At 37.7% G+C, this 142,043-nt stretch overlaps 12 protein-coding genes and 1 long non-coding RNA gene across 20 annotated transcripts in view; 8 read left to right on the plus strand and 5 right to left on the minus strand.

Moving 5' to 3' along the window:
* The first annotated feature begins 1,938 nt into the window (after positions 1-1,938).
* On the plus strand, positions 1,939-10,735 carry LOC116292166 (uncharacterized). The gene is made up of 6 exons (XM_089034146.1): positions 1,939-2,104; positions 2,272-2,368; positions 2,475-2,539; positions 4,849-4,983; positions 6,188-6,341; positions 7,401-10,735. Exons 1-6 carry the CDS (start codon positions 2,048-2,050, stop codon positions 10,733-10,735), a joined length of 3,843 nt encoding a protein of 1,280 aa, XP_088890272.1. The 5' UTR covers positions 1,939-2,047.
* Positions 10,736-12,276: 1,541 nt separating this feature from the next.
* Positions 12,277-28,651, plus strand: LOC116303069 (uncharacterized). The gene is made up of 7 exons (XM_089034147.1): positions 12,277-12,300; positions 13,302-13,491; positions 14,927-15,145; positions 15,432-20,144; positions 23,298-23,539; positions 24,319-24,359; positions 26,021-28,651. Exons 1-7 carry the CDS (start codon positions 12,277-12,279, stop codon positions 26,244-26,246), a joined length of 5,655 nt encoding a protein of 1,884 aa, XP_088890273.1. The 3' UTR covers positions 26,247-28,651.
* On the minus strand, positions 28,560-36,612 carry LOC148909470 (uncharacterized). 2 transcript variants are annotated; one of them, XM_089034627.1, is made up of 20 exons: positions 36,362-36,612; positions 36,127-36,266; positions 35,953-35,985; positions 35,293-35,328; positions 34,875-34,928; positions 34,522-34,581; positions 34,010-34,048; positions 33,771-33,806; positions 33,620-33,661; positions 32,916-32,963; positions 32,376-32,423; positions 32,187-32,254; positions 32,023-32,108; positions 31,656-31,741; positions 31,122-31,214; positions 30,940-31,012; positions 30,660-30,690; positions 30,294-30,326; positions 29,544-29,613; positions 28,560-29,400 (listed from the first exon to the last, which is right to left on the minus strand). In XM_089034627.1, the coding sequence occupies exons 1-20, from the start codon at positions 36,610-36,612 to the stop codon at positions 29,042-29,044; spliced, it is 1,686 nt and encodes a 561-aa protein (XP_088890753.1). In that variant the 3' UTR covers positions 28,560-29,041. The 2 variants fall into 2 exon arrangements, with proteins under 2 accessions (XP_088890753.1, XP_088890754.1); XM_089034628.1 differs by lacking the exon at positions 35,953-35,985.
* Positions 36,613-37,058: 446 nt separating this feature from the next.
* On the plus strand, positions 37,059-40,104 carry LOC148909471 (uncharacterized). The gene is made up of 6 exons (XM_089034633.1): positions 37,059-37,197; positions 37,568-37,748; positions 38,083-38,312; positions 38,485-38,629; positions 38,827-38,861; positions 38,955-40,104. The coding sequence occupies exons 1-6, from the start codon at positions 37,142-37,144 to the stop codon at positions 39,370-39,372; spliced, it is 1,065 nt and encodes a 354-aa protein (XP_088890759.1). The 5' UTR covers positions 37,059-37,141; the 3' UTR covers positions 39,373-40,104.
* A 511-nt stretch (positions 40,105-40,615) lies between these two features.
* Positions 40,616-42,784, minus strand: LOC148909472 (peroxynitrite isomerase THAP4-like). Of its 2 annotated transcripts, XM_089034640.1 has the most exons (3): positions 41,372-42,784; positions 40,978-41,171; positions 40,616-40,849 (listed from the first exon to the last, which is right to left on the minus strand). In XM_089034640.1, exons 1-3 carry the CDS (start codon positions 41,385-41,387, stop codon positions 40,694-40,696), a joined length of 366 nt encoding a protein of 121 aa, XP_088890766.1. In that variant the 5' UTR covers positions 41,388-42,784; the 3' UTR covers positions 40,616-40,693. The 2 variants fall into 2 exon arrangements, with proteins under 2 accessions (XP_088890766.1, XP_088890765.1); XM_089034639.1 differs by having other exon boundaries at positions 40,978-42,784.
* Positions 42,785-44,474: 1,690 nt separating this feature from the next.
* On the minus strand, positions 44,475-56,273 carry LOC116303070 (phosphoenolpyruvate carboxykinase, cytosolic [GTP]). Of its 2 annotated transcripts, none has more exons than XM_031712522.2 (7): positions 56,132-56,273; positions 54,419-54,679; positions 53,888-54,072; positions 48,836-49,230; positions 47,618-47,933; positions 46,711-47,175; positions 44,475-45,895 (listed from the first exon to the last, which is right to left on the minus strand). In XM_031712522.2, exons 2-7 carry the CDS (start codon positions 54,616-54,618, stop codon positions 45,609-45,611), a joined length of 1,848 nt encoding a protein of 615 aa, XP_031568382.1. In that variant the 5' UTR covers positions 54,619-54,679; positions 56,132-56,273; the 3' UTR covers positions 44,475-45,608. The 2 variants fall into 2 exon arrangements, with proteins under 2 accessions (XP_031568382.1, XP_031568381.2); XM_031712521.2 differs by lacking the exon at positions 56,132-56,273 and adding an exon at positions 54,852-54,982.
* LOC148909473 (uncharacterized) lies at positions 50,168-51,214 on the plus strand. The gene is made up of 3 exons (XR_016120553.1): positions 50,168-50,182; positions 50,289-50,543; positions 50,816-51,214. It is a non-coding gene; the product is annotated as an uncharacterized LOC148909473 (long non-coding RNA).
* Positions 50,729-53,881, minus strand: LOC148909474 (uncharacterized). 2 transcript variants are annotated; one of them, XM_089034570.1, is made up of 4 exons: positions 52,693-53,881; positions 52,250-52,398; positions 51,986-52,190; positions 50,729-51,592 (listed from the first exon to the last, which is right to left on the minus strand). In XM_089034570.1, exons 1-4 carry the CDS (start codon positions 52,782-52,784, stop codon positions 51,577-51,579), a joined length of 462 nt encoding a protein of 153 aa, XP_088890696.1. In that variant the 5' UTR covers positions 52,785-53,881; the 3' UTR covers positions 50,729-51,576. The 2 variants fall into 2 exon arrangements, with proteins under 2 accessions (XP_088890696.1, XP_088890697.1); XM_089034571.1 differs by lacking the exon at positions 51,986-52,190.
* Positions 55,543-68,714, plus strand: LOC116303059 (nibrin). Its single transcript, XM_089034569.1, has 18 exons — positions 55,543-55,808; positions 57,401-57,682; positions 57,791-57,832; positions 58,117-58,199; positions 58,979-59,121; positions 59,799-59,884; positions 60,133-60,209; positions 60,479-60,582; positions 60,766-60,883; positions 61,814-62,010; positions 63,242-63,333; positions 63,910-64,016; positions 65,036-65,127; positions 65,331-66,138; positions 66,478-66,624; positions 67,328-67,444; positions 67,877-67,926; positions 68,432-68,714. The coding sequence occupies exons 2-18, from the start codon at positions 57,634-57,636 to the stop codon at positions 68,475-68,477; spliced, it is 2,358 nt and encodes a 785-aa protein (XP_088890695.1). The 5' UTR covers positions 55,543-55,808; positions 57,401-57,633; the 3' UTR covers positions 68,478-68,714.
* Positions 68,715-69,439: 725 nt separating this feature from the next.
* On the plus strand, positions 69,440-79,879 carry LOC116303063 (large neutral amino acids transporter small subunit 2). Of its 3 annotated transcripts, none has more exons than XM_031712511.2 (12): positions 69,440-69,541; positions 70,762-71,123; positions 71,377-71,580; positions 72,075-72,200; positions 72,409-72,508; positions 73,640-73,684; positions 74,386-74,509; positions 74,960-75,066; positions 77,604-77,700; positions 78,012-78,167; positions 79,110-79,287; positions 79,625-79,879. In XM_031712511.2, exons 2-12 carry the CDS (start codon positions 70,820-70,822, stop codon positions 79,696-79,698), a joined length of 1,515 nt encoding a protein of 504 aa, XP_031568371.2. In that variant the 5' UTR covers positions 69,440-69,541; positions 70,762-70,819; the 3' UTR covers positions 79,699-79,879. The 3 variants fall into 3 exon arrangements, with proteins under 3 accessions (XP_031568371.2, XP_031568373.2, XP_031568374.2); XM_031712513.2 differs by having other exon boundaries at positions 70,795-71,123; XM_031712514.2 differs by having other exon boundaries at positions 70,833-71,123.
* Positions 79,880-100,512: 20,633 nt separating this feature from the next.
* LOC148909475 (glutathione synthetase-like) lies at positions 100,513-119,539 on the plus strand. Its single transcript, XM_089033812.1, has 14 exons — positions 100,513-101,132; positions 106,054-106,129; positions 107,440-107,606; positions 108,280-108,328; positions 109,256-109,329; positions 109,984-110,064; positions 110,577-110,657; positions 111,569-111,638; positions 111,931-112,052; positions 112,604-112,673; positions 114,230-114,311; positions 115,395-115,575; positions 116,745-116,879; positions 119,122-119,539. The coding sequence occupies exons 1-13, from the start codon at positions 100,861-100,863 to the stop codon at positions 116,866-116,868; spliced, it is 1,449 nt and encodes a 482-aa protein (XP_088889938.1). The 5' UTR covers positions 100,513-100,860; the 3' UTR covers positions 116,869-116,879; positions 119,122-119,539.
* Positions 119,540-120,920: 1,381 nt separating this feature from the next.
* LOC116303066 (glutathione synthetase-like) lies at positions 120,921-140,543 on the plus strand. 2 transcript variants are annotated; one of them, XM_089033814.1, is made up of 14 exons: positions 120,921-121,503; positions 123,439-123,514; positions 125,077-125,243; positions 126,256-126,304; positions 128,038-128,111; positions 128,800-128,880; positions 129,639-129,719; positions 130,218-130,287; positions 130,629-130,750; positions 131,398-131,467; positions 132,085-132,166; positions 134,392-134,572; positions 135,095-135,229; positions 140,482-140,543. In XM_089033814.1, the coding sequence occupies exons 1-13, from the start codon at positions 121,232-121,234 to the stop codon at positions 135,216-135,218; spliced, it is 1,449 nt and encodes a 482-aa protein (XP_088889940.1). In that variant the 5' UTR covers positions 120,921-121,231; the 3' UTR covers positions 135,219-135,229; positions 140,482-140,543. The 2 variants fall into 2 exon arrangements, with proteins under 2 accessions (XP_088889940.1, XP_088889939.1); XM_089033813.1 differs by lacking the exon at positions 140,482-140,543 and having other exon boundaries at positions 135,095-136,738.
* Positions 138,085-142,043, minus strand: part of LOC116290105 (b(0,+)-type amino acid transporter 1-like) — a 12,069-nt gene continuing 8,110 nt past the window's right edge. Inside the window, exons 8-12 of the mRNA XM_089033815.1 lie at positions 141,505-141,602; positions 140,871-140,976; positions 140,437-140,592; positions 138,908-139,085; positions 138,085-138,308 (exon numbers count right to left, since the gene is read on the minus strand). Coding sequence (XP_088889941.1) covers positions 138,235-138,308; positions 138,908-139,085; positions 140,437-140,592; positions 140,871-140,976; positions 141,505-141,602 — 612 coding nt within the window. The 3' untranslated portion in view covers positions 138,085-138,234. The remainder of the gene's footprint in view (positions 138,309-138,907; positions 139,086-140,436; positions 140,593-140,870; positions 140,977-141,504; positions 141,603-142,043) is intronic.

The raw sequence follows: 142,043 nt of genomic DNA on the forward strand, positions 1-142,043 counted from the left end.
ACTATCACTAAGAAGACCATACACTTAATCGTGTGGTGTGACCAGAAGTAGGTTCCAGTCCAGACAAGCACTAAGAAGACCAGACACTGTCAATCGTGTGGTGTGACCAGAAGTAGATTCCAGTCCAGACAAGCACTATCACTAAGAAGACCATGCACTGAATCGTGTGGTGTGACGAGAAGTAGTTAGGTTCCAGTCCAGACAAGCACTAAGAAGACCAGACACTGTCAATCGTGTGGCGTGACCAGAAGTAGATTCCAGTCCAGACGAGCACTATCACTAAGAAGACCATACACTGAATCGTGTGGTGTGACCAGAAGTAGTTAGGTTCCAGTCCAGACAAGCACTATCACTAAGAAGGCCAGACAATGTCAATCGTGTTGTGTGGCCAGAAGTAGATTCCAGTCTGAACCAGCACTATCACTAAGAAGACCAGACACTGCCAATCATATGGTGTGACCAGAAGTACATTCCAGTCCAGACAAGCACTATCACTAAGAAGACCAGACACTGTCAATCGTGTGGTGTGAACAACAGTAAATTCCATTCCAGACAAGCACTATCACTAAGAAGACCAGACATTGTCAATCGTGTGGTGTGACCAGAAGTAGATTCCAGTCCAGACCAGCACTATCACTAAGGCCCCGTCCACACGCATCCGGAAATTTTTGTATCCGCAAATTATTTTTTGCGGATACGAAAATGTTTGCGTCCACACGCAGCGTATTCGAATCGTTTTCATCATGCACACCTATCCGTTTTCGTAAAATTTGTGGATACGGATACAAAAATTTGCGGACACGTGTGGACGCAACCCGTATCCGCAAAAAAAAAATTTGCGGATACAAAAATTTCCGGATACGTGTGAAAATATCAATTAAACAACATAATACTTATCCTCAGTTTCAAGCCGATGCCAGGTGGTGGGCGGACTTTGTCCCGCGGGGGGAAGTGGGCGGGGGGGTTGCATTTCAGGGTGTTAAGAATGAAATTTAGATTTTCAGCATATTTAAGTATCTTTTAGGTTATCTCTTAGGGGTTTAAATATCGTCCAACCACGCCCTGTTTAAAAGACTCTGTATCTTTTATGGGTATTTTTTTTGAAAATTTCCGACGAGCATCAGTTTACCGCGGGGACTGTGTCTTGGAAGGTCATTTCCTGCGCTTTCGCAGCAATTGGCACACCACCTTTAAGGCTCCTTTTCACCATAAAACCTGAAATACAGGTTAACAGTCTAAGTAAGAATATCCTGAATTCTATATTTAACGTCGAGATCGATAATGATCGAATGGATTAAAAACGGATGTAATATTGGATTGAGAGGTTGACACAGGGTATTCGCCTGCAGCCGTTTAAAAGGTGGCTTTATTCAATCAAGATGAACTTGTCATTTGATATTTGCCTTTGCGCATTCTTCCTATTGAAAGCAAAATCAAAATGATTAATATATAACACCCAGCCGGTCGAAAAACTCGATTATAAGCTCTCGACAGTTGTAAGCTTTCTTAGCTCAGATAAGCCCACTAGTTAAACTTCGTCTGCTAACGCAAATGTCTTTCAAATGTAAAGTCTCCCGGTTATAAGCTAGCACCTCTGTATACTACTCCTCACATAAATTATTGCATGATTGGGAAATGAAACCAAGAAAGAAAGAAAAAGAAAGACAAGAAAAAAGTGACGATTTCTCTTTCATCTGATTAAAGGCATCCCCACCCCTCCCCGGCCCCGCCGCCGCAATTATAATTCAAAGCCCTTTAGGTTAAAATTTTTGCTGTCCTATAAGCATAATAAATTGGTTTTATTGATAATCAAAAACTATAGTTTTGGGATCTTTTACATGATCACAAGGATAAGGGTAAGTGACCATACGAATCACAATCATGACCTTAGGGGGAGATGGAGAGTCCTTTTTTTGTTGTCCCAGCAGGAGATACCGCGTGAAGCCTTGGTTCTAGTGCAGTTAGTTGTGCAAGAAGAGCAGCTTTTCCTGAAACAAATTGTGAAGAATGACTTGATTTTTCTCTTATTTTCTCCTCAAAAAACACAATGTTATCAGAACTATACGAGCTGGACGCTTCCAATGGATGGGTTCCTCATTTCCAAGTAAGCAAATAATGACTTTACCTCGAGTTTTTGTTTTGTTTTGTCGAGGTTTTTTAATTCACTTTCCGTACGTTAGTTTTGAATCTTACGAAACGTGTTCTTGTCGACCTCTAAATTTTATCTTTGTCGGTTTTTATCAATGGCTTTCGTCTTATCTACTATCACAGAAAATAAACTGGATGGCCAAGGAAAATGCGAGTCCTCAGAAGATAGCAAAAGCACCGGAAAACCGCCTCTTTAACAGATATCGAGACGTCTTGCCTTGTGAGTTGTCCTTTCTCTTCATCTTGTCTTCTTCAACTTCTTTTTTCTACGTGTAACCGTCTCTAAAACCACAAAATAAATACCTGTCTTCCCGCTTTCATTCCAGACGACCATAGCAGAGTAGTGCTGAAGGAAGGAGAGACAGACTACATTAATGCTAATCTCGTCGAAGTAGGTTTACGATATAAAATTGCTTTTCCTATATTCTACTTCAATATCTTCTTACTTTACTTTGTCCGCGGATAAATTTTAATTCTGCTATAAATTTACAACTAAATTTACTTCCTTAACTCCTGAGAGAACACAGAAAGCAGAAAAGAATAAATATTTGACCCAATGTCCTAGAACTAAATTAATTTTGCAAATTTACTCCAGTAAATTAAGTTCGTATTAATATGAGCTTAAGCTAAACTTAAATTAATGGAAGAAAATGAGTCTATTGCCATACTTTTTGTTCACGAATTGAATTTATTTTACTCTTATTGTTAGAGTTATTTTCTTAAAATCTTTAAATAAACGATAGTTGACACTATCCCAATAAGGAATATTGATCCTGGAATTATGAAATATAATCGAACTACCTTCAGGATATTTATTTAAAGGGTGTGTGTGCATTTCTTAGTTTTATCTATAAATTAATTCTTAAAATCTTGATAAAATATATTGAACATTGTGGATACCAACAAGTGAGGAAAAAATTTTTCCCCCCCAAAACTTTAATTTTTGAAAATTGAAATAGTATAATAAATTTAAACCATGCCAATAAATGCACCTCTGTTAAAAGAAAATGAAATAAATATAAAGATTTTATTAGATTAATTAAAGATTAAGTGAATATCGGGGAATATTTACTGAGGCGCGAGTCTTCAAGCGGTGAGGTAAATATTCCCCCATATTCACTGAGCCTGACGCAAATAATTGTTTTAGTATTTTTAACACAAGAGAATTTAATAAATAACGAAGAAAGGGTTTTTTTTTTCTTTTCAAATGTTATTTATCTCTTCAAGCTGCACAAATCAAGAACAAGCATGCTCGAGTTATATGCACCCTGAATATAACTTTCAAATATAGCAGCATAAGACATAATTTGTGACCAATACGCACATCAGATTTATGATATTCACTTGTGTGAAAATACTAATATTTGAATATTCGTACAAGTATCTTCTGATTAATAAGGAGAAATACCTCTGAATTGAAGAAATCTTTCAATCTTAACACACTTTTCATTTATACCCCAATAAATTTATTTTTCAAGAAGAGGGAGTAGACAGAGAAAAACACCTTTGCTAGAAGTGATTCCCAACTGAGTTAGATAAAAACAATTTATTTGTTAGCTTTTAATGAAAGACATCCTGCTCAGTGTGTTATTGAAGTGAAGCTTGGACGAAGGCTCCTGGTGGCTTGTGTATTTATTTCCAATTCATATTTGAATTTTAGGAATTTTAGCTCTTCATTGACTTGCACAATTTAAGACTATGTATCTTACAGATTTCAAAATTATTTTTGAAGTAAGGCTAATAGAAAGTTAAGAAATAATTAAAAGTGTCTTGCTGTCCTTACATTGCTTACAAATATTTTCACAGCTTACCCATAAATACTCTTTTCACAGCTTAGTCTTATACTGATGATACTTGCGGTGGTTTTTCTTTTACTTCGTTTAGATCAATAAAATAGAGCTGTGAATTCATTCAAAATTTTACAAAGTCTATATGCCCTAGTCATCATGGTACTGTCTCAGAGAATTGCAATAGTTTTGCCAATGCATTTGCCTACTGAAGATGATTTAAGATTTAATATTAATTTTTAGCTTTCAAGTCTCATCTTTCAAGAAATTTATTGAATTAGACCAATAATGTGTAGTTCCAGAAAATATCCATACCCCACACATGGAGGAAATTGGAACTTCTGGAGAGGAGTGGAGGAGGGCGAGAGAAAGATCAAAATTACAGAGTTTGTATGGAAGAAAATTGGAAGTTCATGGGGGTAGGGGGTCCTTTTTATAAATTACAGGGGGGGTATGGATATTTTCTGGAACTACACAATCTTTCATTCAAGTTGACCCTTTTGTTTTGAAAAGATAGAAAACGAGCGCACGTGCTATGTTGAGTTTTACGAGCACGCAGGAAATTGAGTGAGTCCGAGAGAAGTGCTAGGAAAAGCACAAGCTGTAGGCAGTGCTTCTCGGCACTTCTCGAGGGCTCACGCAATTTCCCAAGTGCTTGTATAACTCAAAATAGCACAAGCAAGGGGAGTTTTCTATCTCTTTTATAAAATTACTAAGATATAACTAACTATTAACTCAAAAGAGATAATAAAACATCGCTTGCGTTGCTGACGTCATTTCTTCACGATGTATGTTGAGTTATATGAAACAGTAATTAACCAATCAAGCGTTATAGTTTAGTTATTTTATAAAAGGCCACATAAGTCATAAATGAATATTCACTGATTGGATTATATATGTTTGTAATGTTTAGGTACCATCAGTGAACGAGAGATATATCCTGACCCAAGGACCTCTGAAGAATACATCATTACATTTTTGGCAGATGGTATGGGAGCAAAACTCACAGGCCATTATTATGCTCAATAGAGTCATAGAAAAAAACCAGGTAAATATAACTCACTTTCTATGTGGTTCTCCACATTTAACTTTTAAGCAAAATCAAAAATTGTTCTTGAGTGTCCAACAATATTTGGCAGACACGAAAAGGTTTAGATGGAGTAAAGAATGCTTAATTGATGTTGTAGATATATTTTCTTTTTTTTTTCTTTTCTTTTCTTTTCTTTTCTTTTTCGTTGTACTTTTTCTATGTATATATAATAATATGCTTTTTTTTTCTTTCTAATCATTACATGTAATCTCCCACGATGTAATCTCCTTTGTACTTTTCTATATATATATATGTGTGTGTTTTTTGTTAAAATGTTAAACTTTTTTCCCTTTTTCCTAAAACTCCAGAAACCTTGTAATTACTGTTAACTGTGTAATCTCCCACGATGAACCTAGCTCTTGGAGAGAACACAGAGAGTTAATATGTTTAAATTAAAAAATAAATAAAAACTCATGGGCATAACTCATGCTGCAGCCATGTTATTCTTGTGGTGATAAAAAAAATGGACTACTTTGACGATATGGCAGGCATCTTGCAAGGGGGTAAAGATTTAACAAAAAATATATTAAAGTTTTGTATGGTAGCCTTTTCTTAAGGGTAAAGGTGATGGGTGTGATGTCTTATTCATCTTTCGCTGTATTCTTTTGTGGTGAGCTGTAAATATCAATGGCTTTAACAAAGCTGTATTTGTCCCCTGGATGCCCCACAATGCCTAGCGATCCAAGATGGCTGTCGTATAGTCAAATTAGACCATTGTTTACACTGCATAAGTTTATTCTCAAGCACTTGATTGTGAGGATATGAGTAGAAAAATCTATTGTTCCAATCAACCTGACTGCAGTTAATTTCAATATTCATAACTCTTGTTGGAGTGGGATAGAGGCTGACGGCGCAATAGTGCACCTGCCTCTCACCTCTGGAGTCTCAGGTTAAATCCTTAGACTTGGCATCACACGCGAGAAGATTTTATTAGGTCTCTCCCTTGATTTGAAGGTTTTTATCCACAGGTTCTGCAGTTTTACACACTAATTAATTCCATTGCTATCTTTGAGTTAGCCATGCCGAGACTGATCAGCTTAGAGGCTCAGTGTTTCAGGTTATTGATAATAGTTGAACATGTTTTGGGGGTCACTATTAGTCTTTTTTGATAGATTTATGAAGTAGCTGTGCATGTAGTTGTATTTACTTCATTTACTTTCAGATCAAATGCCATCAATATTGGCCTTGTGGAGAGAAAGTTGGCCACACGAACGTACTGGAATTTGGATGCTTTCGAATCACTTATATTGAAGAAACCATGAGTGAATTCTTTACTGTTAGGACCTTAGAGATTTTCAATATGAAGGTAAGGCTAGGTAGAAAAATATGACCAGTGTTAAATCTTTATTCTTAACGTACGAAACATATAATAAAAAAAAGTTTGAATTTGGTATTCTCATGATGTGGTAAATCATTGTATCCTCACTTGTTTTATCTGCCGCAGTCTTGGGCTTCAGCAGATAACCTAGTCTTGATAATTTACGATATCATGCTCAACTTCATCCAATAATTGTTTATTAACATTGAAGCAACATTAAATGTCTCATGCATCTCAATCCTCCCTCTGCAAGATCACCTATTGCCCTACAGTATTTCATTGCTACATCACATAGAAAAAATTGACATTTTTTGTTACTATCAAGACATGGAGCAATATAAAAAAGGTGTCATGCATCTCAATCCTCCCTCTGCAAGATCACCTATTGCCCTACAGTATTTCATTGCTACATCACATAGAAAAAATTGACATTTTTTGTTACTATTAAGACATGGAGCAATATAAAAAGGGTCTCATGCATCTCAATCCTCCCTCTGCAATATACCCAAGATGTGAGACGAGGGTTGTGTGCTTCTACATGTAAGAATAATTGCTATATTTTACATGTATTATCAAAAGACATCACATGAAAACCATTTATTGTTTTAACACTAAGAATCATTGTCATGGGAGGGGGAACAAAACAGCAACAAACACAAAGAAAACTGTGAAAATTTGTATTTTTCAGAACTCAGAAAGGCGATAACAGCCACCAAATGCAGTGAATTGTAGAATCATTATCAAAGGGGCACTTGGATGAAAATGCCCCAATTTTCAAAAGTCCAAATAATTGAAGTATTTGAGGATAATGTGACTCAATTATAATTATGAAAATCAGATTAGTGAACATTAGTGTTCATTATGTCACGGCGCCGTATGGCAGCCACAAAATTAGGTCTCTATTTTTTAGTATATTTTATTTATTATTTGAGTTTTAACACTACAAAATGTGTTTTAGATCGATCCTTTTACTTACAATTACCTGCTGACCTGAAAATTTCATCAAATCTATTACTCTGGAGTGATATTTTTCTATGTTTGAATTTTCGACCGTTAGCCGTTAGAATCTCCTTGTCTCCGTGTGGTTATTTCAAGTCTTCGTTCTCTCGTGTAAAGCTGACTAAACATGGTTCTACTTCTCTACTTATCGCTGGTTATGATCCTCCTTTTGACATCACTATTTATATGGACATTGAACGAAATCCTGGACCTTCAAATATTTCACCGTTTGACCTCTCTACAGGATCTGGATCTGTCAACATTCTGCTTCAGCCTTCAAATTTGCCGTCTATACCGTACTCTAGAAATGAACTATATCGTTATCGTAACTGTGTTTCAACCAAAAGCCTGTCATCTATTAATTTTGCTGTCTTCAAAGAACTAAACATTTTTCGCTATCGTGGAAATCGTGGTGGTCGTTGTAAATCCTCTTCTGTTGATCGCTATGCTTCACTGAGCCTTAAGTCTGTTGAAAATACCCAACGTGTAATTCCTTCTGCTGATAATTTGCTCAATTTCTGCCTTTTCAACTCGAGATCGATTAACAACAAATCTCTTCATTTAAAAGACCTTGTCGTTGATGAAAATATTGATATTCTTGCTTTGACTGAAACCTGGCTTAGGAATAATGATAGTAACAGTGACTTTGCTTCTCGCGATATTTGTCCAGATGGTTTTTCTTTTGAACACTGTCCTCGAATTAATCGTTCTGGTGGTGGAATTGGTCTTCTTTTCAAGAAATCGATTAAAATCAAACGTATTAACACTACTGTTTCTTACTCTTCTTTTGAACACTTGGAATTTACTCTTCGTGGAAGTTCGAGTCAAGTCCGTCTTATTGTTGTGTACAGACCGCCGCCTACTTTGAAAAATAATTCATCAACTTCTAAGTTCTTCCAAGAATTTTCGTCGCTGCTTGAATCTCTTTCTATGTTCAATGGTAAACTGTTAATTGTTGGTGATTTTAATTTCCATGTTGATAACCCAAATGATGTCTATGCTGTTCGTTTTACTGATTTACTTGATTGTTTTAATTTATCTATCTTGAATAACTTGGCTGAACCTACTCACAAAAACAATCATGTTCTTGATCTCCTGATATCTAGGAATGATGACTTGCTTGTTAAGAATGTTTATATCCGTGATCCTGTGTTGTCTGATCATTTTGCTGTTCATTGTAAGTTAGCTGTCACCAGACCCTGTGCTTCTATACATACTCTGGCCTATCGTAAAATTCGTTCTATTGATATGGATCATTTTAGCCGTGATTTATCTCAATCGTCATTAATACAATCTCCTGCTGCTGACTTAGATGATCTCTGCCTTCAATATGACTCTGTTCTGAAATCATTGCTTGATAAACATGCCCCGTTATGTACTAAAATTGTCACGCAACGCCTGAAAGCACCCTGGTATAATGACGTCATAAAAACAAATAAAATCAAGAAAAGAAAGCTTGAAAGGCGCTGGCGAAAATCTAAACTAGCCATTGATCGTGAATTGTATATTGAACGAAGTAACCTCGTGAAAAAGTTAATATTCGAAGCTAAAATGAATTTCTACTCAAATTTAATCTCTGATGCTGGTTCTGATTGTCACGCAATCTTCAAATCTATTGATCATCTGCTACATTTAACTCCTGAAAAAAAGCTACCATCTTCTTCTTCGTCGCAAGTTCTCGCTGATACTTTTGTCGATTATTTTAAAGATAAAATTATCAATATTCGTAATGGTTTTCCTACTTCTGAAAATTCTATGTCAACTCTTGTTGTCTCTGAATTGGACTCCAGTACAACTAGGTGTAGATTGGACTCTTTCTCTCCCGTGACTATCGATGAGCTAACTAAACTCTCCAGTAAACTGATGTCAAAGTCCTGTGAGCTTGATCCTCTTTCTGCTAGTCTCCTTCAAGATAAATCTGCTTCTCTTCTGCCTGTTATCTGTAGGATTGTCAACTCATCTCTCATAAATGGTTCTGTCCCTCCTTCTTTAAAAACTGGTATTGTCAAACCTCTTCTTAAGAAATCATCGTTGGATCATGAAAAACTCGTTAATTACCGTCCTGTGTCAAATCTTAAGACTGTCTCTAAAATTATTGGAAAAGTTGTTGCTGATCAACTTTGTGCTTATTTGTCATCTAACAACATGCATGAACCTCTTCAGTCTGCTTATAAACAATTTCATAGCTGTGAAACTGCCCTGACTCGTGTCCATAATGACATCCTTAAAGAAATTGATAATCGTTCTGGTGTTGCTATGGTTCTTCTGGATCTATCTGCAGCTTTTGACACTGTTGATCACACTATTCTTCTTGATCGTATGTATTCAAAGTTTGGAATTTGTGGAACAGCTCTTAAATGGTTTAAGTCATATCTCTGTAATCGTTTGCAGTATGTTTCTGTTCATGGTTCGTTCTCTAAAATTGTTGATATAAATTGTGGTGTACCCCAAGGTTCGGTCCTTGGTCTGCTTCTCTACTTGTTGTACACGTCACCACTAGCTGATATTCTCCGTCGTCACAAAATGTCCTTCCATTTCTTCGCTGATGACACCCAATTATTTATGCCTTTCAGTTGCAATGATGATATTTCTACTGCCTTAACTATAAAAAGAATTGAAGCCTGTCTCTGTGAAATAAATGACTGGATGACTGAAAATAAACTTAAACTTAACAAAGAAAAAACTAAACTCCTTATCTTGTCCTCGAAGTATAATCCTCATCTGTCTACTCCTCTTCTACACTTTGGCGATCAGGTTATCAAACCATCCCGTAATGAAAGAAATATTGGCGTAATCTTTGATTCTGTGATGTCAATGGTTCCTCATGTTAATAATATCTGTAAGACGTCGTTCTATCATTTGCGTAACATTGCTCGTATTCGTAAATTTATCTCCGTCCATACTACTGAAAGACTTGTCCATGCTTTTGTGACATCCAGGCTTGATAATTGTAATTCTCTTCTATATGGTTTACCTAATGCTCAAATTGATAAATTACAATATGTTTTGAACTCTGCTGCTCGTCTTGTAACTCTCTCCAAGAAGTATAATCACATCACTCCTGTCCTTTGTTCTCTGCATTGGCTTCCTGTGAAACATCGCATCAATTTTAAGATTCTACTCCTCACTTTCAAAGCACTTCATGGTCTGGCTCCTGTCTACTTGTCTGATCTCATAACTGTGTATAAACCTAAAAGAACTCTCCGCTCATCCAAGGAACTGCTTCTTGTTACTTGTCCGTACAATCTTAAATCTTATGGTTATCGTTGTTTTTCTGTGTCTGCTCCTGTTCTATGGAATTCACTACCGTCTCCTCTTAGAAACACTTCATGTATAAAAACTTTTAAGAAAGACCTTAAGACTCATTTGTTTAAACTAGCTTTTGAATCATAATTTATATATATTTTACAGCGCTTAGAGCCGACTTGTATAGGCGCTATATAAATCATATTATATTATATTATTATTATTTTAGCCTGTGAGCCACTTGTTGTTGAGATATTTTGGGCTAAAAGCAAAAAGAACAATAGGGTTGAGTAAATGACGTCATTTACTTACAATTTAGATGCTAAATAAAATTAATAATTTTGTCCCGTCACTTTTGACTGTGAAGGAAACATGTTGCTTGGCTTCTATCTGGGCCATATAGATAAGTTTAAACAAGATTAAAGTCATTTCCAATTTTCATTGATTTTCATCCAAGTGCCCTTTTAAACACTATTTTTATAGAATTAAGAACACCAGACATTAATAACAGAGCTATAGATTCAGTTGTGCGCAGAGTAAAATTCATATTAATTCTTATACCTATTCGCCATTCTGCCCCCAAGCTGCATAGTCATAGTTTTTTGAGGCCTACAGCTATTCCTTGGAATAAAAACAGCCTTCTTAACTTGTGAATGTTTTTATTTGAAGGAAGAAGAAAAACGCAATATTTTCCATTTCCATTATCTTCACTGGCCAGACTTTGGAGTGCCTTCATCGCCAGCTTCATTTTTGTCCTTTTTATTTGAAGTCCGAAATGCAGGGGTTCTGTCTTCTGATGTTGGGCCTTCTATTATTCACTGTAGGTAGGTAACATTAAATTTTGAGATGAGGCTTAGCTACAATAATTATAAAGTATTTGAGATATTGATTGGGTTGGCTACTGCATTTATATCAGAGGACATGCACACGCCCGCGTAAAGTCGTTCAAATATTTTATGAAAGCAATATAAAACGGCTGCCTATGTATCTGTACTGTGATATGAACACTCTAAGAGCTGTAGAGCATTTGAGAAGCAAGAGAAACACTTGGCTGATGCCTCGTGTTCCTAAGCTTGCTTCTCTTTTGCTTTAAAGCTCCTAGTTTGTTTATATCACAGTACAGAGACATGCGCACGCATTTTATATTCCTTAATCAGTGAATAAAATAAAAAAATCTAAAAATCTAAAAAATTTACCAGTTTTGTCTGTAATCACAGAGTGGGACGATCACGAACGGAACCCACAGATCCATGCTAGGTGAAAGCCCAAGATCGAATTGGAATTTATAATGGGACCCTTGTGTATACTTTCTAACCTCATGGGAATATTTGCATAATTTGAACTTGACAGTTAATGCAGATACTACAAACCCCATCTCTTATTCAATGTTGTCTTGTCTAACAAATGGTAGCCTCTGATGGTTTGTTGATCCTTCAACATTGCTAGGGGAGGGCAGTTGGGCTTCCTGTGTTGTCACAGTCTTGAGGTATTTATTCACCAAGTGTATATTAGCTAGTTAGCTAACGGTTATAATGAATAAAGGTAATGATGTGACAACCCTTTGGATCCCCAACCAAATACCTGTTCCTTAATCTCTGTGTTTGATCTGTCCTTTTGATGTAGTGTGTAATTGCATACTATGCACCTTTTTTTTCAGTGCTGGAATTGGCAGGTCAGGGACGTTTATCATGGTAGACTCAATACTAAAGGAGGTAAATACACAAAAATACTATTTAACAATGAGACCTGAGCCCGAATGGTCTAATTGTTTGAGTATAAACCTACTAATCACTCAAATGAATAATAAAAAAATTGAAATATTTCTAGGTGCCCATGGCTTTTCTGTTCGCACTCTAAAGTCAGAGGTTAATTACACACAAATTCTCTCACTGATTCTAAAAAATGATATAATTCCAACTTTTCTATTCAAACTTCCTTGATCAAAAATGTTATCAGTATATCACTCTTACAGAGTATATCACTCTTGGAAGCTGGAAAAGTATAGTACTAGTTTTGAAATAATTGGAGAAGGTCATGAACTGGCCGAAGAGTCTAAGACAAATGAACATTTGACAAAGTACTAGCTGTAAATGCTAGTTTACTGCTGTTTTTGGTATTCTGCGAACTTGGTAGTTGAGAGCTGCACAAAAAAAAATTGGTTATTTTGCTGCAGTCAATCAAAAATAATCAGCCAGTACCTTTTATGTCTTGATTGATGGCTGCCTAGTGAAAACCAATTTCACAACAACCCCATGGAATGTCTTCAGCAGTTTGTAGAATATCGAAAAAAGCAGTAAGCTGGATAACTTTGCCCATTTTTAGGGAAACACGGGTGGTGTAGCGGTGTGAGCGCTCGCCTCTCATCAATGCGACCCAAGTTGGAATCCCGCCGGGTTCAATGTTGTATATGAGTAGAGTTGTTTGTTGGTTCTCTAGCTCCTGTGCTTCGAGGGTTTTCCGGGTTCTCCGGTTTTCCTCCCTCCGCAAAAATCAACTCCTAAATTCCTATTTGATCACGGAATGAGGGCCACAGGTTTGTTACTGGCCACTGGCTATTAAGTGCTACCCTTGTGAAAAGGACGATTTTTTTCTTCTAGAGAATTCTTCTATCTCCAACCTTAAACATGTCTGTACATTAGGTCTCTAACTATACTTTATTTGTCAAAATTGTATGCAGTCAAAGGATTTACTGAAATTATTACGATAATTCCAGGTTGAACAGACCCGAGATCTCAATGCTATTGATGTAAAGACGGCTGTGTTAAAGATTCGTCGTTATAGAGTAGGACTAATCCAAACCCCTGATCAGCTACGCTTTACATATGCCGCGATCCTTGAAGGCACACGCCTGCTTATGCCACAATTATATGAAGAGGCACTTGAAAAGTTTTCAAATGAAAGAGGTATGTTCAATCATTGTTCACTGCACAATCATGAAAAAGGATTACAGAGGATAATTTCTTTTTAACTTCGGTTTCCGAAGTTTGTTCATTGAATCAGAAGTTCCAAAATGCAGACAGACTTTGTATATTCGTTATGAAGTTTGAACCAATTTACTGAGGTTGATAATAAAGTTTGTAACGTTCATTGCAAGGTTTGGGACTTAACTCTGTAGCTGCATGCTGGGATTTGTATTTTTTTACTTCTGCCAGTCTAAAATATAACAAGTAGCAACTGATTGGTTTTGATTGATAGAAGGGAAAAACAAATTTTTAGCTTGCAGCTTGCAGCTCGCAGCTACATACTGGTTAAGTTCCCAACCTCAGAAAGAACATTACGAACTTCGTTTTGAACTTCGGTAATTTGGTTCGAACTTCGTAACAAATATACGAAGTTTGTTGGCGAACAGTGGAACTTCCTAAAAAACTTCAGCAACCTGATTCATGTCAAAAGTTACATGAAATCCACTGTAATTAGTGTGCTTCATTAAAGTTTTGAATACACACAGGAAGCTGCTAACAGGGTTCCTGCTACTCCTCAAACTCCTTGAAACTCCTTGAAACTCCTTGAATTTAATTCACATTTTCAAAGGCACTTGAAAAGCTCTTGAATTTTATGATTTTAGCAAAACTCCTTGAAAACTCCTTGAATGATTGCTTTGGTCGTTACTTGCATGGTTCTGAAATAGATCTAGTCAGAAAGATTGGAAAATCTGAAAGTCGGCCATGTGCAACCACTGTGTAAAACCTTGGCATATTTAGCTAAACATACTCCTTGAAAATTCATTTTTGGGTCCTTGTATACTCCTTGAATAGTCCTTGAATTTGAAGTGGTTACCTCAGCACGAACCCTGTGCTAAGCACGAAAGAAGCGTAAGAGTATGCCTACTAGAAACTCCACTTTCTTGAGTGCTCCAACAAAGTGTGCCCAAAATGCAATGGAATCACCATAATCAATGACCAAAATTCTTCTTTTAATAACATTGATTTGTAGCAAAAAACTGTCAAAAAAAAAGTCTTTGTTACAGCAGGTTTCATGTTTCTGCAACCTAACTGACTCCAGAGGTCTGGCATTTTGGCTCCTATCAATCAAATTTACGATGGGCTGAATGCATTCCTTGTCATTCTGGTTACCAGCAATAACTATTAACTTGAGTAAATTGCTCGTTGGAGAAATTTGATTGACAAAGACCAAAATGCCAGTCGCCTGGAGTCGATTTGGTCGGGGGGGAAAACATGAAACAGGCTGTAATAAAAAAGTTAACTATTGAGTTTTGAATGCACCTGCACACACTAATTTACCAAACAGAGAGCAATACTTTATCACCTATAAAACTCCTAACTAGATATTAGGATTAATTTTTGAAATTTAAACAATTTCATTGTCTTGTCATTAAAGCACATGAGGAGGAAGAGGAGGAGGTTTCAGAAGAGGATGAAGTCCCACCCCCCGTACCAGTACGTAAGCGACAGGAATTAGATCAAACTGTTGATAAAGAGGCAAATATTGCACCCAAAAGAAAAAGAAGTCTACCTGATATCCCAACAGAGAGCACATCAGCTGCTGCAGAAACACCTAAAGAAACCTCTGCAGCTGCAACCGCTGACATCAGCAAAGGTAAACATGGCCGAGCAAAAAGAAGAAAAGATAAAATCAAGATTCCCAAGACCTGTAAATCAAAACAAAGTAATATTTAGGTATTACAGTAAGATTTTTTTTTCATTTGACAAAATATAACTTATAAGAATTTGAAATTTTTCAACTTTCAAGAAATGTAAACCAATTTTTTTTAGATTCATGGAAATGCTGCTCAAATTGGTTACCTTTAGTGTATTCCCTTTAAGTGTATGCTGTGCTCTAACACAAGTGTTGAACCTATTTTAATATGTTTTCATTATTTTAGGTGTTCCTTCTTATCAAGGTTTTCAAGCAGATAATATTTCATCTGATGAAAGTGATGGCGAAGATGAAATCATTGATCTCTCTGAGTCATCGACATCATCATCATCACTGGCAGGTGAAGAATCAGAGGAAGACAGAGAGAGGCTATATAGTAAGGAGGACCTCACTCCTGAACAAGATGATCAGAGGTATTCCAAAGCAAGTGGAGAACAAGACCAAGAGGATGAGGAGGGCAGCATTGAAACAGAAGTTAGTCATAAAACTGAAGAAGAGGACATTAAAATGGAAGAAAATGAAGAACTGCAGGCCGAGGTTGAAGTTCAGGAAGACTTCACAAAAATAAAACCAGAAGTATCTCAAGAAGGGAAAACATTTCCCATAGAAAAAGAATATAAAATAACTCCTGAGACAACTATTCCAAGAAAAGAGATGGACAGTTGGATGGTTGAAAGAGAAGAAATGCAAGGCAAGATTGAAGATAAAAAAGAGTTTGCAACAAAAACGAAAGAAACAGCAAATACAGGTAATGCAAAAGATACAGAAGTTAGAAAGGAAAGGGAAAAGAAGATAGATGCAGGAGTATACAGAACTGCTAGGAAAGAGATTGAAAGTACAATGCATGAACCAGAAGACTTCTATGACAGACTAGAAGATAGAGAGGTTTTTGCGAAAGCAACAGAAGAAACTACATGGCAAGGTAAAGCAAAAGAAACAGAAGTTAGGAAGGAAAGAGAAACGAAGATAGATGCAGCAAAATCCAGAGCTCTTATCACAGAGATGGAAAGTAGAATGGATGAACCAGAAGACTTCTATGACAGACTAGAAGATAGAAAAGTGTTTGCAAAAACAACAGAAGAAACAACATGGCAAGGTAAAGCAAAAGATACAGAAGTTAGGAAGGAAAGAGAAAAGAAGATAGATGAAGGAAAATCCAGAGCTGTTATCACAGAGATGGAAAGTAGAATGGGTGAACCAGGAGACTTCTGCGATAGACTAGAAGATAGAGAAGTGTTTGCAAAAACAACAGCTGAAGAAACTAGCTGGAGCAGTAAAGCAAAAGATACAGAAGTTTTGAAGGAAAGAGAAACGAAGATAGATGTAGAAAAATCCAGAGCTGTTATCACAGAGATGGAAAGTAGAATGGATGAAAGAGAAGACTTCTGTGATAGACTAGAAGATAGAGAAGAGTTTACAAAAACAACAGAAGAAACTACATGGCAAGGTAAAGCAAAAGATACAGAAGTTAGGAAGGAGAGAGAAAAGAAAATGGATGCAGGAAAATCCGGAGCTGTTATCACAGAGATGGAAAGTAGAATGGATGAACCAGAAGACTTCTATGACAGACTAGAAGATAGAAAGGAGTTTGCAGAAACCACAGAAGAAACTACATCTCAAGGTAAAGCAAAAGATATAGAAGTTAGGAAGGAAAGAGAAAAGAAGATAGATGAAGGAAAGTCCAGAGCTGTTATCACAGAGATGGAAAGTAGAATGGATGAGCTAGAAGACTTCTATGACATACTACAAGATAGAGAAAAGTTTGCAAAAACCACAGAAGAAACTACATGGCAAGGTAAAGCAAAAGAAACAGAAGTTAGGAAGGAAAGAGAAAAGAAGATGGATGTAGGAAAATCCAGAGCTGTTATCACAGAGATGGAAAGTAGAATGGATGAACCAGAAGACTTCTATGACAGACTAGAAGATAGAAAGGAATTTGCAAAAACCACAGAAGAAACTACATGTCAAGGTAAAGCAAAAGTTATAGAAGTTAGGAAGGAAAGAGAAAAGAAGATAGATGAAGGAAAGTCAAGAGCTGTTATCACAGAGATGGAAAGTAGAATGGATGAGCTAGAAGACTTCTATGACATACTAGAAGATAGAGAAGAGTTTGCAAAAACCACAGAAGAAACTACATGGCAAGGTAAAGCAAAAGAAACAGAAGTTAGGAAGGAAAGAGAAAAGAAGATGGATGTAGGAAAATCCAGAGCTGTTAGGAAAGAGATTGAAAGTAGAATGGATGAACCAGAACACTTTTATGACAGATTAGAAGATAGAGAAGAGTTTCCAAAAACAACAGATGAAGAAACTACATGGCAAGGTAAAGCAAAAGATACAGAAGTTAGGAAGGAGAGAGAAAAGAAAATGGATGCAGGAAAATCCGGAGCTGTTATCACAGAGATGGAAAGTAGTATGGATGAACAGGAAGACTTCTATGACAGACTAGAAGATAGAGAAGAGTTTGCAAAAACAACAGAAGAAACTACATGGCAAGGTAAAGCAAAAGATACAGAAGTTAGGAAGGAGAGAGAAAAGAAAAATGATGCAGGAAAATCCGGAGCTGTTATCACAGAGATGGAAAGTAGAATGGATGAACCAGAAGACTTCTATGATAGACTAGAAGATAGAGAAGTGTTTGCAAAAACAACAGAAGAAATTCGCTGGAGCAGTAAACCAAAAGATACAGAAGTTAGGAAGGAAAGAGAAACGAAGATGGATGTAGAAAAATCCGGAGCTGTTATCACAGAGATGGAAAGTAGAATGGATGAACCAGAAGACTTCTATGACAGACTAGAAGATAGAGAAGAGTTTGCAAAAACCACAGAAGAAACTACATGGCAAGGTAAAGCAAAAGATACAGAAGTTAGGAAGGAAAGAGAAAAGAAGATAGATGAAGGAAAGTCCAGAGCTGTTATCACAGAGATGGAAAGTAGAATGGAGGAGCTAGAAGACTTCTATGACATACTAGAAGATAGAGAAAAGTTTGCAAAAAACACAGAAGAAACAACATGGCAAGGTAAAGCAAAAGAAACAGAAGTTAGGAAGGAAAGAGAAAAGAAGATGGATGTAGGAAAATCCAGAGCTGTTATCACAGAGATGGAAAGTAGAATGGATGAACCAGAAGACTTCTATGACAGACTAGAAGATAGAAAGGAGTTTGCAAAAACCACAGAAGAAACTACATGTCAAGGTAAAGCAAAAGATATAGAAGTTAGGAAGGAAAGAGAAAAGAAGATAGATGAAGGAAAGTCAAGAGCTGTTATCACAGAGATGGAAAGTAGAATGGATGAGCTAGAAGACTTCTATGACATACTAGAAGATAGAGAAGAGTTTGCAAAAACCACAGAAGAAACTACATGGCAAGGTAAAGCAAAAGAAACAGAAGTTAGGAAGGAAAGAGAAAAGAAGATGGATGTAGGAAAATCCAGAGCTGTTAGGAAAGAGATTGAAAGTAGAATGGATGAACCAGAACACTTTTATGACAGACTAGAAGATAGAGAAGAGTTTCCGAGGACAACAGATGAAGAAACTACATGGCAAGGTAAAGCAAAAGATACAGAAGTTAGGAAGGAGAGAGAAAAGAAAATGGATGCAGGAAAATCCGGAGCTGTTATCACAGAGATGGAAAGTAGAATGGATGAACAGGAAGACTTCTATGACAGACTAGAAGATAGAGAAGAGTTTGCAAAAACAACAGAAGAAACTACATGGCAAGGTAAAGCAAAAGATACAGAAGTTAGGAAGGAGAGAGAAAAGAAAATGGATGCAGGAAAATCCGGAGCTGTTATCACAGAGATGGAAAGTAGAATGGATGAACCAGAAGACTTCTATGATAGACTACAAGATAGAGAAGTGTTTGCAAAAACAACAGAAGAAATTCGCTGGAGCAGTAAACCAAAAGATACAGAAGTTAGGAAGGAAAGAGAAAAGAAAATGGATGTAGAAAAATCCAGAGCTGTTATCACAGAGATGGAAAGTAGAATGGATGAACCAGAAGACTTCTATGATAGACTAGAAGATAGAGAAGTGTTTACAAAAACAACAGCTGAAGAAACTAGCTGGAGCAGTAAAGCAAGAGATACAGAAGTTAGGAAGGAGAGAGAAATGAAGATGGATGCAGGAAGATCCGGAGCTGTCATCACAGAGATGGAAAGTAGAATGGATGAACCAGAAGACTTCTATGACAGACTAGAAGATAGAGAAGAGTTTGCAAAAACAACAGTAGAAACTACATGGCAAGGTAAAGCAAAAGATACAGAAGTTAAGAAGGAGAGAGAAAAGAAAATGGATGTAGAAAAATCCAGAGCTGTTATCACAGAGATGGAAAGTAGAATGGATGAACCAGAAGACTTCTATGACAGACTAGAAGAGAGAGAAGAGTTTGCAAAAACAACAGAAGAAACTACATGGCAAGGTAAAGCAAAAGATACAGAAGTTAGGAAGGAGAGAGAAAAGAAAATGGATGCAGGAAAATCCGGAGTTGTTATCACAGAGATGGAAAGTAGAATGGATGAAACAGAAGACTTCTATGACCAACTAGAAGATAGAAAAGTGTTTGCAAAAACAACAGAAGAAATTCGCTGCAGCAGTAAACCAAAAGATACAGAAGTTAGGAAGGAAAGAGTAACGAAGATGGATGTAGAAAAATCCGGAGCTGTTATTACAGAGATGGAAAGTAGAATGGATGAAAGAGAAGACTTCTATGATAGACTAGAAAATAGAGAAGAGTTTGCAAAAACAACAGCTGAAGAAACTACATGGCAAGGTAAAGCAAAAGATACAGAAGTTAGGAAGGAGAGAGAAAAGAAAATGGATGCAGGAAAATCCGGAGCTGTTATCACAGAGATGGAAAGTAGAATGGATGAACCAGAAGACTTCTATGACAGACTCGAAGATAGAGAAGAGTTTGCAAAAACAATAGAAGAAACTACATGGCAAGGTAAAGCAAAAGATACAGAAGTTAGGAAGGAGAGAGAAAAGAAGATGGATGTAGAAAAATCTAGAGCTGTTATCACAGAGATGGAAAGTAGAATGGATGAACCAGAAGACTTCTATGATAGACTAGAAGATAGAGAAGTGTTTGCAAAAACAACAGCTGAAGAAACTAGCTGGAGCAGTAAAGCAAGAGATACAGAAGTTAGGAAAGAAAGGGAAAAGAAGATAGATGTGGGAAAATCCAGAGCTTTTAGGAAAGAGATGGAAAGTAGAATGGATGAAACAGAAGACTTCTATGTCAGAGTACAAGATAGAGAAGAGTTTGCAAAAACAGCAGAAGAAACTACATGGCAAGGTAAAGCAAAAGATACAGAAGTTAGGAAGGAGAGAGAAAAGAAAATGGATGTAGAAAAATCCAGAGCTGTTATCACAGAGATGGAAAGTAGAATGGATGAACCAGAAGACTTCTATGATAGACTAGAAGATAGAGAAGTGTTTGCAAAAACAACAGCTGAAGAAACTAGTTGGAGCAGTAAAGCAAGAGATACAGAAGTTAGGAAGGAAAGGGAAATGAAGATAGATGCAGGAAAATCCAGAGTTGTTATCACAGAGATGGAAAGTAGAATGGATGAACCAGAAGACTTCTATGACAGACTAGAAGATAGAGAAGAGTTTGCAAAAACAACAGAAGAAACTACATGGCAAGGTAAAGCAAAAGATACAGAAGTTAGGAAGGAGAGAGAAAAGAAAATGGATGTAGAAAAATTCAGAGCTGTTATCACAGAGATGGAAAGTAGAATGGATGAACCAGAAGACTTCTATGATAGACTAGCAGATAGAGAAGTGTTTGCAAAAACAGCAGCTGAAGAAACTAGCTGGAGCAGTAAACCAAAAGGTTCAGAAGTTAGGAAGGAAAGAGAAAAGAAGATAGATGTGGGAAAATCCAGAGCTTTTAGGAAAGAGATGGAAAGTAGAATGGATGAAACACAAGACTTCTATGACAGACTACAAGATAGAGAAGTGTTTGCAAAAACAACAGAAGAAACAACATGGCAAGGCAAAGCAAACGATAAAGAAGTTAGGAAGGAAAGAGGAAAAACATTAGATGCAGGGGTATCCAGAACTGTTAGGAGAGATACGGAAAGTAGAATGGATTTACCAGAAGACTTCTATGACAGAGTACAAGATAGAGAAGAGTTTGCAAGAACAACAGAAGAAACTACATGGCAAAGTAAAGCAAAAGATACAGAAGTAAGGAAGGAGAGAGAAAAGAAAATGGATGCAGGAAAATCCGGAGCTGTTATCACAGAGATGGAAAGTAGAATGGATGAACCAGAAGACTTCTATGACAGACTAGAAGATAGAGAAGAGTTTGCAAAAACAACAGAAGAAACTACATGGCAAGGTAAAGCAAAAGATACAGAAGTTAGGAAGGAGAGAGAAAAGAAAATGGATGTAGAAAAATTGAGAGCTGTTATCACAGAGATGGAAAGTAGAATGGATGAACCAGAAGACTTCTATGATAGACTAGAAGATAGAGAAGTCTTTGCAAAAACAACAGCTGAAGAAACTAGCTGGAGCAGTAAAGCAAGAGATACAGAAGTTAGGAAGGAGAGAGAAATGAAGATGGATGTAGGAAAATCCGGAGCTGTTATCACAGAGATGGAAAGTAGAATGGATGAACCAGAAGACTTCTATGACAGACTCGAAGATAGAGAAGAGTTTGCAAAAACAACAGAAGAAACTACATGGCAAGGTAAAGCAAAAGATACAGAAGTTAGGAAGGAGAGAGAAAAGAAAATGGATGTAGAAAAATCCAGAGCTGTTATCACAGAGATGGAAAGTAGAATGGATGAACCAGAAGACTTCGATGATAGACTAGAAGATAGAGAAATGTTTGCAAAAACAACAGCTGAAGAAACTAGTTGGAGCAGTAAAGCAAGAGATACAGAAGTTAGGAAGGAAAGGGAAACGAAGATAGACGCAGGAAAATCCAGAGTTTTTATCACAGAGATGGAAAGTAGAATGGATGAACCAGAAGACTTCTATGACAGACTAGAAGATAGAGAAGAGTTTGCAAAAACAACAGCTGAAGAAACTACATGGCAAGGTAAAGCAAAAGATACAGAAGTTAGGAAGGAGAGAGAAAAGAAAATGGATGTAGAAAAATTCAGAGCTCTTATCACAGAGATGGAAAGTAGAATGGATGAACCAGAAGACTTCTATGATAGACTAGAAGATAGAGAAGTCTTTGCAAAAACAACAGCTGAAGAAACTAGCTGGAGCAGTAAACCAAAAGATTCAGAAGTTAGGAAGGAAAGAGAAAAGAAGATAGATGTGGGAAAATCCAGAGCTTTTAAGAAAGAGATGGAAAGTGGAATGGATGAAACAGAAGACTTCTATAACAGACTACAAGATAGAGAAGTGTTTGCAAAAACAACAGAAGAAACAACATGGCAAGGTAAAGCAAACGATAAAGAAGTTAGGAAGGAAGGAGGAAAAACATTAGATGTAGGGGTATCCAGAACTGTTAGGAGAGATACGGAAAGTAGAATGGATTTACCAGAAGACTTCTATGACAGACTACAAGATAGAGAAAATTTCACAGAAACGATAAAAAATGTTCCTGAATTGTTGGAAGCAGGCAAGAGAATGCCTAGAATTGAAAAGGAAAAAGTTACTGAAATAGCCATACAGACATCTACACCATTCATGATGGAGGATTTCAAAATAGATATTGACAAAGAAAAACTGAGCAGTGAAGATAGGGAAACAGAAGAAGAGGTATTGGTTAGTAAGGAAACTATTGGTATACAGGCAGGTACACTAGAGACTGAATACATTGAGGTGGTTATAGACAGGGAGGGTGATAGAAAAATGGAAGGCAAGGAGAAGCCCAGTAAACTGGACAATTTATTCCAGGAAGAAACAGTGATCAGCAAGGAAAATATCGAGAGAATAACGGAAAAAGAGAAAGCTAAAGAAGTTATAGCCTCAGCCATAGAAACACAAAGTTCAGTAGAGCAGGAAAGTGATTTCAAGAGACAAGCATTTGTACTAGATAAAAGTGAAAATGTAGTAAAGACTGAAGACAAACCCAGTAAGCCCGTGATTGAAGGGGGTAAAATATATTTGACAGGACCTGCTCTTGTTCTAGAGAAAATGAACGCCTTTAAAATCCAAAATCGTGCGGTGTCTAAACCATTGCCCGAAGCAATGGAAAGTGGAAGTGACATCATGGAGTCAGGGCATGGAGCATATGCACGTATCACGAAGGCAGAAAAGATTATACGCCCTAGGGATGAACCTTCAAATGAAAGTATTGGTGGTAGTATTGGTACCAATCCATGGAAATCTGACCCCAAAATCCAATCAAAGAAGCTAGAATCTGACACAAAGGTAAGGTGCAAAAAGTAATACAGTTTTAATGACATTTTATTGAAAAAATAGAAAATCTGTTTGTGCTGTTTGCAGCTACATATATGCATGTCATGCTTGAGTGGAAATGGCAGATGTTAGGTGAAGCTGAGGATGAATAGAGAAGTGATTCTTAACATTTTTAGTGTTCTGCCAATTCCCAAGTGCTTTATTACTTTATTACATTACTGTAGACCAGTGGTCACAGTAATGTGCTCATTTTTTTATTCCTTTTATTACAAAAAGAACACTCCCCAACTCTACTGCTTTCTACTGTTTCCAACCCTCTAAAATGAAACATTGAGTTGGAATACATGCGAGTTATATTTTATCAAATTCAAAATACATCTTATTCCCAATTGATTGACTCAAGAGATGATTTGCAGTTATGTATTTCAAAAATGTGACGGAAACAAAATCAGTGTTGACGGTTCAAGTGTCCTTACTGTCATTACCTAGTGAACTAAAATAGCCATTTTTAAATATGATTAATTAAATCAAATGACAAGCAGTTAGGCTCAGGTCAAATGTCGAAGTTTTACATATTGAGCCAAACCAAATTGAAACAAGGCGGATAACAAGGCGGTCTCCTTTGATGTTAAATTAAGTCCAGCTCATGTAAAATTCAACATTTGACCTGAGCCTTACTCTAAAAGAACGTGCACCCCTTCTAACTATCTCTTCACTCCCTACCAATAATTCCTATTATACATGTAATTAAAAGTATAATTCTAATAAAACTGATGTTTTAAATTTTAAAGTCCCCTGATGATAATCTTCAACCAAGTACAAGTAAGGAAAGGTAAAAAATAAAATAAAAGACTAACCAGCTTGATGATAAAAGCCCTGTCTACACTCTGCAGTTTTATTCGGCCTCATTCTTCAACGGAATGTACAGGGGTAGGTGAATTCCTGGGGGTCAGGGGTGCACGTGCCACCCCCCCCCCCCACCCAACAAATTTTTTGGGGGGCCTGGCCCCCCAAAAAAACATTCGTTCTTAGTTCTTGTTTTACAGCGCATGCGTCTGCAATCAAACAAAACATTGTCATTATCACATTTTTCATTAAATAAAATCTTCAGTGGCCCCCCAAAGATTTTTGCAATGCCCCCCCCCCCAAAGATATTTAGCTTCTGCCACCCCTGATGTATCGTGAAGTAAATCTTGCATGTGGTTTAGTGCCAACTTCAAGCCTGAGTCTGTGAAAAAATCAAGCTGACATTGACTGTAAAGTTGTAAGAAAATCAGTCTGACTGCATGATACGAGGTTCTAAACCTTCAAAATAAACTTTTACGCATTAAAGCACTGAAATTACTTTATTCTGACTGAGATATTGATTTGGGTGAATCTGACTGATTTAATGTCATTCAAATCGGATTTGAATTTGGCTCTGAAATACATGCACAGTTTAAATTGCTTCCCACTTGTATCAGGCCAATGAATTCACCACTTTGACGCTAGCCAACACGTAGAATAAATTTTATTGGATTGTGTTACTTGATTTATCAAGTTAGCTTCCTAAATACAAGCAAAATATCATTTTTCTAACTTGATTGAAGCTTTTCTTATTGCTAAATAATTTGTGCAAAAGTCAGTACATTTTGTATGGGAATCCAAGAACAATGTCTGACCTATTTGGTGACCGTAACAAAATCCAACATGATTCATACCATGTGACAACTAGCGCCAAAGTGGTCAATAGTTCTTTTGCAACAAACAGTCACGTGCTGATATATGACTTTGATAACGAATCAATTCAGCTCAAGGTCCCTTGGGGAAGGCTCTGCTGGATGGCAAACAAACTTTAAACTGCTTCGTATCTTGAAATCAAAAGTATCTTATAAGGGAAAAAAAGTATTTTTGAAAAGGTTTTGGATGCGACATTAGTAATCCAGCAAAAAAAAATTTAAATAAAGTAAGTCCAAATTTATTTGCATCCAGTAACAATCATGTGTCAATGTATTGCAAAAGGCCTATTGGGCTGATGGGTGGATCCAGGGATGGTAAAAAGGGTTACAAGTCACCCTGCTTTTGCTCAAGTTTCTCAGTATATTGTTAGAAGCAGTTACCCAACCTTTCCTGAAATACCTGGAAAAACCTTTGTAATAGTAAATCCCTCTTCTAAAATTCCTGGATCGGAGTCTGTAAGTATAATACAATGTACTTGTTTTGGCATGTCAAATACCATCAGTAGAATGAAGAAATAGGTGAAAAGTTAGAATATGATAATAAATTATATGTGTAGTACCAGTGAAATAATCATCCATACCCACCCCACAGAGAAATTTGGAATTTCTGAAGAGTAGGGGGGTCGGAAAAAGAACAAAAATTACAGAGTTTATATGGAAGAAAATTGGAATTTCCGGGGGGTAGGGGTACGTTGTCTTAAAAAAATTCCTCTGTGAGGAACTACACAATCTTAATCTAATTACTAAAAGAAGTTTTCTTGTCTATTCATATCAGTATGACTGAAGTACGAAGAAGGCAAAGGCAAGAAAAAAAGGAAAAAACAGAAAAACTAGTAAAAGACATTAAAGCCAGAGTGGAGTATGAAGAAAATACAAGGTGGATAAGAAAGATAATAAGGAACTCCTTAATTGTGATAGGAATTTGTGCAACAGCTTATATAGCCTATAGGTGTTACAGATATTTCTCCCACATACCTCGTAGAAAACCTCGTCGTTTTTAGCTTCTGTTATAGACCAGGGCCCGATTGTATAAAGAGTGGATAGCGTTACCTGACGGATAAATCTTATCCAGTGAATAAATTTATTGGATAACAGCATCGATTTATCTACTGGATAAGGATTTATCCATCAGATACTGCTATCCACCCTTCGTACAACTGGGCCCAGTTAATTAGGTTGACCTTTTGATATTTTACTACTATGTTAGGATACAATTATAAAAAATTAAATATGATAAAATCAGATCTAACACACCAGTTTTGCATTTGATACATACCACCATTTTTAAAGACTAGAGGTACTCATTTGCACAGGCTTAGCCTTGTTTATAAGTCAGCTACTCACAGATACGGCCCTGTACCATTGAAAGCCCACAAGATTTCAAAACACTGGTGTTGTTCAACTTGCACATTCTATACATTATACAGTTGACTTTTGCAAATGATTTGCTCTTAACCGAGGCTAAGCCAGTGGAGATGAGTCTCTAGTCATAAAACACAGTGGTATTTACCGAATGAGAAATTAAGGGACTATAATTGGCTTAAAGAAGGCAAGATCTTACAGGGCTGGAAATACTGATCAGTCATGGGTCCAATGTTCAGCCAAAATAGGCACTAGTATGGCCAAACTCATTTTAGGCCAGTCCTTGTGATAGGTCACATTAACTGGTCACACTGATGTGTTGTGTTAATTTTTTAGCCGCCTGATGTAATCATTCTTTTATCACTGTTTTCATTGCTATGTGCTAGTCAAGACAACAGCCAGCAATCAATGTTTGTAACTTGCACTAACAGGTCACGTAACCCTACCTCCCTTAAAACAAGCAGCTGTTTAAATGAAAATATTCGATTTTATATAATTAATGCTACTTATCCTATATTCAACACTTTAAGCAGAAACTTTGCCCTCTTACTAATGTTGAGATTGCTCTTTTGCCACTCTTTTCATTTCTGTTTTCACAAAGCTTCTCGTTTTAAGGTAGCTAGGGTCACAATAGGTAGGTCTATTGTTGTCTTGATCAGTACATGGGTAACAGATTTTCCAAGGGGGAAAAGAACCTATTACCAAACTAACATGTTGACAATATTGGCCACTGGCATGACCAACAGTGGACGAACTATAGACCCCTTGCATGTGACGTCAAAGCAGGTCAATTTGGAAGACAAAGCAAAAAAATGTCAATCTTATGAGAACTGGAAACCAAATATTGAGCTGCATTGTGACAGACTACAAGGGTCTATTAGCAGCCACTAGACAACTTGTAGACATGGTGGCAGAGTAACAGTTGTCATTCAAAGGTATGATGGCCATGATATTTATGATATTTGGTGTCATAACTACAGGTGCAGTTTTTTAAAGGTCCCTAAACAGTGCGCGTGTTGTTCACATTAGATAATATGATTGCAGAAAATTTGAGTTATTTGTGCAATTATAACAGTTATTATGAAAGAATGCAAATGAGATGCAAATTAGACAAGCATTGAATCGCCCCATAACCTCACTCGTATGGTTCTTAAAACAAAAGAATTTCTCATTGCTGTCTCCAGTGTAATAACAGCTATTGTCTGATCCAGAAAACCTTGATAAAAAGCTAGGTCTAGGGGATCTCTCAAGGATACTGGTCTTCGAGTCTCGATTTTCAAAACGAGTCTCGATTTTCAAAACGTGTCTCGATTTCCATGAACGAGTCTCGATCTCTAACGACATGTCTCGATTCCCAAGAACGAGTCTCGATTCAATCGAGGGGGCTTTAATCGAGGGACGATCGACGATCGAGGAGGCTTTTTGGAAATCGAGGAAGTATTGAGTTCAAACCGAAATACGTACGTTATTTAAAAAAGCAAAGCCTTATATAAAAGCTACCGCTATCCTATTATATTATATATTGAAGAGATATTGATAGAAAACGAGCGCGCGTTGAGTTATACAAGCACGCGAGGAATTGCGTGAGTCCGAGAAAAGTACTATTAATATCATATAGAAAGTAAAATTAAATGTGTCATTATTTTGGCCCGCTTTTCACGTAAATTATGGAGGACTTATTGGATATTTTTTCGTTGTGATTTAATTAAACAAAAATATCCCTGCATAATAATTAAATCCAAAATTTCTAAATATACTGTAGGGTCGTTTTATGGCAAGACTGGAGGGCTCCTATTTGCAATTGCCTTCAAAAAAACGGGAATAAAAAATGGGAATATGAAAATGTTTTTATGATGAAAAGGTGGAACTTTGGGAGTTGGACTCTTTTCGATTATTTCGAGCCGTTAATCATTCGAAGTAAAAAATTGCACACTTAACACAGACGCGTGATCTGACGCAATGTAAGGACCTCCGTTTTATTTTTTATTAACTTAGTATACAATTATTTATTTATTTTTGTGGCATTAAATTTTTAATAAGAATTCATAGTTGTACAGTATCTTTTTTTTACATAACATGTGCTAATTTAATACTAGTAATTATCTCGCAAATATCAGACTCCTATATTAACAAATCTCGTTTCATATTTCCTACAAACTGTAATTGCTCATATTCAGAATACATATAATATAAAAATGGCAGCAGTACTTTTTTAAAAATGCTGTAATGATATGTGTTACAGAATGTATCCCAATTCCCAATGAAAGTTTTAGTGGACATCAAAGTTTTTCCATGGCATATATATTTGGAAATTATTTTTTTTCATAAGCATGTGTCCTGTCCGTGGAATGTTGTGGTATGGCCTTGATGACGTCCACCAAAACCGAGTTTGTTTGACCGAAAATGAAAAAAAGCCAGTGACGAATTAAGTAGACTAGTTATTCTTCATACGTTTAGCTTTTTCCCTCCTCAATATTCTCCTTCTCTTTTTCGCTGCTTCTTTTGTTTCTTTGTTTTCCCTTTCCTTTTCCCTTCTTTCCCTTTCCTCCCTTTCCTTTTCTTCGTTTTCCCTTGGTTCCCTTTCCTCCATTTCCCTTTCCTTCCTTTCCCTTTCCTTCCTTTCTCTTCTTTCCCTTCTTTCCCTTTCCTCCCTTTCCTTTTCTTCGTTTTCCCTTGGTTCCCTTTCCTTTTCCCTAATTTCGAATTCCCTTTCCTTTCCCCTTTCTTCCTTTTTTCTCTTTTCACCATTTTTTCTTTCTTTTTCTTGTTGTTTAAGGTTCACAATCAAGTCATCTGTAAATTAAGAAAAAACATCCAACTACATTAATTGTGTACTTATAATTTATTGTTTATACTAATTTTTTTATTTCTTTTTTTGGAATGTTTTGAGGTAATAAGCTTTGTTAATAATTATGAATATAATAGACATATTTTACCATCACAAAGTAGTAAGGTCGAGTCATCTCCTTTATCATATTCATTGGGATCGTTTTCCCTGAAAACCACCTGAAATGGGAAAGAAAAAAATGGGCAGCAACAGAGGCAGTATTCTCTACTATATAAAAAAAGATATAAATAGATAATTATTTGAAAAATAAAATGAAAATATTCAAGAATTAAAACATTCACAGAACCCCGTTCAAACATCCCCATCAAATTGTACTATTCTACAATATCCACGCCAAGGCATAATACAGACATGCCAGTCCTTCTGCGTGCAAAACTAGCCGTTGTGTTTGACACCCACCAGTCCAGGCCAGTCCCTCCGGATGCAATCTCAGCGTTGTGATTGACACCCTCTGGTCCAGGCATGCTGCAGACATGCCAGTCCCTCCGGGTGCCAACCGTGCTTTGTGCTTGACACCCTCCGGTCCAGGCATGCTGCAGACATGCCTGTCCCTCCGGGTGCCAACCCTGCATTGTGCTTGACACCCTCCGGTCCATGCCTGTCCCTCCGGGTACAAACCTGGCTTTCCGCTTGACACCCTCTGGTCCAGGCATGCTGCAGACATGCCAGTCCCTCAGGGTGCCAAACTTAAGCGGCCATTTTCCAGTCCCAAAGCATGCCCTTAACTTATGCTCACACCTTGAGGTTCAAGCATTCAAAGATGATGCCCTCCTCACCAAGTGTTTAAAAAAGTAAAGAAAACTCAACCCTGAAACTGCATAAGTACAAAAGCACTTACCTCCTTCTCTTCACTGTCAGGAACATAATGCGGCTGTTGAAAAAGAATAATAACGTAATAAATTTAATATGCCTTTTAAAGTTTCTAACCAATCTATCAAGTTTGACCTTTAACAAAATTATTTACTGGATTAGTGCTGGCTGAGGTATGAAATTCAAATTCAAGGAGTATTCAGGTACATGTTCATCTATAAACTAAGCCATCTAGACAGTGTTTGGACCAACGTTCAATTAATTTCCAGTTTGCTAGAATAATTGTAGGCCGACCAATATGGAAACACATTGAAAAATATGGGATGGCTAGTTCTATTTAAGAACTATGCAAAAAAGTAAATTTTAAATTAAATTGTGTTTTTGTAATACTCACATCTACCAATAGTTTACTTTGTTTCTTTTTCCTATGAACATCGCAATAAAATTATTATAATAAAATTACAGCAACAACAAAAACATTAATAATAATGAAATGTATGCTTTATTGTTAGCTGAAAAAAACTAAATGTTCCTACAATCTAGTCTTCACTCAAGAAAACTTGCCCTTCAATATTCCATATTCAAGCCTTCCCAGGCTCTTAATTTTTTTGGGGGAGGGGGGGGGGGGGGGGGGGGGAGGGGAAGAATATAAATGTTTAAAAAAAAATACTTACTTCAGTTGGGGTTTGCGTCTAGAATATTGTAATTCCTCCATTGCATTTACAAATCTTTGTGTATATACAAACCCTTCAACAAAAAAGTGACCATTCCATTATTAATGAAGTCAAATATATTTTATAAATATTTATATTATACAAAAAGTGTAAATAATAATCACTGTACCATGCAAACTTACCAGTTTGTATCAACTTTATTTCCATTTCATGTTTATTCAAAGGGAAGCAAAGGATTAACTTCCCTTTTCCTTTCATGGAGAACTTTCTGTAAACTACATTAGGATCCAGATTGAAAAGAAATTCATTTTATGAATCGGTTATGAAACACTAGTTTAATTTCATATAAATGAATGGCCATGGTTTATATACCCAACTTTTTTCCCCCTGCACAATTCCACTGCTATACGTTATAGTAATAATAAGAAGTTGAGTTATACACTGTGAAAACATGAAAAAACGAAAAAAGTACGTTTTTTCATCTTTTCACGGTGTATAATTCAACTTTTTATCATTACTGTTTCATTAGAAACACCGAGGCATCTCACACTAGATTTTAGCTAGTTATCTCGCCTTATATTACAATAGTGAGTGCCAGTAACAGCATTTCAATGACTGTAAATCACTGTGCATATAGCTATTGAACATTGTTTTTTTATGGAACGTACCATTGCTTTCTCTATTATACTAATAATCAACAAATAATTTTTTCTTACGTTCTTCACTTGCATGGGAGCCTTCCTGTATGAAGACAATTAGCGGAAAGTCGCCTTCCATTTCTTCAGCAGAATTACTGAGTGATCTAGTAGTGATAGTCGTTTGTTACTAAATGTACTGTCCAATAAATTTTATATTCACAAGCATGATAAGAACAAAAACATATATCTGCAACAACATGCTGTGCAAGTTTTTTTGAAATGGCTTCCAAAAATTTGTCTTTGTTAAAATATATTTCATTGATGTCTAAATGGGAAGTTTTGACTGGATGGACATTTTTGTCAGCCCATACGTTCGACAATGTCACCAGTCATATATCATGCTCATATCAAAATAATTGTGCCCTCAGAGCACTATATATAGTACCTTAAGAATTTGTGGAGATCTTCATTCTCCTCCTCAGCAATCAGAAACAACATTGGCCTCTGTAGATGGAAGGCTTGGAGACATGCCTGAACATGAAAATAGCATTATTTATACACTTTGGTGACATACATTATATAACTATGGAGAAAAAAACCTATAACTACCTCATCCAGATCATCCACAGGAAGGATGACAAGCCCACTGACTTCATTCAGTCTATCCAATGCTGAAGCTGGTTGAAGGAAAAAATAAAAAGGGAAGGTGAAAAATATAACAAAGCATTAGTAATAGTAAAGGAAAACAATTAAAAACTATTACTTTCAAAATAGAATTGATATGGTGTACATATATACCTGACTCATTTATATGACTGAATATGCTGCTTTCTTTTATTTCACCAACTGAAGTAACGAAGCAGAATAAAAAAATTAATAAACTGGAATAACAAAATAAAAACTGGTGTTACAAGCTTTTAATTGTAATACCTAAAAAAATAACAGCTGTACTTAAACAGAGTTGGAACATTATGGAGATTATGGAGAATAAGGACTTTGGATGACTATATTTGTAATATTTAGAATTTTGGTTTCAAGATGGCTGCTTCTGTCATACAGCACGTATCAATTTCACTTTTTGCCAAATTTCCTGACTTTCAAGTGAGAGCTAGTCGTTCATCAAACATCTGAATTATCTGTCTTTTACATATTTGTCCACACAGTCACTACTATGCACATGCAAGCTTTTTGCTGCAAAACAAATATTTCAAAGTCCATGGTAAAGCAAAGGATTCTCAATTTCTGTCAACTAACATGGCATGCAGCATATGAACACTGACATAGCGAACCTTAACACATTGTGGCCTATTAAAGCATGAATCATGATCACCCACTTACCAACCAATCCTTCATCACGATCCTGAACAAATTGCACCTGGTTAGGATCTAATCAAAGCAATTCAAAAGATATAAATCAATGAATGGTGACTCTTTCTTTAAGAGAACTGGGTCTTCTATTTTAAAAAAACATATGAAAGGGCTGAATTGAATATGTTATTAAAAACACTGTAAATGTTCAGTTCAGTTCCAGGAAAATCATTCGGATTTCTCACACAAAACTTCCTATGAACAGTACATATTATAGGACCTTTAGGGCTGTTGTTGCAAAAAGTGCTTACAGATGCAGGGTTGTCAATAACATTTTTGGTGGGTGGGTATGAAATTGAAATAGGTGGCTGACACTCACACACAATGGGAACCGAATTGGTTGAACAGGTGGTACAATCTGCTGGTTGCTGGCTTATATTGACATCAATAAGATGAGCATTTTAAACATGTTTAGGTTTCTGCTTCTTGAAGGGTAAAGTTAACTATTGCACAGGTATGTAGCTGGTCTCTACTAAGCTGGTGACCTTCCGATCTAGATATCACTGTTGTTGCTATGTTTAGAATGATATTTTGCTAGTTTTATAGCTGATATTAAATTCCTTTCTTGTAACTGAAGTCTATCAATCCCACAATAACTTGAAATATGCATCTTAAAGTAACCATGGAACTTGTTATTGCACGTCTAATGTAACTAAGCCTATACCATTACTTACATGATGGAGATGGCAATTGCGTTGCAGGACTGTTTGCAGCTGCTAATTAAAGGGAAATAAAAATACGAAAAAAATATTATTATAAATATATTCTGCATAGTTGATTAGAAGTCTGTTAGCAAAAACAAAATTGTAACTTTATTTAACTTACATGAAGTTGATTCATCTAGCCACGGTGAAGATGAACCTGAAAATGGTAGACGAAATATAACATAACATCATTAAAATCAATGATGTACTGTACCAATGTAAATGTTACAAACTTTTTTATTTTTTTGCAAGTTTTTATTTCTTTATTGGCCCTGCAGTGTTGGTAATGTTTATCCTATGACCAGTGATTTGGTCCAAACTGGAAAGCACACAATGAAGAGATAAGAAGATAAAACATACCACCAAGTTCAGGGCTTTCTTCACTACTGTCTGATAAACCTATAAAAAGGATAAAATAAATTAATCCTTGATATGCACTTGTTATCTTAATAACAAATGATTTCAAAAATATATAGCTGGTACAACTAAAAAATTAAGTTCTTAGAGTATTGGAATCACATAACAATGTTATCATTATCTCCATCATCTAATTCTTCAAAATCACTGGCATCTACATTATTACAATACAATAGTTATTAAACTATGAAATCATTATCTTTCTAATGGATTCAAAACAATGTCATGGGGATTGCTAGCTGGTGTTTCCTATATATGTCCCCTCCTAAAAATTCCTAGGCTACCAATTTGAATCTAAAGGAATAACATAACATGAAAAAAAATTAAAAACAAAAAAACTTTTTTCATCAATATTCATTTATTTATATGGTTATGAATATATATATAGAACCATATCGAATAACGAAAAAAGAGCCCCAGAAAGTTTTTTTTGTTGGAAAACACCTAATACATACATGTTAAATTTTTTTTGGCTGCTAATCCTCTTAGGCCAGGAAAAGACTTTAATGGTGTACCTGCAAAAGAACACAAATGTAGTCTCGTAAACCAAAAATTAAGACAAAAAAGAGAGATACATATATAACTGGTTCATTATAATCTTAATGCTGTCAGTGTATCTCTTTGAAGATAATTGAAGAAACTCACTGATAACACTCTTTGCAGCTGTGGCATGCTTAGTATTCTTAGTACTTTTGCTAACTACAAAGTTGAAATATAGATACATGTAGTATAATAGGCAATTATTTATAAATAACTATTCTACAAGGAATTTTATTTAAAACATTTTAAATAAAATAAAAATACTTACTGATAGTACTCCTATTAGTTTCTTTTTTCGTGTCGTTTTTGGTACTTTTTCCAGCTGCAAAATTGAAAAATAGATAGCACAATTAGCTATAACAAGGGCTCATTTTTTTCTCATTTCTTTCAGAAAGAGGGAGGAAAAAAGCCTTTATATAAAAAATACATATATATATATATGTAAAATGAAATATAAAAATGTTGATAAAAAATTTATGTTATTTTGTTTATAGTGTCCTAGTAGAATGTACGAAGTAAATTATAAGTCAATTAGTAGTTAAATAGACAAAAAAGGACAGTGGACTTTAAGGTTTATTAAACATTACTTAGTCTGATATCTATTTAAAAGGTGTAATGACTTCACCCTATAAGCTTGAAAATAAACTTTATTTTTTTATCTGATCTGAGCAAACTTTAATACGTACACGAATTTTTTTGGCTTCCTGACAGCCATGGTGAACCTATGAAAAATGGAGACAAAATCATTAATGTATAAAAAACAAGAATAAAAATGTATATATAAATGAAAGTGGAGGGCAATAAAAATTGAAATATAATGCTTTGGCAAATAAATAAAGACAAGTATGAGTGATCATGGCTTCTTTGCATATAAGACGGTTTTCATCACTACTATACTGTAGAGGAAATTATCACTTGAAATTGAACCTCGTTTTCGTTTCCACAGGAGCCCCACTTCAGTTTCTAACAAAAACAGATAAAAGGTGGAATTCAAGGCACCATATATAACATTAAAGTTATCCCTGTTCATACTCTTTCAACAAATGTAAAATCTTTCGTTATTTTCCTGAAATGATGAACGCGCTAGGTTTTTTTAACCGGATTTCATTATTATGCAAATGTTTAAAAAATTCTAGTTATAACTACAGTAGTTATATATAGTTTCTAGATATATGAAATTGTAAAGTAATTTTAAAATGTAATCCTTCTATGATGGTAGCATACAGTGGAGCATGTAACATCCAAGTACTGAAAGCACAAATGAACTATAAAAGAGCTGTAACCGTGCCCAACGTAAAGAAACCGCTATAACAAACTGAGTGTGACGAATAATTCAGCCTGCTCACCTTTACAACCTACTTCCATTCCTTGTTTTGGAACTGGAATTGCAAATTAAAACCTTAACTGATTGCGGTGTTAGATATCAGTGTAACTGATATGTATATCAAAGATATATATGTGGATATCAAAGTCCAAGTTTTTCTTTACATCACACATATTCATAAATATATTGATCATACATTTGCTATTTTTCATGTAAAGGTAAATCCTTGGCGATTTTGTCCCTTTAAACAATTGTAGCAGCTCCTTGGCGTTAGGGAGATATTCTGATAGCCTTGTAAAGATATTCCCGCGCGAGGTTGTTCTGAAAACTCTGATTCTAATGGAAAGGAGAAAATAAGTATTAATATTCACGAAGTTTTTATCAACTAAAAGTAGTTTTGAAAAAGAAGAATTGGATTCACAGTGACTTACTGGTTACGTTCTTTGCTTTGAAGACAAGGGAAAACAGCTCGAAGCTGGTCCATTAACATCTCGGCTGTCCATAATGTGTTGATCCCTATGTACCTGGCTTCGCCGCTCGTCTTCATGTCTTCCCACATAGAACCCCTTGGAGCAGAGACAAATTTCTTTTTTGTTACAACTATCCATTTCATCACCGTTTTTCCAATGGATTTTTTAGGCGGCGAAAAATCCACTGCGTCATCTGAGCTAAAACCGTCCATGCTTGTTGGTGGCTATACGATAGTGAATTAGGCGGTACACTCTGCTTTAATACATTGACACATTCCAGAACTTCCTGTTTATTTTCGTTGGGAGTAGCTTTCATGAAGGAGTTGAGAAAAAAACTTATGACATCCGGGAAACATGATCATCAAATTTCAAATCAAATATTGCAATTGAAAAGCCATCCGTCAGTGACATAGGACACGCCCGAGAAAAAAATATGTATAATATTAGCCAGTGCTTTAATATGTGAAACGAGGAGATGTACTTATCGCTGGACCGATGTATCATTTACAAAAACAAAGCAAGATTAAAACCAAAATACCATACACACATACAGAACTAAACTAACAAAATAACCGAAATAAAGGTGATTTCACACCAAGAGAGGGAAGTGTCGAAATACTTCTAACAAATACCCTTTGTTCTAATTGTCTTGCGTCAGACCTCATTACCCCGTGGGAAAGCTGAAAACAGTCTTTTGTAGCTGCAAGTCCTTACAGTAGAGAAACCGCATAATTCTTCAATATGGAAAATATTTGTCCATACTTCAGAAAAACACAAGACAAACATAGAATAAAAATGTGAGTAGATATCCCTTTACTCTGAACCAGTATATCATGATCAGTTTAGTTATAACTGTTTTTAAATAGTCTTATCTTCGGCGATTGACATACATGTGAGCACGGCGTAAGTCCAATAAAAATTATAATTTATTTTAAAACATCTTGGTACAAAGTATCGAATATAATGGTCAATACTATATGTGTTTATTTATTAAAATTATTATTGTTGAACTTCCCCGGAACATTATATTTGAACCAACGAGGGAGACTCTACTAGCTAGAAATTTTGGCAGTGTACTCTGCAGGATAGAGAAATGTGTGATTAAGAGTGAAAGTTTATAGAATATAAAATCACTGAGTTTTTCTTTTAACTTAACTACTATTTTAGGAGTGCGGCTATGGAACATTTAATGTGTTGCGAGGAACGGATTCGTCCTTGTGACGTACCACTGTGCACCTTCCATGGTAACTCAGAGGAAATGGAGGTGCACGCTAAAAATTCTTTGGCCCACCACAACCTCTTGCTGGTCAAATCGCACGAAGAGTTATTGTACCAAATAAAGTTTAAGGTAATTAGTTTGTAACTTCGTTTGCTATTTTCTTCACACCACTGAGGTTACGGCTTCAACGCGAGTATATTTTCATAATTTAGCACAGGTCGCCCAAGCTCTGTATTTGTAAGATAGTATAAGAGAACGTAAATCGAAAACATAATAAAGAGTCAATGCAATCGTCTATATCATTTTCAATCATTCCTTTTCTATCCGATAGAAGCGAATTGGTCAAGGATTGAGCGAGTTGAATAGACTTTTCAAAATGAACGCTTTCCCCTGCCCTAAATAATTGGCCTCATAATAATTGATATTCAGAATCACCTATAAATACATTTTTCCGGTCTTTCAGTCAGCGGATGCTGGAAAGCGATATGTGCCTAGACCATGTGGTATGTGGTCCACCTGCTGGACCATTGACAACTTGGCTCTGCATATGAGACGCTCTCAATGCGTTTCACTGCGGAGTCCATTATTTGAGAAGATGGGCCAGGTCTGGAGGTTGATGCTCCTCCTAAATTCAAGTTTAGAGGTCCACCTCGAGCTTTTTTCATCCAAGCAACCCGTGGATGTATTATTGACGTAAGTTTTCTCAACAGATACAACCAAGCCAATAAAAAACAGATCAGTAAAGTGCGGTTGATACATGGGTGTAATAAATTATTCCTGGGGTCAATAAAATATGCCATTAACTAATACCATATGAAACAACCAATAAATAAACCTTGTTTCTGACTTTCATTACTCTCTTCAGTTTTTCTGTAGAAAATAATGTCTACGATACCATACGTGACGTCATCGAAGAGGGAGAGGCAATGGGAAGGACAATCGATATAAACAATTTGAAAAGTGTCGACATTCATGTGGCGGTTACGATTGTAAAATACCAGAAAATAAAGGTACTTGGTAAAATGGCATGTAAGCTCCTCCGCAGCCGTCACATAATTTTCGCGCCTATAGCAGCCTGGAAATACGCTTTATAAAAAAAATATTACGAATTATTATTACTATTATTATTATAACTATACATAATACATAAGTAATAAGGCGGTAATAAGTTCAAAAGTTAACTAGTATGTATTTATCATATTCTTAGACTGAGAGCAACAAGACGAGTGCTGTAAATAAAAAGTAGGTAAAGTTCAATCAAATCCAGATTCCACCCCCTTCGAACTGCTATCATTTGGAATTCCATGGATAATATGTCTTGTGCTTTATTCACAGGCGAGACAACGAAGCGGACCAGACTGGAACTGAACGTATAGAAGAATTCATCGATTCCTTAGTAAAGGAGGGGAAACTCGATAGAATTTTAAAAGAGGCAGACGCAGTGGCGAGGAAATTGCCAAAAACGTTTGGTAGGGGAGGGAATATTGGGATGGCCAGTCTGAAGGGCCTTAATGTGTCAATAAGGGAGGTGTTTGAAGCACGTATTCAAGCACCAGACACCCTCGCTGACGAAGTTGACGATATTGTCATCAAACGTTTCATGACACATGACAGAACACATCCAGATAATCTGTATAGCTTAGCTAATGATTCAAAAGACACTGGCTTGAACCTCAGATTATATGGAAATAAGAGCTCTTATATTAGTGGTTCTATCATTAAATTAATGAGTGAAAATAATATAACTTTATAGATCTATTTTAAAACAAGTGTAGTGTCAACGTGCGGCATCTAAATTGTTTATTAAGTGAACGCATGGTTTCTCAATTTGCTTATTTCCTATGTATTTTCTATAAAAAAAGCCTGACAAAGCAACATTCTAACACAAATACAACAAAACATCTTTGTACTGTTGAAAATACCGCTTCAAACAGGCATTTTATCATAGTACATCAATTTCTAACTGTTAAAAAGGGTTTTGAGTGTTAACCCAAAACGAGAATTGGGATCAAAACCCATACGAAAGTCTAGTTTTTGGCGCTTTTTGCCATTATTGCTCATTATGGAAAACAATTCCTCTTAACGTACTCCTCATGTCCACTCAGATTCGAGTAATTTTGTAGAGTGTATTTTAAGTTTTTTAAAAATTAAAATGTCCAGGCGCTGTAGGTTATGGAAGTAAGTCTATCCATGCTAAAACGTACCATTAATTCGCGACAGTATTTTTGAGTATTACTTTTTCTTTATTCATCAATTTAAATAAAGATACCATTGTGTTACAATTAATTATTTTTACAGAACATGGCTCGCTTTCTACAAAGTAAAAATATTCATTGAGGGAAAGCTATTCCGTTTTTAACTCTTACATTGTGCATAATTATTGAAGTGAATCACATATCTTAACGAGCTGTATGAAGCGGCCGGACAAAGTAGAAATACTGCCAGTTTAGAAATTGCAAAAACATTAAAGAAATTTAAGCGATAATTATTTCAAGCGTGAGTGGAACAGCTTAATTATCCTCGCAGTATCCTTCAAAACATTTATGTTGCTAGCTGGTATCTATACTTTTTATTCTTGGAAACAAGTACCACTAGAACAGCGACTACGCTTCGCTCATGTGAAACTGCGATATACACTCTATTGTAGAATGTTTACTTATTTATGTAGCCGCAATCAAAACTGCGTGACAGTATTTCTTATTTGTTTCTCGGCGTATTGGTAAAATAAAAAATGATAATTGTTATAAGTCAAACAGAAACAGTTGTAATGAACTTTAAAGATATCGATGAAAATAAATTAACTAGGCATTCATCATCTTTTCCGTTCCACTCTCTCCACATTCTTTCGTTCAAATAACGTTGCAATTCGTCCCGCGAAACTCCCATCCTTTGCTTTTGTTTCAACTTCAGTTGATTCCATTTGGACTCAATCGTTTGGGTGTGGACTCCAGTTGCAGGATCTACAAAATTAAGTGAGTGGTTAACCACAAGGTGGCTTGCCACTTGCAAAGGTAGATGTCTTTCCAATTGTTCGTAGGCCCCCCAGTCGTCGGTGTGTACCACGCTTCCAGGCTTTAAACACCTCTGTAATATGGGCAACAAGCATTCGCGGTTTCGTCGAAGATTGATGGTACAACTTCTCTTTTTAGCAACTGACGTCCAGAATCAGTGGGAGGATTGTAATCTTCCTCAGTGAAGTGTTTTGAGCACACTCTGGTACTTTTGTTAACCTATTATAAATCAAATGTCCTTTTAATAACAATGTAACTGTATTCAACTATTTTTATCTTCATTACAGTTTTTTAAAGATCCACAGGCAATTCGTATTGTGCATTGATATTGTTAGATTCCTATATACCTTGAAGTGTGGGCCCACATCTCTTCGTATCTTCACCAGCCATTCCTTTTTCAATTGCTCATCCCTTGCACGGCCTGGTAAGCGGTGAAACTTTAAATCAGGATGATATCGAGAATCTCCGTTACACAAGGGAACACAACAATGGTACGAAGAATTTTTCTTGGTATGTGATGGCTCGTCGGGAGTTCTAACATCTACAGCGAATATATGTAAACATGGGTTAGTCTTGACTTTAGACGTGGAATCACTCTCACAAAAAATAAACAAATCGTCCATTAAAATGCCGTCCAATTACAATCGATCACCATTCACAATCTAAACTGTTATTTTAGAGATTTTAGAAGTCCAATAATTGAAAAGAAACCAAAAAAAAGGAGAGTTTTGAAGTACATACCTTGCGAAGTCGCCATGTTTTTCAGCCGTCGAGCGGGCCGGCGGTGACAATTTTTTCGCGATAACGCGAAGAATATCGTTACTTCGAACCAAAAATCGAGTCCAAAGGAGAGAATTTAAGATTATCTTACTGTGTTTGTAGATAGGGCAAAAGGATTAAGCGTTTTGAACGATGAAACTATCGTATAAAACCACGCGTGCTTGACCTATTACAACTTTTGTTTACTGGAAGGCTTGCTCTCCAGTTTTGTGTTGCTAAGCGGTATCCAAGCACGTGACCACTAGCTGCAAAGGGCCTATTAAACTACCCACGCCATATAATAGGCTATTAAACAAAGCTGAAATGACGCCAATTAAGTTAGCGACGCGAATCATCTCTTAACTTCACCTATTGTTCTTTTGTTTATTGTGGCAGTATAAATAAGACCCATATCTGACTTTTTTCTCCACTTGACTCTGAAGATGACTTCCGCACAGGTTGTCGAAACGTCAGTCACATCAAACAGTCCTTCTAAGGATTACATCCACCCGGATGATCATAACATAAATATTATCTCTTCGAGAAATATTGTTACTTCGAAAAATATCCATTCACCTGGGTTCAGACCATTCATTGTAATACTTTAATTCTGCTAATCACTCTGAGCTTAATGCTATTGTTTTTGGTCTTTGCTTAACCCACGGCAGCAACCATCATCGCAAAACAAAAGAAATGCGTGTTATTCATTCACTTGGCACCGTTAATCCCCACGGGATGAACGAACGCTTCGCCTACATTTAAGTTTTTTTTGTTTTGTTTTTTCTTTTCTTTTTCCTTTTTTTCTCACCTATTGTTGCTTTCTATCCTTTTGTTTTCTTTCTTTTTGTTTTATGGCTTGTTTTTCTTCTTATTGGTTTGTTTTCTCTATCCTCTACTATGTAAACATCTCTCGCACTCTTACTTTCTATTGACTCCGACGAAGGACTAACGTCCGAAACGTCAGTTTCTATTTTCACTACGGTGTTCAACTTATAATTCTACGATAACTTGTACGAAAAATAAACTGCACTAGATATTGTCCACAACAAGTCTGTTTATCGTTGTTACACTTTGTTCCACTAGTCCAGCATACAAAATTCATTTTTTTCCCTTCTCTTTTTGCCGTCACTGCCACATTTATAGTTTTCATTTCACACATTCAGGATCATTACTATTTGTTTCTTAAATCAAACTAGAGGAATTTCCGGAATACTTCCTCGATTTCCAAAAAGCCTCCTCGATCGTCGATCGTCCCTCGATTAAAGCCCCCTCGATTGAATCGAGACTCGTTCTTGGGAATCGAGACATGTCGTTAGAGATCGAGACTCGTTCATGGAAATCGAGACACGTTTTGAAAATCGAGACTCGTTTTGAAAATCGAGACTCGAAGACCAGAATCCTTGAGAGATCCGGTCTAGGTATAATGTTGTATTTTTCATACCTCACTTATGTTATTATTTCTTTCTAGATAGAAATTATTTTTTTAAATGTAGTTGATTTTAAAAGTTCGCTAGACTGTAGTTTTCTTGGTAGTGATTTTGCTTTATGTTTTGTATAAATAAAAATAATCTAATGTAAATAATAAAAGTGATTTAAGTACTGCGTTAGTTGTACATCCAGAATCTGACACAATACCCTGGGGGGGGGGGGGGGGGGGGTACTCTGCCAGAATTTGGGTAGGGGTGTTCCGCTGGGATTCTGAAAGGGGTACCCTGTTTATGACAAAAAAATCAAATTTGTAAAACCCTGTTAATGACAAAAGATATAATTAATTGCACTGAGTTCCCGTTTCAATTATCATGTCATCTCGCATATCGGTTTTTTTTACGACCATAATAACCAGTTTCGGTCAATACGAAAGTAGAAACCCTGAATATGACAGGAAACTCAGGAAAAACTTGGAACTTGAGTGAAATTGCATACCCTGTTTATGACAAGAAGCTCGAAAAACCATACCCTGTTCAGCGGATCATCCCCGTATAGTCCATATGTGGGAGTATAACAGGAATTTAGGAAGAATAACAGGAATTTAGGTTCAATCGTTTTTAATTTGAAATATTTTATGTAATATTTAGTTGTTCTTACTTTTCACTTTCTCTTAAAACGAATTTTATGATTTTGTGTGCTGGGTCTATTTTGTCCCCTCTGACGACCACGATCATCAGCGTTAAAACAATAGATTGTTTTGATGTGATATCATAGTGTTATAGGGCAATTTCAAGGGTAGAAGGCTCTCCAACAATGGAAAGACATTCCTGTGACAAGAAACCCTCGTGATATGTAACTTAACCAGAATGAGTTTATTTTGTTTGGAACAGGGTGTTTAGTATGCTTTGTTGCATATCTACCATGGTTTTCTTAGTTTGTTATTGAAGAAACAGAAAACTCGCACACATGCTGTCTGCAGTTATAAAGCACGCGAGGGTTGGCAGAACATGAGAAGAAGCATGACGCATAGCAGAATGCTTCTTGACAACAGAGTTAGATAAAGCTAATGTCAAATCTTAAATTTCACGAGTTGAAGGTAATTACATCAAAGAATTAATAGACCTTCTCGGCTCTGACGCAATGTTGTCCCATTTCAGACCACGTCATTCCCTAGAGAATCATTTCTTTGTTTAAGGTTTGTGCTCGGTTGCACGAGACGACATAAATATGGATACAACTCAAACAAAGAACATAATTCTCAAGGGAATGACAGATGGTCTGAAATGCGACAACACCTGAACGCTCCAGAGCCGAAGAGGTATATTGTAGGTTCAGCTCGTGAAATTTGACATTTAATTCAAGCCTTAACAACTTCTTGCAGTCTGTGATTTACCAGTTTTTCACATGGAAAAAGAAAATATCATTTAGGCTGCGTTCATAATGTATGAGAAAAAATAACTATCCCCCTGGGTAATCTCTCGTAGCCTCTTCTAAAAATTTTACATCCCCCCCAATTGTGTGATGAAAATTTTCAAACCCCCCCCCCCCCCCCCCATTTTACTGGTAAAAATTTTTCTGATCCCCTAAATTTCGCCTGCCACCCCCCCTGTTATACATTATGAATGCAGCCTTATACGAACAGTTAAAAAAAACACTATTTTAGAGGATTTGAAATCCCCATCCATGTTTTATTTACTCCTGCATTTCAAAACAAGTAAATCCTAAGATTCAGTTAATTTAAATTACTTGATAATAATAATATTCTCATTCTCACGTGTTTTTTTTAAAATTGGAAATCTATGAAAATACATCGTACTCCCCTGTCAACGACTTTGGTACATCGACAAAATTTCAAGTTGGAGGAATTTTCTTAAATTGGTGCAGTTAAAATAATGTTTCTTCAAGTTAACAAGTCATTATATAAATTACTGTTGAATTAATTGACACCCTTGTTGTCTAATAAGATAAATTTGAAAATTAAATTTGAAGCAAAAGAACTATGAAGTGTTACCAGTATCAAATCATGCAGTATTAAAATAAACTTTATCAGAACAACTAATCTCAAGTTCCTTTTTTTGAATTTTTAGTCCGAAAATATTTAACCATACAAACTCTTTACTATATACCTAGACACATGTTCTAATTAGAGCCCAAGCCATTATACTTGAAATGGTACAACCTAATGGACAAAATGTTTCTTGCTATTTAGTTTTTGTGCTATTCCACAAATGTATGGTTTGCGCTCAACAGTTTTGAATTTTTGTTACTGTTTATGTTTAACATGATAAATTGTAGACATTTTAATATTTATTGTCATTAGTGAAAGGCAATCTGGGCACTAAGTGAGAAAAAATTATAAATTGGAGGAAAAAAAGGTGAAATAAATAATATGATATTCAAGGTGTAAAACCATAAACGAACTAAATGAAAAACTCTGTCAGAAAACAAACAAACAAAAAAAAAACAAAAAATGTTTGACCAAAATCTCAACTTAGTTGGATTCTTCAGAATAACAATAGATCAAAAGTACTAACCTAAACAAAACTAAAACCAAACGGTTAACATAACTGTACAAAATCCTTCCTATGATAGCATAACAAAAAAACAAATAACTTGAATGTTGTGGGTTTTTTTGATCACTAGAGTATTATATAAATACATCTCTTAAGACCACAAAGGTTCCACTGAAGATATACCTAATTTATCAATAGCTTATTCTGTCTTTAAAATTGTGAAATACAACATTTGTGAAATCCGTTCTAACTCTGCTGCCAATACTTAAAACAAGGTTTTACTTTGCAGCCTTGAGGCGTTCTTCCAGAGCCTTGAACTCGTCATTCACAGGACCTGGTAAATCCTCCCCAACTTGTTCGTCCCAGTATTTACGCAGGTTCTTCAGTACATCCATCCAGTAATCTTTAGGGATAGATAACAATTCATCCATGTCAATCTTTCCAAGGCCTTCAGTATTGATAGCATCTTTCTTGGGGATATAGCCAATTGGGGAGACATCTGCAAGGTCTTCACCATCACAACGCTTGAATATCCACTCCAGAACTCTGCAGTTTTCTCCAAAACCTTTATCAAATAGAAAGAGTTTAACAGGATTAGAGAGAATCAAAAGTAATGTTGATGATAGGAGCTGCCATGCCATAAAAGTCAGATAGGACGCAAATGGATATTGCTCATCAAATGTTGGCTGCCTCTGCAGGTATTTCTCTCTCTGCTTTGAGTCTCTCTCATGTTTTTTAAGGCTACCTGTTGTGTGACCCAAGAAAGGAAAATAAGAGAGATGCCATCTGAAAAGACTTATCAAATGTCTTGTCCTGAGTATCATTTCTCAGGGTTGGTGCTGGGGTATCCACTTAAAATTTAAGGACTCTTCAAGATGTATTCCAGGGCCAAAAAATGAATTTTCAAGGAGTATGTTTAGCTAATTAAGCCATGGTTTTACATGCTGTTCTCACATGGCCAATGTTCCAAGTTGTTTCCAGTACCCCTTCATAAAAGGGAAATGAGGTCTGGTTGATATCGTATTTCACGCAAAAAAAATTGAATGACTAGATCTATTTTAGTACCATGTAAGTACTGTAACGATCAAAGCAGAAATTCAAGGAGTTTCGCTAAAACCGTAAAATTCAAGAGTTTATCTGCTTGAAAAGGTGAAATAAATTGCAAGGAGTTTTTAAGGACTAACACAAAACCTGTTTTTCGTTGTTCTAAAATTTTTGAGATCAGAGCTCGAGTGTGAGCAAGAAAATCCATATAAAAGTTAACTGAAAATGAAGAAAATTCTGTATCCAATAATATTAACAAAGCTCTCATGGAGTGACTGACTTCTATTGTATTTCAATAAATGAATTAAATTACTTGAGGGTAGCGACAATGATTACCTGGCCATAAGAATTTCCCATTATCATCTAAACGGAACCAATTGACATGGAAAATAGGAGGCAATTTGTCAGATTTCTTCTGCATACCAAGCCAATGCTCAAGGTACTTTCCAAAGTTGTACCCAAAGAATGGTCTCATGGCAAAAGGGTCTCTCATGATGTTCTTGCCCTTGAATTCTGCAGCAGCAGTTGTTTCAGATGACAAGGAAGAAGCAACAAACACACCGTGTTGCCAATTAAAGGCCTGGTAGACAAGTGGGACGCCAACTGGACGACGCCCACCAAACAAGATAGCACTGATTGGGACGCCTTTAGGATTCTCCCAGTCCTTGTCCATGATTGGGCAGTGATCACTTGGGGCACAGAATCTGGAGTTAGGGTGAGCTGCAAAACCCTTATCAGGGGTCCAGTTCTCTTGATTCAACCATGATTTGATTGTTATTCCCTCTTTTGGTGGATCAAGACCTGGAACAAATGGTTGTTGCATGTTATTAAGAGGCTATAATTTTTGGTAAAGGTGATTTGTCATTGTCACACCCTCAAATATTAATGTTCATGTCTCAAAATATACGAATTGTCATCTACATTCCTTAGCGACAGTTTGATAAAGAACATACAAGAGCAAATTAGGAGCCTTTATATTAAGCCATGTTTCATAGAATCAAAAGGAAAAAAGAAGCAAATTTGAAATAAATATAAAGTACAAAAATAAAATGCATTAATAGGAAGAATTGAAGCATATTTAAGCATGAAGAAAGAAAAATAAGATTTTTGCAAGTTGCACGTGCCTTTAGTAATGCAGTGCAATAGGTTGATGTTTGTGAGTGAAACAATGGCATGTTTTATCCCAGCATTTCCACACTATGGTGGATTGTGTAGTAAGATATGGCAATATGGACAAACTCACCCTCCCACCAGAAGTCACCATCAGAAGTTTCAGCGACATTGGTGAAAATGGTGTCCTTCTCAAAAGTCTTCATTGCGATGGGATTGGTTTTTTTTGATGTGCCCGGAGCAACACCAAAGAATCCACTCTCTGGATTGATAGCACGCAGTTGGCCATCCTCATCAAACCACATCCAGGCAATATCGTCACCAACACATTCTACTTTCCAGCCAGGAATAGTAGGGGTTAACATGGCAAGGTTGGTTTTTCCACATGCGCTGGGGAAAGCACCTGCAATGTATTTCTTCTTTCCCTCTGGGTTTGTCAGGCCCATAATCTGTAGAAATAACAAAAAAATGATAAATAATAAATAAATAAATAAGTGCAATAGAATGAAAAATATTATTCATCATGGAATTGTAATAAATGGCACTTAATTAATGCCTCACAATTGAGGGTCATTGTAGAAGGGCCACAACATTTTGACTGCTAAGTGCAACTAGTCTTTATCCAATACCAACAACCATCACCTGATGAAGACTAACAGTTTGCAGTCAAAATGTTGTGGTCCTTCTAAAAATGATCCTTAAATGTGAGACAAATGAATAACTATAATTTTTAAAATGAACTGAAATTGTAATAAAATGGTAATGATAGCAAGGTAAATTATACACCGTGAAAAGATGAAAAAACTTACGTTTCGGACGCTAGTCCTTCTTCTAGTTCTCTTTTATTCCAACCAAGGACTAGCGTCCGAAACGTCAGTAAGTTTTTTCATCTTTTCACGGTGTATAATTTACCATGTTATCATTACTGTTTTATTAGAAACACCGACACAGCTCACACTAGTTTTTAGCTAGTTATACAGTTATTGTAGAATGATAAGTTATACACCGTAGTGAAAATAGTAACTGACGTTTCGGACGTTAGTCCTTCATCGGAGTCAATCAATAGACTAGTTATATCTTCTTGGTAATAAAATATATTGTTTTGAAATAAATTTAATTTGTGTTGAGTGTAATCCGTAACTACTAAAATCCTCCTGAATTTGAGTTTGTTTGTCCAAACCTATTTTATATCCATTGGGAAAACTACCCCTTTTTCATTGGTCACTCAAGCAAAGTTAGGATTGACGAATTGGATAATGGAATGAAGGCACAGATTTGGTAGCCATTGCATCTATCAAGTGCTACCTTCCTAAAACAAACATTTATTTAGTTACTGAATTTTATTACTTACCATCATATGTTCAGCCAACCATCCTTCATCTCTAGCAATATTACCAGCAATCCTTAATGCAAAACACTTCTTCCCAAGCAGAGAGTTCCCTCCATAACCACTACCAAATGACTTGATCTCTCTGGTCTTAGGGAAGTGCAGAATCAAGGTTCTCTCTGGATCACAAGGCCAGTATGGAACAGTTGGTTGCTTCTTGCCGTCATTAGGGAATCCAACCGTATGGACACATTTCACAAAGTCTCCATCACCAAGCACTTTCATGACTTTAGCTCCCATTCGTGTCATAATACGCATACAGCATACTACGTAGGGAGAGTCAGTGATCTGTACACCAATTTTGGATACAGGAGAGCCTACAGGTCCCATACTGTAAGCCATTACATACATAGTACGGCCTAGAAAAGGGAACATTTAATAAATTAAGTTTCTTTTTCCTGAAACTTCTGTATTATAGTTCCAAACTTTTTTGAAACAGTGTTAAAAATGAATAGAGGGGAAGTTATAAACTATTTCTACTTCTCAAACTGTTATCTGGCATTTAAGTATTTTGTAAACAATTTACAGTCAAAACTGCTCAAGCTTAGCCCTCTAGATTCATTAATGATTTCATTATTCAAATCTTGAAATTTATTATTCTTTTCAAAAATACTAAGACAAGATTCGGAATAATAAGTGATTCAAAACTCGAATTCTGATTGGTTTACTTCATACAAGGAGCACACAATAATCCAGTGAGAGTTCGAGTTTTAAAGTGTATATCAGGTCTAGAATTTTTTTACGGTTTTGGCATCTCTAGATGATATAAATAAATATTCCAAAAAAAATTTTTCGATTTCGAATTTTTTTCACCTCGAAATCAGCCTTCAAAGTTAGATTTCTGGCGACGCCCAGTCGTGTTGGCCGTGTTTTAGGAGACTGGTAACTAGTGACGTAAATTCGAGAACCGAGAAAAGCGATTGTCAAGGATACGAGTAGACAAAGTATTGTAAACATTGACCCGTTAGTGACTTTCATTCCTTCAAAAAACATAAATTTCAATATATAATTTCACAAGATGGCTACGAACCATTACGGGAGTGATTGCAGCTCTGAAAGCGAGATTTCAAGTATATATTCAGAGGAAGAGGATGGAGAAATAGAGGACGAATGCCATCAACATGCTGAAACACACGAGTCAGATGATAGCTACCCCAGGTCTGAATCTCACGAATTGGTAGGACCATATTCTTCAGAACCACTTGCTGATGTGGACTGGCTCAGTGAATATAACGAAGAAATTTCAAAGATTGAGAAGAGAAATGAAAAGCTTCAAGAAAGATTTGATGGCGTCACGCCGAATAGCGCTTGGTACGTAACTATCAAGATCTAGCTACAAGCTCACTCTTTTTGCAAAATATTTAGTTTCGTTTTGATTTTTTTACTAACTCGCAAATCTAAACGTTTCCTCTTTTAGGTGTAGATGCGGTCATTGCAAGAAAGACTTACTTCAAAAACCTCAAGAGTGTAATTGCTGTCACGAAATAGAGGGTTGTCTCGAGTCACTGAAGTCTTCCGAAGTGCTCGAAGAATTGGAAGTACCTCCCATTTGTGTGACCTTACATCCAGGGTTTGAGCCTGTTTGTTTAAATCGCTGGTCCCTACGTTCATCATGTGCCAAGTACCGCACTATCGACGGATATAAGTATAGACAAACTGGCAGTGAAGAAGAGTGAGTAAATCCTTTTTTTTCTTCTAAGCTTAGTTTTAATTACATGGGCCCAGAACAAGTAAGATAACTATGACTAATGTTTTCTTCCTTATTTTCTTATATCTTTTACTGTTCACGTGCTTTACAAGTCATACCATGCCGTTTTAAAGTATTACTTATTTCCATGATAATGATGTAAATAGCAATTGTAACTGACAGTTGTTTATTTCAAGAATATATTCTTGTTTGTTTGATAAGTTTATATACTAACAAATTATCATTTCATATTTTAGGCTTCTCCGTGCAACAGCTTACAGGGAATTCACCCAATTGGTTCATGGTTATCAAGGAGGAGGATCCAAGAGAATCCCACTGCCTGCTTGTGCATACCACTCGATAAGAAAACAGTTTCCTAGCACCGATTTTTGTGGATACGAAGATAACGAGTGATACATATTATATTATAAACAGAACATTGCATTAGAGTGATTTTACTCGAAGCATGAAAAAAATTGCACTACATAGTAGTAGATATTCACTGTTTTCTTTTGTTTTACTTCGACTCTCCTCACTAATTATACAACTTTGTATCATGGGTCTAATAGAAATGACTCAAATTGCCTTTATGAGGGTTGTTTTGTATTTGTCACTTTGTATTGCACTTACAACTATAATAAAAAATTATAAAATAATTAATTGTAAAAAGTATTACAAAATGATACATTTCTACATATTAATATAAGAGTGAAGTCACTAAACCAGTGAAATGGATAGTAGACTAATACACCTTAGCACTGAGACTCTAATGCCATTGTTTTCTTTTGTGTCTATTTGACTATTACACCTTAACAAGTAATTTCTATTTCACGGGTTTAGTAACTTCACTCTAAAAGCAAGAGAGTATTAACTGCTTTTCTGGTTTTTAGGGCAGTCTTTCACATTCTTGTGTCCTTTCATGGGATTCTTGCAATGAGTGCAATGAGGGATTGATTTCTCTATCCTGCCTTCTCCAATCTTCTTTGTTTTCTTCATTTCGGCAGCTTTGGCTTCTTGTTCAAGTACCTGTGATACTGATAAAAGTAATGCACAAATTAGCATGAAGTGAATAGTTGATGACAAAATTGTTAGTTTATATTATACTTCTATTATGTTATGACTGTTAGATTATTCAACATATTAGAAATAAACCTTCATGACTTAGACACAACAGTCTAATTATGAAGAAAGATCTATAGTGAAAGCACTGAATAAGGACTTGGTGATATTTGAACACTGAAACAGAGTGCAGTCAGTATAACCAGTGAAATAGTACAAAATCTAAATAGTAGTAATAATTAGCACAAATTCATTTGTTTTCTTTTGTTTGGTTAGCACTATTCAGTGCTATTCAGCTAAGCAAATTTCACAGGTATGATGATGGCACTCTTCAAACTTAGAAACATCAATGGGAAATAACATCCTACTCGCATGGTGTTGTGGGTGGTACATTGTCTACAACCATACTCTTTCTTTTTTCCTTTTTTTCCAAAGCCACAGTTTTACTTTCTTTTACCAGCATCGTGTTCATTGATGGTGGGGTCATTTCTTTTAATTCTTTCTGTGCCTCTCTTAACATGTCTTCTTTCTGCAATGCTTCGAGAAAAGTGATGTATATCTCTTCCACATACCCTATTGATAAAAGATAAACAATAACATGTATACAAGTATTTTTTGACCATAATTCTTACCATAATCTGGTTTTATTCTCACATCTCTTACAGTAGCCTCCCCATTTTTAAACTTCGGATAAATAAATCTCACTTGGTCTGATCCATCTGGCTTCTTTTTTGTCTCTCTAATGATATTGTAGTTGAAGTGGCTTACAGCAAGTATTTGTCTTGGAAGGAAAGAAAACAAAGAGAATGATTATAACAAATTATTATTCTTATTATTCGAATATCTTAGTTTGATTTCATTTGTTTCTTTATTTTGCATATTGCAATTCAAGTTTTTGCAAGAATGCAAATATTTAGTCATGCATTTATGTCTTATTTCTTGATAGCTTTTATATGAGAATAATACTATGATTATAACATTAGAAAAATCTATATAGTAAACAAACGATAGTGCTACAGTTGGGGCATATAGTCCAATATGTGTGACATTTTTTTATTATCAATCGACGACTTACCTTTCGGCGATTTCTTTGAGAATTGTTGGCTTCAGCTGAACTAGTCGATGGAACTGGGTAAAGTTTTGGGTATGACACAATTCCGGTCTCATCCCTTACTAAGTGTGCCAGCTTTCTGTCGTCTTCTCCGAAAGAGTAACGCTGACTGTAGTCCTCTGGAGAAAAGTGCTCCGAGCATATTGCCGAAGTCGCCGTAGGCGTCCATTTTGCTCGTCTTTTCAACACAAAATCGACCCATCTTTTCCTTCTAGCCTTTGCTATTGGTCGGTCATCATTAAAATAAGGGATCGTATGAAGTTTTATGCCTTTCTTCGTTATATTTGAACACCCTCCAACCACGCACCTACTAGGCATATTTACAATACTTCGAAAGGCCGATCTAAACTGTGTCACCGAATTTACGTCACAGAAAAACTAGTGCCAGTCCATTAGCGTCTCCCAAAACACGGCCAACACGACTGGGCGTCGCCAGAAATCTAACTTTGAAGGCTGATTTCGAGGTGAAAAAAATTCGAAATCGAAAAATTTTTTTTGGAATATTTATTCATATCATCTAGAGATGCCAAAACCGTAAAAAAATTCTAGACCTGATATACACTTTAAATTGGAAATTATTTCAAATCCTGAGTCTTGGTATTCTCAGAAAGAATAAATAATTTCGATATTTGAATAATAAAAGCATTAAATGGAACCTAGGGGGTAAGCTTGAGCTGTTTTGACTGTAAATACATCACAACCTCTACATTATCCCAAAATCCAAAATTGAAAAGATAAATTTTCATTCTTAGAATAAAAAGTAAAGCTAAAAAAGTAAAAAACCGAATTAAGCAAATACAGGCGCAAAATTGGTTAGATTACAAAAATATTTCATTTTTTGGGGAAAAGCTAATAGAATCAAAACTTAAAAGCATCAGAAATAAAGGTCAATATTTTAAATTTTCCTTAAAGCAATATAAATGACAACGAAAAGGTTTATCGAAAGGAATCCTCTACGTGTGTGGTGCCACGAATCATATGACACGCACCACGACCCCAACACGCCTACTTAATGCTCCAATCACAAGCAATGAAAATCCCGGCTTGGACAATACAAACAAACTCAAACATCTTACGGCTCTTTTTCTCGCACAGTTTTCGAAATGTTTTGCCAAGAATAAGCCTATATTGTATGCGGCTTTTTAATGTTCTTACGTACCGACCATGGCGCCTGGGAATCGCGTTTCAAGTTCTTTCTCAGCGTCGTCTATCGACATCCAGCGACCTAGAGCGCCTTGTATTCCTTCTTTGACATGAGGTACTGCATCGTAACGATTCTCCGTGCAGATAAATGTCTTGGATTCAACACGAGCTACATCTTTGGGATCAGTTCTTACGGCGTAGCTGGAGAAGAAAGACACAAAGCCGAACCCATGTTAATAAGAAAATTCTGTTTATGCTAGATCATGAGCTTATTTTAGGAGCGGAAATAAGCTTATAATTAATTTTAAGCCAAGAGTTTTGATTCTTAAAAAGCAATGTAATATGGAATCACAAAAATACTTAATTCAAAAACTGATTTCTGTCTAGAAAAATAAAAGTATTTGAAGAGAAAGATTATTTACAAAGGGTTTGATAAAGATAAAGAAAGCTAATGTTTTTTCCTGGGATCGAAAATAGGTCCCAATCAATAATGGCAATATATCCACAACAGCGATAAAGTGATAGCAGGGAAACACAAAATGCTTACCAGTTATCATGCTTGGTAAGTGGAACACAAGCCCCTTCTTTTATCAGCTTATCTATCAGTTCTTGATTTTCCTCGTTGGAGCCATCGCAAATATGGATGTTCTGTGGCTTGAAGATCTCGGCATAGCCAGAAACGAACTCCTGAACTTTGCTTGACAGAGAATTCAGATCACCTTTTTCGAATGGAGGCAGAGAAGACATGGTTCGAAGTATTAAACGATAACGAATTGGCAACGATCTGGACGACGAAGACCTCGGGAGCCTATAAAACATGAAGAAGATGTCAGAATACCTTTGTTATATGTTGCAAACGGCCTCCAAGATTGGGCAATGTGACATTATTATAATGCTTAACATAATGAATATGATGAACTACTTTTCAAAGGGATTGATCTGTTTGACTTCAACGATTCCACGATCACCATCTTACCTACCTAGTAATCAGATAGACTAATGACATTACTACTGAGAGGAGAAAATATAAATACTAAACTATAAAGGATTCGAGAATCGTGACGCCTCACGTCTCCGTTGGCTGCATTCGTAGGTAGTGACGAAATGACTTCCACTGGAACACAGTCCAAAGGTCGTTAACTGGGGCCTGATTGGTCCAGATACAACACGTGACCGTGTCTTAACACCATGGTCGTGTTTCGTGGCACGAATATATCAAACTTCAAATTATTTCTATGTAAACAGCTCAAAGAAAATAATTATGACAATTGCACGTACTTAATACTGACGTAAACAAGTTTTTGTGTCAAACAAAGGTTCCTAGGGGTATTTTTGGCTTGTTTTGAAGAATTTCCCTCTCCTCCCCCACCCCTCCCCCAAAAGAAACTACTCACTCACTAAAGTATAAACAAAATGAAATTAAAATAAGGAAGAATAAATAAGAAATAATAATAAAATAAATTTGTAGCTCAAGTTATATATAATCAAAATTATTCTTGGTAACCGAAAACCGTTTTTTTTTAGCAGTTTGCAGACTTGAATATTTTTTTACCAAACATGAAGTGCAAAATTAAGTCAACTGAAAAAACATTATTAAAATTTAAGGTCAGGGCACTTGGTACAAACAAACTTACTTTATTCTCTAGTAGAATAATAAGATAGCAAATATTCCAAGGGAAGGCTTTTATGCAGGTTATATTAGTATTCATTTTAGTAGAAGATGACTAGATTCATATCAGATTTGATATCTGGTTCGTGAAGACCTGTCATGGGCCATGTCTCGCTGGTATTTTCCCAACCGACAAACAACTACACAATGCATTTTCATGAATTAGGCGATCGTCGTTCCTCGCCACTCCTCGTTTTAAATCAAGTTCAAAGAAGTGTGGAGGAGTACGTTTTTCTGGCCTGTAGTGTAAAATTGGAGGCATAAAAAGGTACAAAAAGTGTCACGGGTTGAAGTTATGTCTGGGTTCGACGATAAATAAATTTTCCTTCGCGATGGTAAATGATGAAAATGTTGAAAAAAAAAACCGCATGAAAAAATTAATATTTTCTTAAGAGCTGAAGGCATTTCCCTTCATTTTCGTTTCATGCTTTTCTCTGAGAGTTTCCTTTAGCTTGAAATAATATGATTTATGGAAAAACTGACTTACGTGACCTAAAAGAAACTGAACCAGACAAATGTCAAATATCAATATAAACTCGACTAAAAGAAGTTCAGATCCATGAAGACATATCGAAAATTCATAACTTTTACCTGCAGTTCAAGTTCTAGGGAGACTAGAATGGAGATCTATGCAAAAACAGCAGCTTGTTTAGCGTCTTATTCTTTCGACAGCTTCCGTGCGTTATCACTGCAACATGCAAACCAGCACGCCTGCTTCACACCCTCTCCCTAGTCTACGCGCACGCACCAGTCAATACATCATTGTATATAAATAAACCAACCATCTGTCACTTTCATATCCGGTCATACGTTGCCTTGGGGTGCGACCAGACTGACCATAATCACGCCAAATATCAAACAAAATGTCTATCTTCGTAAACTTACCTATTCCAAACCTTTTATTCAAGATAGAACATCTTTGTTGCCGAAGAATGGGAAATTTGTCCAAGATTATTATAGTATTTCAGGTTAGGGATTAGTACGTGATTGGATGAATCCTTGACATCGACTCATCTTGAGTATCTAGTTTCACCTATGTTCTTTACTAATACTTATAGTACTTTTACTAGTACTTTTCTAAAACTTATATTTATTTACCGAAGAATCACTCATTAAGTTCTACAAAAAGCCGCGATACTTAAAATTTAATTATTTCGCATAATTTATCATCCCTGGGGAATTGGAGAAACAAAAAATATATTTTGACAAAGCTTAGAAAAAATTCATAAATCAATAAAAAGATTATAACCCGAATGTTATTTTGTTTAATAAAAAGTGCAGAAATATAAACTTTGGAGCATTTCACAGATAAAATATATCAACTGTTTCCTTACTTAAATATTGATCAAATTGCACTTTGCGACAAATTATTTCATCGAAAGAGGTTTAAGGCAATATTTTAAGGAGTGTTTTTATGGTTAGTATAAAAATGCAATCGGAAAATTTTCTTTTTATTCTATTTTTGTGTTACATGTCCAAAATTTCCCTGTTAGCAGAGTCTCCTTCGTTGGCAATTCTTTATACTCTGTAGAAGGGAAGTCCAAAATATGACATATTTTATAATGTTCAGAAAGGTCGCTATAAAGTGGAGAGAACATGGCTATGAAAAATGATATCGTCAAATTATCTTGTATCATATATGTATTGCTTGATTTTCCCGGTTCTCGAAGTAAACAAATAAAATAAAAGGACGGTTTTTCGGATTTCAGAATTTGATTGCTATCTTGGGCTCCCTGTGGCATAGCAAGCTTTTAAAAGCGGGTGACGTCAATCGTATGGAAAAACGACTTCTGGTTACAAAGTGAAATGCATTATTTGATTCATGACAGGATTTGTTTTCCGAAATTTTGATTGTTTCAGGTGGAGATTAAATCATTTAGAACATTTCCCCCCACATTTTTTAGCGCTTTTTGCGAGCAGTTGGAACCGGAAATACGTCACAACTTAAAAACTCTTAAAATCCATTTGGGTTGCCTTTGGATGGCATTTGGCGCGAGACTTCAAGAAGGAAAGTAAAGAGTATAAAAGCTGGAAAATGAAAACTTTTACGCATCAGAATTGAAATACTGGACCGTCTATCCTCCTACTTGAACATGTGGAGCTTGTTTCCCAAGATCTCAACCTCAAATAGCCAAGATTCTGGTAAGATTAGATGTTGATCAGAAATTAAAGATGTGAAAGATGCCCAAAATATCAAGGCACAGACCCAAAGATCGGTTAAAATGTTGCATTATTTTTTATCTTTGCTAGTTAAACTACTCACTGGAAAAGAATACATCGTAGGGAGAAAAGGTATGGACATTATATGCTGTTATTATTTTATCGTCGAAATATTCAGACAACATTTGACAAGATAGACAATAAAGGGTGTCCAATTTCGCAGCCTATAAATTGTATATTTTGGAAAATCCAATGGAAAAAAAGCTGTTGATAGTCATTCCCTTTTCCAGTAACTGTAAATCCTAAGTTCCTGGTCCATTGAATCTCTTTTTTTCATCTTAAAATCCAAGCAAAAAGTCCAAGTGCTTATTTTATTCCTTCAAGATGTTTTTTTCGTTCATGGAATGTTTGTTTAGATTGTGCAGTATTGATCAAGGATGATCCATCAATCAGTCGCAAGCATGCTGTAATCACTGTCCAACATGATATCTCTAACTTGGTATGTGCTATTTTGGGTATAACAACAACAACAACAACAAGTATCTTTATTACCAATAATAATAACATATATATGTATAGATATATATATATATCAAATTATGCTTTACAACATTAATGTTTATAGCCAAGATTCAGGTAATAGCTGCTAAATATAGCAAGCTAATCAAGCTGAGCAGCCGATTAGCTTGATTTACCCAGTTTTACCCATAAAATAAAAAGAATTTGTTTGCAATAAACATCTAGCTACTCAACGTACATACGACACCAGAGTGTCTAGCAATTAGAGCAGTTTTCGCCTGACTGTGTAAAGGGTGCTGCATGAATGTAATTGCTAGACCAATCACGTTGCATGAGAATTTACTCTCCATCAAATCAAATACCCAACACACAGCACGAACATGACACAGACACAGCCAAGGTCACAGCACTGCCAGTTCAGTTGCAACCAAAATTCTAAAAGACATCATGGTCGTGGTAAGGCATGCATACAGCATTGAGCCTATCACAGTCATGAAAACTGCTCTAATCCATGTCAGGCCATGTTGCAGTTGCTCTTTATAGCAAGCATGAAATCTTACAATTTGTCGTCACAACAAAATGTAATTTGGTTGACATCAGTCAAAGGGCACATTGTGATGGAAAATAATTGTCATGGAAATGCCTTTTACCGATGTCGGCCAGCATAACAACTATGATTATTCATCTCAGTCACTTACATTACAAGCATGAATAAACCATAAATATGATCTTGACAAAATTATATTTGATGTCTTTCAGGGAGATCCCTCTAAGATACCAGAAGTAATGCTTACAGACAAATCAAAGTATGGAATATCTGTTAATGGTGTCAAGATTACTCAGCCAACTAGACTCAATAATGGTGATGAAATACTCTTTGGCAATCATCATAGCTGTTATAGGTAAGTGGTATATATATAATGCATATGTGATGCATTATAGTGTGAAAAGAGATATTATAATATTAGAGGCTAACCTTATCAAGAATATATCCTAAGATCAAATTGGATTTTAGAAGTTGCTTTTTGTAAGGGAGGAAAGCTGGAGAATCTGTGAAAAAAACTCAAGGCACAGGAGAGAACCAACAAACAACTCTACTCACATACGACAATGAGCCTAACAGGACTCAAAACTGGGTCACATTTCATTTTGTTGGTAAGAGGCGCTCATTAATTACCTGTGCACATCACCCTGATTTAGTTATAGTACCTATTATCTCATAATTGTTTCTTGTTTTGGACCATGTTTTAGCACAACTATTAATTTGTAATGTAAAGGATGTGTAACCTAGGCTTGCAAGACAAATGCATTGAGATTATACAAATGTGTCATAGTGGATAATTTTATCACCGTAAATAGGAAAGATAATAGACTGACGTTTCGGACGTTAGTCCTTCGTCGGAGTCAATGAGGAAGGACTAATGTCCGAAACGTCAGTCTATTATCTTTCGTATTTACGGTTATAAAAATTATCCACTACGACACATTTGTTTAACTAAAAAACACCGACAAAGCCCAAACTAGTTCCAAAACTAGTTGTTATCTGAGATTATACAGACTGGTTATGTAACATTTTCAGATTAACTTACACTCCCTTGGTAGTGGTCACTTCATGTCTTGATAACACTAAGAAGAAGCCCCTCAAGAAACAGATTCATTTATTAGGTAGGTAGCAGTAATCTTTGTGAGATGCACGCTGCATGGGATATAATTGATGCATAGTTCCAATGGGATTATTGATTGGTAAGTCTATCATTGTCTCAATATGAGGTCTCCTATCATCTCATCTAATGTTGTCTCATATTATGTCTCATTATATTCCACTTGTCTGTTATCCCTTCTCTCCTCTCCTTTCCTCTGAAATGTTGGAAAATGTTGTTTTGAATGCACTAACCACTGTATTGTTTGTATAGGCGGACATGTTTTAAATGATTGGAAAAGTGGATGTGTGACTCATTTGGTGATGGATGGGCTGTTATTCACAATAAAGGTAAAGTGTAGTTCTGTAGCTTAGTATCACAGAGCTGTTTTTTTTTTTTTTTGGCTTGGCAGATCAAAGTCAGGGGATAGTTAATTTAAAGATTGAATTGCAATTCAGAGGGTTAGGTTTTACCAAGTCAGGCAACCAGGACAAAAAGCTCTCAAATCATTAAACTCTAGCAAACTTTAGAGTCCGAAAATCAGGCCTTAATTCAGATTGATTATATTTTATTTTCAATCGTCTGGGATAGAAAGTCAATATTTGTTGTGTCTCCCAAGGTTATCCATGCTCTTGCTGACTGTTGTTCCATAGTCACACCCAGCATCTTTAATGAAATCGTGCAGGCAATTGAAACATCAAGTGGGTTACCTATGCCAGAAGAGTAAGTATTTTGGAAATGAATTCCTTGCCTCAGGGGAGGGGGGAGGAGGGGAGGAGGGGACTCCAGGGTAAAAGTATCGGGTAGGATTGACAGAAATTTTCAAAAATGCCCCTAAAAGATACTAAAGGTAATTTGAGAAGGTATTGTTTGGATGACATTTACTATCCCTTTACATTTTTTTAGGTTTTTGCCTCCTCTTAAAGAAGAATCAATCAAGTCTGATGGACCTCTATTTCTTCCTAATAACAGAAGAAAAACCTTGTTTAGTGGAAAGACTTTTATATTTCTTAGCAACAAGCAAGTAAGTAAACCATTAAAAAAGGGTTACTATGCTAACTTTGTTTTGTGGGATTCGCCTTGAACTATAATCTCTTGCCCATTGACCTTGATCTTCTTGATATGCATCACAAAGAAGTTAATAAAAGGTATTAGAGGTGCCCAAATATCCCAAGCCAGGGCTTATGCATAAAGTGCTTGAAGGTGTGCCCTTGGTCCTAATATAATACAAGTATTTAAAGCTAAAGCTGCACACTTTGCTAGAACAAAAAGAAATCAAAACAGACATGGAGGTCTAAGGATTGAACCATTGAGCTCTAGCTCTAAAATAAAAAAAATAAAAAAATAAAAATATAGTTAGGATTTAGCAGGGCATTTCTACAGAGTAATTCTTCATCCACTGAGTTGCAATTGGAATTTAGAAGTTGATTTTTGTGGAGGAAGGAAAACCTGAGAACCCGTAAACCACTCAAAGCACAGGAGAGAATTTACTAGCAACTGTTATTTCATATACTACACCAAGACCAGAGGGACTCGAACCTGGGTGCACTACCCTTGAACTCCTCCACTGGATCCGCACCTGACACTAACCAACTGAGCTATGCCTGCTCCTAATTTTTAAATACACTTCACATTGTTATTGTTCAAAAGGGGCTGAAAATTACTGCATTCTTAATTTTCATAGTAATTCAATTTTAAATTTTGTGTTTGCTGATCATTTTAATTGCCAATCTCAAATCTATTGGATAGTCCAACAAATTTAGGTTACTAGCCACAGGCAGCCCAAACAATACTTTCGTGGTTTGTATGAAGGGATTTACAGTAAATGTATGCCTATAAATTCCTTCATACACACCACAAATGCGTTGCTTGGGCTGGCTGTGGTAACACCTCCACCACTTCTCAGCCTACCACCTTCAGGTTCATGAATTTTCAAGTTATTATTATTTTTAAGTACAAAAGAACACATGCAGCTATCGAGATGTGTGGTGGAAAGACTCTACTCAAGGATTCAGTAACAGATAATGAAGAAGATAAGAGAATGTTTGTAAATGATGGTTGTTGTGTGATGATGGTTGATCAAAAAGAAAGGGAAAGCTACCCAATGGATATGAAGCAGTGGATTACACAAATAATGGATTTCTTGAAAAAGTAAGATATAGCTGTATTAAGGAGGTTTAATTTTTTGTTTTGTTTTTTTTTTTGTTTTGATAGTTCTTATTATATTGTTAGGATAGTACGTGCGCGCTGATTGGTCGAAACTGTGCTTTATTAGTGAACAGAACACAGTGTTGAAGCCATCTGCGCGCGCGAAGTTCTGTTAGATCCTGCAACCGTCTTTCTTTTTGCGTACATAAATTCAATACCGAAATAAAATTAGTTACTATATGATAAAACTAATAAAACAGCTTTTTCCGTGCTCCGTTCAGTAATAAAGCACTTAGGAAGTGCAGTAAGCACTCAAAAAGTGTGAGAAGAACTCGCCCATGGTTCGTGCTTCTCCTTACACTTCTTTCGTGCTTACGCTACATCCTGCGTACTTTATTACTGAACGGAGCACAGAAAAATCTGTTTTATTTGTTAATTAAAAATGTGATTTATGTTTCTTCAAGCAAACTTTTCTCAGGAAAAATAATTTCCGATAAAAATTTGCTTGAAGAAACATCACATCTTTAATGAAAAATACAAAACGCGCGTGCGTGCTGTGTGTAGTTATAAAGCACATGGGGATTGCCAGAACACGAGAGAGGTGTTAGGAGAAGCATGACGCGTAGCGGATGTTTCAAATCTCGGGGATTTTCAAGGGGTTTAATTCCACGTATGAAGAATGTGGTATAGTTAAATTCTTCGAATTGTAAATTGCGTTACGTTTTACGCATGGAAGGACCCGGAATACCCAGAAAAAAAAGCCTCGGAAAAGAAAGAAACTCTACTGACTAACGCGTGCAAAGCACCTAGGGTATATCGTGTGCTGAAATGGCTAAGAAACTCAAAAGTCTTATCATTCTTCAACATGTATATTCCTATTTCAATAAATATTGTCATCGCCAAATACGATAGGCGATAGGTCATTCTGACATGGAAATGGTATCGTTGAATACAAAGAACATTGAATCAGTCTCAAAACCAAAGGACACTATTGAGCACAATAAAGATTGATTGATTGATTGATTGATTGATTGATTGATTGATTGATTGACACTCCAATAGCAGAAACAGCTATTCTTGGATCTTGGAATGACCTATCCTATCGCTTCTTGCCTATTGCCTATAGCCTTTGGCGATGTCTACGTTTATTGACATAAATGTATATTATAATAAAGGCACTTTGTACTTGGATGTCTTCAGATTCTAAGCAGTGCATCTTTTTATCATATTTTAGTCACGACAAAAGACCTATCCCTGAATCAGAGCTTGGTTTGGCAATTTTACAAATGACACTCACAAACTACTGTAATCCAGACATCGATGCAGGTAATGACAGATAGAACTGAATGCAGTAATACGACATGGAAGGGACACACCCTCCGCGTATCTCCACAGGGATCCCAAGCATGGAAGCACGGCAGAATCCGTTTTGGTCGGCTGGTATTCGTTTTATCGCGTGTCAGCCATTTTGAATTTCGTTTAACTGCTGGCGTTTATCCGTAATCAGACCTTATCTATTTTCTATTTCTATTTTCATCCTATAATCCACTGACAAGTAGAAATGCTTGCGCTAACTTGCCATTGTCCCGGTTAGGGTTATGTTACGGTTTTTTTATCAAAGTGGCTCACATTTTATCACATGCACATGGACTGTTTGGAAATGAAAAAGTGGACTTGGCTGTCATAAGAAACTCGGGTCTTTTCCATACTGATTTCGGTGATTTCCGTAGTAGTTCCATTAAAAACCGGGTATATATATCTCGATAAGCATTTAACGACATCTTTTGAACCAGTCATATGCAACGTGCGACGTCACTGCTTGTTCAACGTAAAGAAATGGTCATACACGGTCATGGTACGACTAACACGTCCTTATCGTAAGTTTCATTGATTGTATTGCAGTGCCAGCGTTGACTCAGAACATTGTCTGTCAGTCACTAAATGTCGGGCTGGACGAAACGTCGCAAGTCTTTTCACCGCAACACAAAGCACAAGCTAATCAGAAAAGTGTAAGTACGCTTTGACACTAAATAAAAAATATTTCCTTCCGTTTGGATTAGTTGGTTGGGCACTGGACTATGGTGTGGGAAACCATGGAATCGATCCCCGGCCGTACCAACACCATGGCTTATCTGAGGAGAAACTGCTGCCTTTGTAATTATAGCTACAATTGGTTAGACTTTAAAAGTGGCTCGGATGACCACTTTAGGTACTGCATTTGCTCGATAAAATTCCTGCAAATATTTAACAATAGACAGGTGATGGTGGATGATCATGCACATAGGCGGCCCTGTCTAAATTTAGTATACATAGCCAAATATGTAATAATAGAGTGCAAACAATATAACCGTGAAACTTTAGTAACACTAAATAGCACAATTTCATGCAAATTCCATTGTTTTCTATTGTTTAATTAGCACTATCTTGTACTATTTAGTAATTAGTGTTTCACGGATTAATTGTTTGCACTCTATAGTTGCATTATACTTTGCGTTGACGAATTTTCCGACTAATAGTGCCGCATGCATATTTTAGTCCCTTGCACACTTTCTTTCGTTCAGTTAATTAGCACCAATTGTCTTACTATTCTCATGAGGAGATACAAATTTGAACAAGAAAGAAAATTCTTGAAGCATTTTGGTAGTGGTAGTAAAATAGTGCTTTCATGCAAACGGCCTATTCCAAAATGATGCTGCAGGAAAAACCTAAAGCATTCGAGCTTTCTGCAACAATTTTTTTTCTTTCTTTTTTTTTTTTTTTTCTAGCCGCATGCAAGACTTCGTGTCCGATCATTACGAAACTTAATAAACGCTGTAATTCTTCTCTCGAGCTGTTAATGCAAAGCAAAACCAAACAAACAAACTAAACGAGTAAAATCGTGTTGTCGGATCAAGAAAAGTGCAGCGTGTATTGGCAACTGTTACAAAACTATGAATGTGTGTTATAATCTAATTTTATTCAGGAGATGTATTGGTTCCATTAGTTAAACCATTATCTATCAAAACACTCACATATATATCATATTTAGTTTAAGAAGCCCCAGTACCCATCTGAGGGAGAAGATGCTGACAAGACGCCTGATATAGTGTTTCTTAGGACTACTGAAGCAAATCAGTCAAGGTAGGTTTAAACAAGGAGCATGCTAACTCCTTATCATTATATTGTACGCGCGATTTGCTCCGGGTTCTCCATTTTTTCTTCTTCCATAAAAGATTTCAGATCTTCGACCGACAGCGTTTTTTGAAATAGCATTAAGATAAAGTCTTCAAGTAAAGTTGTCATGACTTTTGATATCAAAATAAAGTATTCTATGCTATTTACAGCACTACAAGCAAAGTTGCCGAACCTGATCACATTTCTCCAGAACGTGGTACAAAAAGAACGAAGAAACATGTTTATGAGGGTGTCGTTTTAGATACCGAGGACAATACACCCAAGGCACAAAAATCTAGACCAGACGTTAAGATAAGTCCTATACCAGATACCTTAAATATAAGCGGTAAAGACACGAATGTCTTGGTTGTAGAGACTCCTATCAAAGATACTAAGGAGAGGTGTTCATTATTTCCAAGCACTGCAGAGAAAAAGAGTGTCATCCCAGATAGCGAGGGCCTTGATTCTAGTAAAACAACTAGAGGACTACCTGAAACTCGGAATGAAAATTTGGATGGGAAAATAAAAGGAACGTCAATGGAAAGAGGGTCCTTAAACACTAGCAAATTAGATTTCATTCCAGATAGTATGGGAATGGATGTCAGTTCCTTGGCACCACAGAACGGTGTTAATAGTTCCCAACACGATAAGGAAGAATCTAAATGTAGACCACCCAAACGAACAAGAGTGTTAGATAGTACAGAGGAAACGGAAAGTCAAAAAGAAGATATCCCTACGAAACGAGCTAGGAATGAATCAGTTTTCAGGTCACCAGAGCAAGTACCCTCTACTGAAGGATATAGCAGTTATGATAACAAGAAAGGAGGTTTTGAAGACGATGATGATAATACTAAAGAACAGCTGTTCGGAAACATGGATGAGCTTGAAGAGAATGGAGCGCAATCGGATATTAAACCTGTGTTACCACGGCTTGAGGAGAGAGTTGATGGATTCCTGTGTACGAAAATACTCGGAAGGGTAAGAAGTTATAGGAACTCCACATTTAATCAAATTAAATATAGCTCGGGAAATATGCGGCAATGAACTGCTGTGAACTTGACTTGTCATGTCCATCATATAATGTGCTATAATAGCCAAGGTGTATATAGAATAGGCCATTTGCACAAACAGGTCACGTGACACTACCCCTTTATAACCAAGGAGTTATGTCAAAAAGAACAACGCGACGTTTATGCTCAAATATAGAATATAGAACAATGACAGTGAAATCGAATGTTTCATAAAAATTATCAGTAAGGCAAGAGATTGCTGGATTTACTTAAGTGTCGCCTGTATTAAACTTTATTCTAATTGCAGCAAATAAAAACAGAAGTTGAAGACGACGGTCTACCAAGAAACCTAGTTGTCGTAGATGTGGTGTCTCTTCTTGTCCGCAAACCCAAGGCACAACAAGCTGCACCTCCAACACGAGTTACTGGGAAAAACTTTAAGAAGTTTAGAAAGGTTGGTGTTGAAAAGCAATCTGATTTGAATCTTTGAGCGGTGCTTATAAATAAAGTCTCTGTTACACTGTGCAATTTTCTCATGAACTTGTCTAGGGGTTTTCTCGCAATTTTGTTGTCGCGTGTAGCGTTGCACGAAGTAAAACTCAGTTGTACTTTTGGCAACGGATTGCAGAAGCCTGGCAACGCCATTGCACCGTGTATCATTCCTCGAGTGTCAAAACTCACCTCAGCAAAAGCAACGCTACATTTTCAAGTATTGCGAGACAAGTTGCTGAGAAAATTACACAACGTAACAGGACCTCAGTATTTATATCGGTTGTACAAAAATCATCAATCAATCAATTGCAGTTCGTTGAGTACTTATCATAAGTGAAAGAGATCGCAAAGAGCATGGGATAACCTTTCGATGCACTTGAGAGAACCAAGACGCGACGAGTAAATGGATGAAAACACATGACAATAGCGGCGAGAGACAGCGCTTATCACTCTCAATATAGACTCTTTGCATTGATGTCCTAGTGGAATTGTTCTGGGGGAAAAAAAATTAGGCCTGCTTTTCTTATGCAAAGAAAACAACATTGTTTTGTCGCCCAGAATAATTCTTCTTGTGACCCAGTGCAAAAATGTGTTCCCGACAAATTGACAATCAGTCTATAGCCTAACATATAACTTTCAAGTGTTTTTTCTGTTTTCTTTTGTAGCAATGGTATGCTGGATGTGAAAGACGATTTCCTAAGATCATCGGTGGTAGTGACTTAGTGGTACATCAGACATCTACCGGCATTGATCAAGAGGACTGGTTCATTGAAGCAAGAGAGGTAGCAAAATCTAATTCATTTTGAATAATGTTTTTGTTTAGAGAGGGTCACACTTGACAGTTGCGAACTTAGTACAGATAAACTGTGGCCCCTTTGTTTAACGTCTCTAATTAAGACGGTACCGCTATTTTACGTTGAAAGTTTCCTATTAACTTCTTCTAGCCTCAGAACAAGAAGAGGACGCGCGTTTTGAGTTTCAAAAGTTTGAAAAAACTTGTTCATTCTATTTGAACCCATTTTCCTTTATCCAAGGCTCCAGCTATAATTCACTACGCAGTATTCCAGTATTCACGAGATGCCAATCTTTTGAACATTATTCAACTGTATACATTTTAAGGCCGATCCTTTGATATGCCGGAGAGTAAATTACCCGGCTGTGATATACGACTAGCAGTGTAATAACCTCTATTTATTATTCGTTGTTTCTTTTAGGCCAACAAAGAACAAAACAGAAGAGACAAGATGGAGGAACAGCTATTTATGTTAGTATTGTTATACAGTGCGTATAGGGGAGGGGGTGGGTGACGATGGTGCTGACGTGTTTGGTTGTATGAAGGCAACATGGTAGCAGTCGTGATGACGGTGAAGATGATGATGACGATGATGGTGATGATGATGTTAACGATGGTATTGGTAATAGTCACCATGATGGATGATGATGATGATGGTGATGATGATGTTAATGATGGTATTGGTAATAGTCACCATGATGGATGATGATGATGAAGATGATGATGATGATGTTAATGATGGTATCAATGGTAATAGTCACCATGATAGATGATGATAGTGGTGGTGTGGTTTGGTGATAATGATAGTGATGATGATGTTAATGATGGTATTGGTAATAGTCACCATGATGGATGATGATGGTGGTGGTTGTGTGGTTTGGTGATAATAATGTTGATGAGGATGATGATCAAAATGATCATGAAGATGATGATGATTATGATGATGTTGATATTAATGTTTACTTGCTGTCGGTAGGTCAGACGCAGGCTTGCCTCAAGGAAGAAAACGCCGAGGAAGATAAACGTCCTGTACCGTTGTCATGCCAGCAGTAGTTCCAGTCCCAAACAGTGTTATATAAACCAATCAGGACCAAGGGTCCGAGGTTTTTGTTAGATTGAGAAGAAAGCAATACTACAAAAAAGAAGAAAAAAGAAATAAAGAAATAAACTAAGAAAAATTAAGCGGACGCCTTCGGGACTTTGCCTGGTGTTCGCTTAATGTAGGCTCGTTTTTGACAGTAAATGTGGACTGAAAATGTGCCAATGTTCGCTTGATCAAAGGTTGCATGCACTCATGATACAGTAGCCTGCGTAGCCAGGCGTTCCTTGTGGGTTTTTGGGAGGCTTTTGACTCCCCCCCCCCCCCCCCCCCCCCAATTAAAAACCTTCCCAAAACCCACAAGCTTTGGATTATCGGCTTTTCCCCCGAATTGTTGTGAACTTTCGCTGATTGGATTCTCGTTGTCCATAATGCATTTTGTGACTTGAAATCCAACATGTTCTTGCAACAAAACCGTGTAGCTTGTACAGGGGATTGCAAAAGCACCGCCTTGGTTACGGGTCTTTTTTTTACACACTAGAGGTTATGTAGCAGGGACATGGCCCAGAAACATGCAACAGCGACAAAATCAAGTCCTTTACACACGAGGGGACATGTAGTTTGGACCTGCGGTCGCCAAATGTCAATTGAGTTTGTTTGATGTGTTGTTCTCTCCTGTTCTAAGAGGGTTTTTTCCGGTTTTCCTCCGTAAAAATCAACATGTAAGCCGTTCGTTGCATAAAATAGTAATAATGTAGTCGTAGTGAGTGTGAGTGAAAGCAGGCCCACATCAGCGAGAGCTGCCAAAATAATTAGCCTGCTTTAACAAAAATTGTTTTTCTCAAAAAAACATGCTGCGGAGACATGGAGCAGAGCTTCTGCATATTGCATTACTTTTTTGTCACGCCTATTTTGACTACTAAATTGAGCGTTGCGTGACGACGCTAATTAGTGGCTTCGTAGGAGACTAATATTACTAGCGCTTTACATGTACAAAGAAAAGACTCACCTCTTAGTAAGAGGAGTTTTAATTCCTGTCTAGCCCAGGTATGTATTATTTTAATATCAAACAACCTAAGTTACCCATAATTAAAATTTGATTACAGCTTTTTCGGTGAGCATTTTTGAAAAACCAAGCTACGCTAATCAATCCATGGAAAAGTAACCCGTCCAAACCGTACGTGCTAACTATCCTAAGTAACTATGCCGAAGTCCATTGTTTTCTATCCTGAAGAACTATTCAGCACTAGTTAACGGTACTTTACGGTACTTCGTATATTTATTTTGTGTGTAAAGTGCTATCAAAACCTCAGCTTTCCCAGACGCTGAGAACTTCAACTTAGGTATAAAGCAAAACTTTGGGCGACAGTAGAGTGAAGGCATTTAACCCGTGAAAAAATTAAATGTATAATTAAAATGTCAGTCAACGCGTAATAGTCAAATGGACACCAAAGAAAACAATGGAATTAGGGTCTAGTAAAGTGTATTAGTTTAATATCTATTTCACGGGTTTAGTGACTTCACTCTATCTATATAAAGTACGTAAAGTGATCTTTTTTTTAAAAAAGTCGAAGTGATGGACGTAATGTTCACCGAAAGCTTCGAAGACTGAATAAGTGACTGTAGAAGTGATCGATAAAATTCAGATAAACCTAAAGGCAAGCTTTATGAATAACGTATTTGCATATAATGATCTAAACTTCTATGACCTTAGCGGTTAGGTAATAAGTACAATTTAAAGTTTTATGGGGAGAGGGCTGGTGCTTTTTTTGTTCCCGGTCAGGTCATCTACTATACTCAATTAGGACTGACTAGTACTTACCAGAGGGGTAGTATCCCCGTGGGAGCCGGGGGGTACTCCCATATATGGACTATACGGGGATGATCCGCTGATCAGGGTATGGTTTTTCGAGCTTCTTATCATAAACAGGGTTTTTTATTTTCACTCAAATTCCAAGTTCTCCCCGAGTTTCCTGTCATACAGGGATTCTGCTTTCGTATTGGCCAAAACTGGTTATTATGGTCGTAAAAAACGATACGCGAGATGACATGATGATTGAAACAGGAACTCAGTACAATTAATTATATCTTTTATCATAAACAGGGTCCACAAATTTGAGTTTTTTTGTCATAAACAGGGTACCCCTTTCAGAACCCCAGCGGAACACCCCTACCCAAATTCTGGCGGAGTACCCCCCCCCCCCCCCCCCCGGGTATTATCTAACTAATATCAAAGAGTTATTTCTTTCTTATTACCCTTCTGGAAGCAAGCGCTATTCATTCCCTCAAACCTCCCTCAGACAATAACAAGCAATTATAATTACCATGGCAACCAAAGTTGTCTATCGCGGTGATGGCGATGCTCCTGGCTCAGATGAAGACACTAAAGCCATGCAACACGCAATAGAAGAAGAGATAGCCCTCAAGAGGTTACTGGGTATTCCTGGTGCTTCGTCTATGGTAGCAGGAATCATGATTGGTTCGGGGATCTTCGTGTCAGCGCGTTGGGTTCTAGTATACAGTGGGTCGGTTGGTTTGGCGTTCTTTGTATGGCTTTTATGTGCTGTGGTGTCCTTCATCGGAGGATTGTGTTGGGTAGAGCTGGGATTAACCTTTCCCAAGTGTGGTGGTAAGTTTTGAGTCGGAATAAATTTCGTACACTATTTACAATAATAAAATGGCTTTGCACACGGCACACTGAACGAAATCGGTGACATCTGTTGATAATATCACGCAATGGGAATCGATAAGACAAAGATTTTCTCTGACATCTAGGATCGAATCTAGAGGAATAGCTTCAAATAAAGCTTTCAAGTAAGCCTAAACGAAACCATGGGTAAGTTTACGCTATTGAAATACTTTGGTTGGCATTTACTTTCCAGGGGAATACATACTTATTAAGGAGACGATTGGTTCAGTACCCGCCTTCTCTATCGTTTGGCTCAAGATCATCATTGTCTATCCTTCCTCGTCTGCCATTGGTCTGCTCACGTTTGCTTCGTACTTACTAGAACCATTCTTTCCCGGCTGTGCAAAACGAGAGGACCTGGTACCAGTAGTAAAGCTGATAGCAGCCTGGTCTATGTGTGAGTTGAAATTTAATTCTACTTGTGGGAGACTGTTATTTGGATTTTTTGACGATTATAATTAAGAAATGCTTTTTTCATTGTTTGTTTTTTAAACTGTTCATGATTCATAGTTTACTTACAGCGCGAAATCTCACAACTTGCTGCCGCGACAAAGGTTTTAACAGAAGGCGTTTCCCCCACATCTCATTAGCATGTGCCCTTGAAAACTTTTTGTTTCTCGACAGTGTCATGGAAACACTTTGAGCGACAAGTTTTACGATTTTGCGCGGGTGATCGGGAAAGGCTCTAAGCAACGTAAATCCAAATGCCAACACGAGCACTGATAGCAATATTCACTAGTAATAATATGCTAGGAAAATGGACACGCATGCGCAGTAAAATTAGCGATTGAAATAGCCTTCCAATTGTCTTGCACTCACATTTTTACACGTTAGAAATGCAAACGCATTATCAAGGAAATATATTTTTTACCATTTGTTCACTTTTAACAGGTACCATCTGTCTGCTCAACTGTTTAAGCGTAAAGTGGGCAGCTCGTGTTCAGATAGTCTTCACAGCTGGTAAATTCTTTGCTCTTGCGTTTCTGATAGCGACGGGGTTTTATAGTCTTGGTCAAGGTCAGTAGATATATACACTGGTGAATACTATATACACTAGCGTAGGGGGGGCGTGCCCACCAAAAGCCGGTTTGCTCTCGGCACCAAACTTTAATTTATTCATACGGGATTCCTGTGGATTTGGCGGGAAAATGGTACATTGCCACCTTATGATCAAGAATCAAGACCTCGCTACGCGCCTGCACTGAATTCCACCTTTCGTTTCCAGGCCACACATCAAGCTTCAAGGACTCGTTCAAAGACACCACGACTCAGATAGGAATGGTTGGACTTGCTTTTCAGAGTGGACTCTGGGCTTTCGAAGGATGGTATTTTTAGATATTCTTTTTCAGCTTATTATTGGGCGAAAGATATCATCTTTATGTTTAAAACACGTACGCAGTCCATACGAGTGTTATTGCTTACCTAGTATAGTTGCCTTCCATCATTCACGAATATTATGGAAAATAATTTTATTTGACAATTTCTAAAGCAAATATCCCATTCATTATTGGCGTCAGGGTGTGCATGCTTTCACAATCCATTTCTCGTGCTAGGTATCCAGCCAGAAAATAAACAAACATATTAAGTTCAGTAGCTGTTGCTATGTTATAGAAGCGATGGTCATAGTAAGCTTTGCGTATGTCCGATTTTGCAGGATGCACTCCATTGGCGGATCCACGATTTTTCAAAGGGGGGTTCCGTTTCTTAAACTGTGTATAATTCTCTTTTGTTTAGTCGATGTCTGACAAAAAAATTGGCTCTAATCACCTAATTTACTATCTAGTAACGGAACTTAAAGGTAAATTAAACATTACTATAACAGCAAATATTTATCATTTCGTGTTCAACATAATCCTTGTGGATACTTTTAAGCAAAATTTATATAAGACATATTTCTATTACCTAAAAGATCAAACCTTCAAGGGGGGTTCCGTGGAACCCTTCGAACCCCCCCTGGATCCGCCACTGCACTTGGAGGCTGTTTAATCACGAAAGAAGCTAGTCTCTCTAGGCTAAGCCTCGTGCAATTCTTACGCTTCTTTTCGTCTTTATAAACAACCTCCTTCGTGCATCAAGAACTGGACGTACGCTCGATAATCTTTGACCTTTAATATCTCTATTTTTTTACAATAACTTACAAATTTCTCGCGCGCTGATTGGTTATTTTTTATCATCAATAAGAGAACAGACAGATAAGCTGACGTCAACGAGCGCGCGCTCTTTCCGTTGGTGGTTTTATTGATCACTAAAACTGAGAAGTTTTTATTGTTTTTGTTATTGCAAAAAAAAAAAAACAACAAAAAACAAGCAAACAAACAAACAAACAAACAAAAATATACATCAGTTTTTTATGTGTCTGTCTATTTGTTAGACTGACGTTGCGGACGTTAGTAGTCAGCGAATAAAAAAATAGAACAGATTTAGATTAATTGTAAGTTATCTTTGAAACTTTTCAGGGATTCTTTAAATGACGTTACTGAGGAAGTAAAGAATCCAAAGAGGTAAAAACGTTTATGCATCACTCGTCTACAGTAGTAAAAACAAAAAGGAAACACTCCTTTATAACTCATTTGATTTGGGGTGGAGGAAGAAGCTCCATATCAGTATCCCTACCTTTGAGAGGGAGGTTGAGCACTAACAAGAGAATATAAAGTATTTAATATTCTCTTGGCACTACTTATTTGTATAACACCGCTGGGGACGGATTAGGGTTGTTTAAATTGTTTTAAGCAGATCATATCATCACGTCTATTTCGACTTCTCTGTTTTGTGCAGCTTTAGCTCTAGGTACTCATAATAGGGAGCACTGATAGTCTGAGGGGATATAAAGGTTGCACCTTCGAGAGCTCCTGCCTTGGGAGAATATGGACTACTTGGACGATACGACGGCCATCTCTTGCCAGGCCGGACAAAACAAAACAATGATAACGGAAAGTATGTAGATTTTCGTGTGTTTGTCTTTCTTTTTTGGGTAAAGGTGATCGATCGATGTGTATTCTCTTATGATGAACTGTTAATATCAATCGTTGTCATTACTATAACAAAGCTTTACTTGCCCCCTGGCGAGACGCCCCATGCCGGATGCCTTGCGATCCAAGATGGCCGCCGTTTCGTCGAAGTAGTCCACTTACCAGCCCCTCACCTCGTCACGGAAGTAAAATAAATTACCTTGACCTTGACCTTCTTACCATCATTTGGACAGAAACATGCCATGGTCAGTTCTCGGTAGCGTTTTCCTGGTAACCTGTTGTTATTTTCTGGTTAATGTGGGATACTTGGCTGTTTTGACTCCACAAGAATTGAAGGAATCCCCAGCAACTGCAGTGGTGAGTTCGATACTTGTTACTACATTACAACAAGGTTATTGACTCTTGAAGCGCAATAAGATGACCCACACAGAATGAAGTTGACATCAGTGGGAGGGGGGTGACAGCAGAGGCAATCCCCCTTTTCAAGTCAGGGGATTCAAGCATTCTTTTCTTTTCATTTTACTTTTTTTTTTTTTTTTTTGGTCAAAAATATGCCCTGTACGCCGGAAATAGCATTTCTGGAAACCATCGTCTCGACGAGAGATAGATAATCTCTCAGGAGAGAAACAGTGTCAAAACGAAATTCTTAGAGACAATTAATGAAGACAATGAGATCAATTCATAACAAAAAGATTCCACTAAACACCTGCGCGAATTTTGAACAGTTGAAATCAATACCTGGAAAAAATATACAACAATGCCAGATCCTGAAGAAGACCAAAGAAGTATAACATACTTTCTTTACAGTCTGTAGCTCAACGAGTTTACGGTCCAATGATGGCTCGTATTTTACCTCTCTTCGTCGCCGCTTCTGTTTTTGGTTCTGAGAACGGATCTCTCTTCTCGTATGGAAGGTATGATTTAACAGATCAAAAACAGGGAATGTTGGGATGTGGGGATGTTGGGAGAACACTCGAGAATCTGGAAACCACTCCGCTACGCGTCGTGGTTTCCTACGCTCCTCTCGTGTTCTCTCAACATCCCGCGTGTTTTGATCAGAGTATCAAACACAGAAAACTGTTTTTGATTTGTTTCATAAAATAACCAAACTCGCGAAAAGATCGAAAAAAAAGCAAATTTAAGTAAATTCTCCCTACATGCCGTCTTATTCAAACCGACCAATGAGCGCGCGCGATAGATTAAAATCTGACAGTTGCAATACTCGCGCGCGCTAAGATGACGATAGCGTGTTTTGATACTCTCATCAAACATGGTTTTCGTCCTATCATACGCGCGTAGTATCCCAATTATATTATAAACAATAATAAATAGGAAGAAGGAAGACAAATTTTGTATTCTGAAAGTCAGGAAAAAAGTCTGTCAATTAATCACGCTATATCATCACGTGATGGCAGCCATGAAAGGAACAATGGAATCTGGTCTAATCTGATTTAAACTGATTTACATGAGAAAGAATTCAGTCTCCCAGTGGGAAAAGACTATTGTGCCTCCTGTCATAGCTGCCATCACGTGATGGTGCAAAGCCTTTATCGTAAGGCAATAGGTCTAAAAATTGACCTTGTAATGTCCTCTATGCAATCGATAGAAATTATTCTTGCGATGAAAAAAGGAATGACGTTATCGTGAAATTTTAATTGACATCATCATAAAATTTTATTGACGTCATCGTGAAATTTTATCGACGTCATCGTGAAATTTTATTGACGTCATTGTGAAATTTTCTGGACCTTTTATTGAAGCGAAGATGATTGAACAAAAGGCCTTGCACCCGAAAAAGAAGTCCAAAAATCTCAACCAAAGTTTATGTTATAAATAGCTTTCAGTACCGCGTTATAAACGATATATAAACGATCAAATTAGCCTGCGTAACGCCCATCCCTCCCCCCCCCCCCCCCCCCTCCAAATTTGAGCCGCTACACTGTCTACGATCAAATGTGCTCAATGTTTAGTGTGAAATGTGTGCGCCCGTCCGCCATCTTGGTGCACCTCCGTGGTACACCAAGATGGCGGCCAAGGATGAAAAATCACGCTCAATATTGTAAATGCCTTATTTTCTCAATAGAAATATGCACACATTTCACACTAATCATTGAGCACATTTGATCGTAGCCTGCGTGGCGGCACAAATTGGGGGGGAGTGGGAAGGGGTGGGCGCTACGCAGGCGCTAATGTGATCGTTTATACATAGGAGATTGAGGATTTCTTCAAATAGCACTTTCTCAGTTTTTTCCTTACTTTCGAAACTTTGATAAATTTTTCAGAATTTAAGTCACAAACGGCTAGATCTCGCTCGATATTCTTTTAATCTACATATTTACGTCCTGACCATATTCTTAATACATTAAATAATTGTATTTAATAATATACTTGATTTTTCTTGTTTTGACTACACATGCGCATGCGTGGCGCTCATTTGTATGTCATTTGCATATCAAATTTCTTCACTTTATCGCATTTTCCCCTTTTTATTTTCTCATTTAATAAAAAAACTCCTACTACGAACTCGATTTAAAAAATATGACAAAGTTAGATCCAATTTGGATTTTTATCCCAAATTTGTGCGTAAAGTCAAGTCTTGCATTGGTTTTCGAAGCATCCCACATGTGAAAGCAATGATCATAGACTCTTAACCTTCAGCGACAAAGGGCACAATTCGGTCTGCTGGTCATAGCAAGGGGTTAATCATATATGGTCTAGGGGCCGACTAACCTCTCCCTTAGGCTTCGGCCGAGCTTCCTGATCAGTCTGTAAATTCTCGGATAGCGGTGTCGGGGCCGAAATCCCCGGCGTAGCCGTAAATGCTTTGCGCTGCCATACGACGGTTCAGCATTCGATGTCTGGAAGTATGGTCCTTAATAATCAATAAGTAAGGATAAAATGACAAAAGAAAAACTTCCTAGCAGATGACTTAATTTCTTAACAAACTTCTGATTTCATGTTGGAATACGAAAAGCCATGACTGTCTTTAATAGCTATTGTTTCAGAACTAACCTGGACACTCACAAAAGCGCGCGCCTTACATCCATGCACCACCTAAATGGGGAAAAAACCATCAAAGACAATCTATCCAAGCAGTATTCAATGGCATGGAATTTCATAAATTAGACATTTAATTACCAAATTGGCTTGAATGACCACGACACAGTGGATCCAAGTCTAGGTTGAGCTTGATAAATACAGTAAATGTATAAACAAATCAAGTTCAACCTCGGCTTAGAACCATTGGGTCTATTGGTACTCGCTGCCGGCTCTCTATTACGGGAAGTATTATAATTCTTTGGGTGCATGTGACGTCATAGCCGCCATCTTGGTTGACGATAACAAAGCATTCCTCATTAGATTCACTGTTTAGTTCAACCAACATGGCGTCGGTTTCATCTCGAGGGATTTTGGGTCATGTGGTAACACAGTTTATATTCATCACTTGCAGGGTAATGTTTTCTGCAGCCCGAGAGGGTCATCTACCAAGCTTCATGGCCATGATTCACAGAACACAAAGAACGCCTATTTCAGCAATGCTGTTCAGGGTACGTTATAATTTTAATTTATATGAAGAAAATTAAAGATTGCATTCGCCAAGTCCTCCATAACTAAACACCGAGCAAGTTTTTTATTTGGTTCATAAAATACAAAGCAATTAAAATAGCAGTTGGATATGAAAGACGACATGGAAATCACTCGTGTTTGTTGTGTTAGATGGCAAGTAACATAGAGGTGCTTTCATTGTTATTTATATCGCAAGGTATGGTATTTACAACCGAGTTTGTGGAAGAAAGCTAAGCCAATTCAAGTATATTCATAATTTCGGCTTATATCTGATGCAGGTGTTTTATTTCAGACCATATTCGCCTGTATGTTGCTGATTCCTGACAAGAGTACAATACAGAGTTTGATTAGTTTGTACAGTACCGCCGAATGGCTGACTTACACGGTGACTGTAGTTGGTCTGCTCTGGACGAGGTACAAAAGACCTGAGCTTCCAAGACCTTTTAAAGTAAGAAGTTCGTGCATGGCTTCAATCTAGAAGATATAACTAGCTAAAAACTATTGTGAGCTGCGTCGGTGTTTCAAATGAAACAGTAATGATGAAAAGGTAAATTATACACCGTGAAAAGATGAAAAAACTTACTGACGTTTAGGACGCTAGTCCTTCGTTTTTTTTTCATCTTTTCACGGCGTATAATTTACCTTTTTATCATTACTGGCTTCAATCTAGTTCAAAGTTCAGACTCAGATAATAGCGAACTAGTCACCTTTGCAGCAGTTTTCTCAGTGGAATTAAAATCTTGTCCCACAAACAACTGCACAGCATTTGTTTAAAAGAGTACTAACAAGAATAACGAGGCATTTATTTTCTCAGGACATGAAACAGTTTGAAGCAACATTAGGATTGATTTTACGCGATCAGAATTTTAAAGTCTGAGACATTCTAGATAATTTGTTGAGCTTGTGGGACATAGCAACGGTAACTAAAGGGAGTTGGAACTATGAATGTCTAGCTCATTCCGGACCAATCTCGTACCCAGAGCCTGCGTTTTTTCTGGCCTGCGGTGAAGAACGAGGGCTCTGGCATAATCCATTTTTTGAGACCAGGATTTCTTGGACTTCCGGTATAACAGCGCACGCGTTCAAAGACTTGCCAAAAATCAAAAAATATTTTTTTGAAGAAACGCAGGCTCTGGGTACGAGATTGATTCCGGACCGAAAACTTTTTCTTATATTTTCGAGACGAAATTTTTTGTGGCATTGTCGTTTCAAAAATAAGGTTTCTGATTGGCTAAGTGAGTACAATGTATAACAATGCTAATTATTAATGAACCAAACTTTGCCGCAGTCTTGTCAACAATGCATCGCTGTTACTACCAAATTCATCATATTTTCTCCATTTCAGTTCTGTTTATTTTAACTTTGGTGATTTATATATTCCTCGTTACAGCTTCCAATCTTCATTCCTGTGTTGTTCTTACTCATTTCACTATACCTAACCATCTCACCGTTCATCAAGAAGCCACTGGAATCTTTCATTTCGCTGTTTCTTGTCCTGACTGGGATTCCTGTGTATTTATTCTTTATACACTTTAAATGTACACCTAAAGTTGTCGCCGCTTTCTTGGGTAAGTGTATAAAATTAAGATTCTAGTTGGGATGGAACTTAATCATGGGGCAGCCATCATTATTCCCATTTGAATGCAAAACGATTTCTCCTCACAACTGTCGTGCGCAACATGCTTATGACACGAACCAGCTGAGCGGTAAATTCTGTTGAATCACAGCGCGTTTAGCGCTTTTGCCGCCGGCCCTCATTCCTAGGCTACTGTAATCCAACTTTTGCTTAATTTTCTGTTTTCTTTTGACTAAAACATAATATACGTGCCTACAAGAAGCCGAAAATTGAAAGGAAAAAAGTCCACTTTAACGTCCTTTAGTTTTAATCATTTTTTAAATTTTCAGACTGGATTGCTGTCAAGACCCAACAAGTTCTTAATGTCAGATATCCCACAACTGTAGTCGAAATTGGATCTTAGGTTTTTTATGTAGTTTTTATGTACCTTAGATTGTAAACACATAATAAAGATAGAGATATAATACACTTTCATAAATATGTACAGACAATGGGTAGACGCGTCTGCAAATTTCTGCAAATGACGAAACTTATGTTATACCCATGGACTGTTGATGTCGTAAAACAACTACTTTCGTAACGTTTTTAGTTTTTGAGTTATGAATTATTTTATTCAAAGCTTGGCCGCCATTCTTCTTTAGAAAGCTTGCCAAGGTGGCAATATTCAATCTCTCGGAAACGATCCCAATGGAGTAGTATAGGGAATGGGGGTTCCAGCGCAATCTCGACACGGGCAAGACCCGCGTCAAAAATCCACCTACGGACGACCCCCACTCCAAGTGTGGTTGAGGGCAACAGCGCACTTAAATATGTTAGTCTATATATGGAGTGCGAAGAATGTAAGAGAACTTTTAAGAAAGAAGCGGATTTGAAAAAGCATTTGAAAATGAAGACGAAGTGTATGAGCAGTTATGATTGTGGATGTGGTAAGAAGTTTGAGACTAAGGTTAAATTGTTTTGGCATTGTCAGGACTGTGAGTACGACTACGACGACCTAAAAAGTGCTTGGTATTAGGTATAAAATATTTCCTATTATATAGATGGAATCCCAAAGCAACTTCAGCACGGTGTCAATACCCGGTAACGGTGAGATTGACGTTAGACAGTTTTGGCGTCAGTCAGAAAGGAAGGTTAAAAGGACTCTCCGAAAAGGTATAGAAGAATTAGGAGCCCTGAAAGCGAGCATAATGGTAGAAGTAAGTTTGTCAAAAGACGAGGTAATGACGACAGCAATGTTGCGATCAAAGTCGTTAGTGATATTAGAATCCACGAATCTGGATAGGTCACTCAGTGAAGCCTTAGAAGCAATAATGGAGTCGCTGTCTAACTACACGAAAGAAGGATCGGGTTGGACAGTAGAGGAGGTTGAAGGAATAGAGATAAGTATAGCCAGGTACGTACCCATACGAGGGGGGAGTTACGTACCGCTACCAACGTGGGTAGAAAGGAAGAAGGCTATTGTAAACGTGAAGAATGAAGACAATCGATGCTTTATGTGGGCAATCAGGTCTGCACTGTATCCAGCAGAGAAGGATCCCTGTAGGACAAGTAAGTATCCCACAGATGATTTAGAGTGGGATGGTGTGGAATTTCCCATGCAGTTGATAGACATCCCCATATTTGAGGAAATAAACGATCTAGCAATTAACGTTTACGGAGTCAGAGAGCAGACGATAGTACCGTTAGTTCTGTCAAAAAGTAAAGGAGAGCGCGTACATTTATTCTACCACGGCGGACACTACTCATGGGTTAAACACATTAGCAGACTATTCTACAGACATACTAAGCACAAAGGCAAGAAATACTTCTGCGACTGTTGTTTGTTATCCTTTACCAGCGTTAAAGCCCTAAAGAAACACGATGAGATCTGCCGCGGAGTCGAAGAAGTGGCGCAACGGATCCAGATACCCACCAACAAAGAGCTTTCATACGCAGACCATCAAAAGCAGATGCAAGTGCCTTACGTGATATATGCAGACTTCGAAGCGTTGATAACTAAGGAAGAGCAGAAACGTGGTGCCACGAATAAGGTAGGATTACACGAGATCTGCTCCTTTGGTTACATAGTAGTCAGATCAGACGGTAAAGCAAACCCTCCTGTGATTTACCGAGGTAAGAACGCAGCTAATGAGTTTCTAGAAGCATTGCGAGAAGAGGAGGGGGAGATTAGAGAACAATTAAGACGTCCAAAGAAGATGGAATTTACCAAAGAGAACCAGGAGGCTTTTAACAAGGCAAAAAAATGCCACATTTGTCAACATACGCTTCTTCAGTTTGGAAGACGAGCCAAGAAAGCGTGGGATGAAGATGGAAAGTATCTAGGAGAAGCTCATTTTAAATGCGGGAAGTATGCTAAGAAAGGTGAGAAGCCGGGAAAGCCCTCCACGCACTGCATTCACTGCCACAAAGCATTTGTTGAGGATTTCTATGTGGATAAGGTTAGGGATCACTGCCACATCACGGGTAAATACAGAGGAGCGGCTCATTGGAAATGCAATATAAACTTCAAAGTAAATCCAGACATGGAGATTCCGGTGTTCTTTCACAACCTCCGCGGTTACGACTCCCATTTGCTACTACAAGGAACAGACGGCTCCGACGTCAAATGCATACCCAACAACAAAGAGCGCTACATGTCCGTAACTGTGGGTAAGCTAAAGTTCTTAGATTCGCAGCAGTTTATGGCGGACTCCTTAGCAAACCTCGTAAAGTATAACACCAACTTTCCCATTTCCAGTCAATATGGCGCGGAAAGGAAAGGAGTCTACCCATATGAATACATGGATTCCTGGGATCGATTCAAAGAGTCCCTACCACCCAAAGATCGCTTCTACAGCACCCTAAACGAGTCCGGTATAAAGGATGAGGAGTACCAGCATGCGTTAGACGTGTGGGAAAAGTACTCCTGTGAGAACATGGGGGACTACCACGACATCTACCTAAGGTCTGACGTAGTGCTGCTTGCAGATGTTTTCCAAAGCTTCAGAAAGGTGGCTATAGAATATTACGGATTGGATCCCGCTAATTTCTACACGGCTCCTGGGCTCAGCTGGAGTGCTTTGTTAAAGAAGACAAATGCGCAGTTGGATCTCCTAACGGAGTACGACATGTATCGGTTTATGGAAGACGGTATTCGTGGCGGCGTATGCGGACCCAGCCGACGTTACGCCCGCGCAAACAACCCCTTAGTAGAGCACGACCCAGAGAAACCAACCACATACATTTACTACCTGGATGCGAATAACCTTTATGGTTGGGCAATGTCACAGTACCTACCTGTGAGAGACTTCGAATGGGATCCAGTGAAGCCGATAGACTTCTACATGCAGGTAGGAAAGGAGGAAGACAAGGGTTACGTCTTAGAAGTGGATCTGGAGTACCCAGAGCGCCTGCACGACGAACACAATGAGTTCCCCTTAGCACCAGAAGCGATAGAGATACCATTTAAGCAGCTAAGTCCGCTGCAAAAGCAAATGTGCCCTGGTTACAAACCGTACAGGAAACTAACTATGAACCTGATGGATAAGAAGAAGTATGTGGTACATTACCGCAACCTGCAGTTCTACGTGCGACACGGAATGCGCGTAGAGAAGATCCACAGAGTCCTAAAATTCACGCAGGAACCCTGGATGCGCCCCTACATTGACTTTAACACGCAAAAGCGTACCGCAGCGAAAAATGACTTCGAGAAAAACCTCTTCAAACTGATGAACAACAGCGTGTTCGGAAAGACAATGGAGAACATCCGCAAGCGCGTAAGCGTAAAAATAGTCAGCACCAAAGAGGAAGCAGAAGCATACGTGTCACAGCCAGGCTTCGTTAGATACGTAGAAATGCTGAACTTCTACGTGATTCACATGAAAAGGGCAAACCTCTTACTAAACAAGCCCGTTTACACAGGCTTTACGGTGCTGGATCTATCGAAGCTGCTTATGTATGAGTTCTACTACGATAAGCTTAAGCCAAAGTACGGAGACCGCTGTCGCCTCCTGTACACAGACACCGACTCCCTAATTCTAGAAGTGCAAACGGAAGACGTTTACAAAGACTGCCTCCCCGATATAGACGAGTACGACACCAGCGGTTACCCGAAGGAGCACTTCCTTTACTCTGCGAAGAATAAGAAGGTAATTGGGAAGATGAAAGACGAAATGTTAGGAAAACCCATAGTAGAGTACGTGGGTCTGAAACCAAAGATGTACAGCGTGCTAAAGTTAGACGGCGTAGAAAAGAAAGCTAAAGGCGTAAAAAAGTACGTGGTTAAGAAGGACATTACGCACGAGTCCTACCTCAACGTATTACGAACACGCAAGGAACAGCGGCATAAGATGAACAGCCTGCGCAGCTATGGTCATCAGATACATAACGTCACGCAGGAGAAGGTGTCGCTGTCTGCATTTGACGGTAAGCGATGGATGTGTGATGACGGAGTGCATACGATAGCATTCGGACATCACACGATAAGCAGTTCTTCCATGACGAACCCACGTGTGGGGCCATCGTGAAGATAATACAAGATGGGCTGACCCTTCTTAGCTATTACGCTTCGGATCTGGTAAGTTTCCAAAGACCAATTAGGATCCGTAGCTCTTTTGGATCCTCCTTCTAATTCACCCGGTCTGTAGAGATATCGGACTGTGATATTACCTAATTTTTTTTCATGGGGGAAGACCGCCCTCGAACTTCTGACGTAGGACTTGTGTTCCACGTGTTTCTTTTTTATGGCATCCTTGGGTTTCATTCCCGTAGCCCTGGCCGCCTCGTTGTTCAAAGCCGCGATGACCTGGGGGAGCCGCTGAGTCCATTCCCTGTTGCGTTTGGAGGGATCTTCCAGCTCTTTCCAATACTGGTACCCAAAGAGACGCTCGGCCAGGGTCTTATTGAATCTTTCGACAATGCTCTGACCCCTGTGGTACTCAGCTTCGGCTCTCCTAATCTTAGTGTCGTGGTCTTTCAGGGTCTTAGTAACCACGCCCATGAACTCTGTCCCCGCATCCACTTGCAGCAGCTTAGGCCATTTCAAGACGCGCTTATAAATCCTACCTAGGGCTTCTGCGACTTCCCCAGAATCCTTGCTGGTTATGGGTTCGGCGTCCTTGTATCTGCTTGCGATATCAACTACGGTCAAAGCGTACCTATAGGTCTTCTTTCTTACCTTATCGTGTGGTAAGAAAAGCAAATCCGCCTGATGAACTTCATTGGGGACATTTACGGTAAAGCTGGGCCTGGGAATGTACTTAGGCACGGGAAGATAAACCTGCCAGAGGGTTTGTTTTCTTAGCCAGTTCTTAGCCGTTTCGTCTGATACCCTGGCCGCGGTCGCGAGTTTCTTGATAGCTGACGCTCCTTTCCAATAACCTTCGGGCCCATAGTAAATCCTCTTGAGTTTGTCCTCTACGCGGCCCATTATATGAATTCCAGGACGAGATTGATCTTTCGCCCGTTGAAATCCACCGTCTTTCCGTCCACTTTAATGGTGATGTTTATGCTTTCTACCAAATTAGACAAATCATAGCTCAAAGAAATGGGAGTGTATTCTACTGGGTCAAATGGATTACCTTTGGGCAGAAACTTGGACATAAGAGAAGACTTTTCTCCATTGTTGTAACTATTGACCAAGTCACAATAGACTTCGTAAGAGGATGCGACTTTCCATTTCACAGGTATGGCTGTGTCGGTAATTGTTTTGCCCGAGGCACATAATAAAGATCCCAATGGGTCAGACTTTCCAAAAGTTACTGAATAGTTTGGCATATTATGTTTGAAGGTCATTTCGTGCGGCAATCCTGTGGTGAGCGTATAACCGTGTTTTGCTAATTCCTTAGCAAGGGCGATTGGCGTGTAATGTCCATCGGGCAGCAATACGCCTTGATAATTGCCGCCGCCTTTATGCTCAGTGATCAAGGCATTGACTAAATTATACCAAGAATTGTACAAAGAACAACTAACCAGCCTAACCTTATGGGCTTTGATGGGGGGATTCAGATAAGTGGTAAAGTTATTCTTGTCGCTTTCCAAAAAGACGATCATTATATTCTAGGCGCCAAAGGCGCCACTAGAGGCTAAGCGCAGCTTAGACTAAATACGCCAAAGCTACGCCCCCTGCCAGCCCTGCGACTCCTACGAAGACCAACTCATTGTCTTTTTGTTTCTTAGAAGGCTGATAGTAATTCTTAAACTGAGGCCTTTTTAACCCCGTTAATGCCGCGGGGTGTGCTTGCGCATAAAGTTTAAAGGCGTAGTCTGTATTTTCAAAGTTCTTATCCGCCTGCATTTTGTCTTGGTAGTTCTTGTCCAACCAATCCCTGTAAGCTTGTCTTTTTTCATTCCAAGCTGCCACGTCCCTTTGATATTTCTCCAGCGCTAAGTCGTGTCTCTTCCTTTCGGCGGCTAAATCTCCGCTGCGATCACCTCTGACTAATCTATCCAAATATTGACCACCATAATTAGCTCCAGTGAATGCTAAAGCTGCAATAACTCCACCTGCGACCACGCTAGCCATTATATATTAGAAAATCACAGGGATTTTCGCGAGTTATGTCGTTGGCAGGTACTTTTCCTTCCGTAGGTAATCCTTTACCATGATAGCCCCGCCTACGGCAGCGGTCATTTTAGCAAAATTAGCGAAGCTCTTGCTTGGGTCTTCAGTAAAGTCTTCTTTGAGCACTTTCTTACCTACCCAACCAATACCCGCAACGATGGAAGTAATGATAGCTGCTTCTTCAACAGTTTTCAATAACGCGGTTGACATTATATTACAAAGCGAGAAGGAAAATCTAGGTCGCCACGGCACGTGGTGATAAATCTACTCCATTTCAGGGATCTTACTTTTTCTAACAGCTGGTTCCACAGGTGCGTGCACGGGCGCGTGATATGTTGGTGGTTCTACTTTTGGCTTCGTAGCCCGCCATTGTAAGTAAAGGCTGCCTGCTGCTATAGCAACTCCCAACGCGCCAATGACGTACCCAGGATTAATGAAGGATTCCTCTTCTTTTTCCTCCACCTTTTCTTCTTTTTTGGCTTTGTTCTTCCTATTCATCTCCGCGAGCTTCTTACCGGCAGCGACTCTGCCCGGAGATTTAGCCTTGGTAATCTTTTGCTCCTCTTGGGGCTGCTCTACCTTCGACTCTGGTTCACTCATTTATATCTAAGGACTTGAAGGACTTGATAAGTACTTGACTAAGTACTTAAGGACGACTTGGAAATAACCTGGGCGCAACCTGACCAAGTACTTAAGGACGACTTGACTAAGTACTTGAGGCGACTTGATCAGGTACCTCAGCAAGTGCTGCCTGGAAGACCTTTTCGACTTCTCTGTCCTTCTTGAAGTCCTTCCAAGACATCGTAAGTTCCTTCAAGTCAACGTGCTGAGCTACGTGAAGTGCCGCAGAGGCGACTGCCATTAACTTACCGCACTTCAAAGACAACCAGCCGCAGGTTATCTTAAGTTCTTGAGCAATAACGTAGTCCTCGCTTATGTCCTTCCGCAGTTGCTCCACGTCGTCTATGGGCAGCGCAAGTCCAAGCAATTTAGTCGCAAGTCGGATAGCGGAGTCTGCTACGGCGTCCGTGGTCTTACTTGCAAGGGCGGCCTCGTATCTCTTATGGAACTTCTTAACTTCCTCTTCTGACAACTTATTAACTTGCTCATGGGTAAGTTCCTTACCTATCATTTCTTTACACTTCCCCGAAGACACAAGGATGTTAAGTTGTTCCTTAAGGTTACTTTCGTCTAACTGCGCGGGGACTTCATCTAAGAGCTGCTCAATGTCCATATATCTTTATGGAATACGGAAACCTCAAAGAGAAGATCATCTTGGAATGTTGGTGCGTCTTTAAATGCCGCATGTATTCATGCAACTGTTCCTTACTTATCTCACCGCCATAGTCGCTTAAGATGGTTTCCAGATCAGACTTACTTGGAGTATAAAATACTACGAGAGAGCCTATGTTTTCCCTGAAGGGCTTAGAGACACTGGTAAGCTGCTGGGAAAGCAACCAAACGCTGATATTGTCATGCCTACCGCTGAAGGCAAGCTTCACTAATTCGGAGGTGCGTCTTTTTACGTCGTCCCCACAGGCAATGTCATCCAATATGAGTAAAGTCTGTGTATCTTTAGGGAATTGCTTATGCCAGAACTTCAAATGGCTGGATAACTCGTTAGGGTCTAAGATATCTACGAAGAAGTCGTCATCTTTCACTCCTATGCCCGTCCAGGTGCGGTTATTCACGTAGGTGGGGCAGAGCAGCACGATGTAGTCAAAGCGGTATCTAAAGGGTCCTAATAGCTGCTCCACTACGAACTGGGTCTTTCCGCAGCCGGTGGGTCCTACGATCAGAGCGTTACAAGGCATGTGATTTGGGTTCATATATAGATGGAGCCAGTGGAAGCAGTAAGAAGGATTGCCACCGACGCAAAGGATAAAAGAGACACCATAGAAATGCAAAGGGAGGAGATCGATCGGTTAAAAGAGCGCGTGCAGGAGTTGTACGATGAAATGTGCGGCCTGAAGCGCGCGGAGAGGTTTGGTGCGCTGATAACGATGGCCGGCTGGGCCAAGGAGTCCGTAAAGGACTTCATGCGATATCCCCTGTAGAATGTTAACAATAAGGTTAAATCTTTGTTAAGGATGCCTGGAAACTATTCAAAAAGTGTCTTAGAATGTTGACAATAAGGTTAAATCTTTGTCAAGTCGCCCATAAGCTATTCCAAAAAATGCCTCAGAACGTTGACAATAAGGTTAAATCTTTGTTAAGGATGCCTGGAAACTATTTCAAAGAGTGTCTCAGAATGTTTACGATAAGGTTAAATCTTTGTTAAGGATGTTAAATGGAGGCTAAGATATTGTTAAGTATATATGGACTGCTCGTTGTGTAAGAAGGTGTTCAGCACCAAACAAAGACTTCAATACCACGTTCGTCGCGGCGTTTGTACAAAGAAACCCCTTAGCCGCGCTTGTAAGGATTGCGGTAAGGAATTCAGCACCGTTCAAAAGATGCAACAACATCAGGATCAACGCATTTGTGGGCTTTGTAAGGACTGTAATAAGGAATTCCACAACCCCTTCGAAATGCAGCAGCATCTGAAAAGGGGCGTCTGTAATCGAACCAGACAGTGTAGTTTCTGTAATAAGATACTTAGTAGTCGTCAACGTTTACAGACGCACCGGAGAACGCATGAAGTGAATTATAGGTTTCTCTTTGGGGCGTATGACTTGGAAGGCGTGGATTGCTACCAATGTGCGGATTTGATGTGTCGCTGCCCGCATAAAGAGGATTACTTAAGGAATCGCATAGATTACCATAAGAAGATAGTCCGTACTTTCCCCTCTTTTGAACGCGCCGAAGGCGTTCCGTGGACTAAAAGGGAGTATTGGAGGCAGGAGTGCGATCGTTGTGGTTGTGTTAGAGAAGAGGAACATATCTTCAACTGCCTTAACAAAGATTTAACCTAAACGTCAACATTCTGAGACACTCTTTGAAATAGTTTCCAGGCATCCTTAACAAAGATTTAACCTAAACGTCAACATTCTGAGGCACTCTTTGAAATAGTTTCCAGGCATCCTTAACAAAGATTTAACCTAAACGTCAACATTCTAAGACACTTTTGAAATAGTTTCCGGGGTGTCTTAACAAAGATTTAACCTAAACGTCAACATTCTAAGACACTTTTGAAATAGCATTTCTTGGGGCCTTTAATAGTAAGGTAGGGTTTGCGCAAAGAGTCTCAAATCCCATCCTTATTTTTATTTATTATTATTAAGGATAATGAATAATAATAAATAAAAATAAAGACCCCTTTAAAGGGGCCTTGCAGAGTCCCCTAAGTATATGGTAGCCTACTTCACGGCATTCTTTGGGGGCGCCCTAATCACCCTTTCAATATATGGACTGTATTACCTGCGAACTACCTGCCGACTGCATTACCCCTCGTAAGCCACCGATACCCAAACCGCGTAAAAAATACACCTGCCTTCATTGCGACAGGGTATTCTCCGAAGGATCCTTTGTGGGGCATTGGTGCTCCGCGGATCCTAAAGCGCAGCGGACTTTAGCAGACGCGCTTAACTACAAAGAGGAGATGGAGTGACTCTTCTTTCAATGTCAAACTTCCATCGGCCATTTACCTTACCATAGCTGCGTAAGTGGGTGAATTCCTCGCCCTGAATTACGTACCGCACGCAATCCGGCGCCCAAAGGGAATATTCCTTGCCTTCTAAGTCTTTGAGGACTAACCGTAAACGGTCGATGTCTTCGAAGACGACGTAATTTTTTATTTCGTATGCTGCGCCTTCTATCAGGTCACGCCAATGTATCAGATTCAGCCTCATTATATCTATGAAATATTCTTAAATGTGTTGCCCTCGTTTCCGTGGTCTTGAAGCGCTTGCGACACCACGGACAAGGAATGCGGATGCCGCGCGCATAGTCGCTAACGGCGCGGCATAACTCGTCATAGTCGTTACTGATTAACGTCTTATAACCATTTTCTTCGTACCTTTCTAAAAGTTCACGTTGACTGTCGGAAAGTATACCATTACCTTTAGGGGTTTTCAACTCAATGCAGAAGCCGCGGTACTTTTTGTGGGCATTCAGGATCATTAGGTCAGGTTGACCGCGTTGGTAGCCTTTCTGCCAGCATTTTATGCGTTTGCTGTCAGAATCCTGTAGTTCGCCTAAGCCTGGCGCTATGAGCATTTGAGGGTAAAAGCGGCGTATGTAATCGACAACCTTCTTATGCAGGTCGAACTCATTTTCTATCTTAAAGATTAATTTGTTGGGTGTGTCAAACCGTCGCTCTATTTCGTACTTACCGGTTTTTCTAAGCGTAGGAAGTACGTCCTCCAAGACCCAATCCTGGAATTTCAGCGCTTTGGGTAACTTTGAACTGAATATCAATTGATACAACCCAGATTCGGAGATAAACACGGCATTTGGTTGCGTAGTAAAGGGGAGGCGATTCACCTCCACCTTGAGTTCGCTAAGCCTTACCTTGTATTTATCACGAACATGCACCTTAATCGCATCTTTTGGGTCTGCGTAACCCAATGCCAGCGCCACTTCCTTTGCTTTGAAATAAAGTTTATCGCCTTGCACGACTTGCAGTTTGGTTTCGTTGTTTTCGAATACGCGAAGCATATTATACGTAAGGAATATTTTATTTTTAGAATGGCTGAGGCAACGAAGTCATTAATAGGCAACGCTCTTTAGCTGATTCATTTCTACGCTCAGTTGCGCGTCCGACACCACGAAAACGTAGCAGTTTATCCTATCGCCGTCGGCCGCACTGGCGTTTTTGGTGCGTTTGATCTCCAATGTTATGCCATCCTGCGTATTTACTAGACGGAGGCCTTGACCATGTAGGTCTTCGTCGTTAATGGTGCGCATGTCAATCCATAACGCATACTTATCCTTAAAGAATTCCTCAGGGCTAATTTGGTCGCCAAACTTGCGCATTGCCTCCCTGTACACGTCTGCAGGCTTTATTCCCTGGGAGTAAACCTTGTTTGGGACTCCGTTGATATTCACGCCGACGTTAGTAATGTTGGGGTTGTGAAAGTCTTCGGAGTTGCGCTTACCAGCCTCATAGGGTTTGGCAAACACCAGCATTAACCCCGTGAGACTTCTTCGGGGGAGGTTAATGCTTTGGTTGATAACCTCATCCGTCTTATCCAAGAAGCTAAACGTCTTATACATTACTACGTGGTCGTAAAGGAATGCCTTGCCAGAGCTGTACTCCATGCCAGCGCTACGGGCCAGCTCTTCGCTGTACACCGTTTCGTACTGTAATTCTAAGTTGGTAATAGAGTATGGGGTTGTTGTGGTAAGTGCAGTGCTTAGCCCACCAATGATGTTATTAGCATCTGCTAAAGTTACTTCAAACTGCAGTTCGGCAAGCTGTCTTGGGTAATAGACACCGTGATTCGTGATTACTTCAAAGTCTAATGGTATGACATACTTGCTACCATAGGCGGTCTTTATTCGCTTTGCGTCTGCCACTGCGGTTTCTCCGCTGCCGTCAGTAGGTTGCGTTTTCGTAGGTGTGCGGACCTTACGCAGGATAACACTACCAATTCCTTGTTCTATCCTTTGCGCGCGGTCAAAGGCTGTCAACCATAGATCCTTATAGGTGGTATACAGATCGTACCTATTTAAGTCCAGCAAGGATTCCCCGGCGAACTTTACGCGCATCTTAGAAACGATGTTGCGACCCACGTTGTTAACGATAATCCTTTCATCTGTGGGGCTTGACTGCACCGCTAGGTCGAACCTTAAAGCCAAGGTACCAGGAACTAAGACTAGGTTATCCGTTAGGCGGGGTACGCCTACGTACAGGGTTTCCCCTGGCTTTGCGCTAGAAGGTGTGAATGTAACCCGGTGAAAGGTGCGTTCTGCTTTCAGTCCGCCAACCTGCTTAGGTAATACGTTGGGATTTAACTTTGAGCTTATCATATATAATGGAAGTAGAAGGAACAGACCCCGACTTCGATCCCACCACTGAGGAAGGTCAGGCTGACATTAACGACGGTGATGAAGAACCGCTGCTTCCCACCCAACAAGTCGACGATTCCCTAAGGGATAGGATTGCAAAGGCCCTAAGACATCCCAAAGCACGCGAGTACGCGTTTCCGCGTGAGCACATAGAGCTTCAAAACATGGGCGAGCCGGAAGCAGCCGCGCGGGAAACCGTAGAGTGGGCAGCGCGGGAGCTAGAGCAGCGCTACGACAACTTTGATGCTGACGACGTAAAGCTCACGGAAAAGGGAAACAAAGTCCTCATAAGCGTCCAAGACTTAAGATTTCCCGACAAAGACCGCTGGACAAAACCGCAAAACCTCTTTGATGAGGAGGGCAACGTTAGGGGTGACGTCTTGAGATTAAGAGGCTTTCAGCGTGCTACTAGAAGCCTGTTAGAAAGGCTGCACAACTTAACCGAAAGGACCAACGCGGAAAAACGTGCCGCGGATCTGCAAAGGGAGTTAAGAGAAAAAGATGTAGAATATGCAAAGCAAGGTCAGCTACTTGCCGATGCTGAAAAGAAGTCCGCCCATCAAGATGAAAGAATAAAAGAAATAGGAAATCAGGTGGATCAGGCCCTGCGCGAATTAGACAAAGCACGGGAGGACTTAGGAGAAGCCCAAAGCTCTGGCGCCTCAGTGGAAGCACTGCGGGAAACGTTGGAAGAAAGGGAGGAGGAATACATGAAGCAAAACCAGCGGCTTGCCGACGCGCATAGGAGGGAGGTCGAATTTAAAAATCAAGAAATAAGGGAGCTGGTAGACCAAAGAACCCAAATTCGACGTGAAAGAAATCAAACTCAAAGGGCTCTTAACCTCGCCCTGCAAGAGTTAGACTTAATTAAAGACGATACCGATAACCTACAAACCACCATAGCCGGCTCTTTAGTGGAACGGCGACGGTTAATGGCTGAAATCAATACTAAGGAGGAACAAATCCGGCAAAGAGATCAGGCTATTGAAGACCTGGAGGGACAAATAGAGCGGCAGCAAGAAGTAGTTGCGGACCAAACTCGTACCGAAGAGGAAAGGGAGGCTGCCCAAAGGGAAACAGAAGATCTAGAGGTGCGCCTTGCGGAATTACGGGCGCAAAAGGAAAACCTGGAAAAAGAGCTGGGGCTTACCACCAAGGAAAAAATAAAAAGAGCTCTGGTGAAGTATGGCGTTCCACTGGCATTTGCGGTTGCTATTAGTACCGTAGTAGGAGTCATCCTATCCACGCTTAAGGCTACGGGCGCGGGCGTAAAGAAATTAGGCAATGGACTAACGGACTTGGGAAAAAAGATGGCAGCCGGTCTTCCTGGGCTGCTGGGTTCGGTTGTTTCCTTGGCACTTAGGGCCGGCGGAGAACTGCTAAAGTTTGTGGGGAATAACATTTGGATCCTCGTAGTAGCTATTGGAGTGGTACTCCTGAAGAAGATGAAGGCTTAATCTTGTCTTTATATATTACTGGTGGCTTATCGTCGTCGGGCGCCCGAGGCGTCCTCGACTGGGGATAAGTAAAGATAGTATTCGCACCGCCTTGATAATGCGGAACTAGCGGCAGCACGCTCATGGTGCTAATGGGCTTGTGATTCCAAGTGGCATCCGTTGGGGAATCTCTTGACGGGGCGGCATTTATCCGAAGGTAGGCAACGTCGTTGGGGAGAACTTGTAACTTCGCATATTGGCAATTGGCTATCATGTGAAAAGTTACCGGCGTTAAGTCTTCTCCGCTTCTTGGAGGGGGCTCCGACGAGAAATGGGCTGGGTTCCTATTATTATCTTTTTTTCTGTAGGGTAGTAATGGGCGGTCATTCTCATCAACGATCCTAAACCCGACATTACACGAATACCCCGTCGAAATGCTAATGGTACACATGATCAATCCCAGGCCCCCAACCTTCACCCACAACCCGGTGTCATGCCAATGCTGTTCTAAGTAGTCCTTCTCCTCCAAAAAATGTAGAAACCAATCTTCCTTCGCGTGTGGGTTCATATATTACAGGGAATAAATTCCCTTCTAGAGACTAAGCACCGTAAGAGTGCTAATGGTCTTGTGATTATAAACCGTATCTCTCTGATTTTCTATGCTATTTATGCAAACGCTCCCGGTGTCATCTACGCGCATTTGCAGCTTTACCTTCCCATGGCAATCGGCGACCATGTGGAAAGTCCAAACCGATAGATTTTCGGCGCTGCCGGGGTTGGGCTCTACGGAGAAATGCGCAGGCTCCCTGTTGTTTGTCTTCGCGCGCATAGGCTGCAGTACGCCATTGTCATCGCAGAAACGAAATCCTACGTTGGCATGGCTGCTCGTGCCAATGCAAATACTACAAAGGATTAATTTCTTCCCTGAATAATTCAAATTCACGGACATGCCCGTGACATCAACCCAAGATGCCTGGGTGTATTTTTTCTCGCCTGTGTAAGTCGTATAGACACAATCTACTCCAGCTACGTAGGGGTTGTTCATCGCCATATATAATAGCTCAGACCAATGCTTGCAGCGGTTAAGCCGACCTTTAGTAAGTTATGGTCATATTCCTCAGGTATCGCAGGCAGGGCCTTCTTTGATGGTTTCTTAACTACGGGTAGCTTCGTTTCATGCGACTTTTTTGACTTCTCCACGAAATGGGGGATGTTCCTAAGAGTGTCAGAGTTCACGTCGTTCACCCCAAACTTCATATCCATAGTAGCTCGTTGAAGTTTGTTGTTGTATCCTACTACAGAACCAGTATTTATAGATAAATTACTGGGCATTAACCAACAACCCGGGGCTACTGCGTAGTCCAGTCGGACCTTAGAATTTTGTATAGCTAGTTGGTAACGCTGTACGCCCTTGCTAATGTCGCCCTCCAAAATCGAACTTTCGAATAGAATCAAAGCTTCGGCTCGCGTTTCTTCTGCGGCGCCGGTATTCCCCACTATACTCGATCGGGTGTTTACCTGAGCTCCAAGGATGGAATACACGTAAGCTTCTATGCTGCGGTTCAAACGGGCAAGGCCGGCTTTGGTTAGTCCTTTACCTTCTGGGGGTATGAAATTAAAGTATTGCTTCGTTTGCTCGTCGTTGGTAATCTTGATAATCAGCGGGTTAGCCCCTGCATACTTACCGCCCTCGTCTTTGAACAGAGGTCCGTCTCTGACTTCCTTAGTGGTTTTGGCATTTGGTTCAAAGAAGGTGCTACTGTCGTGAGTTTCTTTGTGATATCCCGTGTCCCATCGCAACTGCAGCGCATGAACTTCCTTATCACTTAGCACATGCCCACCAATCCCCCAATAAGCCCAAATGTGCCCCAAACCATTGTTAGCACCGGTAGTGCATCTAAAGTCTTTTCCCACAACTCCAAACTCCTTACAAAGCCTGTCATAAGCCGGCACGTTGTATTTGTTATCTCTAGGATAAAACGCAGCATCTCCCGGCAGCGCAATAACACCCATTTCATGTAGTATTCTTCTAACCGTGAAGTGGAAGTGAAACATGAATATTGAATTCTTCATCAAGTTTGCACTTACACCGCAGCCGCTAGTGGCACACCAAACCGCAAAGTTCAGCTGCTGCGGCCAATAACGCATGTTAGGACCACTTAACCATTCGTGGGCTTCTTTTGCGGTGGTATGATTAATGGGCACGTTTTTGAAGATATCTCGCACCTTTAACGGAAAGGAATGGTTGTTAGAGATCCGCATGTTCAATGTCAAATCCAAACTTGGATGTTCATTAAACGTAACTGCGGGTATCGGATAAGTACCGGTACCAAGCAATAATTCCTTTGACCAACCTTGCACGGGCTTATGTTCGATATAACCAGAATTCTTCAGTTGATTGTCTATCTGATCGACCAGCGTAGGTTTCAAATCCTCGTTGCTGTACATCCTAGAGCCGTTAAAGTAAATCCCATCGGGTCTCCTTTCGAACTTACTAGGGTCTGCATGCGGAAACATCTTCCTAAATGCTCTCCAATTCCAGTAATCCCGGTTGTCGTGATGTGGCTGCTCCTCTATGTTATTCCCAAAAGCGTCGTACATTAGTATATATAATGGATGTTATACCATCAGCACCTAAGTTGTACCCAGATGTTCCCTATACTACACCTAACGAACTAAACGCCGAAAACTTTCGTCTGAATAAAGCGAACTTAATCTTGGCTTACTTGGAAGGGCAGGCAAAACACTATGAAAAAGTTAGAAAAAAATACGTCAGAGCCCGGAGTACGCTACATAAGATTGCGATAACTTCAGGGTCCATATCTGTTGTGTTAACGGGCTCTGGCGTTGCTACTTCGCTTACTGGGCCGGGAATAATCGTTGGAGTTCCTTTGGCCGGCGTTGGGGCAGCTTGTGGTATTATTTCGGCTGTTGCTACGGGTATTATGAAAAAGCTATCCACGAAAATATCCAAGCATGACACGACAATAGCTCTATCTAGGGCTAAAGTAAATACTATTACCGATCTTGTCTCAAAGGCTTTGCGTGACAGAAAGATAGACGACGTAGAATTCTCGCTTATTCTGGCCGAAGAAGACAAATACGAGAAATTAAAGACGGACATAAGGAATAAAAAAACAGTCGTAAAAGATCTTTCCGAGGAATCTCGCAAAAAGATTTACCAAGAAGCGAAAGAAGAGCTTCAAAGAAAGCTTGCTCAGTAAATATCGTGACAGGATTCTATTTACATATCGAACGTCAGTCTAGAAATTACGCGTAATATAAATTCAGTGAATTATTACGCGTAATATAAATTCAGTGAATTATTACGCGTAATATGAATTATTTGGCAAATTATTACGCGTAATATAAATTCATCGTATGAATTACGCGTAATATGTTATTGTCGCCTCGGAATCCATCCTAACAGGGGGTGGCTGGGGTCTATTTCGTAAAATATTTCGTAGATTACGTCAGGGTAATAAGGAATATCCTTATCCAGCCGACAAAACATCCACTCGGCTTTTGTCATATCAGAAACCTCGGGAATAGACTTACCGGTAATTTCAGACAAAAGATAGGGAATAGCTTTGTAATATTTCCCTAGTTTTAATTTTTTCAGCGTTTTCCGTAGACTTTGTGGGGTTGGCTCTTCTAAATGGTCTATGATTTTCTTCTTTACTTCGTCGCTTAAATGTATAGGATGTAAACCTTGGATATGACTCATCCAGTCCCTGAAGTATTTTATTCTCTTATATGGCGTTTTCTTACGACCTCCATTGGCGTAATACTGCTCTCTGGTAGCATTTGGTACGGCATTACGAATATTCTTACCACACTCGTAACACTGTGCTGACGTGTCGTCTTCTATTTGCATTTTTTTACCACAACACCAAAAGGGTTCTGGCTTAGGTATGATAACTTTAGGTCTTAGACAAATTATGCAAAAGTCGTTAACGAACTTCTTACATTCTTCGCACTCCATATATAGACTAACATATTTAAGTGCGCTGTTGCCCTCAACCACACTTGGAGTGGGGGTCGTCCGTAGGTGGATTTTTGACGCGGGTCTTACCCCGTGTTGAGATTGCGCTGGAACCCCCATTCCCTATACTACTCAATGGACACCCCATTTTTCTTTTCATTTTTACAATACAATACAATACATCTTTATTCACTTTTCCTTTTATGTTAGATTACATTAAATTATATATTTAGATCATTGAAAAGAAAATACTTATTTTTGGAATCAACTTTAAATTCTGTATAAAATATCTTTCTAAAAAAGGTTTGTAATTATTATCACGTGCTTAGTACAGCCACCTTACCGCCATTTGGATTGCTACGCGGCCACCCCAGACAAAAATCGCGACGTGCACTATGCAATAGACTGCCGTCAATCAAACAAGTTGACGTCATTTACACGCGTTTGGATCCGCCCGGATAGGCCCGGTGAGTGTGGCTCATAATACTTGTAAACAATCGACAAGTTTTGGCACCTTTTGAGTCACACACGCTTGTAAATGACGTCAATTTCAAAGTTCCATATGGAACCCAGTAACTAAATAATAGTAATATTATAGAACATATAATAAATATTTTTAAAAAACTCATTAATAATTCATGAAGGAAACACAATAGAAATCATGACCATGAAGGAGGTTTTATATCTGATATAGATTCGTCTTAATTTGCATAAACTTTAACTTGGATTTTCTCTATCAAACTTGGTTCATTTCGTAAAAAAATCGGTACACAATGAGAACAAACATCATAAGTTTTCTAAGCCGTTCAATAATCTCGCAGATCGTGTTTTATCGGGTCTAAAACCACTCGGCTACGCCTCGTGTTTTATACCCGATAAAACACTCCTGCTCGTTTATTAAACATTACTTACATTAACTTATATATTTAGATCATTGCAAAGAAAATACTTATTTGGTCAAATAAATAAAGCTAAATATAGGTTGTAATGAGAGGAAATGCCTAGAGCCTAAATAAACCATATAGTTTCCTAGTTAGACCCTAGTCATGTTTTGTTTCAGTTTGATGTAGGCAATAAACACGAGGGGGAAAAATTTAAATAGTATACAAACAGTAGACAAACAACGAAAAACAACTGTCAACCCGGTCATGTATTAGATGGTACATAAACTTGCTTCAGTAATAGGTGCTGCTTAAGTTTTTTTGAAAGCGAAGAAGGTCTTTGATGTCTTTTGAAATTTGCTGCCAATAATCGATTCCTAAAGCTGATGTTGTTTTTTTTTTACCAATGTTGGTTCTAAAACGTGCCTTGTAGAAGTTACCCTTAGAGGCAAATCTAGTGTTATAGGAGTGGACGTCGTTTTGCTAAAAGTTTGGCGTGAATTTGTCACGCAAACTCGCGCCTCGGTAAATATTCCCCGATATTCACTTCGCCTTCGGCGAGTAATTGCTATAGTATATACACGTGCCTACAAGAAGCCGAAATATGAAAGGAAAGATTCCACTTTAACGTCCTTTAGATTTAATCATTTTTTTAATTTTCAGACTGGATTGCTGTCAAGACCCAACAAGTTCTTAATGTAAGATATCCCACAACTGTAGTCGAAATTGGATCTTAGGTTTTTTATGTAGTTTTTATGTACCTTAGATTGTAAACACACAATAAAAATAGAGATATAATAAATATGTACAGACAATGGGCAGACGCGTCTGCAAAATTTCTGCAAGTGACGAAACCTATGTTATACCCATGGACTGTAGATGTCGTAAAACAACTTCTTTCGTCACGTTTTTACGAAATATATATCAGTGTGTTTGTTTCACTTATTGGTAGATACCAAACAGGGTTAACTGGCCGTTAGTTGGAAACGTGATAAGTGAGCCCTATTTTCAATGATCTAAATATATAATTTAATGTAATCTAACATAAAAGGAAATGTGAATAAAGATGTATTGTATTGTATTTAGTATCGATTTGGAAACAAAAATATATCAGTGAACTCTAGTATTATTTAGGAATAAGTCCCTCTGACCTAGCGCCGTTGCCCCCAGCATATTTATTCGATCGATTTGTGTATGTAATGTGACACACTGCAATGAGAATTATTAGAGTTTTCCGTTTTAGAAACATTCGGTTTCAAGAAAGCTATTAGTAAAATGACTTATTCATGCCGAGCCAACTTAAGTACCCACAAAATTCAATGCGAATTCTTCGATTGCACGTTACGTCATCGCGGCCATGTTGGTGCCATTTAACAAAAGATTTCTCATTAGCACCCATTGTAAACGGCACCACAATGGCCGCCATGCTTTTGTCTTTTGACTCTCTTGGGAATGCTTGCAACCCATCAATATTGATCGCGAGTTCAAGGACAGCACATGGCATGGAAATTTCACTAAAGATTTATGATATGTATCAACAGTCAGTCTCATGGTCTTCAAGAATTATATCAAGTGTTTATTAGTAGAAGATTTAAAAAAAAGGTCAAATTAATCGATAGTTTTCATCGTGATCTTGGTCGCCCTTTTCATGTGGACGGGTACAATGTATGATGGCTTCCAGCCATCTGCGACGGCACCAGAACTAAGAGACTGAAGGGGCAATCTGTTAAAGATGGACGTTAAAGAGAGCTAGCATAAGCTTGCAATAGAGAAACGTTGTTGAAATATATGAAAATATAGAAAATTGTAGCAGAAACAGATGCAAATGAATTCTGGACGTCGTATGCTTGAGTACGTGATAACGTCTGGGGGAATGAAGAGCTATTGTTTTGAAACTCGTCGGGATGTCATCGTTATTCTACCTTCGTATCCTTTGGGATACTCATGAATTTTTCGAAGAGTAAAAACAAAAGAAAATGAATCCCCTCGAGGCTCGTCACGCTGAATTGGGAAAACATTGTCACACCACGAATAAGGTCTATTGTCTGCATTTTATTTAAATCTAGCATTTCTGACACATGTATGGCCTTTATTATTTGACACAGGCTTCAACTTGCTCGTGTAGTCACTACATATGGAAAGGGGTGATTGTCTTAAGTAGTGTCCGCAAATCATCGACCTTATTCCTAATCTTCCGACTAAAAAGCTACAATGCATTTAAGATTACACCGTGTAATACTAAGGGTTTTCTCCGGGTTCTCTGGTTTTTCCTCCCTCCACAAAAATCTACTTCTAAATTCTAATTTGACCTATCGGTAGTCTTACCAATAGGCCCTTTACAGCTAAGCAATCACGTGCTGATTAATTCACCGAGAGCAAACAATGCAATGATAGAGACATGTGAATAATTGTCCAAAGTGTTAAAAAGGTCTCTATCATTGCAAGCTCACCGTCCGTCTCGCTTCGATGCACAGGCACGGCTAGCTTTCAAGATGGCGCAGAGAACTGTAAAAGGGACTATTATATTACCTCTGAAGCCCAGAATTACGTCCTCAGCTGCTAAGCCAATCTATGAGCCCAGAATCAATGAACACGTCATTCAAATCCATATATGGGTACTCTTGCACAACAATGCAATTTTCGCGAGATGGGAAACACACACAAAAAACCAAAAGCATTTTACGACTGGGCTGCCACAAGCTGTAAGTTCGATTCATAGCTGTTTTAAAATTACCTACAAAAAAACAAAAAAAACTACCAGATAGCTGCCATGGATTTCAAACTTCATTTTGGAAGTGAAAATCTTACCAAAGAAAGGGTGAATTACCTAGTTCGAAATTCCAAAGACTATGCCTTGATGAATGGCGCTTTACTGCAGTCAAAAAAGACAACGGGTAAATCCGAATTCGCACCTTTCATGCTGTTCCCTACTCCTTTTCCGAAGAAGCTCTTCGATGAAGTGAAGCAAGTACAGAAAGACTTAAATCTTTTGGTATATAATGTCAGCAAAGACCACGAATTCTTGAAAGAATCTCTACAAGGGTCAGTAGCTGATGTTTTCAAATTTTCAAAACCTTCATTTTAAATGCACATGTCTGAAGGGTTAGCTTCTAGTTCAGGTAATATTTTTAGTACTAATTAGTAACTTTTATTTCGGTAAGTTTTCTTTCTTTTTTGGGGTAAAATTCATAAGGGACAGAAAAGATGACAGAAAACGAAACTTAGGGTTGGCATCATCAGGGTTCGTGCTATATTTTCGTTGCAAAATTCAAGGACTTTTCAAGCACTTTTCAAGCACAAAAGTTCAATTTTCAAGGACAAAGTTTTTGGTATTAGAAAATGGTTTAAACATTGATTCAATGTTACAGTGCAGCTAATTCAGCCGGGGCCACAAGCTCAGATAAATAGATCTTTAATATACGCATTCTTACCAGAAGTACCCAGATATTCAGCTAGGCTATTCATACGAAATCATACGAAAACTCTTCAATCAATTTTAATCGTTATTTATTTCAAAAGGAAAGTTAGAAATAGCATTAAGTTTGCATTAAATTCAAGGAGTATTCCAGGAGTATGGCGTTTTCCTTATTTTCAAGAGCTTTTCAAGCGCCCTTAAGGAGGCTCAGGGTAGTTTTAGTCTGGCACACCTAGCCGCATTGAAACGGCTACAACTTCGTCTTGAATAACTCGATCTGCAAGCGCTTTTCACACAATGTCAGGAAAGGATTAAAGGTTTCAAAAAGGTTTTAAAGATTTTCATTTTTAGTAGCTAGAATATAGGTACGGATATAGACACTGTCCTTATTGAGTATGAATCAAATTGTGACTTTCTTTCTAACGTTATGGATTTTTTGATATGAAGCTAAATGACCTTATTTGTTGTCAAAAGCGATAGAAAATATCGTTGAAAGCGGCATTCAAAAAATCGTCGGACGATTTTTTTCTACATGAAGTCACTAAAAGATGTATCTTTTACAAATATTCTCCTTTAATTTCATATGCATTGAAGGGTATTAAGGCAGTCAAATAAAAATAAGTACGCTCATAACTACTTTCGCTCACGGCTGCTTGTTGATTATTCACGCTTGACTTCCGTGTTATTCCTTGTCGTGTGCTGTTAGTATCGAGCGTACTTATAAAAGATACATCTTTTAGTGACTTCATTTAGAAAAAAATCGTTCGACGATTTTTTGAATGCCGCTTTCAACGATATTTTCTATCGCTTTTGACAACAAATAAGGTCATTTAGCTTCATATCAAAAAATCCATAACGTTAGAAAGAAAGTCACAATTTGATTCATACTCAATAAGGACAGTGTCTATATCCGTACCTATATTCTAGCTACTAAAAATATTGAATCCACTAAATTAAAGTCCCGATTTTGAGGGTATAAAGTTGACACGCTGGAAATAATAGTAAAAGTTCATGAAAATATTCACCGCGTAATATTTGGAAAACGCTCTCATACATTTTTTTCATATTGCAATATGTTGGGTGCCTTGATGAATACTATCGACTGGTGCAAGTCGCTTTGAAAGTTTAGGTCTAGTTTTCGAGAAAATAAGCGGTAAACGATTTCTATGATGTCATCATTACGTCATAATGAAAAGGGCGCTTTAAACTAATTTACCATTTTTGAAACCTTTAATCCTTTCCTGACATTGTGTGAAAAGCGCTTGCAGATCGAGTTATTCAAGACGAAGTTGTAGCCGTTTCAATGCGGCTTGCTGCTTATGGTTTATCCTTTAATAGTTGTTCACTTATAGGGAATTATCTTACGGATCGTTTTCAGAGAGTTAAATTGGGTGACCAGTTTTCTGATTGGAGCCCACTTATCAGAGGAATTCCTCAAGGGTCTGTATTAGGCCCTCTCCTCTTCAATATTTTCCTCAATGATTTGTTATTATCTGAGCTTCAGTCTAAGGTTAGTTCATATGCTGATGATACCCAGATCTTTGATGTTAGTAATGATGTTTCTCTACTACATAGGCATCTGCAGTCTGATCTTCTCACTGCTCATTCGTGGTTCTGCTCCAACGGCCTCATGATGAATCCTGATAAATGTACTACCATGTGGCTAGGCAAGAGCAAGGGCATAAACACACCTTGTTTTTCCATTGGTAGTGAGGTGGTCAGTCTTGCAGATGATGTCAAGTTACTAGGTGTAACTATCGATAGAGATTTAAAATTCAGCAAACACATTACAGAGATAGCACGGAAGGTTGGCAAGCAAATTCAAGTCTTACAAAGACATAAGAAACTAATTAATACTGATGCCAAAGTCAAATTATATAATGCCTATTTTTTACCTCATTTAGATTATTGTTCTATTGTATGGCATCATTGCGGGAGAGGTAATTCAACCAAATTAGAAAAACTTAATGAACGCGCTTTGCGTTTTATTTATAATGATCATAAAAGCACATATGAGGAATTATTGTTGCGTATTAATCATCCTACTTTGTATAATAGGAGAATGCACAATATTTTAATATTAGTATTTAAGGCTCTGCACGGACTGGTTCCTGAATATATTTCTAAGTTATTTACACTACGTAATTGTAGCATTAATTTACGGGGTGATAACATTCTTATAGTACCTAGAGTAAACACCACTAGTTATGGTCTTCATTCCTTGGCTTATCAGGGTAGTAAGTTATGGAATTCTCTTCCAAACAACATGAGATTGTTGCACGAATTAAGTAAATTTAAATCGGAAATTTCCAAAGTCAAATTTGATATTGACTGTTGTACCTTTTGTAGAGGATAATTCTATTTTAATTTTATTTTACATATATACATATATTTATTTCATTGTTTACATCCATATTTTTATATTAGCATCATGTAATTTTAATTTTTAGTTTAGGTTATTTATAACTTGGAGATATTAGCATGTACTTGCTATCTTGTAATTCAAGTATAAATAAAGTTATTGTATTGTATTGGCTAGGTGTGCCAGACTAAAACTACCCTGAGCCTCCTTAAAAAAGTGTTTTCAATTCAAGGACTTTTCAAGGATTTCAAGGAGTAGGGCACGAACCCTGCATCATGCCTGTTGAAAGTTTTATCATAATTATCACTATAGTCGAATTTATGCTAGTACCTAGACCATCATCAATCAGAATGACAAAACAAAACAACAGGTTTTAATCCAGTCCCGGTACATTTCATTTAAATATGAAACAGAAAGAGAAAAAGATGGACTATTTTTTCGACTGCATGACACCCGTCACCCAGTGCCGCCAAAATAATGACTTCATTTGCTGGAGCCTCAGCTACGTTTGGTCGATTAAAAATAACCTAATTGTTTCGAAATATGTAAATATTTGCCGTCCCAGGATATATATTCGATCGTTTTGTGCATGTAATGTGACATCACAATGAGAATTATCGACGTTTTCTTTTAGAAAATTCGGTTTCAAGAAAACTGTTAGTAAAAAAACACTTATTCATTGTCCTCATTGTGCCCACAAAATTCAATGTAATTATTGATCGAGAACAAGAAAAATACCGACATGGATTATAAAAAGTAGTGTCTGAAGGTAATCGTACATGCAAAAATAGATTTGTACGAATGGAAATCGGAGAAAATGCGTTTTTAACAAGACTGAAGACTTGAGATTGAAATTCGAAGGATGAATAATGGCTAGTCAGTCATAATGCGTGACTGGTTCGTAGTACTATCGACTGATAAGCAAATTATGAGACATTTTGAACTGAAATATCTTGGATATTTAAAAGAAATTCCGTAACGTATGTATCAATTAGTCAATTAAATTTATTTGTTTATTTTATCTCTTCTCTCTCTTTTCCTATACTGGGCTTTCTGTTATTTTAGACAGAAAATTTGGTAAAACACATTATTGTAGATATATAATTGTAAAGGGCTAGACTTGACTAGTCATGACTTAAGGTTGCACCCATGCATATCGCATTTTCATTCAGACACTACTACCTATTCGGCCTGACCCCTGCATCTTATCATTCTAAATTTTTGAAGGTCTGAGTTAGCTTTTTCTTTTTGATTCATTAGCCAGTCATAACTTCGGTGCACATGGGAGGGAACTTTCAGTGTTGACCGCTTCTTTGATCTGCCGTAATTATCGTGAAAAGAATAGAACATTGTTTTCAACCATTGTGAAGTCAAGATGAATTCGTCCTTTAATTAAGTTAAATCAATGGTATCTTTATTTGACCGCGTTTTAATATCTTGTACATTTGGGCTTTTATAGGCGCAAAAATTTTAGGCTGCTTTTAACGGCACCGGACGATGTTTTAACCGGTTAAAACTGAAGCTAACGCTTAGGGATTCTGGCTCTTTCTTGGTGTTGCAGGGCACATGAGCCATGAAGACAATAAAACAATAGCCGAGAACAATGAGTTTGGAGCTAAACAATATCCTGCAATATACAAATAACCTTAACCCAGAATACAACGCATCCTGAAACGACAAGTAAGACCCGGGGTTCCGTTTATACATGAGTGAGCCATCCGTGTAAAACTTCGTACGCCTAGCGGTGCAAATTTGAATCCGCTACCTTGTGAACAGAACGTATTTGATGTAATATTTCAAACACGCGAGAGAGTTCTTCATTTGATTTCCAAACACCGAAAAGTGAGTTGAAAAAACGAGGCGCAGTCCAGTTTTTTAAACTGACTTTGAGGTGTTTGGAAATCAAAGGAAGAACTCTCTCAAGTGTTTCAAATTACTTCTCAAACTCATGAATATTTCTTGGAGAAAATCAAAGAAAACGTTTACGAAATGTAATGCAAATTAAGAACACATTTCCAAACCACCGTCACAGTTGTGATTTGCTTTGTTTTCTCCTCATTAAATATCCATGACTTTTAGAAAAAATTTTAAAGAGACGGTTCCGCGCAAACCGTATATACAGGTCAAATATTCGTCCTGTATATCGTATAAACACACTCTCAGTATCTTCTTTTGAACTTACTTAGGACTATCAAAGCTGATGAATTCATTGGTCGAATCTACGATATCTATGAACGAACAAGAAAGGAGGGAATATCACAGGTTAGTGTCGAGAAATAGGGGCATACAGAAACATGTGTTTGGTAAGATATAGCAGAGAAATTTCCCAGGCTACTTGATGTTAGGGACGGACCATTAGATAATTGATGGGGGGGTTGCAGGAATTTTGGTTGCATGATGTTTATTTTTTTGGCTCAACCCCTGCACGTTATTTTTTTGCGTACAGTTAGATAGTTTTTCTTCTAGCAGAAAAGGTTGTACGATTTTTTTTTTTTTTTTTTTTTAGGGTTTAAGTGCTTGCTCGATATTTTTTGGGGGATTTACGCACCCTCCACCCCCCTCCCCTATCAACTATCTAATGGTCCGTCCCTTATATCATAATCAATATATCAAGATCAATTTGTCACTCGATATAATAGCTAGTAATTGATTCATTAGAGATCAAATTAGAATTTGAGAGTTCGTCAATTACAAATTAATCGAAAAAAAACTAGTCAAAGAAAAGAACGCGATTGTTAGAATGAAAAATATAATTCATCGTGAACAATTGTAATAAGTCATAAATAAGTGAAGATAAGAACGCCCAATAAACACAACAACTCTAGAAAAAAATCAGAGTACCAGGATGGGAATCGAAGCGTGCTTATCATATATATACAGTTTGTATAATAAGTCGTACTTATTCAATTGTCTCACGATTGAGGGTCCTTTTAAGAAGGAATCGCGTCGTTTTGACTGCAAACTGCCAGTCTTGGGAATCAGGTGATGGTGTAGACTGGATGGTGTTCGTCGGAAAATCTTTGCTGTAATACTCCAGTTGCAAGGGCGAATGCAGGGTTTTTTTGAGGGAGGGGTCTCAGGGGAAAATTTTGACGTTTTTGAGCCGATCGAGTCATTCTTGTCGAGGCAAGATTTTTTACTGTCAAATTGAACTAGTATGATGGAGTCAGTCGCAAAACTCGCAAACCCCAAAGCCTCCGTCTCTCTATGAACCAGTGTTATGCTGGCTCCATCGGCTCAAAAACAGCACACAAAACATTGAACAGAGGATTCTCCGTCTACAGAAAAAGTTTGGTCTCGAAAATTTACCTCAGAATGGAAATATAACGAAAAACGTATCTCTTTCCCCGTCGCTTCTTAGTAAACTTGCCCCCCAAGCAATATGGCGTAAGAAACCATGAAAGGGTCTATTGTAAGCTACTTTGGTTACTGCAATTTTCATAAACATGCAAACTCTGTGTCGATCTTCGAGCTGCACGCTGAAATGTGTTTTTTCCGCTGCCGTCAATGAAACAATAATCAGTCAGTACCTTTCATATTATTGACTTAAATTCTTTTTGCTTTACTTGCAGCCGATAGAGGTTGGCATAGTCCGAGCAGACTACATGTTGGAAAGTGACAAACCAACTGTAAAAAGTGTCAAAGAATGCAATGAAAACATGAGCGTCAAGCAGGTTGAGATAAACACAATGGCGGCAGGAGCTGGCAGTATGGGCTGCCAACTAACAAAACTTCATCGGTGAGCAATTATAATAAGATTACGATATTTCAAGGTAGACGCTTAACCTTTTACACTAGCTCCTCTCAATATATATTGACGAGATACGATTCAAATTTTACTTATTAATTAATTATCTATGGGGGATTATTAGATCTAATTTTAGAGGTCTAAACCATGGTTCCACTAAGGCATCCGCAAACCCTCCCTCTAACCCTAACTAGGGATTAGAGTGCAAAAAGTGGGGTCACGTGACTTCTTTGAATTTTTTGTTTAAACTCACATCAAAGTCTTTTAGCTGAAAACGGAGTCAGTGGAACAGAAAGCAGCCATAAAGCAGTTATACAGTAAAACAATATGATAGGAGTGGACAGCGGTATACTGGCACGTAAACAGTTCCGCAACGCGTCATGTGGCTAGGCGTCGTAGATGAGAGTGACACAAAAGGGAGTGTTCACGCTAATATATACAGGGCAAGGCATGATGGGATATCCATTGTTATGTAAATACTCGCTATTATTTCAAGTACTTAGAAAAGTAATAACAATACTATCCCGTCTTCGCATTCGACAATACATTGTCAATTTATAATAGAAAACTTGCATTTATTGAATAATATTATTGAGTTTGCTTTATTTTTTTCTTTTTCTTAATTTATTTTTTATCGACTTATTTTTCTAGTCTTTGATTTCAGTTATCTTGTTGGGATGCTAAATCAAGATTTTTCAGTTATATCTCAAAAGGTATTTGGCGAGAAGATTTTCTATTTTCATTCTATTTTGCCTGTATTCTTCTGGGAATACTGAGAACTTACTATTCAAAAATGTGGTGGGTTTTGAGAAGCAGATCGCTGAATTTCATTTTTATTTTCGATGCAAACCAACAACATCTACAAAAAGAAATAAGAAAACGAAAAAAATTATAATAAAACGACAACAATAAAACGAAAAAAAAAACAACAACAAACAAAAACACAAAACAAAACGAAACGAAACGAAACAAAACGAAACGAAACAAAACACAACAATAAAGAAGGACTAAAATATAACCATCATCTTAAGATGGAATTTGAACTCTGCACTTAAAAATTCAAGAAAAAAATCAATTTCATTAATTGTGCCATATATCCTAGATATCCGAAGAGCTGAGGCGTCGTATCTATGGGCTACGGGCCTGACAACAATAATTGTGGGATATAAACCTTCGTATCTTAAAGACCCGACATTCAAATGAAGAAATATTTTCACAATCAACTATACACTATCTAAAGAATCAATTCTGAAAATATTGTGCAAAGGCTTATAAGTACTCTTTAAAATCAGGTCAAGTTCACCCATCTCTACTTTTAAGAAAGATTTGAAGACCTGGCTTTTCAAGAAGGCAGAGTTTTGATAAATGATTTTTATTGAATTTGATGAAATGTAAATGTTTTTATTGATACTAAAGTGTTAATTTTTGCTATATTTCAAAGTGCTTTTCTATGTATTTAATTGAATCATTGTCGTATATGTTATCAATATTATAACAATTTTGAAATTAAAAAAACGTTGAGTGTCCTTATCTTTTTAAAACTGCAAAGCGTTATTGAACTCACGGATATTAACGCCATAGAAATGATCAATTATTATTATTATTATTTAAGTTTTGTAATACTGTGTTTTTCTAAACAGATTCCTAATAATACAGCAGTGAGTGGAATAGGTGAAATCTTGGCTGAAGCATGGGAGATATACGGATCCAAAAGGTAATAAATAACCTTACTAATTATAAATATTCTAATTTTGAATTGCCTATTGCGTTATCCTCAGCGTTAAATTTGTGTAGAATATTCACGTGTTTCAGTAAAGGTCTGTGGAAATTCCATGGGGGGGGGGGGGGGGGGGGAGTAATTTTAGGTTAAAACGGGGAGGGGTAAGAAGTTATTTTACATTTAGTAAAGTGGGACTTAATTTTACTTTAAGGCTTTTTGCTCATTTCAGAACCAATCCCCCCTCAGATAATTATTGCGCAGCCCCTAACTTCGTACACGTAATTAGAGCAAGATAAAAATAAAAAAAATAAAAAAAGCCTTCCGGTCGATGCTTCACTAGTGCTGTACTGTTGATATTTGAATTTATTTAATATTTTCATTTGATGCTGAATGACGGCCTTTGTTAAGTAAATAACTCTTAGTTTGACTTATTATTCACCACGTTCATACCGTTTCGTATTCTTCAATCGCACGTTACGTCATCGCGGCCTCTAGGGGGAGATTGGTGCCATTTAACAAAAGACTTCTCATTAGCTGTTCCATTGTTAAGAGCACCATAATGGCCGCCATGCTTTTGTCTTTTAACTCTCTTAGGAATGCTTGTAACCCACCAATTGCTAAAGTGTATTATCATTATTTTCCCCCCAGCGCAATAATATTGATGCCAACGTTTCACGAGGACATGGCAAAGTACGACCAAACATTTACGGAGTACTACCTGCACGAAAGGTTATTAGTTTTAGTAAAATCTATAATTAATATATTTTATCACTAGTTTTCTCCGACAATATCGAGATTTTTGTCACTCTCATCACGTACTATAACACCATTACTACCACCTACACCACCATCACCATCACCATTACCACCACCATCACCATCACCACCACCATTACCACCACCACCACCACCACCACCACCACCATCACAACCACCATCACCATCACCATCACCATCACTACTACACAAGGTAGATAAATCTTATAAAAGGATACCTAAAACAGAAAGCATGGCCGTTGAATACAAAGAATTGCCACACTCACAATTGTCGCTAATAAGCTACACTGATGTTCACATAAACCATATATATGAACTCTATTTTTCATGCTAATCGAGACACTTTAGTCAAAATAAGTGGAAGATGAAACATGAGCGAAACAAAAATCGTCCATAAACAACCGGTGATAATTATGGGACGCCTTTATAATTATTATTTGATAACCTAACTATATTTTCCATAGAATTCCAAGGATAAAGCTAATTAGAAGAACGTATGAAGAGGTGCACAAAACCGCTAAACTAGTTGACAAGAAGCTTTTCATGTAAGTATGTATGACAAAAAAGACGAGCAGTCAAAAAAGTTGTTTGTGTTCAAAGTCAGGACTTATGGACTTTATTGAAATGCAAAACTTCCTATATTGAAAGCATGTTTGAAATTCTTAAGACAAATTTGACTAAAACGCCTAGCAGTGACTATATAGTTTAACAAGATTTGTTAAAAATTCTAAAGACTCGCATTGCATGTTAAGCGCATTTTTTTAGGTAACAATGGAATTGCAACATTGCATCGCATGAACACGATGTTGAACTAATCTGGCATCCTTTGCAATATAGCAATAGTTTCAAGCAAATTTGCCTTTTTCTTAATCAATAGTTTGTTTTTCAAACAAACGCCGCTACGAAAGTATGATATTTTTACGATTATTTTTTGGAGTCTGTGACGTCATACACTCAACATCGAACATCGCTCCATACATTTCTTTGTATATAAATCCTTAATTTATTCTATTCCTATAAAGCCCAAAGGGTGGCTAATGTACTTATTTCACATTAGTTGTGACTATAATTTATATTTTGGGTTGTTTGGGCATTTCTTTCTCCCTTTACTACTGATATTTCGATCATAAACTACAAAGAAATGTATGGAGCGATGTTCGATGTTGAGTGTATGACGTCACAGACTCCAAAAAAAGAATCGTAAAAATATCATACTTTCGTCCTGAATATCGAGAAAACACTTCATACAGTAATTATTGGACCTTTAGAGAGTATTCTTAGGAAGTTTCAGCTGAATCCAAGTTTGAACGATTTTCGTCAGAGTAGCACTTTAACATTCAACAAATGCATTGCTGCTTCTAGCCTTAAAGGTATCATCATGTACTCGATGTCCTTAGGACCGAATTGAATGATACGACTGTCTATTTAAGATCGCGTTATCTTATCTTTTTTACAGGGAAGGCCAGGAAGTTGCTGTAGTATATCATAGATATGGTATAGTTCCAGGAGAATACAAATCAGAAGATGTAAGTCTAAGTGCATTCAATTATTAATCTACAACGAAACTAGCACAGTTATATAGCGATTTAAATTTACAGACTTACCATCTAGCTCGTGAAAAGGAATAAAAAAATTAAAAAAATGAATAAATAGAATTAAGAAAAAAAGATAAAAAAGTTTGTCAAAAGACGCGGGGGCTGGCACAACACGAGAGAGGTGTTAGGAGAAGCACGACGCGTAGCAGGTTCTGTGTGGTCTCATAAAGCATGCGCGCGCTCCCAACAACATTTTAATGTTTATTATTTACTTTCTTGTAAGGCTTGGACTGCAAGGCTTCTTATAGAGAGATCTCTAGCTATCAAATGCCCAACTATTGCAAGTCAGTTAGTAGGGACGAAGAAAATCCAGCAAGTCTTGGCAAAACCTGGAGTGGTTGAAAAGTACGAAATTACACCTTGTAATTTATAGAAAAAAATACTATTAGATTCGTTATATTACACTCAACAAAATTACTCGATTCTGATTGGACAAGAGGAGTACAATCAAATCGTTAATAGTGTACTCTGTCAGAGTCCGATTTTTAAGTTGCTCAGTTTTAAGTGTATTATAGATACTCACCTAATGCTCGTCCACCCGCGGTTAGCTCAGTTGTTAAGAGCGGTGGTCTGTTGTGCCGGACCAAAAACTCATGGTTAGACCTTCAAGTCTGCTCGGACAAGGCCTTTAAACCATAGCGGCCCTGTCTCCCAACCCTTCCTAACCTATAGTAAATGGGGGACAAAAAAGAAACACTATTGTACTAACAAATCACTCATGACTGTAAGCTGCATGGCTGCTAATAGCGCCTTAATATGCAGCCCGTAAAGTCCTCCAATGGTCATAAAATGTAAAATAAAATAGATAAAGGGAGGAACCGAGGCTCGCCAAGCCCACCCTTACCTCTGCTCATGAATAACGCTTGCTTTTAAATTGCCTTTACCTTAATTACCAGATACATATCAGATAAGGCTGCCGTACAGAGACTTAGGAGGACATTCGCTGGCCTTTATTCTCTAGATGAGGTAAGACATCTTCTATAGTCATGCATTCATCAGTGGGAGACCGAGTCTTTAAGAGTGTTATAAGATAAATAAAAGTTGTCTTTCACTTTAAATCTCTAAACTTTATTGGACGTTTCGGCTTCGCAACCTGGAACCTTCATCAGCAAGATATCGTTATGCTTAATGGCGTCCAAAATATATTTATTAACAGTCAAACTCTGTAAAAAATAGGAAAATTATTACTTTGACTGACGATAAAATAGCTTAAATATGTTAAGTCAAAGATAGACAAGTTTTAGCGGATCTCCCGCGCGGGCCGAAAGACCATCGAGTTGATTTTTCATGGCTTGCCTAACGTCACTTCCGTCCGTACGTCCGTCCGTCCGTCCGTCCGTGTACACAACACAGGAATCCCGCTTGATGTCAAAGCAAAACTACTCACAAATAGCACAAAATGCGGCTCTCAAGTGCACAGAAAAAAATCGCTTTAGGACAAGTTATAGACCAAAAACAATTTTTAAAAAACTTTCATGTAGTCAAAGGTGGATCAAGAAGTGTTCTTCAAGAATTCCATTCAGTTGTGTCTTTTTTAGCAAACAATCGTATATTATAATATTTTTGACAAGCATTTCTCTCGACAAATCGGACAAATCAAAGACTTTCTCTCAAAACTTTTTATATTTCTATAGATAAGCTTGATTTTATTTTAATGCTGGAGGAAATATAACACGAAGAGCATATTACAACAGATATTCGTCCTTTATTTAGCTTTGTAAATCTTTAACAATTCGGTTGTTTTTAACCAACTATCATATGTTTTTCGTTCAAGAAAAATGCAGCTTTGTTTGTCTCCTATTGCGGGGTCTCATCGGCAAAACAAAGAAGACTTTCATTCAATAATTTTATATCTTTCTACAGGTAATTTATTTAATTCTTGAATGAAATATATATATTCACAGCAAACATTCAACTGTTTATTAAGCTGTTCGAGCAAGTATGATTATAAAAATGAGCTTAAATTTGTGTTGTTGAAAGATGTTATTGTATAGACCTAGACTTTCACTTTAAAAAGCTAAAAAGTATTCAAAAACATTTACAAACGCCAATTTACTGACAAGAAATTTATCATTTAGTATTTTGCCTTGCCTTTTGCATTATTTTCTATTTTGTCTCAGTTTTTCTTGTTAAGTTTAACTGTATGAACTTCGTCTCGTTTTGTAAAAGACGTAATTAAAGTAAGCTTATTTCCTGCTCACCTTAACCAGTTTTCAAGTTTGTTTTTTGGTCTTGATCTTAAATCTCCAGATTTTCGATTTCAGTGAAAGACATCCGAGGTAAATTTCACTAAACTTGATATTGGATTGCATTATCTGTAGTTATCTTTCGATTTTTTTTAAGTAAAAGAGATTCAAAGCCTAAAAATATATATTATCTATTTTATTTCAGAATGCCTGACTGCTCCTACAGCATTTTTAAATTCAAGAGAGTTAGCCATTTAATTGTTATATATAATTAGTGCACCGATATATACTTTACAGTATCACTGGCTTGTAATTATAATATTTATTTCCATGTAGGGTCCAGAAGGTGATCAGACTGTCAAAATGGCATTCGACGATCCAGATAAGTTCGTTCTCAAGCCTCAGAGAGAAGGAGGAGGTAAGATACTCTTCTCGGAACTCGAATATTCAACGATAATGAATTAGCCTCTATATAAGAGCTTATTGATGAAAATATTGGGTAATTTGTAACAATAATGCGAAACAAATACACAACTCTTTCTTGGTTGTCATAGAGGCAACAATTGAATCTGGTCTAATCTGATTTACATGAGAAAGAATTCAGTTTCCCAGGGAAAAAAGACTGCATTGCTGTGCCTGCTGTCATGGCTGCCATCACGTGATGGTGCAAAGCCTCTTCAGACCTTTTTCGAGTTCCAGTTCGCTGTGTTCCTTGATTAAAGACTCATTTACTCAGGGTTAACTTCTTACTAGTGTCTAAATATTCACAAATACAATGCTTTGATGAAATTCCACGGATAATCAATGGAACATATTGTGTAATATTCAATACAAAATCGAGGCTATCCCTAAAAAAGGCCCGACAACTTGAAAATGGAGTCAAAATTCAAATAGAGTGCACAGTCACCATATGTCTGTGAACCAGTCACTATGATATATGTTACTCAGTGCAACTAGACAATATAACTTTGGCTTTGTATCATGGATATATGTTGTGCACTCTAAAAGTTGTTACAAAAAGGTACTTTACTGACGGGGTTAATCGTGGAATTAGGTGGCAATATTTTGATGTGTTGGTTAGGGATTTGTCTTTGCTTGTGCTGCAGATTGACTCAATCTACTTCCTTACTTGCCAATGGTTAAACAGTTCTAGAAATAAAAAAAATCAAAATAAAGTACTTCTCGAAGGAAAGTTTGCGCGATTCTGTTGCTTCAATTTTTATTGTAAACTCTAATAACATGGGCAATTTATTCTACCGCGTGTACAAATATGCATAGTCCTATTCAGCTTGTGAATAATGTTTTCCCATTTCAGACCACGTGTCATTTCCTAGAGAATAAGATTCTTTGTTTGCGTTGTATCCATATTTATGTCGTGTCTTTTAGAACGAAACCGTGAAACGTAACAAACAAACGATCACTTTTTAAAATGACACGTGGTCAGAAATGGGAAAACATTACGCCCAAGATGAAAACATTTTCTATTGTCGTCGTTCAACAGGGCACAACATATTTGGCGAAGGCATCAAGACTACGCTAAGCCAGGAAGATAGATCGCAGTTTATTCTAATGGACAAAATACGAAGTCCTACAGTGAAGAACTACATTGTGCGGCCAGAAAATAGCGAACCTGTTTTAACTGATGTTGTCCCTGAATTCAGCGTTGTCGGGGTATACATTGCGTAAGTTCAAGATAGCTAGCCTTTAGCTATAATAGAGTGCGTTTTACTTAAAGTGCCTATAACCCCTAATTCAATATTTTCAGCATGGATTCTACGAGAATTGAAAAGTCGAATGGTGAAATATTTTCATATGATTTGAGTGATGCATCTTGGAGATATCAAGGTTTATACTTCCAGTATGCTAATGAGTGTGATGTCATAGTAGGCATTTGGGTTTATTTGTCATAATTTTTAAATCAAATTACTGATTACTATGAGAAAACAAATTGGCAATAAACTTTCTATAAACCCTGAGTAAGACAATGATATTTATACAGGATAATTTTACTACCCCAGTAAATTTTCGTATGTTTAATAATGCCTAATATGAGATCACACTCATTAGCATACTTGAAGTATAAGCCTTGATATCTCCAAGATGCATCACTCAAATCATATGAAAATATTTTACCATTCGACTATTTACTTCATGTAGAATCAATGCTGAAAATATTGAGTTAGGGGTCATAGGCACTTTAACACATTAAATGGTCCAAAGCCTGTATTTTTTTCATGCTTCAGCAGTATCAAGGACGTTTCCAGTTATTTATTCTTTGTAATTTTGTATGCAATAAAAAAGTTTGGTTCACACGAACGAAGTACCGCAAATGCATGCGCGAATGAATAGCAAAATTACACTTGAACTGCAGTGACGCAATTACTTGTGTGCGCATGCGTACTTTAACAACTTGCTTCCATTTGCGTTGCTCGTGGGATTCAGGGCTAACTCTAACGGCTGGATAAAATGAATCTACCAAAGCATATTTAACTTAACCTACCAAATCGTCTTAGGCTACGAGAATGGACAAGAATATGCTATACACCGTTCTCAAAATGGCTGACAAGTTCACAAAAAAAGGTCACCCAGTCATTAGTTCACAATAAAACATATAAAAGCACGTGTAATGCTTTTATAGATGAAAAGCATAGAAATTGACCTTTTGTTTTGACCTGAATACGCGCTATCCACCTTTATTTTGAACGAGAAGCCTTGCTCTGCCTTGCAAGATGACTGGGTAACCTCGTTTTCGTGCGCTCGTCAGTCATTATGAGAACGGTGTATACTTTATCATTCTAAAGACAAATGACTTGTGTCGATCCATAATTAATATAGCTTTTTTTTTTGACAGCGATGGGGAGGAACTAACTGCTAACAGAGAAGTAGGGCACACAATGCGTACGAAAAGCAGCAAGTATGACGATGGGAGTGTTTGTTCTGGAATAGCAAACTATGACAGTCCATATGTATTTTGAAACATGTCTAGGTAAATATGTAGTTTTTTTAAAGAGGTAATCTGCTTAACGATGCGAATGTGACCGTGCGAAGAAACGAAATTGTATAAATGTACGTTTTTAATAGAGGACTTGCACTAACAGGTCACGTGACCTACCTCCCTTAAAAAGAGCAGCTTTGTCAAAATGAACATCACAAACGAAAAGAGCTTCTCGATATTAGGAGGGTAGCGGAGGTTTAGCCCATAATAAGCCAAAAAGGAGAAATGGCATTGAGTTTGAGATCAAATATTTTATCAAGAGAAATTGAACTAAGAGAAGGATATCCCCCCTATATAGCCTTGTAACCATCATGTGCACAGTTCGATGCTATTTTTAAACCCTTTGTTTTTCTGCACGCGCATTTACTGCGCGCGCTCTACACTGTTTGCTTACGTTTTTGTGGTTTTTCCGTTATTTCGACTCTGCCCTGAATATGAATGTGCACGTCGAAAGCTTGGCAAAAACGACAGGAAATTGAAGAGACTTAAACATCGAGGAGTGTATTTCTTCAGGAATAAGAACGACTAGACAGTTTTTACAAACCTTGGCATCATTATCAGGGTGTGCGAATGCAAATTTCCAAATTAAACCTAGTTAGATTTCAAACATTATTGCAGACGAATCTCTTAGAATATTAACATTCCCTTACGTTCTTTATAGTTTTAGAACACAGAAAGAAAGCTAGCGATACTTTTTGATTTGAACTAGTTTGTTTGGTATTCTTAAGTCAATCATGATTTGCCAGTGCTTTACACGCAGTATTCGTAAAGATTCTAAAGATCTCACAATAAAGGAAAAGAAACAGATCGTTAACCATTAAAGTTTTGTTCATTTATGTAAATGAGGCTCGTGCGATGCGAGTTTTGTTGGTCCACGCAGCGTCATTATTCACATCAAAGAATAGAAGAATGCAAGAATTCGATGATTGGCATGCATATACGTACTGACCATGATTGCGACACAATCAATATAACAAGCAGCTTTAATATTCTCAAAAAGCCGTAAAGCAAAGCGGGGGAAGCGGATGGCTTAACGGGAGAGAGCTACCGCCACTCGCCCATGCGACCCGAGTTCGATACCCGCCGTTCTCGGCGCATATCGCATGTGAGTAGAGTTGCTTGCTCCTCCTCCAGTGCTGCTACCCCTTCCCTGCTTTCCGGATCCTCCGTACCAGGGCGACAATTAGGCAAAAAAATCGCGACATACAAAGCTCAATGTTCAAATCCTCCTAGTAAATCACCCTTAGTGGTACAATATATCAATATATGCAATACATCTTTATTCACATTTCCTTTTATGTTACATTAGAAAACTCATTAATAATTCATGAAGAAAACACAATAGAAATCATGACCATGAAGGTGATTTTATATCTGATAAAGATTCGTCTTCATTTGCATAAACTTTAACTTGGATTTTCTCTATCAAACTTGGTTCATTTCGTAAAAAAATCGGTACACAATGAGAACAAACATCATAAGTTTTCTAAGCCGTTCAATAATCTCGCAGATCGTGTTTTATCGGGTCTAAAACCACTCGGCTGCGCCTCGTGTTTTATACCCGATAAAACACTCCTGCTCGTTTATTAAACATTACTTACATTAACTTATATATTTAGATCATTGCAAAGAAAATACTTATTTGGTCAAATAAATAAAGCTAAATATAGGTTGTAATGAGAGGAAATGCCTAGAGCCTAAATAAACCATATAGTTTCCTAGTTAGACCCTAGTCATGTTTTGTTTCAGTTTGATGTAGGCAATAAACACGAGGGGGAAAAATTTAAATAGTATACAAACAGTAGACAAACAACGAAAAACAACTGTCAACCCGGTCATGTATTAGATGGTACATAAACTTGCTTCAGTAATAGGTGCTGCTTAAGTTTTTTTGAAAGCGAAGAAGGTCTTTGATGTCTTTTGAAATTTGCTGCCAATAATCGATTCCTAAAGCTGATGTTGTTTTTTTTTTACCAATGTTGGTTCTAAAACGTGCCTTGTAGAAGTTACCCTTAGAGGCAAATCTAGTGTTATAGGAGTGGACGTCGTTTTGCTAAAAGTTTGGCGTGAATTTGTCACGCAAACTCGCGCCTCGGTAAATATTCCCCGATATTCACTTCGCCTTCGGCGAGTAATTGCTATAGTATATACACGTGCCTACAAGAAGCCGAAATATGAAAGGAAAGATTCCACTTTAACGTCCTTTAGATTTAATCATTTTTTTAATTTTCAGACTGGATTGCTGTCAAGACCCAACAAGTTCTTAATGTAAGATATCCCACAACTGTAGTCGAAATTGGATCTTAGGTTTTTTATGTAGTTTTTATGTACCTTAGATTGTAAACACACAATAAAAATAGAGATATAATAAATATGTACAGACAATGGGCAGACGCGTCTGCAAAATTTCTGCAAGTGACGAAACCTATGTTATACCCATGGACTGTAGATGTCGTAAAACAACTTCTTTCGTCACGTTTTTACGAAATATATATCAGTGTGTTTGTTTCACTTATTGGTAGATACCAAACAGGGTTAACTGGCCGTTAGTTGGAAACGTGATAAGTGAGCCCTATTTTCAATGATCTAAATATATAATTTAATGTAATCTAACATAAAAGGAAATGTGAATAAAGATGTATTGTATTGTATTTAGTATCGATTTGGAAACAAAAATATATCAGTGAACTCTAGTATTATTTAGGAATAAGTCCCTCTGACCTAGCGCCGTTGCCCCCAGCATATTTATTCGATCGATTTGTGTATGTAATGTGACACACTGCAATGAGAATTATTAGAGTTTTCCGTTTTAGAAACATTCGGTTTCAAGAAAGCTATTAGTAAAATGACTTATTCATGCCGAGCCAACTTAAGTACCCACAAAATTCAATGCGAATTCTTCGATTGCACGTTACGTCATCGCGGCCATGTTGGTGCCATTTAACAAAAGATTTCTCATTAGCACCCATTGTAAACGGCACCACAATGGCCGCCATGCTTTTGTCTTTTGACTCTCTTGGGAATGCTTGCAACCCATCAATATTGATCGCGAGTTCAAGGACAGCACATGGCATGGAAATTTCACTAAAGATTTATGATATGTATCAACAGTCAGTCTCATGGTCTTCAAGAATTATATCAAGTGTTTATTAGTAGAAGATTTAAAAAAAAGGTCAAATTAATCGATAGTTTTCATCGTGATCTTGGTCGCCCTTTTCATGTGGACGGGTACAATGTATGATGGCTTCCAGCCATCTGCGACGGCACCAGAACTAAGAGACTGAAGGGGCAATCTGTTAAAGATGGACGTTAAAGAGAGCTAGCATAAGCTTGCAATAGAGAAACGTTGTTGAAATATATGAAAATATAGAAAATTGTAGCAGAAACAGATGCAAATGAATTCTGGACGTCGTATGCTTGAGTACGTGATAACGTCTGGGGGAATGAAGAGCTATTGTTTTGAAACTCGTCGGGATGTCATCGTTATTCTACCTTCGTATCCTTTGGGATACTCATGAATTTTTCGAAGAGTAAAAACAAAAGAAAATGAATCCCCTCGAGGCTCGTCACGCTGAATTGGGAAAACATTGTCACACCACGAATAAGGTCTATTGTCTGCATTTTATTTAAATCTAGCATTTCTGACACATGTATGGCCTTTATTATTTGACACAGGCTTCAACTTGCTCGTGTAGTCACTACATATGGAAAGGGGTGATTGTCTTAAGTAGTGTCCGCAAATCATCGACCTTATTCCTAATCTTCCGACTAAAAAGCTACAATGCATTTAAGATTACACCGTGTAATACTAAGGGTTTTCTCCGGGTTCTCTGGTTTTTCCTCCCTCCACAAAAATCTACTTCTAAATTCTAATTTGACCTATCGGTAGTCTTACCAATAGGCCCTTTACAGCTAAGCAATCACGTGCTGATTAATTCACCGAGAGCAAACAATGCAATGATAGAGACATGTGAATAATTGTCCAAAGTGTTAAAAAGGTCTCTATCATTGCAAGCTCACCGTCCGTCTCGCTTCGATGCACAGGCACGGCTAGCTTTCAAGATGGCGCAGAGAACTGTAAAAGGGACTATTATATTACCTCTGAAGCCCAGAATTACGTCCTCAGCTGCTAAGCCAATCTATGAGCCCAGAATCAATGAACACGTCATTCAAATCCATATATGGGTACTCTTGCACAACAATGCAATTTTCGCGAGATGGGAAACACACACAAAAAACCAAAAGCATTTTACGACTGGGCTGCCACAAGCTGTAAGTTCGATTCATAGCTGTTTTAAAATTACCTACAAAAAAACAAAAAAAACTACTAGATAGCTGCCATCATGGATTTCAAGCTTCATTTTGGAAGTGAAAATCTCACTGAAGAAAGGGTGAATTACCTAGTTCGAAATTCCAAAGACTATGCGTTGATGAATGGCGCTTTACTGCAGTCAAAAAAGACGCCGGGTAAATCCAACCACGTACCTTTTATGCTGTTCCCTACTCCTTTTCCGAAGAAGCTCTTCGATGAAGTGAAGCAAGTACAGAAAGATTTAAATCTTTTGGTATATAATGTCAGCAAAGACCACGAATTCTTGAGAGAATCTCTACAAGGGTCAGTAACTGATGTTTTGAAATTTTCGAAAACGTGTCTAGTCTCGTCAACCTTTGTTTTAAATGCACATGTCTGAAGGGTTAGCTTCTAGTTCAAGTAATATTTTTAGTACACTAGTTAGTAACTTTTATTTCGGTAAGTGTTCTTTCTTTTTTGGGGTAAAATTCATAAGGGATAAAATATGACAGAAAACGAAACCTAGCGTTGGCATCATGCCTGTTAAAAGTTTTATTATAATTATCATTATAGTCGAATTTATGCTAGTACCTAGACCATCATCAATCAGAAGTACTAAACAAAACGACAAGTACTGGTAATCCAGTCTCGGTACATTTCATTTAAATATGAAGCAGAAAGAGAGAAAAAATGGAATTATTTTTTTGCGTGACACCCGCCACCCATTGCCGCCAAAATAATGACTTACACTGTAATTTGCTGGAGCCTCAGCTACGTTTGGTCGACTAAAATAACCTAATTGTTTCGAAATATGTAAATATTTGCCGCCCCAGGATAGATATTCGATCGTTTTGTGCATGTAATGGGACATCGCAATGAGAATTACCGAAGATTTCTTTTTAGAAAATTCGGTTTCAAGAAAGCTGTTAGTAAAACACGTATTTATTGTCCTCATTGTGCCCACAAAATTCAATGCAATTATTGATCGAGAACAAGAAAAATACCGACATGGACAGTAAAAAGTAGTGTCTGAAGGTAATTGTACATGCAAATATAGATTTGTACGAATGGAAATCGGAGAAAATGCGCTTTTAACAAGACTAAAGACTTGAGATTGAAATTCGAAGGATGAATAATGGCTAGTCAGTCATAATGCGTGACTGGTTCGTAGTACTATCGACTGATAAGCAAATTATGAGACATTTTGAACTGAAATATCTTGGATATTTAAAAGAAATTCCGTAACGTATGTATCAATTAGTCAATTAAATTTACTTGTTTATTTTATCTCTTCTCTCTCTTTTCCTATACTGGGCTTTCTGTTATTTTAGACAGAAAATTTGGTAAAACACATTGTTGTAGATATATAATTGTAAAGGGCAAGACTTGACTAGTCATGAGTTAAGGTTGCACCCATGCATATCGCATTTTCATTCAGACACTACTACCTATTGGTCCTGACCCCTGCCTCTTATCATTCTAAATTTTTGAAGGTCAGAGTTTTTCTTTTTGATTCACAAGCCAGTCATATTAAACTTCTGACCAGTGCTGACCGCTTCTTTGATCGGCTTAACATAAACGACGAAACGAAACGAAACAATAAAATGCGAAACGAGGATTTCGCATTTTACAGATCTTTAAAATGCGAAACCGTCATTTCGCATTTTACAGATGTGTAATATGCGAAACGACAGACTGTAACCCGAGGCTTTGCGATCCCATGTTTAACTGTAAGCTTACTCACGAAATTGGATGAAAACTGTGTAGCTCCTTGTCTTAGAAAATTAGAGATTACTTTGAATCTCAGTGGGAAGAGCAGTGTAAACTTTCCACGTACCAAAAGCCACAAAAAAGCCACAAATTATAAACTATATTGAAATACTTCAACTCGTGTTGTTGTGGCGCCATTTTGAATGCACAGGGACCCAATCGAATCATAATATATGACATCAGTGGAAAAAATTTAGAACAATGAGTTTGAAGCTAAACAATACCCTGCAATATACAAATAACCCTAATCCAGAATACAATACATCCTGCAACGACAAGCAAGACCCGGGGTTCCGTTTATACGTGAGTGAGCCATCCGTACAAAACTTCGTACCCCTAGCGGTGCACATTTGAATCCGCTACCTTGTGAACAGAACGTATTTGATAAAAATTTAAAGAGACTGTTCCGCGTAAACAGTACGTACAGGTCAAATATTCGTCCTGTATATCGTATAAACACACTCTCAGTCTTCTTTTGAACTTACTTAGGACTATCAAAGCTGATGAATTCATTGGTCGAATCTACGATATCTATGAACGAACAAGAAAGGAGGGAATATCACAGGTTAGTGTCGAGAAATAGGAGCATACAGAAACATGTGTTTGGTAAAATACCAGAAAAATTTCCCAGGCTATTTGATGTTGTTTAATCATATTACGCGAATCATACTCATGCCACTCAACAGTTTCCACTAGGAATAGATCTTATTCGTGGTGTGACAATGTTTTCCCAATTCAGCGTGTCAAACCTCCAGGGGATTCATTTTCTTTTGTTTTTACTCTTCGAAAAATCCATGAGTATCCCAAAGGATACGAAAGGAATAACGATGATATCCCGACGAGTTTCAAAACAATACCTCTTCATTCCCCCAGGGGTACCGGTTTGTCACGCTGAATTGGGAAAACATTGTCACACCACGAATAAGGTCTATTTGTCACTCGATATAGCTAGTATTTGATTCATTAGAGATCAAATTAGAATTTGAGAGTTCGTCAATTAAAAATTAACCGAAATTAAACGGATAAAAGAAAAGAACGCGATTGTTAGAATGAAAAATACAATTCATCGTGAACAATTGTAATAAGGCATAAATACGTGAAGATAAGCACGCTAACAAACGCAACAACCCTAGAAAGAAATCAGAGTACCATATGGGAATCGAAGCGTGCTTATCATATATATACAGTTTGTATAATAAGTCGTACTTATTCAATTGTCTCACGATTGAGGGTCTTTTTTTAGAAGGATCGCGTCGTTTTGACTGCAAACTGCCAGTCTTGGGAATCAGGTGATGGTGTAGACTGGATGGTGTTCGTCGGAAAATCTTTGCTCTGATACTCCAGTCTCGAGTCCTCTCTGTTGCTCAGGGTTAGCCTCGATTTTCTGCAGAATATTCATGTGTTCCATTGAACGTCCATGGAATTTCAAAGTATTTGTATTGTTGAAGTTGTGCATTCTTTACTTTACCGTTGCAAGGGCGGATGCAGGCTTTTTTTGAAGGGGGGTGGGGGGTCTCAGGTGAATATTTGTACGGAGACACTAACTGGGCCACTTGAGGAAGGTTAAATTTTCAGCATTGATTCATGTATTTATGTACTATAGTGAATAGTTAGATGGCGAATGGCAGAATCCTCTGTTCAATGTTTTGTGACGTTTTGAGCCGATCGAGTCATTCGTGTCGTGGCAAGATTTTTTTTACTGTCAAATTGAACCAGCATTATCGAGTCAATCGCAAAACTCGCAAAACCCAAAGCCTCCGTCTCTCTATGAACCAGTGTTATGCTGGCTCCATCGGCTCAAAAACAGCACACAAAACATTAAACAGAGGATTTTCCGTCTACAGAAAAAGTTTGGTCTCGAAAATTTATCTCAGATTGGAAATATAACCAAAAAAGTCTCTCTTTCCCCGTCGCTTCTTAGTAAACTTGCCCCCCAAGCAATATGGCGTCGGAAACCGTGAAAGGGTCTATTGTAAGCTACTTTGATTACTGCAATTTTCATTTGAATCATGTAAGTCCGTGTCGATCTGTGAGCTGCACGCTGAAATGTGTCAGTACCTTTCATATTTTTCACTTAAATTCCAAAAATTCAAGAAAAATTTAAATTATTTTTTGCTTTATTTGCAGCCGATAGAAGTTGGCATAGTCCGAGCAGACTACATGTTGGAAAGTGACAAACCAACTGTAAAAAGTGTCAAAGAATGCAATGAAAACATAAGCGTCAAGCAGGTTGAGATAAACACAATGGCGGCAGGAGCTAGCAGTACGGGCTGCCAGCTAACAAAACTTCACCGGTGAGCAATAGGCCATTTCACGGATCCCGTTACTTAACCTCAGTCTCGTCAGCGTGTAATTATTCTTTAGAATTTGACTACAGTCCGCAGTAATGAAAGGAATTTACAAATCAACAAACAATTGAAACTTAAAAATTTCACGGCTTGTAGGCAATTTCTAAAGAATATATTGCACGCTGACGAGGCTGAGGTTGAGCCGCGGGATCTGTGAAATGGTCTATTATAATAGGATTACGATGTTTCAAGGTAGATGCTTATGAACCTTTTACACTAGTTCCTCTCGATATATAGTGACGAGATACGATTCAATTTTATACTTATTAATTATCTATGAGGGAATATTAGATCTAATTTTAGAGCTCTAAAGCATGGTTCCACTAAGGCGCCCGCAAACCCTCCCTCTCATCCAGTTAATCATTTATATTTCTGTGATGTCACTCATTTAAAAAGAAAAACAGATGTAATAAAAATTTTAAATACTTAAATAAAAAGATAATAAATTCACACTTAAACACTTCAAAGTAAAGCGTGAATGCATAAAAAATCTTGCCTCAAAGTTTCAGTGCAAAGAGAAGTCTTAAAAAGGAGCTAGGATTTTTTTACAATATGCTAAAACATTGTCTTTTAAGAGTTGAAAGTGCATAATCTAAGGCATGACTGAGACAATTTATAGGGGTAGTGAAAAATAGGTTTGAAAACAAGCTAGTCACACCAAACTGCTACAGGAGACTCATTAGAGGTAAATAACTCCACTAACACATTTTAAGACTGTTTGTCCCTAACCCTAACTTGGGGTTAGAGTGCAAAAAGTGGGGTCACGTGACTTTTTTGAATTTCTTGTTCAAACTCACATCAAAGTCTTTTAGCTAAAGACGGAGTGGAACAGAAAGCAGCTAACAATATGATGGTGATAGTGGGGGTGGTGATGATGGTGATGATGATGGTGATGATGTTGGTGATGGTGCTTTTTTGTGTTTTTTTACCGACTTATTTTTCTAGTCTTTGATTTCAGTTATCTTGTTGGGATGCTAAATCAAGATTTTTCAGTTATATCTCAAAAGGTATTTGGCGAGAAGATTTTCTATTTTCATTCTATTTTGCCTGCATTCTTCCGCTGTAACTGATCTTGATGGTGCATGAACAATGCCAAACAAATCATTGACAATCATAACAAGCGCATTTTACATCCACCGAGAGACGACAACGACACCGCAAACAACACAAAGGACAAGAAAACATGCAACTGCCGACAAAAGAACAATTGCCCGCTTAATGGCAACTGCCTCCAATCATCAGTTGTATACCAAGCCACCGTCACAAGAAAGGACAACAACACTACCGCAACATACATAGGACTCACAGAAAACGACTTCAAAACAAGATACAGAAACCACACCGCCTCATTCCGCCACGAACAACATAAAAACTCGACTGAACTCAGCAAATACATCTGGACTCTCAAGAACGGTAATATCAGCTGCTCCATTTTATGGCGCGTCCTATCTTCAAGCTCCGCCTACAACAGCTCCAGCAAAAGATGTAACCTTTGTCTTAAAGAAAAGTTTCTAATAATTTATCGACCGGAACTCTCATCATTAAATAAGCGCAACGAACTTGTATCTTCATGCCGCCACAGAAACAAAGCATTATTACGCAACAGCTAAACTACATCCACTAATTAATTATGTATACTTTTTCTATATAAATGATAGTAACGAATATTCTTATCATTAAATCCCCTGAAGAGTGAAGCAATTCACGAAACAGGCTTGTCGGGGAAAATGTTGTCTTGACTTTTTCTTCTCAAACAAATATTCTGCTCTACTTCTATCGATGTATTGAGCACTATTTTACGGAAAATTGATTCACAGATTTCTTAAATATATATATATATATTTATTTAATGTTCTACATAGCTAAAACGTTTTTGCTTAGTGGCCCCCTTTAATGCCAATTTTTTTATGTGCTCTAGCCCTAGTGCTAGTCTTACGAAAACAACACCATCCCTGGAAATTGTACCATATAAAACTAGATATGTAATTTAGCTTACTGTCCAAATTCTTTTTCGACACGAGACTGGGAAGATGTTTTATTTAGCGCGTAAAGTTTGGTCGTTTGAGTCCGCCATTAAGCGATTGCGTTCCTGGCAACTTTTAGTGATTCCAAGGACGTAACGTCATACGCGCCTCCCTTCAAAATTCGCGGCTTTTCACAATGTGTAATTGCAATCAAATTTCGACTATTTTTGATTTAAAAACAAGCCTAAAACCAAGTCATGCCTTATTACAGAGAATGCTGTAGAGTCAGTGTGGATAAAAAGGATGGCAGTTACGCGTATGACGTCACACTTAAATTGAAATGCAACGACAAAATCGCTGCTCATAGAAATGGTGGACGAGCTTTTAACAATTTTCGGAACCAATTATTGTTTATTGGTGAGCAATATAACCTATTTGAGCATATAGAAAATCGGGGATTTTTTTCGTCATTAATAATTTCGTAAGACTAGCACTTTAAATTTTATTTTATTATAGTCCGTCAATTTTAGTTTTCTTTACGTTCTTCCTGGAAGCTCGATAATGGTATCATAACGACCCCGTAATGTGGCTCAATTGCTGGTTTTCAATCATTCACAAGGGAATCGGAAATAACAAAAGACACGGCTGCCATGTTGGATGACATAACAAAAGAGACTAATGAAGAATCTTTTGTTAAATTCATCCAACATGGCGGCTGTGATCGTCAATAAAACATTTCTGCTTTAAGTTTTGTAATACTGTGTTTTTCTAAACAGATTCCTAATAATACAGCAGTGAGTGGAATAGGTGAAATCCTGGCTGAAGCATGGGAGATATACGGATCCAAAAGGTAATAAATAACCTTGTTAATTATAAATATCCTAATTTTGAATTGCCTATTGCTCAACGTTAATTTAATTTGTGTAGAATATTCACGTGTTTCAGTAAAGGCCCGTGGAAATTCTGTTGGGGCGGGGGAGGGGGGGGGGGGAGTAATTTTATGCTAAAACGGGGAGGGGTAAGAAGTTATTTTACATTTAGTACAGGGGGGCTTAACTTCACTTTAAGGTCTACTTTGCTCATTTCAGAACCAATTCTCCCTCCCCTTCAGAAAATCATTGCGCAGTCCCTAACTTCGTACACATATAAAAAGAGTAAAATAAAATAAAATAAAAAAATAAAATAAAAAAATAAAATAAAAAAAATAGTGCCTTCCGGTCGATCGTCGTCGTCGATGCTTAAGCTCCCTATTTGCTTCACTAGTACTGTACTGCTGGTAGTTGAATTTATTTAGTATTTTCATTTGATGCTGAATCAAGCCTATGCCTAAGTACGTTCATACCTTTTCGTATTCTACGATTGTACGTTATTACGTCATCGCGGCCTCTAGGGGGAGATTGGTGCCATTTAACAAAGATTTCTCATTAGTATGCATTGTTATAACACAACAATGGCCGCCATGTTTTTGTCTTTTAACTCTCTTGGGAATGCTTGTAACCCACCAATTGCTAAAGTGTATTATCATTATTTCCCCCCAGCGCAATCATATTGATGCCAACGTTTCACGAGGACGTGGCAAAGTACGACCAAACATTAACGGAGTACTACCTGCACGAAAGGTTATTAGTTTTAGTGATATCTATAATTAATATATTTTATCTCTAGTTTTCCCCGACAATATCGAGATTTTTGTTACTCCCATCACGTACTATAACACTATCACTACCATCTACACCACCATCACCACCACTACCCTCATCACCATAACCATCAGCATAACCACTACACAAGTTAAATAAATTACTGTGTGCACGTAAATAATGAAATATCGTCATCTTTAAAAAGGATACCTAAAACAGAGAGAGAGATAAACGTTTGAATACAAAGAATTGCCACACTCACAATTGTTGCTAATAAGCTACACTGATGTTCACATAAACCATATACACTCAATTGAACAATCGTTGTCGGGTTCAGAAACATAGAACATAAAAGCTGAGACCGAAATGGCACATGGGAAATGACATAATTATATTATAATTTATTCATTTGCGCCATCCATGCAGTCGGTTTAGAATGCCAAACACGTATTAAAAACAGTGGATGATGCCACGGGTCGCATGTCACAGCGTGCATCTAATTAACGTACTTCCCATATGCAATTTCCGTCTCAGTTTCTATGTTCTATGTTTCTGAACCCGACAACGATTCTTCAATTGAGTGTATGTGAACTCTTTTTTTCATACTATTCGAGACACTTTCGTCAAAATAGGTGGAAGGTGAAACATGAGCTAAATAAAAATCGTCCATAAACAACCGGTGATGATTATGGGACGTCCTTATAATACTATTTGATAACCTAACTATATTTCTATAGAGTTCCAAGGATTAAGCTAATTAGAAGAACGTACGAAGAGGTGCACAAAACCGCCAAATTAGTTGACAAGAAGCTTTTCGTGTAAGTATGTATGAACAAAAAGACGAGCAGTCAAAAAATGGTTGGTTGACAAAGTCAGAACTTATGGACTTTACTTAAATGCAAAACTTCAGTTACGAAAAGCATGTTTGAAATTCTTAAGACAAATTTGACTAAAACGCCTAGCAGTGACTATATAGTTTAACAAGATTCGATAAAAATTCTAAAGACTCGAAAACATGATCATGATGCAAGGCATGGTAAGCGCATTTTTTTACGCAATAATGGAAATGCAACATTGCATTGAATGAACATGTTGAACTAACCTGGCACCCTTTGCAATACAGCAATCGTTTCAAGCAAATTTGCCTTTTTTTAATCAATAGGTTGTTGCATAATCAAACGCCGCAACAAATTGCTACTTCTAGCCTTAAAGGTATCATCATCTACCCGATGTCCTTAGGACCGATTTGAATGACACGACTGTCTATTTAAGATCGCGTTATCTTAATATTACACTCATTTTAACTATTTTTACAGGGAAGGCCAGGAAGTTGCTGTAGTATATCATAGATATGGTATAGTTCCAGGAGAATACAAATCAGAAGATGTAAGTCTAAGTCCATTCAACTATCAATCTACCACGAAACTAGCACAGTTATATAGCGATTTAAACTTACAGACTTACCATCTAGTCGTGAAAAGGAATTAAAAACAGAAATAAATAGAATTAAAATTTAAAAAAAGATAAAAAAGTTTGTCAAAAGTGTGATAAGTTCGAAATAGAAAACGCGCGCGCGTGCTGTGTGCAGCTATAAAGCACATGGGGGCTGGCAGAACACAAGAGAAGTGTTAGGAGAAGCACGACGCGTAGCAGGTTCTGTGTGGTCTCATAAAGCATGCGTGCGCTCCAAACAACATTTTAATGTTTATTATTTACTTTCTTGTAAGGCTTGGTCTGCAAGGCTTCTCATAGAGAGATCTCTAGCTATCAAATGCCCAACTATTGCAAGTCAGTTAGTAGGGACGAAGAAAATCCAGCAAGTCTTGGCAAAACCTGGAGTGGTTGAAAAGTATGAAATGAATTTATAGAAAAAAATACTATTAGATTCATTATATTACACTCAACAAAATTACTCGATTCTGATTGGACAAGAGGAGTACAATCAAATCGTTAAAAGTGTACTCTGTCAGAGTCCCATTTAAGTTGCTCAATTTTGTTAAGCGTATTATAAACAGGCAATCGCACGATCTTCTCGTACAATTCGAAATTTATAGATACTCCTCCACCCGGTAAGCTCAGTTGGTAAGAGCGTCGGTCTGTTGTGCAGGAGGTCGTGGTTCAAGCCTCGGCCGACTAACACTCAGGGTCTTAAAATAACTGAGGAGAAGGTGCTGTCTTTGTAATTACATCCGCAAATGGTTAGGCCTTGGAAGACAAAAGAGAACCTGTTGAATTATTCGTGTAAGTGTAGGGGATTGTCTCCCAGTTCAACAGCCTATCCCTGTCTGGAGGCATAACACTAATGTACTAACAAATCACTCATGTTTATAAGCTGCACGGTTGCTAATAGCGCCTTAATATGCAGCCCGTAAAGTCCTCCACTCATAAAATGTAAAATAATAAAGATGAAGGGAGGGACCGAGGCTCCACAAGCCCACCCCTACCTCTGCTCATGAATAACGCTTGCTTATAAATTGCCTTTACCTTAATTACCAGATACATATCAGATAAGGCTGCTGTACAGCGACTTAGGAGGACATTCACTGGCCTTTATTCTCTAGATGAGGTAAGACATCTTCTATAGTCTTGCATTCCTCAGTGGGAGACCGAGTCTTTAAGAGTTCTCTGACTTCAAATCTCTATAACAAAATAAATTTGTTCATAGAAGATAACACTTGACAGCAATTCAACTGATAAACTTGTGGTCCTCTGTTAACGTCTCTAGTTAATTAGGGAACGGACCATTATTAACTTGGTCATCCAAGCTACGTGAAGGTCTAGACCCTGGGTGTTGGTCCGGCCAAGGCTTGAACCACGACCTCCCGCGCAACAGACCGACGCTCTTACCAACTGAGCTAACCGGGTGGCTAAACTTATTGGACGTTTCGGCTTCGCAACTAAAACCTTCATCAGCAAGATCGTTATGCATAATGGCGTCCAAAATTTATTTATTATCAGTCAAACTCTGTAAAAAATAGGAAAGTTATTAGCTTTGAGTGACGATAAATAGCTTAAGCATGTCGGAGATAGACAAGTTTTATTTATTTATTTTATTTCAGAATGCCTGACTGCTCCTACAGCATTTTTAAATTCGAGAGAGTTAACCATTGTAATAAGTGTACCGATATACACTTGTCCCAACAGTATCATTGGCTTGTAATTATAATATTTATTTCCATGTAGGGTCCAGAAGGTGATCAGACTGTCAAAATGGCACTCGAAGATCCAGATAAGTTTGTTCTCAAGCCTCAGAGAGAAGGAGGAGGTAAGATACTCTTCTAGGAACTCGAATATTCAACGATAATGAATTAGCCTCTATCTAAGAGCTTACTGATGACAATATTGGGTAATTAGTAACAATAATGCGAAAGAAACGCACAACTCTTTCTTGGTTGTCATAGAGGCTTTGCACCATCACGTGATGGCAGCCATGACAGGAGGCAGAAACAATTGAATCTGGTCTAATGTGATTTACATGCGAAAGGATTCAGGTTTCCAGGGAAGAACGACTCTGCTGATGTTCATGTCATGGCTGCCATCACGTGATGGTGCAAAGCCTCTATAGACCTTTTTCGAGTTCCAGTTTGCTGTGTTCCTTGATTAAAGACTCATTTACTCAGGGTTAACTTCTTACTAGTGTCTAAATATTCACAAATACAACGCTTTGATGAAATTCCACGGATCATCAATGGAACATATTGTGTAATATTCTATACAAAATCGAGGCTATCCCTAAAAAAGGCCCGACAACTTGAAAATGGAGTGCCCAGTCAAAATTCAGATAGAGTGCACAGTCACCATATGTCTGTGAACCAGTCACTATGATATATGTTATTCAGTGCAACTAGACAATATATATATTCTTTGGCTTTGTATCATGGATATATGAAATTCAAATAGAGTGCACAGTCACCATATGTCTGTGAACCAGTCACTATGATATATGTTACTCAGTGCAACTAGACAATATATATCTTTGGCTTTGTATCATGGATATATGAAATTCAAATAGAGTGCACAGTCACCATATGTCTGTGAACCAGTCACTATGATATATGTTACTCAGTGCAACTAGACAATATATATCTTTGGCTTTGTATCATGGATATATGAAATTCAAATAGAATGCACAGTCACCATATGTCTGTGAACCAGTCACTATGATATATGTTACTCAGTGCAACTAGACAATATATATCTTTGGCTGTGTATCATGGATATATGAAATTCAAATAGAATGCACAGTCACCATATGTCTGTGAACCAGTCACTATGATATATGTTACTCAGTGCAACTAGACAATATATATCTTTGGCTTTGTATCATGGATATATGAAATTCAAATAGAATGCACAGTCACCATATGTCTGTGAACCAGTCACTATGATATATGTTACTCAGTGCAACTAGAAAATATATCTTTGGCTGTGTATCATATATATATGTTATGCACTCTAAAAAATGTTACAAAAAGGTTTACTGACGGGGTTAATCGTGGAATTAGGTGGCAATATTTTGATGTGTTGGTTAGGGATTTGTTTTTGCTTGTGCTGCAGATTACCTCAATCCACTTCCTTACTTGCCAATGGTTAAACAGTCCTAGAAGCGTGCTGTACAGCATAAAACAAAAAACAAAACAAACAAACAAACAAAAAACAAAAATAACGACAACAACAAAAGGAAAAAAAAACAAAACAATATAAAGTACTTCTCGAAGGAAGGTTAGCGCGATTCTGTTGCTTCAATTTGTATTATTATACATTTTACTAAGTATCTCAATTCTGATTGGTCGAGAGCCCTCAGCCAATCCCCGATATCGTGTGAACTCGACATGATAAATGTATTATGTGTAGGTTTTCCTACAGATAATACATTTATCATGTCAAGTTCATTCAAGGTCACGCTGTGGTAACTTTGTTTTTATTCATTATGTGTATTTATTTCCAGAATTATGTACAAAAACAATTATTTAAGGAATCCTTAACTTATTTTCATATATTTTATGAAGAATTCTCGAAATATTTCTGAATTAAGAATTTTGCATTTTTCACGCGACATCATGGCGTTTATAATTCTTGTCTCTATGATTTAAAGTTCATGTTAATTTTTTTAGTACACAAAATGTATAATAAAGCAATTATTGACTTCTGTTATCGCATAATATCGTAAATTATCAAGATAATTTACGATATCATGCTCAACCTCATCCAATAATTGCTTATTGTAAACTCACTAAAGATGGGCAATTTATTTTACCGCGTGTACAAATGTGCATAGTCCTATTCAGCTTGTGAATAATGTTTTCCCATTTCAGACCACGTATCATTTCTTAGAGAATAAGATTCTTTGTTTGCGTTGTATCCATATTTACGTGTCTTTTAAAACGAAACCATGAAACAAACAAACGATCACTTTTTAAAATGACACGTGGTCAAAAATGGGAAAACATTACGCCCAAGATAAAAACATTTTCTATTATCAATCAATAGGGCACAATAAATTTGGTGAAGACATCAAGACTGCGCTAAGCCAGGAAGACAGATCGCAGTTTATTCTAATGGACAAAATACGAAGTCCTTCAGTGAAGAACTACATTGTGCGTCCAGAAAATAGCGAACCTGTTTTTACTGATGTTGTCCCTGAATTCAGCGTTGTCGGGGTATACATTGCGTAAGTTCAAAATACCTTTTCTTTAGCTATAATATTAAAGAGTGCTTTTTACTTAAAACATTAAATGGTCCGAATGCCTACATCGTGTAAGCAATAGATCTCATGTCCATAATTTTGTAAATAAGAATAGATAATGTCGTATGTCTAAGCCTGTATTTTTTTCAGGCTTCAGCAGTATCAAGGACGTTTCCAGTTATTTATTCTTTGTAATTTTGTGTATACTTTAAAAAGCCTGGTTCACACGAACGAAGTACCGCAAATGCCCATGCGCGAATGAATAGCAAAATTACACTTGAACTGCAGTGACGCAATTACTTGTGTGCGCATGCGTACTTTAACAACTTGCTTGCATTTGCGTTGCTCGTAGGATTCAGGCCTAACTCAAACATATTCAGCTTAACCTCCCTAATCGTCTTAAACTACGAGAATAGACAAGAATAATGCTATACTTTATCATTCTAGAGTCAAGTGACCTATGTCGATCCCTAATTAACAGCTTTTTTTTTTTTTTTTTTTTAACAGCGATGGGGAAAAACTAACTGCTAACAGAGAAGTAGGGCACACAATGCGTACGAAAAGCAACAAGTATGACGATGGAAATGTTTCTTCTGGAATAGCAAACTATGACAGTCCATATCTATTTTGAAACATGTCTAGGTAAATATGTAGTTTTTTAAAGAGGTAGTCTGCTTAACGAAGCGAATGTAACCGTGCGAAGAAACGTAATGATATAAATGTACGTTTTTAATAGAGGACTGACTTGCACTAACAGGTCACGTGACCTAACTCCATTAAAAAGAGCAGCTGTGTCAAAATGAACATCACAAACGAAAAGAGCTCTTCGATATTAGGAGTTATAGCCCATAAAAAGCCAAAAAGGAGAAATGGCATTGAAAATTGGATCAAATATTTTATATAAGGATTTGTATGTTCGATTTTATGTCTAATGCAATTTATCCTATGGTCAAGGTCTCCTATGAAATGCTTCAGAAAACGCGTACCATCGCCTGTTCTTTGAAGCTTATAGAACGGAGATTGACTACAAGCCTCTACTTTGTCAACGAGTTGCCATCACATCATCAAGCTCTATCAGTATTTCGAAAAATGTGTTCGCGCTTTTAGAAATGGAATTAATCAATTCAATTTAATCGAGAGCCAAATGCGATATATACTCTGTTTACATGTAATTCAATATCGATGTAACTCTATTTTCTTGTATTTTCTATTTTCTTGTAACTCTGTTTTATTGAAATTCGCTATCTTTGTAACTCTGTATCTTTGTATCTTCGTAACTCTGTATCTTGTAACGCTAATTAGACCAAACCGTAGCAGGAGATTCTGTGTTTAACGGCTCTCATAAAAATGGCTTTTCTAAACTGGTACCGCGTTACTCGATCAACTTAGATAAGAGTTGACCATTCATTCAGTTACCCCAAGGTAACTAGTTAATAATTATTGAACCTCTTTTAGCAAACGTTTGCTAACGACCCAGATATTTTTAAAAAATGCAGTAAATTTCTAAAGTCCAATTTTTTTCTGTAAAAAGGTCGTATAGAGTTCGCTGTATTTTACACAGCTTGCGAAAACTGAAAAGTGTCAATTTTTGTCGTTTTCATTCAATGCTATCGATTTTAAAGATGTTCAAAATTCAGTAACCGCTCTACGAATCGAACACATCGGATTCAATCGGATCTAAAAGTGAAAAATCTGAAAAAATCTGAAAGATAAAAATTTGACAAATTCTTAAAAGGATAGGATGCTTTTAGATACTTACGATGCCGCACGGGTAAAGTGCAATTAAATGCAAGGTGACTTCTAGATAAATTGACGCAACAAAAAAAAAAATTAATTTGATATCAAAATGAGATACGACTAGACAGCTTTTACAAACCTTGACATCATTATCAGGGTATGCGAATGTTAATTTCCAAAACCTCGTTAGATTTCAAACATTATCGCAGACGAATCTCTTAGAATATTAACATTTCCTTACGTTTTTTATATTTTTAGAGCACAGAAAGACAGCTAGCGATACTTTTTGATTTGAACCTGTTTGGTATTCTTAAGTCAATCATGATTTTATTTATCAGTACTTTACACGCAGTATTCGTAAAGATTCTAAAGATCTCACAATAAAGGAAAAGAAACAGATCGTTAACCATTAAAGTTTTGTTCATTTATGTAAATGAGGCTCGTGCGATGCGAGTTTTGTTGGTCCACGCAGCGTCATTCACATCAAAGAATAGAAGAATACAAGAATTCGATGATTGGCAAGCACCTACGTACTGAGCATGATTGCGACACAATCAATATAACAAGCAGCTTTAATATTCTCAAAAAGCTGTAAAGCAAAGCGGGCTAAGCCGATGGCTTAGCGGTGAGAGCTACCGCCTCTCTCACATGCGACCCGAGTTCAATACCCGCCGTTCTCGGCGGTGCATATCGCATGTGAGTAGAGTTGCTTGCTCGTCCTCCAGTGCTCCTAGGTCTTCCCCGCTTCCCGGATCCTCCGCAAAGATCAACTCCTAAGGGCCACTCTGTCAATCCACCATCGATGTCGCAATACCTACGCCGTTGCCATCGTTACCAGGGCGCTAATTAGGCAAAAAAACCGCGACATTCAAGGCTTAATGTTTAAATCCTCCTAGTCAATCACTTTTAGTGATAATACATGAAGTAGATTTTGTCTTTTTGAAGTGTTCTCATATGGAAAAAAGCTTTCGATTTTTTTCGTAAACTGCTGAGGCATACGGTTAAATAGAGTAGAAAAAAGCGCGCTTAGGAAATTTCCAATAAAAACTTAAATCTCCTTTCCAAGATTCATATATGCTATATTATCATGAATCATCTTTCAAATGGTAGATTTTTGAATTGATATATTATGATATAAAGTTGTTACGATTTTTTTAATTTGCTAACTGTGTAATTTTTGTGTACGTCTATGTAAAATTTACTACAATATCTTAGTACAGTGGGCAAATATGACTGATAAGAATCAATTTTCAGAAAATGAGCGATTCCTTGGACGCATTGTTGGTCACTGTTATATCAAGAGATCTTTCATGTTCAATGATGTTCGATTCTGGAAGACTTAATCTCTCAAATAAGAAAGGGAATGTTTTGTAACGTTCGTGAGAAGGAAACCTTCTTTCTTATCCATGTCCTTTTCTTGAATCATTTAATCGTCCTGTTCAGGTTAATGGTTATCATCATCGGTATCGTAATTCCAGAAAATCTTGGTCAAAGTCGCACAAAATAGGCTCCAAACTATTGCCCGCCATCATGTTGATCGATTTGGCCGAAAACAAAAGGAAACTCATCCCCAGTCCCCCGCATCACACATTTTTTTGCTCGGCCAGCCCGTTCCGCCGCCCTACCTAATTAGCGCCCTGATCGTTCCATATATTAGGCTTATCTTTTTTTACTCATTGCCAGACTGGCAGCAACAGTTGGCTTGGGTATCTGATTGAGTGATTTACACATTATGAACAAAAAGAGCTCAACTTCTTCGCTTTGATTTTCATTAAAATTAACTACGACGTTTTAATCTTTGATTCATTCGATAACATTGACAACACTCGCTCTCTGTCACTTTCTCACACTTCGTGTTTATGGGGTCATTTGATAAATAACACAGGGTACCCATCCATTTCGCACAGAAATCATTCATTTATTTCCTTGGAAATGCCTGAACACTTGACGTTCAACATTTGCTGTGTCTTGAAGGAAATCCATTCTAAAACAAATATAGATCAATAGATTATCATAAATTGATATCAAATATTTATTTACTGTCCAAAATCCAAGCGCGCGCTTGATTTTGCTTTGTTTGGAGATAAGATGACAATGACACATAACGATTTGTGCCATTGAAAGATTTAGCGATTTGAAATTTTGGGTGTTTTACGATGTTTTGAAATACGAAAACACACAGCTTTAACTTGGACGTCACGTATTTGTGCTGTGTGGTTAGCTTTGTCAGAGTTTTCTTCAAATATTAAATGAAACTGTTTGTAAAAAAAGAAGTTTTTGCGATGTATTTAACTAATTTTGGACCTCTTAATTACGTTTATTTCATTCAATTTAGTCGTGATATTGATATTTTTGCTCATATTTTTTGTCTGTCATCGTCAAAAGTCGTGTATTGTAGTGAGCTCAGATTGAATATTAAAAGGGTTAAGAACTTAAAGTTTGTGTTTTGCTCCGTCACTTGCAGTATTAGGAGATTTTTCGTTGATTGTGCGATCCGCGCGTGTATTTGTAAACGAAACACTTACAACAGTCTCTAACCTCTAAATAGCCACTAATAAGTGGCAAGGAAATATTACTGCTTACCAAAACAAATCACGATGCATCGAGGTGTTGCTTTGAAGTAAATAAAGAAATAGTACATAGGAATTCCAAGAAATATAAACACAAGAGGAATTGACGTCTCCACTGGTGCGTCGACGAACGGTGTGATGGTGAGGTACAGAGAAATGAAGAGAAACAACACGGGGATGAAGATTGGAAGCTGCGGCGAGAGATTAATAAAGGATTGTTATAGTTCGCAATATCTGAATACAAGTAAGGAATGTTTTGTCGTTCCTTTAATATTGTTAATTGTTGAGACACACCATCTAAGCTAAGACTATTCATAGTAGCCAATGTTCCTGATGGTAATGAAAGAAATAATGAAGTGCCTTTTATTTCAGTGACAAAAAAAAAAAAAAAAAAGATTTGCAATTTAGCTAGTCCCAGCGATGATTACATCGATGGTAGAAACGAGCCATTTTTAACGGTAGAAGAAACTAGGTTTAGCAATGTAATAGGACGCTTGCATGATGGCGTCATTTCACTCCCACTACCAAGATGCTCCTCGAATTTTCTTTCTTATTTAAATTTGCATTCCCTCATGAGAATAGTAAGAAAATGGGTGCTAATTGCTCTATTCCATAATGACGTCACGGTTTGTTTACATCGGCTAAAATGATAGAAATTTTGAAAAATGTGGATAGGACGAGCTGTAGAAATTTCACTACCATCTAGATAAAGCTCTGGTCTATTGATGTAGGAAGTTTAAAGAAAAAACTTGGAGCCGTTTCGAAGAAAAAGGCGAGAATGTGATTTTTAGCAAAACTCTAATATTTGAGGTTTACAACGACAATTAGTAAAAGATTTGATGCTGATTTTTCGTAAGGCTCATCCGTAATACTTGGAAATAGATATGGAAAAACTTCAAGGCAATTCATTCAATGGTGGTGTTTCTACAGCGCGGTGTCTTATATGCTTCAAATTTTGGATCGAATTTTCAAGCGGCGTCATAACTTTTTTTCTGCCCAAGACTTTCCATCCAAATTTATACACAGGCTGCAATAGTGCTAGATGATAAGATTCCGAAAATTTCAGAAAAATCATACCTGGGGATGAGGAGAAAAAAGCCAAAAACTAAAAATAGCACTGTTTGATTTTCGGCCGTAATAGGTTAAACATTTAAAAAATCTTAAAATAAAGTACACTGTTAGAATCTAGGATAATTAAAGTACATTATATGAAAAATACAGTTAAATTGACGCATTTGTTTTGCGAAGCGAGCGAGAATAAAATTGTCCAAAATTCGCTCTGAATTAGTTTGGTTCCACCTAAAGATGTGTTTTTGCCATCCAATCCCCATCCAGCGACCATGATCCCTAGCGTTAAGACAAAAGCTTGTTTTCATGTGACGTCATTATGAAATAGGACAATTAACTGAACAAAAGAAAGTGTGCAAGGGAGTCTGGTAGCAGATCATGCAAACGTCCTATTGTAACACACGGTCTTTCCTATAGTTTTTGCCAAAGGATTCCTTGGACATCCCTGAACATATACATTCAAATCTCTCTTACCTTAAAAGGTCTTGGTAAATCAGGTCTTTTGTATCTCGTCCACAGCAAACCAATCAGCGTCAATATGTGAGTCAGCCATGTAGCAGCGCTGAAGACTTTCATCAAATTCTGAACGGTACTAGTTTTTGGTATCAGGAATAAGCATGCCGTGATAGTCTACAAGCAAAAGAAATATGAAGAAATTGCAAGTACGACTTGAAAAGTTTATACGCTCATGAAGCAATAACATTCCCAAGGACTTTGGCACGAGGCTCAAAGCAAGGAGAACTAATAGGAGATTGTGTTTGCCTGTAGACGCTCGACTGGGCAACAGAACAATAACATTCCTAAGGACTTTGGCACGAGGATCAAAGCAAGGAGAACTAACAGGAGGATGGAGACCGTTTTCTCTCTACAAAATCTCAGTCCTGAATTAATATGTTAACTATTCATACTGATAACAGCAAAGCAGGAATAGGTGTTCTCTTGTTGGTGTGAATCATGGCCAGGACTGCTGGAAGATGACCTTCGCGAGCTGCAGACAGCGTCACCCTGTGGAGAAAGAGATTGAAGAACAAAAATGATGACCCATTTTAAAGAAGATCAATATGCACAACGGCTATATTCATATTATATAATAGAGAGCAACTTCTCCCCATAATTATAATTTAGCAATCATAATTAATATTAGAAAATTTAAGGAGATTTAAAAAAAACCACTCTTGGAATTTAACGAATTGAATAACAAGATCTACATACAAGATGTTGAACTACTAAATAGCAACCACAACTAATTTGCTGAAATTCTAATTAGAAGTAAACTTTAATTTATCTATTAAAAGTGTTAAAGTAATCTTTCTCGTACCCAGACCCTTCTGATTGAGAAAGGTCTGGGTACGAGAATGTGAAGTGATAATTTTGTTAAATAGCAAAATAATGAAAATGATAAGTAATAAAATTAAATTAAATTAAAAGAAAAAAAAAAAAAAAGATCACTATGAGTCTGACGAGGTGTTCTGACTATCACTACTCAATGTCTCTACTCACACATTGTATATTTACAAAATTGTATATACTTAACTTGCTGAAGAGAAATAACTCCCATTTGAAGAGCCAAAAATAGAACACGCTACTAACACGGGTACGATCCATGCCACTTGGAAACCGTACACACGTTGAACTACGGCCTGAAATAGAGCCAATTCATGACAAAAGAAAAAAAAAAGATTTTAATGACCAATAATGCAATTATGTATTTGATTGATAGTAAGTAATTTGCCGACATACGAGGAATTCCTTGTATGTTAAGATTAAGTTTTGGGAAAAGTATGTTTATAGCATTTTTGTTATATATCATAGCCCTATACTGCACCCTATCTATGTTTTGTGATTGGATAGTAACAACGACAGTGTATATAAATAGCGTACGTTTATATGATAGTAAAATCACAGTACTTTCACAGTACTAAAATGGCGACATTACTTCAGCCGCAATAACATCTCACAAGATCACTGCTAAAATAACCCAAATGCTTGCGCACGTTATCTTCAGTTTTTCAGACTCGTGCAAAATTTTCTTTCAAATTAAAAGCACGGGTTGTCGAACTGATCTGAGAACATTTTTTAGC

The sequence above is a fragment of the Actinia tenebrosa genome, unplaced genomic scaffold (genome assembly GCF_029948245.1).
Source record: "Actinia tenebrosa isolate PJP-AT-01 unplaced genomic scaffold, QUT_ActTen_1.0 PGA_scaffold2__45_contigs__length_23673736, whole genome shotgun sequence".
Taxonomy (NCBI): domain Eukaryota; kingdom Metazoa; phylum Cnidaria; class Anthozoa; order Actiniaria; family Actiniidae; genus Actinia; species Actinia tenebrosa.

Bases quoted from the DNA above. Each gene is read 5' to 3' on its own strand.
- LOC116303069 (XM_089034147.1), top strand. From the start codon at position 12,277: ATGGTAGACTCAATACTAAAGGAG. The intron at 12,301-13,301 runs GTAAATACACAA...CGATAATTCCAG, and splicing joins TAGACTCAATACTAAAGGAG to GTTGAACAGACCCGAGATCT. The intron at 15,146-15,431 runs GTAAACATGGCC...TCATTATTTTAG, and splicing joins AACCGCTGACATCAGCAAAG to GTGTTCCTTCTTATCAAGGT.
- LOC148909471 (XM_089034633.1), top strand. From the start codon at position 37,142: ATGGAAAATATTTGTCCATACTTCAGAAAAACACAAGACAAACATAGA. The intron at 37,749-38,082 runs GTAATTAGTTTG...CCGGTCTTTCAG, and splicing joins TGTACCAAATAAAGTTTAAG to TCAGCGGATGCTGGAAAGCG. The intron at 38,630-38,826 runs GTACTTGGTAAA...TCATATTCTTAG, and splicing joins TAAAATACCAGAAAATAAAG to ACTGAGAGCAACAAGACGAG.
- LOC116292166 (XM_089034146.1), top strand. From the start codon at position 2,048: ATGTTATCAGAACTATACGAGCTGGACGCTTCCAATGGATGGGTTCCT. The intron at 2,369-2,474 runs GTGAGTTGTCCT...CTTTCATTCCAG, and splicing joins ATATCGAGACGTCTTGCCTT to ACGACCATAGCAGAGTAGTG. The intron at 6,342-7,400 runs GTAGAAAAATAT...TTCGACCGTTAG, and splicing joins CAATATGAAGGTAAGGCTAG to CCGTTAGAATCTCCTTGTCT.
- LOC148909475 (XM_089033812.1), top strand. From the start codon at position 100,861: ATGGATTTCAAACTTCATTTTGGAAGTGAAAATCTTACCAAAGAAAGG. The intron at 108,329-109,255 runs GTATTTGGCGAG...TTTTCTAAACAG, and splicing joins TTTCAGTTATATCTCAAAAG to ATTCCTAATAATACAGCAGT. The intron at 112,053-112,603 runs GTACGAAATTAC...CTTAATTACCAG, and splicing joins AAACCTGGAGTGGTTGAAAA to ATACATATCAGATAAGGCTG.
- LOC116303063 (XM_031712511.2), top strand. From the start codon at position 70,820: ATGGCAACCAAAGTTGTCTATCGCGGTGATGGCGATGCTCCTGGCTCA. The intron at 73,685-74,385 runs GTAAAAACGTTT...TCATTTGGACAG, and splicing joins GAAGTAAAGAATCCAAAGAG to AAACATGCCATGGTCAGTTC. The intron at 78,168-79,109 runs GTAAGAAGTTCG...TCCTCGTTACAG, and splicing joins AGCTTCCAAGACCTTTTAAA to CTTCCAATCTTCATTCCTGT.
- LOC116303070 (XM_031712521.2), bottom strand. From the start codon at position 54,877: ATGTCATTAGTCTATCTGATTACTAG. The intron at 47,934-48,835 runs GTAAGTAATAAA...TTATTTCTACAG, and splicing joins GGTTGGCTGAACATATGATG to ATTATGGGCCTGACAAACCC. The intron at 47,176-47,617 runs GTGAGTTTGTCC...CATTTGTTCCAG, and splicing joins TGGTGACTTCTGGTGGGAGG to GTCTTGATCCACCAAAAGAG.
- LOC148909470 (XM_089034627.1), bottom strand. From the start codon at position 36,612: ATGGACGGTTTTAGCTCAGATGACGCAGTGGATTTTTCGCCGCCTAAA. The intron at 35,329-35,952 runs GTGAGCAGGCTG...CATTTTTCATAG, and splicing joins AATGGAAGTAGGTTGTAAAG to GTTCACCATGGCTGTCAGGA. The intron at 30,691-30,939 runs GTAAGTATTTTT...CGATGTTCATAG, and splicing joins AGACGCAAACCCCAACTGAA to GAAAAAGAAACAAAGTAAAC.
- LOC148909472 (XM_089034639.1), bottom strand. From the start codon at position 41,253: ATGGACGATTTGTTTATTTTTTGTGAGAGTGATTCCACGTCTAAAGTC. The intron at 40,850-40,977 runs GTATATAGGAAT...GATTTATAATAG, and splicing joins ATGTGGGCCCACACTTCAAG to GTTAACAAAAGTACCAGAGT.
- LOC148909474 (XM_089034570.1), bottom strand. From the start codon at position 52,784: ATGAGACCGGAATTGTGTCATACCCAAAACTTTACCCAGTTCCATCGA. The intron at 52,399-52,692 runs GTAAGTCGTCGA...TTTCCTTCCAAG, and splicing joins CTCAAAGAAATCGCCGAAAG to ACAAATACTTGCTGTAAGCC. The intron at 52,191-52,249 runs GTAAGAATTATG...TTTTATCAATAG, and splicing joins GAGAATAAAACCAGATTATG to GGTATGTGGAAGAGATATAC.
- LOC116303059 (XM_089034569.1), top strand. From the start codon at position 57,634: ATGTGGAGCTTGTTTCCCAAGATCTCAACCTCAAATAGCCAAGATTCT. The intron at 59,122-59,798 runs GTAAGTGGTATA...TAACATTTTCAG, and splicing joins AATCATCATAGCTGTTATAG to ATTAACTTACACTCCCTTGG. The intron at 67,445-67,876 runs GTAGCAAAATCT...TGTTTCTTTTAG, and splicing joins GGTTCATTGAAGCAAGAGAG to GCCAACAAAGAACAAAACAG.
- LOC116303066 (XM_089033814.1), top strand. From the start codon at position 121,232: ATGGATTTCAAGCTTCATTTTGGAAGTGAAAATCTCACTGAAGAAAGG. The intron at 126,305-128,037 runs GTATTTGGCGAG...TTTTCTAAACAG, and splicing joins TTTCAGTTATATCTCAAAAG to ATTCCTAATAATACAGCAGT. The intron at 128,881-129,638 runs GTTATTAGTTTT...ATATTTCTATAG, and splicing joins GAGTACTACCTGCACGAAAG to AGTTCCAAGGATTAAGCTAA.